We start from the raw sequence: 111,130 nt of genomic DNA, 5'->3' as shown, positions 1-111,130 counted from the left end.
AATATGAAATAAAACATTATTTGTGACTATTGTTTTATTGTCCCTTTTTTGCACTTGAATAAATCTTTTCAAACCAGTGATGATACTGTGAACTTTCGTCTTGATATTTGTTGATTTGTGTCTTGCCCAATACAAATCTTATAAAGTATTTAGCAGCCTCATAATCTTCCCCAAATTGTTGTCTCTATCTACTAAACCGTCTTAGTATTAAACGCAAAGGGCTGAATGGATATTAAGCTTGCTGATGCGTAAAGACTCTCAAATTAAAGACCTTTAAAGACAGCTTAGGTTAATTTTTACTATTACAATACATATTATACCTATTTTATTTGTTCTGAAGGCTTCATAAATTTCATAACTTAATGATTAAGAACAATTTTATTTGTATATAAGTTTAGTTTTCTTATTAACTAAACGTTATATTTTCGAAAAAAAAAAATCAACTGATGAAATAGGACTCTACATCTTTTGTAGTTATGCATAGATAGATAATAATTAAAGGTAAGAAACATATTTTCTTACCTTTAATTATTATCTATGACCTAAGTGTAACTATATTTTACTATTAATTAGTTTGCCTAGAAAGGCTGTTTTGCTTGGCAGTAGGATACATAAAAAACTTAGAATTATATAAATTGCAAGTAGCTCTTCTCTTTAAAATCTGCTTTCCGTACCGATGGTAAATAATATCTATTATTATTACAGATTCAATAGTTCTTCTGATATATAAGTTTGAAACACTGTTAATACATGACTGTTCCTACTTCCTACGTACGTACTGAGAAAACATTTTACTTTCAGGTTTGCGGTTTTAAATGGGTAGGTAGGTACTTACTATAATTGTTTATTCATAGTCATTAAAAATATGCATCTGACACCTATTTAAAAATCACAGTTACACAGTTATATTATGTATTGGTACTTATGTTTGGAAGAAAAAAATGAGTGAAATGAATTATCATACAAATTATTTAGTAAAATCTCAAGATTTAAATCTAGATTCAAATCTATATTACCGTTACTACGCTAGATAAACAGTATATATGTCGGAAGCCAAAAGTCTATTTGGGTTTCAGAGCTAATTGTTTGTGAATGAAAAATAAGCAAAATTATAGTACTTACAATCAAATAAAATTAACGAGCAGATATTATTCTAAGCATATGTGAATAATTTGCCTGTAATTTTAAACAAGGCGTAAAAAATGTCTACCTTTTCTTAAATTTCTTATCAGTGTTTCGTACACACCCTTCCCAGTCCATTCCTTAATTCTTCCTGTCGTGAATTCTTTACCCCGTTAAAGCGCAACAAATATGCAAAAGCCCTACCTCTGCAAATGTTCATCGATGGTGGTCAGGCGAACCATCGACTCAGGTGCCCTGACATATAAAACTATACATAAAAAAAATATAATAGAAGAACATGTATAACAACAATGAAAAGGTAAGTAAAAAGTATATTATAAGTAAAAAGGTGTAGATTATTAACGCTTCGGGAAATGTAGCTTATTACTATTAGCCACATCTTTTCAGTTGTAGATATCGTTTTCGCTTACGAGTGTGGTAGTGTGCCATTTTTTAAGATCCTATGTGGTGTTGGTAACGTATCTGTAAAATAATCTACATCTTTTTTACCTTATTGAAAAAAGCTGACTCGCCCAACTGCGAATTTTGTCATAGATATGATGATATTCAACACTTCCTCATGGAATGTGTTCGGAATGATGTTAAAAGAAAGGACTTGATGACAAAATTTAAAATAAATTTTATGAATGTCGGTGCTTATCATAGCATTCTAGCTGCACCACACTCTGATGCAGCTAGAATGCTATTTAACTTTAAATTTAAAATTTAGTTTATATAGTTTGTTGTTAAATATTTGTATAAGGTACGATGGGATTGTCATCGTCCTTTAGGACAAAAATCCCCAAATAAAAAAAGATTAAAAAAAAACTTTTTTACTTAAAATATCATTTGTATAAAACACAACATATTACATAGTACCTTGTAGTAGTACTCGATTTCAATACGTAGAATATAAAAATATCGTACTACATAGTACTTAACACGTAACTGAAAACTGCATCAAAATCGGCCAAGTAGTTTTGAAGATAAAATATGGCAACATGGATTTGTACAAGCGTTTGCTGCAGCGCCCCCTGGTGTCATCGTTAAACCTATCTATGAACATGAACCAGACAAACCGAACACCGTAACTAAAAACTGAATCACTTTTTAAATTTTTGAAAAGCAACATTAGCTGTAATTTAAAAGCCTCATCATTTCTTATTTTTATGTGAAAAATGTGAAAGTTTCGATACTATATTTGTAGCTAACAGCACCGAAAATATGAACCATCGAACCATGGACATCCAAAGGCAGTACTTGACGTTATCAGAAACTCATTACGTTACGTAAGTAAACACAATTACCTATGCAAAAATTTTGTATCGTTAGATATGACTTCCGGCGCATGGAAACCATTGTTTATACAGTCTATACTCTATTTGTATACATAGACTGTATAAACAATAGTTTGACTGCGTAAAATTTAACAATTTCCATTCCTTGGAGACATTGTAGGTACCTGAAAAATTTGAAAGAAATATTAGTGAAAATATTCGTATTGTAATTAAAGGGTAACAATGTGTATTTGTGATACAATTAAAAATATTTCGTTACATAAGAGATTCAAAATATTTGAAAAAAAAAAACAACAAAATCGACAGGCATATAGATTAAAGAAATATAGATATTACATTAAAAATATCCGCATTATTCGTAGCACATCTGCTAACAATACCAATTCATATTTCATATTGTTGTCATTGTCCGGTAATTAATCGTGGGAGTTCTTTTGAATATATTTTGTACGTATATATGGAAGTATTTCTTCTTATCTACACTAAGGAAACTCAACAATATATTGTCTCTATTTAAATTCAATTGTTTGAAAATTGTGAGTAATATATGAAGGTATATAAATTTTCATGAAAATGCCCTCGACAATTAATTTTAACGAGGACTGTAATATAGTCTACTCAAATTAAATATTATGCAACTTTAAAAAACGGTAGTTATTTAATATTTATATTATGGTTGAACCAATTTTCTATAGCTTTCACTTGATATCGGCAGCGATTGTCGTATCCTGTTTTAAATAATTTCCTGTACATAATCATGTTATTGTGCCCAAAAAAAGGAAAAATATGTACCTAAGCATTGATATATTTTGATAGGGTACAAACAACCTTGTACAAATAAATAAATTTCTATAGCTTATGTGGTATTTGAAGGTACAGAAGCTGTCAACTAATACAGTAAATTTACGACAAATAGTTAAAAAAATTTTTATGTTTATTAAATCAGTAAGATTCCTATTTTGACAAAGCTCCATGTTTTAAAACTTGTGGTCCGATGAACCTGAATATAATACAGTTTTAAGTCCGTAGGCACTACTATCACTTTATTTATATGACTGAATTATACCTACAGAAAAAAGGGAGTGATCCGGCGCAGCCTTACCACTTACCAACACCCGTAGCTTTGGTTGGCTCTCAAAGTTATTCGTAACGTGAACCGTGATAAACGCATGCGCGTGCCTTAGTTCGCTCGGCTGATATTTACGGTTATAATATCATTTCATATAAAAAGCTATTTTTCATTTGAATGTTGGATTTACACGATAACAATGAAGCTTTGGATGCTAATATTATGCGGTAAGTACCATTTTAAAATAATTTATTTATTCATAAAAGTTTCAAAAATGCTTTTAGTTAATATTTATTAAATAGAATGGGATTTTTTTTAATAAGTGGAGTAACTGAAATATGACGTCAATCTTACAGTCCTTGCAATTAACTATTAATTAAAATTCCGGCAATCAAAATAAAGATATCGATTTCAGTAGTCATGCTACATGGTCTACTAATTACGAATGGTAGCGATCAAAATCTCAGTTTAATTTCAACAAATATTATTCCTTTCTACACTGACCTCAAATAATGTAATGGTTTAGGAATCAACAACACAATAAGCCCAAGTCCAATGTCAGATCACGTAATGCAAAAATTAAGATAAGCCGTAATAATGAAATCTTTTAACCTGCCTAAAATAAATTAATAGATAAAAATTATATATTTACTGAACTTCCTATGAAAGTATAAAGTGTTGCTGTTTAATTAAATTAAATTATATTTTGGGCTCAAACACCTTGAGAAATTTTAATTGACAAATCTTTGCAAAAATATATATCACAACTTTATGGAGACTATCAATTAGTTAGTAATTTGTTACTATTATTATAACATAATACTTAATTGCAATATCTAATTGTGCCTAACCTTGTACCAGATTTCTTTTTTATCGCACACTGCGTCTTCTTTCTTTTTACTCTAAAAAATAAAATATCTCGAAACAATTTTTTTACATGGGTTAATGTATAAATTTAGTTCGGTTAAATTTTTGGTACCATTTAGTTTAATACCAGGAAGGAATACAATACAAGGAATATTATATATTAGTTACCTATTAGTTAAAAGTAAGATTAAAGAATAATATATTAAAACCTTAAAAACTCTACATAGATAACTGACTAGTTGTGCCGTGCGGTTTTACCCGCATTGCTCCGCTCCTGTTGGTCTTAGCGTGATAATATATAGATAGCCTTCCTCGATAAATGGGCTATCTAACACCGAAATACTTTTTCAAATCGGACCAGTAGTTCCTGAGATTAGCGCGTTCAAACAAACAAACTAGATACTATATAGATTTGTAGAGAATCGTAATTTAAAGGTTAATTGGAACTTGAATAAACTCATGATAAGATCTCTTTTCACTCTTTCGAACTTGAATTCTTTGATGAGGTGCCAAAAATAAACATAAGTGTTGATATTATTAAAAACTAACTGTTTTCAAAATATAATATTTGCACAAACTTAAAACATATCTTCTACAAATTACGAATTTTATGAATTACCAAGCCGTATCGATGCACGTATAATAGAAGTTAGAGCAATTAAAGCACCGATCCACTTGCTCTCCGCGCGTATATTACGGCATTCATTACGTTAGATTAACACAATAAAATCGTAACGTTTGATATGTTATCCAATTTGATTAGTGATCATTGTATCTATACATATATAATAAATATGTAGAAGGGTCAATTCTGTACATTGAAAATATTGAAAAAATAAATAGCAGGGGGTGTTACTGGATCGATACCAAACCCAAATATGTATGTGATTAAAAAAAATTTTGTTTGTCTGTCTGTCTGTATTCTCAGGCATCACGTGAAAACTAACGGTTCGATTTCGATGAAACTTGGTATAATTATACCTTATTATGCTGGGCATACAATAGGATACTTTTTAGCCCGGAAAAATACGTAGAAAAAAATAAATCTTAATTTTTCCGCGCGGACGGAGTCGCGGGCGGAAGCTAGTGTTGAAATAAAATTACTTCATACTTTTACTTGTGTCAATATATTATTATTGATCGACGAACAGTTAATGTGAATAACGCAATGAATTATATAATTCAGATGATTCGTACATAAGTGTGTATTATATTTTTTATGATTGTTTTTCCACTCTACCTAAGAAACATATACCTACCTAACGACTCTACAGTTATTTGCGACCAGTACTTTATAACCAATTTAAGTACTTTGGATTTTAGTTGTGCAAATGTTTTTATATAACAATTTTAAAGATACGTACATAACGCGTAATAATTAACAGGCGATGGACATTGATTCAAATGATTGCAGTGGATGTATCGTTAGGCACGCATGCACTTTCACTGATGACAGCAATATGCGACCCCGGCAACCTTCGGCGATGACCATCGACCAGTTTATTACGGTGTGCAACACAGTTTGTCGCACGTGGTATATGAAACTTGGACAGATGTTGAATATCCATGAATAGTAGAAACATAGAAATTATTTTGTGGCAAAATTACATTATATCTCTATCTATCAGTAGATATTTAAGAAAAAGTCTATAACCAGAATCATTAAGAATGTTTTAATCTAGAACAAATAAAAGTAAATACAATTTAACATGTAAATATCTGAATCACAGTCAGTGCAACTTGCATAAACATTCGGTATGTGCCTTACAACACCCTTCGTGGCTGCGCTAGTTGCATTTATGTTAACGTTTTGAGTAATTTACATCAAGTTCTTCAAATAAATCAAATCCATATTGATACTCCGGTATGTATATCCTCCGGTAATATGATATAGCTTTTTAAGGAATTTAGTTAAATTTTGGTCGTTCTAATTGGAATCTCGTGTGCTTCATATCCGTTCAAAGTTGTAGGGTGCTACTCCTATTTGTATGTAGATATTCGGTAATTGGAATTTTATTGGCGTTTGGCGAGAATTACAAAAAATCATTCAAAAAAATATTATGAAATTTAGTTAACTAAGTACCTATTATTGCTATTTTTGAACACGAATACGGAATAAATAATGAATGATTAGATATCTTAAAACAGGCAAGATCAATGTTAATTTAAGGATCCAAGAATAAAATTTTCTCCAAAAATAGATGATTTGCATATTTTAATAGATATTTAATAATTTATTGATACCTAGTATCCGACAGGAAACCATTCTTAATTATTCGGTAATCGAGAAAGTTTTAATAGTAATTATTATTTTATCATCCGGTATAACACATAAATATGTTAGTGATCGCTTTGCATCTTTTTCTTGGTCTTCCTGCACTCTCACCGACTTCCATAAGACAGCTAAACATGTTCTTATACTTCACTAAGTTGATTGCTCTTAAAATAAAATAATGCCAATTGCTTATTGCTTCTTGGAAACTTGTGTGTGGATCTACTAGTAAAAGTCGCTGACCTAATGTTATATTAACAATTTGCCACTACTTACTTACTCTTGGACTCTACGAAGTAGATAAATATATAAACATTAAACATAGATAAACATATGCTATGAATTGAGTTCCAATGAAAAAGTCTTAATATATGTCATAATATATGTAATGTACAGTGTCTATTAGTGAATATATTTTTTGAAAATAGATTCAGTAGTTAAAAATATATTCAATAAATCAAACTCCTTTTTATTAATAAATAATATATATGCACATTATCTCTTTGTTATATAAAATTTAGCTGAATTCTTTGTTGACGTGAAGGTTAAAAAAATATAAGCAATATAATTTAATTGAATCATTTTATTAAGTTTTTATGCATTACGATTTACGAACATTTTTTCTCCTTTAATGTTTGAATATACCTAAGTATAATTGGCGTATAGCCATATTTAATTGTTCAAAGCAAATACTGTGGTCAGAGTGATATATAATTTACTTCCTGGTCACGTTGCAAGTAGGTATTTCAGTCTGAAAGTGAAGGTCAAAGAGCAGATAGTATCGCTGCTAATATAGTTAACTACATTTTTGTGTAATTTAAAGTATTAAAATATTCATAAAAAACTACAACCAATTACGAATGTTTATGAAAATAAGATTTGTAAATACATTAATAGCCTCTTAATTACCACTTAATCTATTACCTATATCAAATTTATACCAAAAAAGCAATCATTGCAAAAAAAATATGGCGATTTCTCAACATATATTTAAGTTACATATTATATCGGTCGGTATGTTTATTGAGCACACTAGACTTGGGTTCATAAAAAGCGTGTTATCGCAGACCAAGTTTCAGTTTCCTCTCAGTGCTTCGTATTGGCCGGTTTTTGCGGAGTTCATGCATATGCAACAGGCCGCATGTGCAACATAAACAGTTGCTGTCCTCGAATGCACGATGCCTTTTCTGTCAATGAAATTTTAACTCATACATCAATTGCGTGAGTAATTAATTGGGTAGGCACATACTGCATATAGTCCGTAATATCCTCGTAGGACCACTTTTATTATTTAATACTCTGTACATTTTTTTCTTCAATAGCGTAACGTAAGATTTGATAAGTAGGTAAATAAGTTATGAGTTGACTGGTTACAAAGAATTTAAATGAGTTATAACATTCTTCCTAGATACTAGATAGTATATTGATTATGACAAGTTGTTGTCGAAATAACATACCTACCTAATATAATTGAGAAATCATCTAGGAACATTTGAAATTTCGTATGCTAATTATTATTGCGGAACGTAATTTTAATATTATACGTCTACTGATAAAGTTTGGTAGGAAAGTGGACAAGATAATACATATCTTAAAGTTGAATAAAGTTTTCAAACAGTTCTTACCAAAGTGTAACTTGTAAGTAGGTAGACCGTACCAGTAGCTAGTAAGCTATACGTATAGACTATATACTTATATACGTATATATAAGTATATAGTCGAAATTGTAAACATTTCATACGTCTTAAGTATTATTGCCGATAAATATGGCCTTGTATCTAAAGGTTGTTATTATCCGGTTACTTTTATTATCTAAATATGTTTATTGTCCATTTAGCGGGGTAGAAAAGTTTTTAACTATCAGGTATCTGTTCTACCTATAAAACATTTGAATTCTCTTTATAGGCAGCAATTTATTATTATATATCGGTAAGTTCAATAACTTAGGTCTGTACCTAAGTATATACCAAGACCAAAGTACTAGTTTTGATAGAACTTTCTTAGTGTTATAACTTCGATCGAAAGTATGTTATTACAATAATTATCTCGTCATAAGATAAGTAGGTATTATGTTCTTGAATATAATTGGTTTATAGAAGAGTCTTACAACAGTTGTTTTTAAATTAACTTAAAATTAAAATATTTCTAGTTGTATAAATAAAACGCAAACGTTGTATAAAAAAATACAATTTAAATGAATTAATGTTTCACAATATTTTAAATATTATTCATGTTATTGTTTAAATATATTAATTTATGTGTCACGCAATCAAATATTCTTAATAGATTGGAAAAGTTTGTTTTTAAACATCGTTATTTTTATCCAAAAGAGGCAGATGTTTGACCGTTATCTCGCAGTGATGCGATCATAGTTTGCGCACGGCGGCCTAGAAGAAACTGCTATTAGTATTCAATGACCTATTATATATCATAGTTAGTATTCACTTAATTTGAATTCAACTAAATAAGCGCAGAGATGAATAGAGAAGCGTAAAAATTATCCTAAAATAATTCTACGTCTACACCATATTTAAGACAACCCGAATATATTTTATTGTGCTGCGCAGTCGATATGGGTCTAATAAGATCCGAACAAAGGCGAAATTCAACGGCGTGATAATAGAATGAGACCAATTTTATAATAAATTTAGTCTATTAAAAAATGTATTAAAAATGGGTTGACTGGGAAAATCCTGGACAGGACATTTTTAATGAATTAAAAAAAAACATTTTTTTTAATTAATTGCAGTATCAAGATACATAATAAAAAATATATAATAGACTTAAAGTATGAAACCTACAGAATGTGCCGTCATAGTCATTTTCTAATATTTACCGGGACAAACGGCTAGGTTGGCAGGTATAACCAGGTATGTCGGTACCAGTTATTTTCACTTGATAGGATGATGAAAAAAAAATTATGTCAGCACTGTTTTATTACAAAATTGTTTTATTATCTCGAAACTACAATTAATAAAAAATTAAAATAAATGGTTTTTTTTAATTCATTAAAAATGTCCTGTCCAGGATTTTCCCAGTCAACCCATTTTTAATACATTTTTTAATAGACTAAATTCATTATAAAATTGGTCTCATTCTATTATCACGCCGTTGAATTTCGCCTTATGTTCGGATCTTAGTAGGTAAAGAATAAAGATCGTTTAAATTGTCCTAAACGCGCTAGCGCTCCCACGGTGTAGGTACTACAATGTCGTGTGCGTTACCCAGGCAAAATGTTTTGCTTTAGAGAGATGAGACTTAAACAAATAATTAGTGTATCATGAGGAGCAATTTGTTTACTAATAGCAAAATTTGTTTGAATTGTAGTTTTTAAGTTATTTAAGAAAAACAAATTTTGCTGGAGTAACGTTTGAAACGTTACCCAGGCAAAATCGTCTTTCAAAAATTAGTTTCAGCACGGAACCAAATACATGAATAGATAGCTTTTGTTGAGTAGTAAATGTTTATAAATAGCAAAATTTGTGTGTGGTATAGTTCTTTAGTTATTTAAGATTTTGCTGCGGTAACGTTTTGGGATTTCCCAGATCTCGAAAACGGCTCAACGCAGAAGTTTGAAAAAAATACCAATAAAAGACCTCAATTTGTTTAAATTTGTTTAATCATTAGTTTTTGATTTGGTTGACGTAAACCAATGTAATTAAATGGTTTCAAAAATCAGAAGAAGCGGGTTTACATGTAAACCAATACACTTATAACCAAATAAACAGCTGTAAAAAATACCCGTGGTTCGACGCTTGTTTACAGCAGACATTTTAGATTTCATACTTTACACGTTAAGAAGATAAAAACAAATTTGATTTATTTTAGACTGGTCGTACTTTAGCGATCGAATACGCAGTTCCCATAACATTAAGAAACATGGCATACTTTAAACAAATTAAAATGATTCATGAAAATTCTTTCCTGTTAATTTCAGCCTTGAATTACGGCTCTAATGAAAGTTATCTCAAAAACAAGAATATGTCAGCAATTCTCTAATAAGCCGACCAAATTGAAAAGGTCACGTAAAAGCGACTGCACCGTACGTACGGGTAATCTTCGCAAATTAGCAGCTTGGTAACCGATGTTTTGTACAGTTAAGCAGAAAAACGTTATTCGTGAAGCCGATTTTTTAATATTTTTTAAGTGCAGTACCATATTACACAATTTTTACTAGTTAATAAAAGTGTAATATCATAGTGTATAATTTATAGTGTGATTTAAAACAATACAAACATATATACATGTAGCTATATTTTTAGTACTTAATTTGTTGTTTCTGTTAAACCAAATGTTTTATTTTGATACCACAACGCAAAGCCACGCTAAAAACGTTTTAACGTTCTTGATGCTAGTCAGAGCAGCGCGCATCGCTGTGTGCAATGCAACGCAACAGCTATATGCCTTGTCTTACTTACTCTTTAGCTGTGAGCAAAAATGTTGATGCTAAGGCAAAGCAATACATATAATTTGTATGAGACTGATTTTTTAAATAAAAATAATGAATCTTAACCATTTTATTATTTTAACTAACCTGACCAGAAAACTTTTGTATTCAACTGTACTAACAAAACATCTATAATATTATCCTGTTCATTTCAGATGGTTGCGCTTATGTATGGTGCGGTCGCTTTTATGTGACCTTTTCAATTTGGTCGGCTCATTAGAGAATTGCTGACATAATCTTGTTTTTGAGATAACTTTCATTAGAGCCGTAATTCAAAGCTGCAATTAACAGGAAGGAATTTTCAGGAATCATTTTAATTTGTTTAAAGTATGCCATGTTTCTTAATGTTATGGGAACTGCGTATTTGATCGCTAAAGTACGACCAGTCTAAAATAAATCAAATTTGTTTTTATCTTCTTAATGTGTAAAGTATGAAATCTAATATTTCTGATGTAAACAAGCGTCGAACCACGGGTATTTTTTACAGCTGTTTATTTGGTTATAAGTGTATTGGTTTACATGTAAACCCGCTTCTTCTGATTTTTGAAACCATTTAATTACATTGGTTTACGTCAACCAAATCAAAAACTAATGATTAAACAAATTTAAACAAATTGAGGTCTTTTATTGGTATTTTTTTCAAACTTCTGCGTTGAGCCGTTTTCGAGATCTGGGAAATCCCAAAACGTTACCGCAGCAAAATCTTAAATAACTAAAGAACTATACCACACACAAATTTTGCTATTTATAAACATTTACTACTCAACAAAAGCTATCTATTCATGTATTTGGTTCCGTGCTGAAACTAATTTTTGAAAGACGATTTTGCCTGGGTAACGTTTCAAACGTTACTCCAGCAAAATTTGTTTTTCTTAAATAACTTAAAAACTACAATTCAAACAAATTTTGCTATTAGTAAACAAATTGCTCCTCATGATACACTAATTATTTGTTTAAGTCTCATCTCTCTAAAGCAAAACATTTTGCCTGGGTAACGCACACTACAATGTCATGTCAACTGTAGATATTCACCTTGCCTGTGAACAATACGTAGATAACTTAATAGTCACACAAAGATAATAAGCATTCTATGCGACTAGAGGCATTGAATTCCTGTATCGAGAAGTTAAATATCATTCTTTGTTAGAATTGATAAAAATAATTTATCAATTAATATACATAAAATACCACACAGTACCTACACAATACAATAGTGTAAAAGACATCTTCAATATTGACTTATAAGTTAAAACTTTATAAGTGCTTACCTACTGCTTAGTAAGAATGCAAATAGTTATAACTTTTACCTTTCACATTTTTTATTAATGTACAATTTGGAGCTATCTATCAGCTAATTACATAGTGTGAAGAATAATTATTTTAGTATTCTTATTAGTTCTGTCTGCATAGGTTATATACCACAATATGAAATATCCTACCGACGTAGTATTGCATGCACACCTACCTACTTACTCTATCAAGAATTTAATCCATAAAATTTGTAAGAAAGTTCCCTGAATCATTACACTAATTATAATATAAAGCTTTCCATAAATATGAAATATGAATATTTACTAATACTAATATTTCGCCCGTGGCACACCCCGGACACTCCATACAAAATTATAGTTTTGACAGTCACACTGTAGAGACTGCAAATGTGTGTGTAAACTCTTTATGGTTGGCACATTTGTGACTAGCGTAAAAAAAAATTCGCGTTTTTCTGATGAAATACATCCGTAAACAGCACAATATCTAACCATTTTCTACGAAAAACGATAATCACAAATCCAAAATAATAAAATTGCTTTAAGTCAATTTGATTAATGTTGTCAATCTTCGTTGCGTTTCGTCTAAAGACGTCGTTGGTATCGTCCTTGCGGGGAAATGGGTACCATAACATGTCTGATCGTGCGGGGTGAGGTAAGTGTTTAATTTTGGCGGGAGGCGGAGAGTGTCCGTTCTGTAGCGTTTAGCTACTATTATGTATTCTGTGCCCGTGGTGTAAATAACAGAAATAGCCCACAGGAATCACGTAGATGTCTACATATTCAATAGAGTAAGAATTTTCAAAATCAGTGCAGTAGTTCCAGATTGACATACAAATAAACAAACTCTGCCGCTGTGTATTAATAAGTATAGTTTAATAAAATAATTGAATAAAATTTTAAATAAAATCCGCCTTTAAAATTGATATTCACCATGTATAAATAAACTTCTATTTTTAGTATTAACCAAAAATAGTTGTGTCATGGACCTCCGTAGTGGACTAAACTAGTTAGTCTCATGTAATGTGTATCAGATAAAGGCAGAACGGACATTTTCTCGGCGACAGTCACGCTGACCCACTTGCCGGTTGCAACAGCGCCACCAAGCTTGACGACAGCTTGCCGCTCTCCTGGGTCCCTCCCTTGACAATTATTTACTACTGTTGTTAAATGCTAGGCGATAAATTTCCGCGATTAGATACTTCACCTTGTTCACGTATCTGTAATTAAAATAATATAGTAGTTATATAAGGTGTAAATAAATATAAATAATTGGAATAATGCGTACCTACCATTATACCATACCAAACCAGACATTTTAATAAATTATTTATTAAGATACATTGGGCCAAATACTTCTATCTTGATCTCTCTCAGATAAAATCTATGCCCGATTTCATTTGCCTTATAATAAACAATAATAAAGAAAGTAGCCATTCTTTCACATGTTATTGTTTGTGTCTGATGCAGCTTGAAGATTATTATTATATTACTGTACTAGGTAAGTCTCATGGTACCAAACTTACCAATCCGCTAGCGCGTTAATGTTATGCATGAGAAATTTCACGATAAAACGATTTGATGCTACAAGAATTCTTTCGATTCTATTGTAAACAAATACACTGTTGCAATGTACATGCAAATATCAGATTTTTAGAGGTTAATAACTGTGTACAAAGTATAAAAAAGAATAGCGTTTCATCATGACAATGAATAACGATGAAGAAACAGTAGCCTGCATGTAGTTTAATTATAGACTATTTGCAACTATCAATTAATAATTATGTAGGTATTGTTAAAATGACGCGTGAAGGTCAAATGAACCCAAATAAGAAATGGCCAGTGCGATAAGGCTATGATGTACCAACAAGTGTACTAACTTACTTTAAATTACAGGATTTAACAGCAGATATGAATTGCTATTTATTCATGGTAGGCATATATTATTTAACAAGAGTCTAGACTTAACGCTCAGGCATTCTTCTAATAAAGTGGAAAACCTTCACGATCGTTGTTTTAAGAAATATAGAGCATTTTATCCAATTTATATTAAAGTTATATAATATTTTATGATTACAATGATGAGATGGACGTAAATAGTTAATTGTTAATCGTTCTCTCTGTTGCTAAATGTACCTATTTTAGATGCTAAATAGCTTTTTGAAACCTATTTATTGAATGTAAAATATTACCAGGTTTAATTTTTTGAGGGTCATACTTATTATGGTACTGAAGCACAGATTTATCAGATAAAGGGATTAGTTCATATTGCGCAGTTATGACACTAATAAGTAATAACATTATTGAAGATACGTAAACGTAAACTACCTACATATTGATATGTGTGCAGATTTTGTTATTGACTTTAAATATCAAATAATAGGTACTAGCCCAGACCGCTTATTAAATGATTCTTAGAATAGGTGTAATGTGCTTCAATTTGCTTTATATAAATAAATTATTATCAACACATAAGTAACATATTAGCGTAAAACTTCCTTGACCCAGTTAAAATTTGTTGCAATGTTTAGAATTAAAAAATCTCAGTATATTAACTTTTTTTTTGTGAAATATGTCCATTAACAATTAAGCTATTACAAAAACTAGAAGGTTGTCAATTTAATGGAGTTAATAATGTATCGGTTTCATCTTCGATAAATTTTTTCGCAAGGTCTAATCATTTTTTTCGGACGAATTCTAATTCTATTTACATCAAACGAACATAGTGTTAGAGCTAGAGCAAGAGCATGTTTTCGTGATCTTTTAGTGTAAACGAAAACTCGTATTCAGTGTTGTTCACATGTTCAGCATTAGAACATTGCATAGAATCTTTTCGAAAGCACTATAAGAACAACGAAAGAATGCTCTACGCCGATTTACACTAAAATAATTTGACATAGTGGGGTTAGAATGAGCATTCGCTCGTTTGATGTAAGTATTTACATCAGACGAGTGTATTTGCACTAGGTTTAAATGCGACATGAGTAACGGCTTCTTAGTTCTTCCTTGTAGAGCCGTGGGTATCTATGCAATATCTTCCTGATCGATTTTAGAGACAAGTAGCCTTCTGCGTCCCGCCAAACCGGAATTTTTTTTAACATTCCGAAAATATTCATCAAGTCCAAAGCAAGCACTGCAATACTTACGTATACTTACTCACTTGTGTCCTAACTTCTGCAAAAAATCTTTAGTAGGTAAGTACTATATGTATCTAAATTACATAACTTTTTTTTTAAATATTCACTTGATAACCAGTTTTTGTTATTGTAATTAAAAGGGAACGTAAGATTAAGAATCACCTTGGTAGGGAGGACCGAGGGACCTAGATAGGTAGCTAGGTACTTAATCTCCTAATAATATCGATTCGTAAAAAACCTTTCAATATTTCTTAGTTCGTATTTTTCTATTCAATTGATTTATATTAATTAAACTCTGCTACATAAGTCGTTGTACATGAAATATGTATCTTTATAAGAATTTTAAATTGACTAGCAACTTTCAATGAATGCCATATAAGTAGATATAAGTGGATATTAGGTATTTAGGTACGTATTTGTGAAGACCGAGCCATTTGTGGATGAACAGCAAGTTGAACATTAATTTGATTGTAGATCGTTAAGTAAATTAAGAAATTACATTCACGACAATTTTTTTCTTGTAAAACTAGCTCCCACTTGCAGCTTCGCGCACCTGTATGTCAAAAATTACTACACTCATTGTATTTTACTCCTTAAATTTTAATATTTTTTTAAGAGTTTGTTTGTATGTTTGTTTGAACGCATTAATCTCAAGAACTACTGGCCCGATTTGAAAAAATCTTTCGGTGTTAGATAGCCCATTTATCGAGGAAGGCTATATAGGTATCATTACGCTAAGACCAACAGGAGCGGAGCCACGCGGGGAAATCGCGAAGCGCAGCTAGTGTATAATAATTAATAAGAAGAGATAATGACGTCTTTTCTTTTGTAGGCAGGAACGCATATACCTAGGTATAATTACGAAAATAGCTTAGTGGTTTAAAAAAAAAAACATTTGTATGCGTAAGTTTAGCAAACGCCAAAGTGTGAAGTGAATTACATTTCTCTATTGAGCCAATAACAAATTTATATGTAAATTGTGTGGAGAAAGGCTATGATACTATAAACACTGCATACTAAGGTTGCGACAGTCGATGCCAGACCATTGCAAATCTCGAGGTTATCTTTGAGCTTTCGAAAGTCAATGTAAGATATAGAGCACGGGTGTCCCTAGCCAGGACTTCAGTTATTTGCTCAACTGGTATTAGTCATAACTCAATTGTTACTAGATTAACAACTTTATTTCGTAATTGTTGTATAAAACAAGCGAGTGGATAGCATAATAATGTATGTTACGCTCGTAGTTTTACACCTTGTAGTACACGGTGTAAAGGAGGTTTCATTGTTCACGTTCTGCGATCATTAATAGCTGGATATTTTCATGGCAGGAAATGCATATTATTGCTTCTGTAAAAGCTGTTAATGAATTAAATTAGGTTTTTAATAAGAATGAGGGCACTCACACCACTCATAGGGCCAAACGATAACCCTTTAGGTTTCTTTCGTTTACTTAATCCGAGTAGAAGCTACCTTTATCAAAATTTGTCTGAATGGATGAATTACCTAATTATTTTTATATATTTAAACTTTTTCGTAATGATGGTAGATACCTATTCATGTAATGATGAGATAATTATTATTTATATGATGAGATAATTATTATAGATGATAATTGTATAGGTATGTAATTATTACTGACACCAATAGTAACATACTTATCTTACGTAACAAAATCCAGTGATGGACGTCAATTTTTTTAAGTCGAATCATAACATTTCGGATACATGATAATCTTATTCGTGACCGTTTAAGCGTGGCCATACAATCTCACCTAATCAGTAAACACGATGCTTATGCAACCACTTTTGGCGTCACTTGGTGGACGCGTTTCGCTTTCACTGTAATGACTGCTTTCTATAATTTGGGTGAATCTGAGCGACAATCACGTTTTATGGCACTAAACGACCTACTTATACCTACAACTCTGAATGTGACAAACATTGGATTAAACCGAGCACTGTATAATTTAGGCAGGTGTGAGGTGGTTATAATATCTAATAACCGCGAATCTTATATTGTCTCACATAATCTGAGAAGTCCAACCTACGTTATGCGATGAAAATAGTTAGATAGAGTTAGATATTATCATATTATCTCTAAGAACTTGATTTCAAAATTCATATAGGTAGGTTGATAGAATATAGGTATTTACTTCATTGGCATGCTCAGTACATATAGGTATATCTATTCATATTCTCTTCTCGTTGATTTTTAAAACTCAAAAAGTAAAAAAAGTATATAACTAGTATATAAAAAGTATATAACAAGTAAGTAGTTAGTTGGGTTGATTTTATAACATAAAATTGTAATTTATTCGTGTGCTTGCGAGTACATGTCTAAATTTAATTAAATCAAAGTATTTACAGTCATCGTATTGTATTTTAAAGGATTAGGTAACTAACTGGAATTAAGTAGATATAATAAAAAGATTGCAAATATAAAAACGTTATTACGCAATGTTAAGATAATTTTAAATATATAAAAGAAATAATATTGTAACTAAGTAGTTAGTTACATAGTTTTATTTTAAATAGCTTTCTTCGTCTAAACGCTTAAGAAATTCATAACTTTCTAGCACCTAAGAATACATTAGAAATGCATTATGAGATGGATATATTATTACCTAAGTATTTAATTTTTGCAATAGGTTACAAATTAAAATGTATAAATAATATGAATATGTATTATATTAAAGCAAAGGGCTTTAGCGTGTTTTCAACTTTAATAATTTATATCTTATAATTTTTAACAATAAGATATTTCCAATACTAGAATTAAATTATTAATGGTTTCGATCTAAAGCCCAGTATCTATCGTGATTGGAAGACAATAAACATCAGTTAGTCCGTAATATAGCGAGTAACCACATTTGAATGCCGTGGGTCTAATAAGACATTTACAGTGGTCACGATATTACGTTCCTTGAAAACAACAAATAATAATAATATCTATAAATTTAATCAAACCATTAACAGCTATAAAAAGGCATTAAAGCAATAACAAAAATTTTGGGTTCATATGGACTTATTAAATTTATGAAATTATAATTGATATAAGTAATTATAATGATAATATGAATTAATTTTGATAATGTTATGAATTATTTTTATATAACAACATTCGATAAGACCTTGTAAAGAAACCGACAAAAGCTTTCAATTCCGCCATTCACAACCAAAATATTTTGATATAATCTATGCGATCATGTACGTATAAATTAATTGTATACATGCACTTTGGTAATAAAGTGTTAGAGTTAGACGATGATGTAAATGTGTTTGTAAGCGCATAACTTGAGAACGGCTTAACCGATTTCGTTAATTCTTTTTTTATAATATTCCTTGAAGTTCGAGGATGGTTCTTATGTAGAGAAAACGTGAATATGTACCACGGGCGAAGCCGGGGCGGACCGCTAGTAAATAATATAATATGCTCTGCACGATTGGCAGGTTAGGGTTGGGAAAATTTATTAAGCTTTATGTACATTATATATGTAGATAATTGAGCATCCTAATAGCTAAATTTTATAAATGAATACGAGCAGCCCGATTTCGACCGGGATTTAAATACATAATAGATATAGCCAATAGCATTCAGGGCTCATGAACCTACCTACATATCCAACTGTGAAATAATTTTTGAAATAGGTCCAGTAGTTCCTGAGATTCATACAAAAGCTAATGTATGTACTAGGTTAAGTAGTTACATGATATACTCTAAAAGAAAATGATTCATTTTTAAAGATATTTTTTGATTCAAGGCCTTGCATAAAATTTAATACTTTCAGTTAGTTAGGTAGATACATTCTATTCGGCATTTTGCATTTAGTATACAATAATTTTGTATATAATAGTGCTTCAAAATTGAAAACTTATTATTTTTTAGTATCTTACAGATAACTAATTAGGTAGTACCTAGGTACCTATTGTTGTGTTCAGAATACGTATCTGAGTCCAGTCACTTCTTCAAGGCTTCAGTGACCAATAAATAACAAGCTAACATTCTACATCCGTTCAGCAAGCAAATAATATGTTTAAACAGAGTTAAAGACGGGGCAGATGTTTAAAAAGCTAATATGCATATTTTTACCGATAGGTACCTAATACATAATTAGAAACTTGTGCGTATTGAAGCAAAAGGCATAAAATAGATGTGCGCAGCTTTCTAAATTGTATGACTATGAAATATTTATACATCTATATTATTTCATACAATTCTTGATTAGTTCATTATTTTCTATTGTTAGATCTATTAACCCAGTTTACGGTTAAATTCGTTTGATATGTCTTGCAAGTGCAGCTGTCTATGATTTATAAAACCTTTGTCTAATGGTCACTGTTGGACTCATTGTGTACAATTTAGTATGTACTATCATTTTAAATATATATGTATTCATCTACTCTATTTATATTGTAGGTACTTACTAGCTTTAAGCCCGCGTAGTCAAATAAAACTTAAAAGGCGAACCCAAGATTTTACCCGCATTAAACCTATACGTTTCCATGGACTTTCCGGGATAAAAACAAACACAAAGTCCTCCCTCGCTGGATTTCTTGGCTGTGGGTCCTCCGCCTAAATCTTGGAGCATAATAATTATTAATATTTGTATGGATGGATGTCAGTTAGAGCTTTTCTGAATAAATAATACTATAGACTAGGTACTCATAGGTGCAAAGGTGTACGCAAATATTATATAATACCTACCTATGTAGGTGAGATTGAAAATATGTTTTACAAGGATATAAATAAATATTTTTTTATAAATTTATTATGGAAATAGTTTTAACTAAAAGTTTTGACCTAACTACTTGACATTTCTATCTTATAAATAGGTATACTCTTAGGAAACTGCGTGGTACCATTTATTTATGACAACATAAAACTTTAATCCATGGAAAGAAAAAGAAAACAACGCACTGTGAAGGAGAAGGTTATTAAATGTAGGGCAAAAACTAAAAGGCCTTCTTATAATAGTACCAAATTATCGCACTCATTGTTTGTTTGTCTTATGTCTTCAACATTTTTGTACGAATACTTGTATAAATTGCTCTTAAAATTTATTCATAACTAGCTGTGCCTCGCGGTTTTACCCGCGTTGCTCCGCTCCTGTTGGTCTTAGTGTGATGATATATTGTTATTTAAAACAGAAAGAATTTTTCAAATCACACCAGACACCGGAAGTTCCTGAGATTAGCGCATTCACACACAAACAAACAAATTCTTCAGCTTTATATTACATATTATAAGTATAGATTCTTTACATAGAAATCTAAATAACAATACACTAGAACTGCTATATTGTCATAATTAGTATGAAAACCACAGTCGCCAAAACTAACACATGTAAACCAATAGCTAAATAGTACACACAACTAAAATAAGCCTTTAATTGGACAGCTTCATTTTAGTGAAAACTAAATTGAAAATAAATTCAGCATTTTAAAAATATTTACCCCTAACGCACGATCTTGCGGTTACCGAGATGTTTTGTTTCTTTTTGCTCAGAAAAATACAATTACGAAAAAGTTCGGCTTTTCTACAACAGAGGGCGTTAATTTTCAATAGATATAACTTTGAACCTAAACACATACGAATAAGGTTGAAATTTGTGTTAAATGTGATAATAAGAACGGTCGACTGTGTCATTCATTGTTATTTACATTTCTTTGGTTACATTCGTATTAATACTTGTAAATATTCTTTAATTTTAAAGAAATACGGCATTATTTCTAAAAAAAATACTTACCGATAAAATGTTATTCCTTTAATAGTATAATTACAACTTGTGGAATTTTTTTTAAATACACTTTTGTTACTGTACGTGCATATATACATATTTTTATCATTACACAGGAATTGTATAATTAAACTTTTTTGTTTCAGTCATCCCCAATATAACATCAATCACAATTTCATCAAATGGAAACAGTCCCGAAACTAAAATGATAAGTCACATGGAAATAGAAACACTCAATGATTTCAAAATGATGAGACCCAGTTCAGACTACTCAACAACTAGTAAATATAAAGCAACTAGAGACTTAGAGAAAATAAATTCTACTAAAATTGGGATCAACGAAAGATATCGGAGATTAATTCCGTACATGACATTTTATTATGCGAATGATATTGCCACACCAGCTACCAGGCAAGAAGCAAAATCTATAGAAGTTGAAAAGGCACATATTGTAGAGACGGGTAATATAACACCGAATCAAAGAGACGAGAGAGTTATTCATACATTTGGCAGACATAAAAATATTCCAAGATATCATGGTAATCGGTTGACTCAACATAATATTGCCTCAGCCAATCCTACTAAACTGTATTTAAAAGAAATACTTCCCGCATTTTATCAGCCGGCCCACAAACCTAATCCTAATTATAATCCCGTGCCAACAGGCTTCAGTGTCCACGGGGAACGTGATTATGATAGATATATCAAGCCAAATAAACCTTCAATAAGTGTTCCATTTGCTCAACCAACAAGAAAGCCATATTTGAACGTGCAACAAAACGAGGACGCAAACATACAATATTACTTGTTGGAAAAAGAGGAGGCTACGAAATATAAGCTAGTCCCCTACGAGCAAACGCCTCCAATAAAATACCTTAATCAACCAGACGAAGTTGAACTTAATAGACAACAATATCATCCAGTTGTTATTCAAAAGGAATCTGTTTATATAAAACCCAAACCAACTCAACCTCAATATAATTATCAGAACTATAATAATCAGCAGTATAAGACTAGGAGACCTCCGACAACAATATCAGAAATGTATTACGAAAAACAAACGCCAGTTGTACCTTTAGCAGAGCCTGTAATTGAAGGTGGATTTAGACCAATATTATCTTCGCAAATACATGCCACTGAAAGACCCCATTTAACACCACAGCCCTATCATGAACGAGTACCTGAATTTGATGAAATTTCAGAAGAAATCCCTAACAGAAAACCTAATTATCAATACGTTTTAGAAGAACCCTCTTATATATCTAAACCTACCCACAATGAGAAAACAAATACTGTGAGCTTAGCGGAACTTCTTAATTCTTTGCAGATAAATAAATCTATACCTAAGCCAATAACAAAAGATAATGTCAGTGCATCAATAGCCACATTACTTCAAGTTTTAAACACGTTAAAAGCACAACAAAATGTAGTTGAAGCACCAGTTCTCAGTACTCCGAAGGCTTTTGAGGCTCCAGAAGTAATAACAACACCATCACCGCCAACACCACCAACTTTAGACTCACCACAAAGCGTGGAATTTAATGAAGAACCTTACTTAGCTCCTGTTAATACACCATCTCAACATTTAGATGGTGAGTACATTCGTAAAATATATTAATTTGTATTGAAAAAAAAAAATAATGAAGATACCTACTGTAGATAGATATGTGTATTTTTGTCAGTTATTTGTAAGTATGATATTTGAAATGGTGTATTCCATATCGTTGTATGTATTTCAGATTATTCATCTGGTGGAAGCAGTCAACAATTTCCACTTCAAATACACTCTGATGATGAAGGCGGTACACCGGGTCGACCAGGTATAGATTATCCAATCTTGACCGTCATTCCACCCACAAAATTTGACTGTAAAACGCAACGCTACAAAGGTTTTTTTGCCGATCCTGAAACGCGGTGCCAAGTAAGTTTTTTTATACTTTTATTGACATTACATATATTACTATTACCTTAGTATCTTGTTCGTGCTATACTATAACTTTTATTTGTTTATTCAGGTATGGCACTATTGCGATTTAAACGGCGGTCAAGCATCATTTTTGTGCCCTAATGGCACAATATTCTCACAGGCGGCTTTAACGTGCGACTGGTGGTTCAATGTGCGATGCGCCTCTACAGCTCAACTTTATGTTCTAAATGAGAGCCTCTACAAGTTCATATTGCCACATTCTCCAAAATTCCCTGAAGACTACAGTGGGCCATTAGTTGACAAGTAAGTAATCCTAACGAATATAGAAAAAAAAATAGTATGTAAGCTTATATGTTTTGCGTAAAACTTCACAAAATATGCATGAAATACTATAATTATTGTATGTAAAATATGGATATTCACTCATTAATGATTCGCTTGTTTCATTTTACAGATATCTGACCTTAAAATTTAAAGAAATGGAAGAGCAATTTAAGAAAAACAAAAATAAAAGTAAAACGGCATCAGAAAAGATGGATAATGAAGATACAAGTGAAAAGATTCCTGAAGTGAATAGTGGAGAGGAGAAGGGAAGCTATGATGATGGAAGATCAATAAGCAGCGCAGGTGTTATTGTTGAATCTGCTGGTGCCAGCGGCAATGTTGAAAGACTACACGAGTGAAAGGATGTTTGCATACATGTTAAAACATAACATAAGGACATTTGTTTTTTTGTAAAAAATACCTGTTACAAGATATTCATAATCCTAAGTCAACTGTGATAGTTTTAGTTATGAACTATTTATAAATAGCTCTATTGATCAAATGTAATTTTCAAGTTTTTTGAAGAGTATAGAGAATGAAACTTTATTTTCTAGGAATTAAACTTGCCATATTTCGCCATGTTTAATTCGAATGATTAAGTTAGATGTAAGATTATCTTGTGTATTATACTGTGAAATTATATTCTTGAGGCCAGAATCGTAGAAATTTTTAATTAATATGTATCACCTTGATATGTTTGTATTTTAGAATGTGTTAATGATGCATTCCTATTTATTTCCGATTAAGCTGTGAGTGGTGTGCAATATGATTAAATAAGTGTTAAGTATATTTGTAAACTATCGATTGAATACTTTAATATGTATTTCGAATTGGTGGAATAAATTGCTGATTGTCTGATTTTATTTGTTTCATTAAATTTTACCCATAATAATAAAACACCTTTCCAGATCTTACATTTAATGAACTATTTACAAAGTGCAATTGGTTGACTTATGACTACTTTTAGCAACTGGAACATACAGAAACATCGAATACTTGAATATTTATTATGAACATAACAATACACATGAGAGAATTAAATAAAATATGTCGACTAATTTGTTCTATGAAACCTTTGATTAACTACATTCTTAGATTGGGACTCAACATGGATAAACACTTATTAAGTATTAAGAAGATTAAATCTGACTATATGGATGTATTTATATTAAATTGTAATATCAGAATATATTATTGAGATCCTAGAAAGGTTTTATACACGAATGATTAAGCACGTGGCTACGCACTTTTATTTCTATACATACAGATACATTTATGAACGACATTGGACCGTTATAAGCTAATACATAAACACCTAATATAATGCAATTTTTGCAGATAATAGTTTTACAAAAATATAATTTGGAATAATATCTTAAGAAATTTGTAAAGTAGCTCCTTTATTTTTCAAGGTGATAGACACATTGAGTTTGAACATCATCGTTGGAGCAAACATATTTTTAGTATACGTACAATAATTTTGATTCGTAATTTACCTAATTATTTACAGTCCATACTCCTCAGTTTACGTCAATCACAAGTTGTTGCCATTCAGTCTTAGCGTTTCATTCCCCACTCAATTTTTAGCCAATAAACTGTTTATGGATTTTAAAATGCTTCAAACATTCGTATTGCAGAATTAATAAACATTAAACATCGACACATCTGTACAAAATTATGTTTTTTAAACACTAAAATCATGCCTATCATACAGCGGATAATTTTTTTAATGGATATGGTTACGTTATATATTATTATGTAAGCAAAGGAACGAAGAATGTCTTGTGCTATTGTTAGGTATATATACTTATAAATTGTATTTACACATAATATATATTTCTTTTAATAAAGCATTACATTTACACATAGACTAGATTTCTTAAAATTGGAGTACATTTAGTTAAATAATATTTAAAATTTTCGTAGCGAAATAAACTGTAACTTATCATTCACAGCTGACATCCAACCGGTAGAATTTTCGCAATTCGTCATAAATTACCCTGTTAGTACAACATACATAACTACAGAACAATAAATACGGCACGAAAACGTGCGATAAACGCTACGTAACAAATAAACCATCAAAACGACGGCACACTAAGGAGAAACGTCGAGAGCAAGGTAGGAGTCGGGTGGCGTCCGTTTCGCTTAGTGTTTGAGGAGCAGAGCGGCGTGCTTGAGCCGCAGGTGCGAGCGGAGCGTGTCGATGCGGCTGTAGGTGGCCGGGCAGTAGGGGCACAGCGAGCGCTGCGCCGTGTGCGAGTGGAAGTGGTGCCAGCGGTTGGACACCTCCTTGCCGCACGACTTGCAGCGCCACAGCGCCGCGCTCTCGGTGGCCGCCACGAACATGCTGTGGTACGAGTACTGCGTCGCCGGCGCGTGCGCGCGCTCTGCAACACCCGCGCCGTCACCACCCGCCCGAGCGACACGCTACACGCTGCCGGCTCGGCATTGCTTACTCTTATATATTTGTATCACTATTACTGGCTATGCCTTCGCTCATCCTGATGAACGGATGATTCTTTCGACAATATTATATAACCTGATGTAGTAGATGAATGCCAACCCGAAAACGTGTGTAGCACGCCTAACTGTTGCGTTGCGATACGACTCGTGAACAAAATACGTGCGGTGTATATTTCAACCGACATCTTAAGCTCCTTACGGAAAATGACAAACATTTTTGCTTTTATGCGCTATTGCTCAGTAATAATAGGGGCAGTGATATTTTGAGATATCTTTGTAGACCGTTAATTTGATTATATTCTATAAGTATAGGAATTAATTGCATACTAATGTAGGCCATTTCATTACTACGCTACGATGTGTAATACTTGTTCACGATTCGTATCGGCAATTGTACATACTTGCGTATTTGCTCAATCATTTATTTGTACAATACTTTAACGCCGATATAATTTTATGGATGAACCCATATTAGTATAATTAAAATGATTTTATATAGCTTAAAAATAATAAGTATTATTTTTCATAAAAGCAACATTGACCAGGGCATATACTAAGGTGGGTGTGTATGATATTTAATAAATTAATCGATTATTTACAGTGGAGTTTGTATAATAAATTTTTAAGCTATTTTTATTGCTTTATTGTAATCGAATATGTCTTAATCTATAGGTTCAGCAATACCTTCAGTTGCGACATCGAATTAGGAACGCATGCATATTTCGTACAACTAGAAGCATTGCCGTTTGTCTAATATGGTGAGCAGCCCAATTAGTAATGTCGGTTGGTCATCATATTATGTACTTAACACTTCGCAAATGGGGTGGAACATGTGACACGCACAACTGAAACTACACGACTTGTAACATACCACAATTTAATGTAAAAATTAGTAATAAATACAACAGATAAATGCAGGAGTTTGCAACATGTTAAAATTGCATTACATAACATCAAACAATGTGAAATAAAAATTGCATTAACTGCTTGCATAAAACAAAATTATTTAAATTAAACTTTTAATGGAGGCATCAAACCAAGACATCAAAAATATTTATAAACAACAAATCGCTCATAAATTATTCATGTAAAAATATAACAGGACCGACGTTACGAACACGCAGATTTGACACCCCCGTTCCTATTAGTATTACACTATTGTGATACACGACTATAACAAATTGGCTAAGGTTAAAAAGAAACAAATAGAACAAAACTAGACCATTGCTATCCTGAAAATAACCACAGAGCTAATCCTGCACTCCATTGATATTAAATGATAAAATCACATCCTTGTGATATAAATGTAAATTTATTATAATATACTATAAATTGGAATATTCAATTATGTTGGCCAAATAAGTGACTAGGTCGTCAAGACCTTTCTTTTCATAAGACTAAATTTAGTAATTCGTTAACCTTATGTTTAAAATTCCATATGGCATAAAGTTAGCTTTCATTAAGTTCAATTAAATGTTTATCGTACAATTATTAAGTTGCATACTTTCTGAAAGCTGAAAAAAAGAGATCAAAGAGAGATATTTTCTGAGCCAAACGATGTGATTCTCCAAAATATTCTGGCCAGACACTATCATAGTATCCTAACCTAAAATATCTAAAATTATCTATGTTACTAATCATCGATTTGCTATAGCAAATTTAATATTAAAATTGGTCTCGAGTGATAGTAAATATAAAAAACAAATGCATTCACGATTAGAAGCGTTTAACGCGGTATAAAGTGGCACATGGTATGCACGCGTCCACTCCCGCCCCTGGCGGACCAACAACACGGATAGCTATGATCTGTTCCAACAATAGGATTTAACTTGCGCGATAATAAATTATTAAATAGTACATAACTATTACGATTGGCAGAGGTAAACAAGCTCAATCTTAATAATATTACCAGCTATAAAACCTGTACAATACCGTAACCCAAACTTCAATTTACTATGTAGACATAGAAATTAGGAGTAGATCACTTACATGTAAATACAAATAGGTAGATATTCTCTTTAAAAAGACATTAATTACTTTTAAAATATCATTTAGTTTGGTTACGTAATTAAATAACTAGTAATATTGCACTGAGTATGAAATGCTATCAAATTATAAGCGCCCACAATATTATGAACGGCAGATATAAAAATCTTTGATAATCTTAAAAATAAATATAAATCTTTGTGGAAGAAACATTTTGGTTATTTAAATATAAAATCCGTAAGGAACGTTGGAGCTTAGTGCTTATTTTCAAGTGGGCCCCTATATATTTAATAGACGATTGTATAATCTAGGTACGATACGAGTTATGACTATGTTAAAAAATTGCACAAGTGAGTTGCATGTTCACAGCTACTAAAACAGCAATAATGCCACAACTTAGTTATTATTATTTTATCGGAAAGAATCACGGATAAATTATTTGGATGCGGTAATATATTACACCATAACAATATTTCATTGGTTTCGTTAGAGTAAGATCAATTTTATACAATCGGCGGCTTAATAATCTAAATATATTAGTAAAATTCGAAGAGGTCTGAAAAAATGAAGGTAAAATCTCGAGTGATACTGTAATCTCTAGGTGTGTACGACGTATTTATATTACCCGTTGACCAGACAGATGCGACCTCAATTGGATGCTAGATGCCTTACATTTATGCAAAATAACTAATCATAAAACATTAATTAATATTATAATAGGAGTCGAATCGTAGCGTGTTAACACTCTTGGTTCTAGCACCATTCCATTTTATCACATTTCAGTTACCGTACCACTCTAGTGTTTAGCTAAAAATGTAACAATCTTAAATCTTAATTGAAAATACATATTATACATAAACGCTAGGTTAGTCCCAATCGTAGAATGCCGACATTAGTTACTAAATGCAACCTTCCAATTTCCACCCTATCTTAAAATAATTGAAAGAGGTCTTGGACCCCAAGCACCGATCGCACGGGCGTCGTGGCCCTTGAGACAAATAAACACCTACCAACGATAAAATAATAAAACATGTTAACATTTCGACTCGAATATTAACTCTTATTATCAACGCAAATAAACGAAATCATTGTTACTATAATTATGATGAATCCATAAAAACAAACAACACTAATAAATCATATTATATCGTTATATAAATATAAAATTATATTAAATCAGACAATAGAATATATCTAAGTATAAAAAAAACAATCTCCGTAAATAGATCAACTAGTCTAGTATAAAAAAAAAAAATCTTTTCGTATGTCCTTAGGCGCTATCCGTAATACATCACAAATCCTTAATAATTATCCATCTTGCAAAGGCCTCATAGAGTTAAAAAAATGCATCTACACTGAGATTCAGTCAATATTTATATGTCGTTGACCAACGACAGATCACAATCTCTTGCCAGTCCTTTATTTTCTTTCCTGATGTCGTTCCGCACCACCCAAAGGATATATTAACATAAATATAATTAGCTACAGGAAACTCATAATTTCCTATCTAATGAATAAATATAACAAGACAAAAATGCTCGCAAAAGAGCAACCGTTAATAGCCAGCATCACTTCGCGGTCGCACCGCTACTCAATATAAGTGTATAATATTCTTAAATAGCTTAAGATGTATATCGATACAATATAAAAAAATAATATGGTAATAAAAATTAACATCATATTATTGCTTTTGCCCGTTCCCGTATAGCGATTGGTATAGAAAAAATTTGCTTAACTACTCTTACACGCGTCGAGGCGCCGTCGACGCCGTCGAACGTAGAAACGATGAGCGTTCCGTTCACAGGAATCGTTCTTAAACTTCCTCACGCGGAATCTATACAAGGTCACACTGGGGCAAGTCAAACGCACAACCGAGACAATACTAAAACGAGGGGCCCGTCGGCGACGAGCCGGAAGAACCCGACCGAGGCCCGCTTAAGTAATAGCACTTCAGCTTAACCCTAAGTAGGAAAGACACGAGACGGTCCGTTAAAAATTTGACACGAGGAGAGTCCGAGCTGGCGAGGGGCGCGCGCTCACGGAGCGTCGAGGCCGAGCCAGTACATGGACAATCAGTCGAAGCTGGCGTCCAGGTGGTTGGCGAAGAGCGGCGCGGGCGGCGCGTGCGGGTGGCCGTGGCCGTGCGGCGCGTGGGCCGGCCCGTGCGCCAGCGGCGCCGCCGGCGGCTCGAACTTGCGCGTGTCGGGGTTGTACGCCGGGTGCTTGAACTTGCAGTGCGTGCGCAGGTTGTCCGAGCGCGTGTACGTGGCGCGGCACAGCGGGCACTCGAACCGGCCCGGGAAGTGCACGTGGTAGTGGTTGCGGATGTGCGTCACCACTTTGCCGCACAGCTTGCAGCGGTGCAGGTTCAGCGCGCCCGCCACGCGCTCGAACGTGAGCCGCATGTGCCAGCCCTTCGAGCCTGCAACCAGCCGTCTGTCACTCCACCGCGCTCACCCCGCTTTCCCCGCTCAGCCCGCTTCGAGCCTCCCGCCGCCGCCCCTGAGCACTCGTCGGCTGTTGCTATTTTTTCCTGATCGACTACTGAATGAGCACCTCATTTTTAAATTATGTGCTTCTGTTTTTTCGGCCGAAACTTCGATATCGACCGGTGCTCAAGGCTAGCGTCAGCAATAATACTAGTGCTACAGTGCCAACCCTATAAAAGATATGAGTGACTATCGAAACCGACGCTATTTTTTTAGGCCTACATGAACTTGGAAATGTGTTACAAATATTGCACTTCGAAACTTTACATAAAGTTCTCAGTTTTTTTGTCTTTAAAAAAATACATAACAAGCACTACAAATAAAAATGTTGAATTAGGCTATAATTTGGAAGGAATGAATTTGTTCAAATGTAAAATCTTTTAAGTTGGCGCTGCCGCATTTAGTAGGTACTTGTAAATGAATTTTCTTGTGGTAAGAAACACCACAGTAGAATCTGGTGAAAATTATTCATAAATATCTGAATTGTTACATTGCTTAATGATTTCCATAAATTGGAACAATTAAGTGCTGACCAACAAATTCTACTGTAATTTTAGACTAGTAGAATGGAAATATATATATAAAAATTGTAACAAAATTAGCACTATATGAAAGCTTTGAATAATAATTTGTTAGAGCTATGCTATGATTCTCCTAGCGCTATGGAAGCATTTATTTATAATAATACAGTTTGTTAACAAAGTTGTGGAAAATCATTATTTCTTAATTAATGTTTTTTCCTCTCGATAGATTCATGCAGAAATGAACCAATGATACTGAAGAAATGGTGTTTCGTTAATCCAATTTGTGATTGTAAGTATGTAATATTAATTGCTGTCACCAAGCTTGAATATATACTGCAGTCTTTAAGATATAGATCTGCTATTAAAACATAGAAAAGCATGGAAAAAAGGATGAAAATGAAAAGAAAAGAGATATAAATAAAGAGATATATTTGCAACGAACACACAGTAACGATAGACTTACATACAAACTAATTGTAACTCGTAATTAAAGTAATGATAATAAATTAATATTAAGAGGTATACCTGAATACAAGGCAAAATCAGTCTTGGACACAACCGATACTAGTGTCCTTTTTAAAATTACTACAAGGAACAAGAAGAGATCATTATGTTAAGATCGTAATATCCTTAACAGGGGGTCAGATTTCATTTGTTCATTGGAGAGCATTAACTTAAGAGAAATATCTCCTTGAGAGCAGTACATGGTTTTAAAATAGATAATAAAATCGTAAAGTTAAATTTTGAATAAAATATAAATGATATCCAATCCCCTTTTACACGTTAAGTTTGTACTGTAAGTATTATCACATACAATAATTAATACTAAATACATAATTAACATTGGTTTAGAAACTTTGGAATTCAAGGAATTTATCACTTTATTTTGTTTAAGAATGATAGAGCGTGATACCAACTTCATTAGTATAAAAGCATAAAGATTAGTCACGTTAATCCACCTATGTACAAAATGTTAGTCTGCCATTTGTGGCGATACACATACCGTAGAATTAGAAGCATTATTTAGAAATTTAGAAAAACGAACTTTAGCTGAAACAAACCACACCTTACATCTAATTATTACATAAATTTAAGGCCGATTATAAGCTCACGTCATGATAATCCAAACAAAAAAATATTAGTATGTAAAAACATCTGCTTGAGGACCAAAAGTTATTTATAACTTTGATATTTACAATAAATGCATCACTTTTAAATATTACATAATCCATTTACATTAAAACTAGGATCAACTTTTGAAAATTTGATTAAAAAAACGGAATATCCTAAATACGGTTACGGGAAAATAGATTCATTTCCTTACCTAACGTCTAGCACTTGGTCTGTATGTTGGAGACATTATTTAAACCTAAAACAGAACAATGTTTCATCCGTAGATGTCTTTTCAGATTATCAGCTCGCGTTAATATAATGGGACATAGAGGGCACTTGTGTTGTTCAGGGTTGTGAGATTTCAAATGTTTCTTTATGTTAGTGACAAGTTTACCGCATATTTTACACGACATTGGCATATTATATGATTTATGGTTCAATGACATTTTGAATGATTTAACAATATTTTCTATATTTGGCATGTTGTGGGCTAAATGTTCCGGGAGTATATTGTTTTCATCGCCATAGTATTCACCTGCAATATACGTTAGATTTGACTGCTGCATAGTAACTGTATAGCATGCTAGCGATCACTGCAAACCCTATTTTTTTCAATTCGAAATCTACAAGGCACTCCAAACACGACAAAATCTCACTAGTTTCGTATATCCTATTTTACATGCAAATTTTTTGTTAAACGCTTCAAAATATGTTGTACCTCATGAATAAGTAATGTTTAATTTTTATGTGTAATTGTAAAACGACCTATGTCCCTCCGGGGGCGCCAAATCATATACGTTAAAAATCACCTTACACCAATTTCTTCATAAATAAAAGAAGCGTATAAAGAAATGAAATAAAAAAAGCATCTAAATGTAACATGGTTAGTGCAAATTAGAACAGAATCAAAAGCAACGGTAGATCATGCAAAGGTAAGGCAACATGCGATTACAAATGTTTAGGAACTTCGTATGTGGATGAATGAATATCCTAATCATTTGTAAATATTACAAAACAACGCAAATAATTGCAAAAAAAAAGCTTTGAGATCGTTTCGTAATGCGATAAAAATATTCCGTTTTAAGTTCAAAACTCGGAATGTCGTTATTACTGTACATTATTGATTACAAATGAGACAGTTTTGCTGTAATGAAGCGATAAAGCAATAAACTTGTACTGGAATATACGTTATAACGGAGCGATCTCAATCCAAAACATGGCGGTAATATTCTACGTTTTATTGCCGACCACCAAACGAGCTCGTTTACTCGACGTTTCGAGTGCTTTATTTTCGCGGAAAACACGCAATTATTTAAATCATTACAATTTTGGAGATTCATTAATCTTAAAAAAAAAATGGTATTTAAGAAACGAATGCATCTAGTGGTCGCGGAAAAGGCAAATCACTCACCATCAATGGTGTCTGTCTGGTCGGGGTGCGGCTGTATGATCTGTTCCGTCTCGTTGCAGTCGTTGCTCATGGGGTGCTGGGTCAGCATGGAGGCCATCTCGTTCACTCCCATCGTCTGGAAGTTTCCAAGCCCGCGTGTTTATATCGGTTCGATTCAGTTTTTGAGGAACATATACAGATAAATCTTAAAATGTTATCGGTATGACAGATACACTGTAATAATAATTAGCTGTGAAATATCACACCGTTTCATATCGATTTAAAACGTTTATTATATTCTGTACAAATGATACAAAATGGGAACAATGATCGTATGAAGTCTAGCCTCAAATAGTTCCAATTACAACCAAAAAACGATCATCAATTGTAACATAGAAGAGTCGGTATCGAAGAAATTTAATCATGTCAATAGATATCGCCTATTTCTTAGCTGAACTTTTTTGAGACTGTTCTCAATCTTCACAATATTTGTGTGTCTTACTTTTTAATGATACGTAGTTTACCATTTCCAACTAATAGATATGAATTATTCATCGATTGAAAAATCGAATCTACGCTAAATATTTCACATTATTTTAGTAAGTTTTGTATTAAAGAAAGTTATGAAAGAAAGAGTTTTTATTTTTACTTTACAGAAATTTAATTAAAAAAACGACGCGGTTACCGGGCTAAAGGACCGTGTAATTAGTTTTAATTGTTTTTTTTTAACACTTAGCTGTCATCATCAAGGCTCTAATCGATACAGTGAAACAACAAGCAGATTGAAAAGGATGGACGGCATTTTAAGAGCTTTTACTAAATAAAGTAAAGCTGATAAAGATTATGTTAAGTTAAGTCTAACAAGGGTAAATTGCATTTTTATTGTGTCCATATAATGATGATAACAATGCAAACGTGATTAAAGCTAATTATACTTACCACTTACCTTACATTCAGGACCCTAAGGATTTAACAGATAATGGGCATATTAGTGCAAATCGGGTATGTGAAATAGCCGCACTAGAATAAAACTCTATGATAACGACGATTGGTACAGATACGTAAGTGATGATGATAGGGACACATTACACTATTATTCTATGGTGTGTGTATAAAGTGATGATGAAATGTAACATCTTAATCTTAATATATATAAATCTCGTGTCACAATGTTTGTCCTCAATGGACTCCTAAACCACTTAACCGATTATAATAAAATTCGAAAACCATGTGCAGTTTGATCCAACTTGAGAGATAGGATAGTTTAAATCTCAAATCGTTTTAGAGAAAGCGGGCGAAGCCGCGGGCGGTAAGTTAGTATTATATTATTTTATGACAATAATAATGACACACGACGCGGACGTATAGATGTAGTTGGTCGCGTATAGTTACCGGCAGGTGCGTCTGGTCGTAGGGCGGCGCGTGGTGGGGCGCGTGGTGGTGGTACTCCGGCTCCTGCTTCACGAGCGGCGCGTGCGCGGGCGAGCGGGAGCGCCGCGCGTGCGCCGGCGGCGGCGTCGACGGCTCCGACCCGGACCCCGTCGAGTTCTTGCCGCTCTTCACCTGGCCCTGTACGATTTGTTACATGTGTTATACACCGCCTTGTGTTAGATTGTCGGCATGGATACCTGCGAGCAGGAAACAGAGGAACCATTGCCGTTTTTCACCTGGCCTTATACGATTTGTTACATATGTTACACACAGTTTTGTGTTAGATTGTCGGCATGGATACCTGCGAGCAGGAAACAGAGCAACCATTGCCGCTCTTCCATTGGCCTTGTACGATTTGTTACATGTGTTATACACAGTTTTGTGTTAGATTGTCGTCATGGATACCTGCGAGCAGGAAACAGAGGAACCATTGCCGCTTTACATGTGGCCCGGTATGATATTGTACGAGTTAAGCAGTTTGTGTAGCATTGTGGGCTGTGTGGATGGCTCCGAGCCCGAGCCCGGCGAGCCGAGATGTGATACACGGATAAGTGCAAAGTTGGCTCGGTGGTGAAGACCTCAGTGGTGGTTCTGTACCAGGCGAGGCAAAAAATATTTTTTTCAATTTATCTGCACATGTGGATAACATTACCACTGCTCGAAACGGTGAAGGAAAACATCGTGAGGAAACCGACATATCGACATGTGACATCTGCCAACCCGCACTTGGTCTGGGTGGTGAATTATGGTCTGTACCCACATAGAAGGCTCGTATACCATGTGCAGTGGGAACGTATTTGGACTGATGATAGTATGTATATGGGTTTATTTCATATGTAAGATTGAATTTTTTTTGTGTGGTGACTCCGATGTTAGAAAGATGGGCTACGTACGTCGAACATCCTAACGCAGATGCGTGGGTTTGTTCTGGTAGTGACATGAGCAATTTGCTCCATTAAATAAAAACAGATTTGAATGGAGCCTTTCTCGCTCTTAACTCTGTCCTATACAATATTGTACGCGTTTGGTAGTTTGTAAAAGATTGTGGGCGGCGAGGACGGTTCCTAGCCAAATCGTGGAGCCCATGCGCGTGAAACATAGCAATAGATTATATTATGCAAGGACTCGGATTCAAACAGGATTACAATTTTATGTTTTCAACCTACCTAGTGCATAAGTATCTACCTACAAATGATTTATACTGCGTATTGACCTATAACCTAAAGATAAATAAAATTTTGCTTTAGAACATTATAGGAATTTATTGTTAAGAAAAATTCTAAGTATTACCTAACTAAAAATAAAAAAAATATGACGTCCAACTTATTATTTTGTCAATTTATAATAAATTTTTATATCCAATATAAATTCGATAATTTATGCAAACTTATTTAAACCTTCAAATATGTTTTAAAGCATATAAGAGATCATAAATAAACATAAATCTAATAACCTAGCGCTCTGCTTTCTTTCCGCTCCAGTTCTTTTACAATGTAACTTCACATGTTTAACGCGTTGAAGATTTTAAGTGCTTGAAATGAACCTAAATTAAAAAATAGCAAGATTTGTAAGAATGTAAAGGAAATATCATTAGTTATCTTTGAACTGATAGCATGTGTACGAAATAATGAGAAAAAATAACTATCGAAAAAAGGAAAATTACAGCGCATTCAGATTAATACAAAACATTATAATGGTAAGTATAATAAATTCCAAGAGGGCTACAAGTTCTATTCTACACTTACACATTTCTATGTCTGTTGTACTTTTTCTAGCTACACTGTAATGCATTATGGTTTGAAATGAAAATAGCTGTAATGTACTGTCTGCGCAGTACGGAGAATTTAATAGATTTTTCAGAAGTTTTTGGTGATTTCTGTTTCTACTACACTACACTACATGATTTATAAAAGACAATCACAAAAAATTCACATACTTCATACGGACGATAAGACAGATCGATGTCCTCCCGTGGCACCGTCGAGTTCTTCCTGCGCCTCTTCTCCGGCGGCACGTGGGGCGCGGGCGGCTGCGGCGCGGCCAGCGGTGTGAGCGGCGGCCCCGCTGCGTGCGCCACCGGCGGCGTGGCGAAGTCCCCGCGCGACGAGAGATTCTCCGCGCTCACTGATGGCGTTGAGCGCTCCTCCGCCTGGCATCAGAAAGAAGTTAACTTCCTTGCCCATAGGGGGCACGTGTCGTGTTTGACATGTCTAGACAACGCGGACGGGATTACATTTTTTTGGCAATTATGATATCAGTTTAAGTAACATAAATAAGGAATTATAACGAAATGATCTAATTTATGCCGCTATAAAAATACTGTTGATTAAATCTAATTATGTGTATTATTTTCAATAAGTTTGATGTAAACTTCTAATTCATACTGATTGTTTTAACGTTATGTTTGATACCTATCTACTGACTACCTACTATATTACGCTATTTTTTTATCATCTATTATCTATTGAGGAAATAAGCTTAATTATATTTTTTTCAAGAATGATAGATTATACTAATAACTTGAGCACGTTACGAAAGTATTATCGATGTCAATATGTAAGTTTAGCGATTTAACCTTTAGATATGTATGTAATAAAAAGGGAAAGTAGGTCATATGTCGATTAAAACAAAATAGAAATTTATAGTCATTTATCGAGATTATCATCAGATAGTGTCAAGGGCCTACTTACAGTGAAATACTTTATACAAATCCTAGTTAAGTTTGTCGGAAACAAGATGAGCTACAAGAAATAATATAGAAATATTCGCCAGAATACGGTAATATGTATGATGCTTCGAGCCATGCTAACGGCACTAATGCAGCTTGCGCCTGCGGCGTCACGAAATCTATATACGATTTTCTTTACACTGTAAAGCTGGTACTGCATCGTCGACCGCTCGTTTAATATACATAACGGATTTTAAATACTACACTTGATTTAAAACGGCAATAAATAACTTCATTAATATATTATTATTAACTTTAATGGCTGTACAAAATTATTACTCAGCGAATCGATTTTTACGTGATGAATTTCGAATTTAACATATAGTGCTTCCGCTTTGAAGATCAAGAGTTCCTAAAATACAAATCGAGTATTGACACTTCTTAAAAGATGCCTGAATTAATTCAGATTTAAATAATTCAGATTCATTAATTTTTATAATATACAAATTCAAGTTTTTTTTAAACATTTAATATCGTAATCTTAGATGTGATGTCTCGCTTCGTTGTATAATTAAGTTTATCAAGGGCAGACAAATAAATTGGTTCTGAAGGTCCGGTTGGTGCAATCTTTAAATACCTAACCAGTAATAGGTACGAATAGTTAATTTATTCTAATAAAAAACATCTAATTTTTTAACGAATTTTTGCATCAAGAATCTCGGTAGGTAATATGTATTTATAATGAAGTGCAATATGTATAAAAAATACGTTTTTATGGAACTGCCTACCTAGGAGGTAAGATTCGTGAATGATGCAGTGAGAGCTAACATTTAATAAGAAAAAAAAATGATTAATATTTTATGAAAGTATCAAATTGAGTGTCGCAGAATCTATCTGGGGGCACGGTAGTGCCCCCGCCAAGACGAGCCAAGCGAACAAGCGAAGCGCACGGGCACTACCTACCTTTTCTCGAAGCGCTTCGACGTTTTTTTGAACCCTCATAACTTGGGTTTGGATTATGCTAGATCAACAAAATTTTCGGGATATATTGCCAATAGCGGACTTATTGAAAATATTAAGTTTTAATTACATTAGCTTTTATACTTCAGATTTTATTTATATCTAAAAAACGCTAATTTCGTCACTGACTCACTGATGATCATCAAAATTCTTAAGGTATTTCCTAATGTCCTAGAAAGCTTAAATTTTGTATGTAAGCTAGTATTAGTACACAAACAACAAAAAAATTATAAAACTTGTAACTTTCATCCCCCAACCCCTTAAACTAGGGGATGGGAGTTTGTATGAGACCTGTAATTTTAAATTAAATTTTGATGACGCTAGAGGTCTAATCTAATAATCTAAAACTTGGTTCCCTAGATATATAATATATATGTATAGGTACTCCTTGTTAAAAAAAAAAAAAAAATTAATCGACATATAAAATTTTGTTACAAACAACTTACAAAAAGAAATGAAATCCCACCAAAAACATTTTCATGTAAAATGTTGCCAAGACGAGCCCATATGACTTGCACTGTCAAAAAGTTATCAGATCTCATGTAGAGCCAAGCTTCTAACACTACACGCCCTAACAAGGCCTAACTTCACAAACTCTACAACTTAGTCAAAATATGTGGCTTGGCCGTTCGTTACTACAAGAACTATTGTATAACACAAAAGTAATGAACAGTGAATTAATTTTTCACCTTACGCCGATGTGAATGTAGCGAAATGGCCAAGCCACATATTTTGACTAAGGTGTAGAGTTTGTGAAGTTAGGCCTTGTTAGGGCGTGTAGTGTTAGAAGCTTGGCTCTACATGAGATCTGATAACTTTTTGACAGTGCAAGTCATATGGGCTCGTCTTGGCAACATTTTACATGAAAATGTTTTTGGTGGGATTCAGTATTCACGTGACAGTTGCTTAAGTGAACCGGTTTGAAAACGCGTCCATTTGTAGTAAAAATGCACGTTTTTTCTTTAAAACTACTACCTACTACGTTTATTCTGTTTCAAGTTAGATAAAGTACTTATTTAGAATATAAAAAATAAGCATCCACCGTAGATTTTATGTCTAATTGTACTTATAATTGATAACATTAAAATAAACTTTTGCTTCCTATATGTATCTGAAATACTTCAAATACCTACCTAACATCTAGATAAAATTTTATTGATATTGATCAAATGACCAAAACTGTTATAAGAATACCAGTTTTTTACAATAACTGTATATACCTAGTGCATTTATAAAAACAATAAATAAAACCTATACGATATTGGCATTCATCAATTTGTTTTAACAAAATAATAATTTGCACATAGAAACTGAATAAAATGGACACGTTGACAATTTAAATGTTTAACTACAAACTGTATCATCGAGCAATAAATTCGAATATAAAGGGTCATTGTGCTCTCACCAAAACTTCAAGGCCGGTATTCATACCTACAATCTACGCAAGTGTGCCAGACTCGTCTGTCTGGCACGCACTATTCTGCCGATTGTTTGTACACTTATCGACAGTATTTCTAACAACACATATTGCAGAAATATATTACTAAAATTTTTCAAAATTGATGATATTATTATCTCCAAAAAAATCTCGTGTAAACAAAATGTACTACTTATTTATTATTTCAAAACATTTTTTTTCATAATGACGTACTAGAAGAACAAATTGAAATAGGAATTAAAATAATGATAATTAATTAATTTTTGATACAATCGCTAATCGCGTATTGTATCACTTAGCAATATTAATGCAATATTGTTAAAAATACAAACGTAACTGGAATTCTGATCTGAATAAATTTTAGTAAAAAATTGCTAAACAACTTCTGTAGACGACATTACTATACTTGATGAGTATCATACACAAACTATTTTTTACAACCTCGATCTATTCACCAATACATAGAAAAGTTAACATTGATAGTAATAATTTAAAATTTAATGTATGATTTTAGATTTTTTGTATTACTGATCATAGTAAAAATAAAAAGTATTAAAAAAATCTGAACAACTGAGTGATTAAATATTTTAGAAAAGCACATTTAAAACAAGTAAAGAAACTTACCTTAGGATTTAATGTATTATTTTCTGTTAAACCTCTAACTTGTAAGCTTTCTGCAGTCTTTAGGAACATTGGTAGCATATTTTGGCCAACATTAACCTCCCCCTAAAACAGTCATACAATAATTAAATCAAAAATATAAAATATCATCATTCAGAACAGCTAAAGAGAACACACAGGTTCTACAAAATTTTACTTTAAAATAACAGTAACAAGAAGAAGGTATGTAAAGACATTTTTTGTACATACATAATAAAAATAAGCAAATTTCAAGTTTTTTACTTATGTCATTATGTGTCATTATTATAAGCAAAATAAAGAAATCTTTAACAATAAAAGTAGAATACCATCAATCAATTACCTTGTACATAAAGTCCAATAATGATTTCATCTCTGAGAATCGCACATCTTTTAGGAATATTATAGGATGTGGATGTGAATTTTGTAGGAATATACTTTCAAAATATGGGGAACATGCTGAGAGTATTGTCTGGTGTGCCTAAAATATTAAAATTTCATAATTATACCCATTTTACTACAAATTTAATATTAAAGTATAGGTATAAAAATTATCATTCCTTCTATAGTCCTACTATCTGAAACAACAAATTCTTTTTACATATTAGAAGAGACAATTATTGTCAACTCACCAAAAATAAAAATGTTCTTTAACTTAATACAAGCATTAATATACCATTAAATAAAACAATATTCATAATGTTAAAAAATATTCATGACAGGTAACCTTCAGGCAAAAAATGCATTACAATTTGAAGGTCTTTTTAGTTAAGACTATTACATAGACATTGTCTCTAAATTCTGATTTCATAGATGTATTCATATTATAATTAGGTAATGTCTAGTTTTTACTTTGTATTCATGTTTGAAGGTTTCTTAAATTTAATATCATACAACTAATTGTGTTGCTAGTTTAATATGATTTGCCTTTATTATTGAGAATAATTACATTTTCTATGTTGAAAGAATGAAGATCAATATATTAAAAGTAATAGATTCATTTCATGTGTTATTTAACTGCATTATGATATCCAATTAGTAGAATACAGTGAATTGCCATTCATTTTAAAATATTTCACATCAATTTATATGTTTAGACCCTAAAAGCTGCCAAATGTGTGCCATAAAAAATTAGAAAGTAAAAAAACATGCAAGTCTTTTGCAGACTACTACCAAAACTATTCACTGACGACCTACAAACTATATTGCATTTTATTAGCATAAACTTTCATACTTGCCAAATTTACCTTAAAATTTAAGATTGTCTTTGCACAATATATTAAATATTAATCTATAAATCATCATTAATGTTCGCATTCGAAACATTTTAAACATTGTATATATAGAAACATGAATTAATTCTACTATAGTCATTGTATCCAAAATTTTGTAAGAATAACCTTGGGAAATTAGCAAATATTTAAATATCTATAACGTAGTCTGCCTTGACTTGATGGCTAAGATGTAACATATCATATTTATGTTTTCAATTACAATCTTGTTATTAAAATAAGGGATCTAAAAAAAATATAATAAAACATAAAAAATTAATAATTGTAAAATCTAAATGAAATTATTATTATTATCAAATATACGATCAAAGAGAAGTATGAGAACTTTTAAATAACATTGTGATGTTATTTACATTAATCAATGTTTGTTTACTATTGTATGCAATTTGTTATGACATAATTGTAAACAGATCAACTTAATGATAATAGAATTAATTCATAAATCAAGATATTAATATCCTTATTGTAAGGGTAAATATAATAGTTTTATGTTATTTTTATTAACAGAAAAACAGAAATACTAGCAATTTCAATGACAAAAAATTCCCACTTTACCTTGACTGTCTCCCCATCGCAGGCAAGTGTAACATCACATAGTGCTTCTCGCTGTAAAAGGCTTGCAAGCACATCAGTCAGATTGGTTGGGTGATTGTTCCAGCGCAAACAAAATTGCTGGTCCATTGTTGGTGCTAGTGTCAGTGACCGTGCTGCAAAATTTTACACATATTACTCCCTCTGACACACTATCACTTTACTGTTTAAAACCGAATTCGCAAAATTGCGAGAAGGAAGTGGCGCTAAATACCTTGATAGAACTCGCATCAGCAACGTACGCAACCACGTCTAAGTAATTAGACACGTGCGTAGGTTATCAAATTTGCACTATAGTCATTATGTACAAAAATTGGCGGCCATAGGGCCTAGATAGTAGAGCGAGAGATAAGTGACATCAGCGGCTCGAATTAATAGGGGCCGCGGGCAGCGAACTTACTGTACTCCACATTGACAGTTAGACCGCCGAGCGCCGACACATATCTACTTGTTGCATGCACCAACCGAGACCCATACATTATGTAATTTAGCTTCAGAATGCTAGCAGCGGGGCCAGCGACCCTACAGGACGCGAAAACCTCTAGCTGTCTATAAAACAAGTTTAGGAAAGTAGTACCGCTGGCCAAAAAAATCGCAACATGCTGACACCGTTATAATCGCCAAGCTGGATGTGCCAGTTGTTAAATCTGTATGTGGTTTCAGGAATTTCACGACGCACCATTATTTATAATATCACTGATCACTCCGCGTGCCTGAAAATTGATAACCGAAGGACGAACGGGACTCTAAACGCGTAGTTGTGTCAACTTTTGACTATTCGTAGCGCCATTTGCCGATCCCGTATCTCAGAATCTTAAAATTATCAATCAACAACTATGTTTTCTATTACACACAGCTATTGCACTAACACGAAACGAAAACAACTGCAAAACACACAAAGTCAATATTTCCTAACTCACCATTTGCAAAAATTTTGCCATCACAAACGCCACCCGACCCCTACCTTGCACTGTCTTTTTGACCACACACACATCTCGATTTCCGTGTTCACTCACGGCACCTCACGGCCTTCGGAATATCTTTCACATCATAATCGGCCACTATTCGCAACGCGAACTTCATACGTTTCTAAGCGACGCGGTAAATTTAAAATTTGCAAACACAAATATATATTTTTAGCTGTGAACATAAGTGAACACAATCTTTTTTATTTTATAAATAATGAGATACATAAACAATAAATAAATTGTGCCCTAATTTAAGGTCAATAGAATCATATTTGACACGTTTTATGAAATTATTTCGGGCATAGATACAGAATTATTGAGGTTATGTGTGAGCAAGCGCGCAACAATACATTTGATAACAAGAAACAAAATATAAAAAGTAAATATATATTTCATTTTTAAACCATTTATTCTAAATATTTGACACTTACTGAATTATTGTATTATTTTAAAAACGAAAAAATCACGAAGATTAATATTAACAACATTGGCCTTGACATTTTTGTTAGGTATCACAGAATTTGCACATCTTCTTTCCCGGTTTCAGCGCCATCTTTTGATGCATTGATGAGATACGTATGAGATGGCTATCTGTTGCCACATATTTCATATAGATGGCGCCCTTTGTATGATTTAGCTTTGGAACTTTGGTATATTATAAATAGGTAGGTGGGTATGCTAGGTACATAATATACCATATTATATGATTATTTTTTTCATAGATTAAGGGCAATGACCCCTAAAGTTAAAGTTTTTATAGGTTATGTTATCTTATGATTCAACAAAATACATAAGTTGGTTAATGTACCTTTTGATGAAAAAATACGAATTAGTTAATTTATAACAGTTCTGCATTTAGGTACCTACCTAGAATTTACAGTAATTATTTCATAGTTATGTAAATTAAAAATATTTTTTGAAAGTTTGAAATCTTTTCGTCATGGGTGTCATTTTCAAGGAGTTGGAGTCGCTATTAATCAATATGAGGTCAAATCTAAAATCCAAAATGGCGCCGACGACAATTTGACATCATTTCGTCACGGGTGTCATTTTCATGGTTTTTGGGGTAGCTATTAACCAATATGAGGTCAAAACTAAAATCCAAGATGGCGCCGACAAAAATTTTATATATTTTCTTCATGGGTGTCATTTTTATGGTTATTGGGGTAACTATTAACGAATATGACGTCAAAACTAAAATCCAAGATGGCGCCGACAAAAATTTTATATATATTTTCTTCATGGATGTCATTTTCATGGTTATTGGGGTAGCTATTAACCAATATGAGGTCAAAACTAAAATCCAAGATGGCGCCGACGAAAATTTTACATATTTTCGTCATGGGTGTCATTTTCATGGTTATTGGGGTATCTATTAACCAATATGAGGTCAAAACTAAAATCCAAGATGGCGCCGACGAAAATTTTACATCTTTTCGACACTGGTGTCATTTTCATGGTTTTTGGGGTAGCTATTAACCAACATGAGGTCAAAACTAAAATCGAAGATGGTGTCGACGAAACTTTACATCTTTTCGGCATGGGTGTCATTTTCAAAGTTTTTGAGACAGCTATTACCGCTATTCCGCTCACCATAAGCCATATGGCTTAACTGCACGCTCATTTTTTATTTGTTTTAAAGTGAAACGCATCAAATATGCCTTCGTGTGTGTTACGATATTGCACAAATAATACAAATAATACGGAAAAGTGCAAAGGAATAACTTTCAGCGGTAAGTACCTAACTAGATAATTATTTTTAAAACTTAGTTAGAGCAAAAAAATGGCGCACAGATTTTGTTCGTGGTGTCTCCTCCATACGTAGTAATATTATCTTAATGATATGCACGGGCACTGCACCAATTATTATTTTTCAAAACGTATTTTTATTATGTACATAAGTATACGGAGAAATACTAATTACTTACCAATATTCTTTTAGCTTTACTGCTTATAAAAGGCTTATAACATAAGTAGGTACCTAAGTAATAAAATTATTTAATATTTTATTTTCATTGGAAATCGGGAAGCTAGGTATTTTAAAAACGAATTTGGTATTGAATTGTAATTTGTAGATTAGTGATCTCATAATCACTAGGAGCAATGAACTAGGTAATAAATCAACTCATGCCGCCTTCTCGTCCTTAATGAAGCTACAGATCACACTACAGATCTTGCCGACATATTCAATTTATTATTAATTTCAATTATTATCTACTTACGTACCTACCTACAACAAATATAGTGTTCTTTATATATATTTAAAATCAAAATACTAATTAAGGTAGACGAAAAAAATATGTATACCACGCACTTAGGTAATACCAGTAATACGTAAGATGTAGGTAGGACCTATCTACCTAAATTGTTAAAAGATTAGCTAGGTATATTAATTTCCAATTCAATTTATTAAAGAGTTCCTGCCAACATGCCCGAGACTTGAGATCAAGTACGGATATGGTACGGATCAAGATGTAAGAGTCTGTTAATGTACGCCTACAGAGCGAAACACATTGAAATATCTGTCATTCAATCGTCTCGGAGTGCGTAGGTACTATGAATTACAAACTAATATTGTGTGATACATGTGATAGTAATAAATTCAAATAACAAATACCTACCTACTACCTAATTACGATACAAATAGCTAGATAATGTATCCGTTTTGTTGATAAGCCTCAATTTGAATGATTTACCTAGCGATGTGTGTGAGTGCAATAAGTTTATTATGTGGATGATGAGAGTGGTCTGTCGTGTCACTCGGTAATGTAATGCAGTGCAAATGAGTCAATCTCCACGGGGTCGGGTCGCCACACACTGCTATTAGGAAATCGATTCGTTCTCAACCCCATCGACATCTAGCCTCAGCGCTTTCGATTGTCCCCGTAATGGGGAATGTTCATTTAATCAATTATTAAATTCCCTTTGTGGTTGAAACACCTAATTCGGATATATGAATAGATTCAAACGTTATATTATACGCCTCATATGCATACAATTTCGCTAAATTTGAGGTTATTTGCATGCATTTGTAGCCATTGCATCACGACACCTTCAATAATGACGTGAGAGGAAAGTCGTCCACTGACGCACTTAGTTTTCCAATCTAAACAATAGAAATTCAACGGGTGCTCGGCCCGCGGGACACTGATCTATCTCTATGTAAATTATGCTGGAAATAATAGCGACTTGTGTTTATCACGACTCCATGGCACGTGGTATTCCGGCGACGGATTGACGACATTATGCAGAAACGAAATCCAATCATAAATTCTAATGATAAAAAGTCGTCAACCTTGTTCGATATAGGACAAATACACTGAGATTGGTATAAGATCTACCTACTCATTTAAAAAATATTTTATATCTAATCGAAATAGGCCACCATAGGTATGCTAAACTATTTCTAACCCGCGAAAAAATGTATGTCAAGATCTAAAAATACTATCTCAATGTTTAAAAAGAGCGCTCTGAACCTAGGAGAACGAAAGAATCTGTCGTACCAAAATAGCATTTAGAACTTTATAAGATCATATTTATATACTTAAGATTCATAAAAAGGCCCGTAATTAGCATGAATCTGATGGATTTTTGTTAAATTTTTATACATCTTAATATCTAGTCAATAGTTTAATAAATATAAAATTTATTACTTACCGTTTTTATGTCGTACAACAATTGAAACTTTCGCAAGAGCGACGCAGGCGTAACATAATAAATACATGATGTAAAATATGTGTATCTGTTTCCATTTCTTCATTCTTCAAACGTCTTGAATTTGGATGTAAAATTAATGTGAATAGTACAATAAGAGTTAAATATTGCGCACAGCAAGTGTAGAAGTGGTTCAAGTTTTGAATATCCTTCATTGATAATCTATTTTTCCTTTTTTTTACAGTTGAAAATGATGGAAAAAAAAAGAAATATAAGTAGTTATGTTTAATTATGTCAAAGGATGTAATTAAAAAAAAGTTTAATGATAAGTAATATAAAAAAAAACATATAGGTATTATATTATATACTATACAATATACATGGTGTAATCGTTAAGTGTGCACAAGCGATTATTCCGTAACTATTGCAGATATCAAAAAACTTTAAACTAATATTGAAAGTACTATACTTAATGAGTAAAATGACAATAATAACTTTTTAAAAATAACACGAGAAATATCCAAAAATGTTACATGAAACGCTCCCATACATTTAGTATAAAATATGACTATTCCAAACATTTAATATGAAAGGCTTTGCTTTTTATTTGATTTTGTGCTTTAATTACTTCGCAAATTTTGAAGAAAGTTCATTGAGAAACTGTAAATAGAGCTCTATATGGAATACAATGGTATCTATTCCAAAACGAGGATGTCATTTCGAACATTTGCTTTGAATATAAAATGTATGGGAAATAAAAAGTATGAGAGCGTTTCATGTAACATTTTTGGATATTTCTCATTTTATTTTTAAAAAGTTATTATTGTCATTTTACTCATTAGGTATAGTACTTTCAATATCAGTTTAAAGTTTTTTGATATCTGTAGGTAATAGTTACGGAATAAACGCCTGCCCACACTTAACTGACTAAAAACATTTAAAATGAGTTATGATATTTAATTTAATTTTTTTCCCAAATTTCTGATGATGATTTAAATTCATAAGTATAATAAAAAAAAATGTCAGTGTTTCATTGTAGGTAGTGTTCTTATGTATATAATATACTTGTTGAACGGACAATTCGCAATGCAGCCTTCGAAAGTAACCTGAAAAATAAACAATTAAAGTATTAATATTCATGATATACCTATTATATTAATGAGAACGTACGTGTATTATGTTAAAACCTGAATTAATATAGCAGTAGGTAGCATACGATGCGAATATTTTGTAGTTTATCTAAGTTTTTTTTTATCAAAGCACTGATTTAAGGTATGTACTTATCTATAAAAAAAAAAGAAACAAAAATACCGGTCGGTTAAAAAAGGTCCCGACTTCACAAAGAAAAAAGTATAATATATAATGTGAATAGTTAATTGAATAATAAAAACATTTTAGTTAATCTTAAATTTTTGTACCGAAATTTGTCTCGGTCACATGAAATAGAAATAAGTTGTGTTTTAAGCTCCTTTCAAACTCAAACTCAAACATTCATTTATTCAATTAGACTACTATTTAGTAGCACTTTCGAATCGTCATTACATAATTATTTTAACATTTACCACCGATTCGGAAAGCAGTGATCTATGGAGAAGAATCGGCAAGAAACTCCATAGTTGCTCTTTTAAAATCATGTAAATATTACAATATATGAAACTTATGTCTAACTACATAATATGCCAATGAACTGTCTTGTGGTTTTTACGCGACAACCCTCCATGGGTTTTTATCGTCCATATATTCCTGAGTACTGTAGTACGCTCTCTGAACTAATACATTTTTTATATAAGTTTTAAATTTAGAACTACTAAACTCTTTAATATTGTGAGGAATTCTATTGTAAAAGCGTATACCTTGACCCATAAATGAATTTTTAACTTTAGCTAATCGGAAAAATGGCATTTCAATTCTATTCCTGTTCCTTGTGCCATAATCGTGTCTATCTCCTACTCTTGTGTGTAAGTCGGAGCTTTTGTGTACATGCAAAATATTATTAAATATATACTGTGATGGTACAGTAAGGATACCAGTATTCTTAAAATGATCTCTTAGTGAATCCCGAGCACGTAAATTATATATAGAGCGAATGGCTCTTTTCTGTAAGATAAATATAGTTTCTATATCTGCAGCCCTGCCCCACAGTAGAATTCCATAGGACATAATGCTATGAAAGTAGCTGAAATAAACCAGTCTAGCCGTATCTTCATCGGTGAGTTGCCTTATTTTTCGGACTGCATATGCAGCTGAACTGAGCTTACCTGCAGCGGTGTTGACATGGGCTCCCCACTGTAGTTTCTCGTCCAATGTTAACCCTAGAAATACAGTAGACTCAGTAGGATGCAATACCTCCCCGTTCAAGGTAATATCTCTGTTCAACTTTTTTACGTTAGGAAGTAGAAATTCAACACAAGTGGTTTTTTTGGCATTTAATAATAAATTATTGGCATTAAACCATTCAGATATGTGTAAAAGAGCACTGTTCACTTCGTCAACATTTGGGTCATGCCTATCCACATTAAAAATTAATGAGGTATCATCTGCAAACAGAACTATTTCACACCTATCCTGCAAATAATAGGGAAGATCATTGATATATACCAAGAACAAGAAGGGACCTAAAATTGACCCCTGTGGAACACCAATGTTAATTGACGCACCGCTAGAACGTTCTCCATTAACAACTACAGTCTGTATCCTATCATGCAGGTATGACGCTATGAGGTTCTGTGCTTTTCCTTTAATTCCATAGTGATTAAGTTTACGTAACAAAGTACAATGTTCAACGCAGTCAAATGCCTTGGAGAGGTCACAAAAAATCCCCAGAGCATTTTTTGAGTTTTCCCATGCTTTATATATATGTGTTAGAAGTGCAACCCCAGCATCTGTGGTTGAGCGCCCCTTTGTGAAACCAAACTGTTTGGTGTGCAGTAAATCATTAGATGCAAAATGACTACTCAGTTGGTTTAATATTAACTTCTCGAATACCTTACTTAATGTTGGTAAAATAGAGATAGGTCTATAATTGTTACAGTCTTCTTGATCGCCCTTCTTAAATAGAGGTATAACTTTACTAAGCTTTAGTAAATTAGGAAATGTACCATAGTCACAACACTTATTAAATATAAAAGCTAAATTTTTCGCAATATTTTCTATGATATTATTAACTAAATTTACGGACATTCCCCAAAGATCACAAGTATTTTTTAGATTAAGCGTCTTAAAGGCAGTAACAATATCACTAGCAGTTACGTGTCGTAATTCAAATAATGTACTGCACCCCGCAACATGGTCCCTCAAAAAGGTTTCTGCAAGTGCTGAAGACGAATTTAAACTATTAGTAATAGTAACAGGGACACTACTGAAGAATTCTTCAAAAGCAAGAGCAACATCAGCACTTTTGTCAATAACCCTGTCATTATTTACAAGTTTTATAGTATTACTTGATTTGCTTTTACCCATTTCACCATTAATAATAGACCAAACTGTTTTAACTTTATTATCCGATTCGCGTATTTTATCTCTGATATACAATCGCTTCGCAGTAAAACAAACAATTTTAAAAGTTTTTGAGTAATTTCTAACATAACTAAGAAAAGATGGGTCTTTATTATATTGCTTCATACCATATAACTCATAAAGAACGATCCTACACCTATGTATGCTAGGTGTCGCCCATTTACTAAATGGTAAATCCTTGGTAATATTTAAAGATTTAACTTTAAATATTTTTTCAAATTCATTATGAACTAAATTGAAAAGATTTTTAAACATTTCACAAGGATTATTATTACAGGATTGATCATTCAGTACGGGCAGGTTTTTATTAATATTATCTCTAAATTTATTAATGCCTTTTTTACTTATAGGCCTAACATTAATTCTTTTAAATTCAGGTAAGCAATCCCATTCAAAAACTACTTTCTGGCCACAGTGATCCGAAGTGAGTGTATTGAGAATATTTTTCTCTAAACAGAAGCAGTCGCAGTATATATTATCAATACAGGTTGCAGAAGTAGGTGTAATTCGTGTGGGTTCATTAAAAAGTTTATACAGATTAAATGACTGAAACAAATTAACAATTTGTGTAGCCGTTTGTGTTTGTAAAAGTATATCAATATTAAAATCACCACATACTATAACTTTTTTTTTACTCCTACTTAAACGCTTTAATATTTCTTCCATGACTGTCTCAAACATATTATAGTCACTGGAAGGGGGTCTATAAACGCAAACAATAATGTATCGCTCCAGTTCAACACAGGACAGTTCAATGGTCCGTTCTACAGAAAGACTAACAATGTCAGTTCGTTCTTTACATTTTACACTATTGTGTACAAAAATAAGAGAACCTCCATGAATAGCATATGTCCTGAAGTATATACTTTTTAATGTATAATTATCAATATTTATTACCAACTGACATTGTTTAAGCCAATGTTCTGTTACACAAAAAACCTTAATTCTATTATGATTTAAAAATAATTCTATTTCTAATAATTTGCTAGCCAAGCCTTGAATGTTTTGATGTACAATAGAAAAAGTCTGCTTAGCTGTTGTCTTATATACTAGTTTAAATCTAGCTTAGGGCTAGATTTTCTGTCAACACAAGGTTGGTGTATATAATTATTATTACTACTACATAAAATTATAGTAGATCCAGGGTCTGATAACAAACATGTACCAGACTGGTTAATATTATATGCTATTAACATAGCATGTTCTTGCTTATATCTAGATGGCAGATACACTGTATTCTTTGTCAAAGTAAAAGATTTAATACACAAATTAATGTCAAAGTAAAGAAATGCATCACGATGATGATTTGTTACATTATACAATTTTAAATTCATATTATGAATTAATCTATTTTGTTCTTGTGTCAAACCAGGTAGGTACGGCAATGTACACAACATAAATTTACATTTAGTCTGACTACTAATTTCCAACATTTTTTGAAATCCTACATCAATATCCTTATTTTTTATATTTAAACTATCTCCATATAGTATAATTACAATATTATTCTTATTAAAGCTAAAATGATCAAGTGATTTGATTATATAATTAAATGAACTGTTAGGAGTGCAAATATTAGTGACTTTAAGCCCTAAATTGTTGAGCATAGCGCCAAAACCCTGACCAATACTATCTGACAACACAATAATTTCCTGCTCGGAAAGGTGTTTAGTTTTACTAGTTGAAATTGTTGTCACGGGTTTAACACTATGTATGTCTGTGCAGTCAAGCTTATGGGGCGACGTTTGCTCATTGTCACTTTTTGAACACTGACATACATATTTATTGGTCAGCGACTCAAAGCGATCCATATTTTCATTACTCAACTTAATTAAGTCATCTGCCTGTTGTATATGCTCGTTTATTTGCATTTGGGCAGCAGAATACTTCTGGTTGACATCATTTAACATTTGACTTAAAGAGTCTATCTTCTCCTTTAATTCATTTGTTTCTACATCATACAAGATTTTATAATATTCTAGATCCCTATGATATTTGTCTAACTCTTGAACCAGATTTTTATTGACTTTCTCTAATTGAACTACATTTTTAAAAGAACTCTTTCTAACAATTGATTGGGTACGCTTGATAAACTTACTTAATCTAAGGTATTTTTTCAACTTCTTATGTGAATATCTTACCTAATACCTTATCTTAGTTACCGCATATTTCGGTTTCGGTCATCAAAAGGAGAATTCAGAATTGTTTTAAATTTATGAGTAGGTATCTAGTAGAATTACATTTTAATTATTTGATGACAATAAGTACCTAAACAATTAGAAGATAGACTTAATTACTTAGATCTTAGGTAATAACCATTATTCTTTTACATTAGATATAGGCATATCAATTTTCAATGTTGTACTTGTAACAGTTTTTTAATTAGTTAATCTTATCCCTCCCAGGTTCATTCGGGTTGACCCAATACGGGTCGGGTGGTAAAATAATAGTGGCTACTGATAGGGTGAAAATATTTTCGTGATCGCATTTTTCCCCCTTTTTTTTTTTTTTTTTTTTTTTTTAAGTGGGGAAATCTTGCATAGATACCCACGGCGTCCGGGGAAAGGGCCGCGGGTTATGTCGGATTCCTACCGACCAAAACCCCACTGTGTTCCGTCAAGCCACATAAACGACGGGGCCACGGGTATAGGTAGAATTCTTCCGTGACCCCATCAGCAGCTGCCCGTCTCCAGGCCGACACAAACTATGAGCCCGCCAGCTCTTACCTCATAGGGCGGCGTGAACGGAGCACGTCTCACGCCGCCTCATCTCACCGGACGATGGACTAAATCCCCGCTCCATCGCCCGGCGCCCCTCGTTAGGGAGGCTGGTTGCGGCCGCGTAAATCAGCCGCAGCGCGACGACGACGCCCAATAGGACGTCGGCGCCGGATCGGGTCTGCGTGAGGATCCCTCTCGCGAACCCGCTCCGCCTCCTCTTTCCGCGAGATCACGTCCTCGGAGAACGTGATCACCGCGCGCCAGGATCTGTCGCTACCCACCATTGCGCGAACAATGGAGGGCAGAGAGAGATCCGACCCGACGACCGCGACCAAGCGAGCTCGAGGCTCGACCCACGCGGGGCACACGGCAAGAGTATGATCTGCCGTGTCCTCCGGGCAGGCGCACCAGTGGCAAGCCATGCTGGGCTCCCTCCTCGCGACTTTACACAGGTACCGCCCGAAGCAACCGTGCCCGGATAGCACCTGTGTAAGGCGGAAGGTTATGGCCCCATGCCGCCTGTCGCACCACTCTTGCAGAACCGGTCGAATCGCTGCAACCGTACGCTCTCCAGCGCTGGGCTCTTCAAGCCGGCGTTCCCACTCCCGGAACCGCCGGTCGATAGCCTCAGCCCTCCACTGCTCGACCTCCTCGTAGGATGGGGTGACTCCAAGCGACTTAGACGTTGAGACGCGGCGATACACGTCCGCAAGCATCTCGGCGTCCAGTTCCCACGGGGGCGTCCCGGCCATCACGCACGCTGCCTCAAATGACACCGTGCGATACGCCCTCACTACTCTAAGCGCCATGACCCGCTGCGGTCTCCGCAGGAATGGCCTATTACGGGCGCTTAGAGCGTCCGCCCAGATGGGGGCCCCATAGAGGGCCATGGAGCGGATAACGCCTGTATACAAACGGCGGCACCCACTCCTAGCACCCCTAAGGTTCGGGAGCAGACTTCCCAGTGCCCCAGCCACCCCTACAAGACGGGGGGCGAGGCGACGGAAGTGCTCCACGAACTTCCATCGGCTGTCCAGCACAATGCCTAGATACCGCATCGTGGATCCGACCTTGATGGGCACTCCGCTCACCTGGATCTCCGATCCAGCGCTGTGTAGCCTTCGACGGCCGGGAAAGAAGATGGCCTCCGACTTCTCCAACGCTACCTCCAGACCCAGACGCCGAATGCGACACACCACATCCGCCACCCCCGCTGCAGCCAGGAGAGCCGCCTCACTATACGTTGCCCCGCGCGCGGTCACCAGGGTATCGTCCGCGTAACAGGTTACGCCGACACCTGGGAGATTTGTGGCGCGCAGGACCCAGTCGTATCCAATGTTCCACAGGAGGGGTCCGAGGACTGAACCCTGTGGAACACCGCACGACACCCTCCTCTCGCTCCACCCATCCTGAGTAGGATACGCCACAACCCTGTCCGAAAGATATGATCGCAGTAGGCGCATCATATATTCCGGAACGCGGTGAAAGTGGAGAGCATCTAGAATCCTGTCCCACGGCAAGGTGTTGAAGGCATTGGCGATATCCAAGGACACCGCCAGAACAACCTCGCCGCTCTCAGTTGCGCTCTCCACGGTCGCCCTCACACGCGATATGGCATCGAGCGTAGACCTACCTCGGCGAAAGCCAAATTGATTGCTGCTGAGGTCTGGACCTATTCCCTCCAAATGGTTGACGAGGCGAGCTGCGAAAACGCGCTCAAAAAGCTTGCTCACCTCGTCAAGCAACACAATAGGCCTGTAAGCAGTGGGTGAGTTCTGCGGGCGCCCATCCTTCCTCAGCAGGACCAAATTCCCGGTCTTCCACCTCCGGGGAAATTGGCCCTGCCGAAGGCAGGCTGAAAATAGCCGCTCTATACGGGGTCCGAGAGCCTCCATCGCCAGCACCCAAGCCCGACCAGGGATTCCGTCAGGGCCAGGAGCGGTGTTCTTCTCCTTAAGTCGACCCACCGCTGTCTCTACTTCATCTCGGGTAACAACCGGAACGGATATACCCGCAGGCTCCTCCTGTTCTTCTGGCGTCGCCGTCCTTGTCGAAGGCGAATTTCTTCCCCTTTCTGGGAACAGGGTTGCCACTATCTGCTCCAGCAGGCGCGGCTCGAGGGACTGAGACAGGGGAGGGGCCCACGGACGAAGCTTCTGCCTTACCCGCTTGTACGGCCGTCCCCACGGTTCTCGATTTAGGCCCTCGAGCATCTCATCCCAGGCCCGGTCCTTGGCGCTGCCGATTGCCTCCTGTAGATCGGTCACGCACTGCCTATAAGCGGCATATAGGCGCGTTTCCTCCCCCTCATCGCGCAATCTCCGGCGCCGGTGTCTAGTGTACGCCCGCCTCGCAGCCACGCACGAAGTGCGCAGCTGGGCGATTTCGGCAGACCACCAGTACATCCGTCGTCTGTGCGGAGTTGAGCGGGCTCTGGGCATCGACGCATCGCATACCTGAATCATCGCGTTTGTCAGCCATGCTGCTTCATCCTCAACCGAACCGTCCTGTGGCACAGGTAACCACGACTGCACTATGGCAGCCTCAATCAAGAGATCCCTGTCAAGGCTCCGAAGTGCCCAGCGTAGACGCCTGTCAGTCGCGGAAGACCGGCTAGAGGCTGTCGAGGGTGCAGTGATGCTGAAGCGGATGTAGCGATGGTCCGACAGCGTCTCCACATCGGTAATAACCCTCCAATCCTCAATTCGCCGTGCAAGGGGGGGACTTGCAAACGTGACGTCAACAATGGAACCACCCCCTTGCCTCACGCACGTTAATTCGGACCCACGATTAAGAACCGAGAGATCGGCTGCAACCGCCCAGTCCTGTAGCACCGCTCCCCGCGCATTCCTCACCGAAGACCCCCATGCCATTGATTTGGCATTGAAATCTCCGGCCAGGAGTATAGGCTGGGGACGGGCGAGTTCAATCAGTTCCCCCAGCTCTTCCAGAAACTGCTCGAACTCGTCCAGTCCGCGATTGGGAGAGAAGTATACTCCGACCACCGTGTATCCTCTGATCGAAGCCGAGACGCACCCTCGCCGCCGGGCAACTCGTTCCATAATCACACCCCCCTGCGCCACCAACGTCACCAAGCCATCCACGTCTCCCGCCCAGTTATCCCGGAGAGGCACCGAGTATGGCTCAGCTACCACTGCCACATCTATCATCCACTCCGCCAGACTCTGCAGCAGCAGATCCTGAGCTCTAGCGCAGTGGTTGATGTTTGCTTGAAGAAAGCGGAGGGCCATCGCTACGTCTCCATTCCTTCTTCCACCACGGGCACCTCAGATGGCGCAGGGCGTGAGTGCGATGCGATGACAAGGCCATCGCGCCTCTTGCCTCTCTTCGCTTTAGGGGCCTTGCAAGCCGGGCCCCCAAGCCGATGTCCCGCAGGCAGCTTTGCATCGGCGCAGAGAACACAGTGAGCGGCAGACGCAGAGCACCCTGCAGCCTTGTGCCCATCTTCGCCACATCTATAACAGACGTTGCTTCGGTCTGTGGGTGACGAGCACATGACCCTTACATGTCCCACCTCCAGGCACCGGAAGCAGCGTTGCGGCTTCACTGCGCCAAGCGAGACCCCCGCGGAGACCCATCCGACAAGGATGCGCCCAACCTGCGCCACTTTTTTCGCAGCGGCAACTGGGCAACTCACCCAAGCCGTGGTGGAGCCTCTAGAGCCCACACGCAGACCACTGCACTTAACCTGGTCCACAGGGCACTCACCCACCCGGGAGACTGCAGCTGCAACTTCCTCGGCAGCTACCGAATCATCAAGACCGGTGACCCGCAAATCCGCGCACTTTACCGGTCTGGATACCTTGATAGTATCCTCGTCCCACACCTCCCGCAGTTTGTCAGCAAGGGCGTCCGCCTCCTTAGCACTTGTAGTGCCTGGAATTTCTAAAATTCTGGCCCCAGTGGCGGCACGCTTAAAGCGCAGGGCGCTGACACCGATCGCCGCGAGGTCGATCTTTTGTCGAGACCCAGTCATTACAGAGGCGTATGTGACTCCGCGCTTCTCCGCATCCGGCTGCAGGGTTATGACCACAGCCGAGGACGAGGGAGAGCGGAGTTTAGGAGCCCTTTTTCGTGCTTTAGCCTCCGCCTTGCTTTTCTTCTTCTTCTTCTTCCTCTCCACCAGAGTCCACCCTTGCTTAGGCGGTTGCTGCTGGGGAGCGGAAGACGTAGATGAGGCAACCCTTTCGGGACGCCGCTCCGCCTTCTTTCCTCCTTTTCCTGGATTGGCCTTTGGGGCCAGACCGGTACCCACAGGCTGTGCAACAGCCCGCGTTTCGCCCTGGTTTTTATTCGCAGCCTTGGCCCTCTTAGTAGCCTTTGAAGGCGGGAGTTGAGGGAAGTCCTCGGTTAGCACTTGGCTAACCGCCATCCCCCCAGTCCTATCATCCGCCGCCAGTGGCGGCCTCACGCGCCTTTCTGGAGGTAGGCGTTCCTCCAGCACATCCAGCCGGGCGTTAACCATTTCTCCAACCTGCCGCATGATGTTCGCGGTCAGTTCGGAGTCCGTCTGCTGCTGCTGCGCATGTTGTGCGCCCTCAAGCGCGGCTTTCATCTCCGCCATCTCCTTGCGGAGGGCTGCAATCTCCCCTTGCAGCCGAGTGTTGTCGGCCTGGAGCCGCCGTGTGTCTTCGGAGGCGGTGCGCTGCACAAGTAGTGCTACCGCCTCTTGGATCGCCTCCGACGCATCCTTTAGGGTCCGTTTCGACGTCCCCTTCAGGTTTGAGGATTTAGCCTCTATGACCGCAAGATTCTCCTCAATGCGGCGCCGGAGGGCTACGGTTGATTCGTCGTCGTCGTCGGTCCGCCCGCCGCCGGCTTCTGTGTCCGCAGCCTGAGAGCTTCTCGAGACCTGGGTCTCTCGCTCAGTCTCGAACTCGGGCTTGCCGCCTACGAGCACAAGAGCTCTCCTTGCGGCAACCATTTCCGCAAGAGCCTTCCTTGCAGAGGTCGCAGGTGTGCGCGATGTTGACGAGCGTCCCTTGCCCCTCTTAGCACTCTTCTTGGCCGTGCGCGTTCGTCCCTCTGTGGAGGAGCCCGAGCAGCTCGCTCCAGAAGACCGTTTGCGCTTCGCCCACAATCGGTCCTCTTCGTATGACTGGACCGTCATGAGGCTGTCTGCAGACGTTGCCGCAGACATTCCACTAGGTCCAGCCTTCCTTCCCCTTGTTCTCACACGCTCCATTTGAGCGCGCGTCCCTACCCCAAAATCCGTATCGCTTTGCAAATCGCTATTTTCCATTGTCCGTTTGCCAAGGTCGTCGATTGGTCCAGTAGCTTTTGGCACCGAGGAGGCCTGGGAACCCACCTCCTCAGTGTCTTTGCGCAAGTTTTTGCCCCCCCCAGAATACGTGGGGCAGCCTGAGTTAGACTCAGGGAGGGATTCTCCACTTTTGGTGGTACCCTCCTGGGGTAGTTTCTTTTTAGAACTTGCCTCCATCATCTCCTCCTTTCCTCTCAAGTTTGCAGTACGCCTGCCGGGTTACACCCGCCAGCCGCTACCTAGGGCTGGGCCCTTTCAGCTCCACAGCGGCCTAATCGGCCCCAACCCCAGTACTAGGTGATGCTGCGCACATACCATCACCTAGGAGTATTATTTAGCAGCCCTCCGGCCTCCTCGCTGGTTTTGGTCCGCGCCGGCTGAGCAGCCGGTACCCCCCATATCTGGGGGGCCTGCCCCTATCCGCCACCTGGGGACGCGCCCGATGGGAGACCAGAAACTCCACACGGGCGCATTTTTCCCCCTACAAACTCGCATATTTAGAAGCTCTTCCTGTTTATATTAATTAATAATTCTTAATGTAGATCTAATCGTGTTCCACATTAGTTATTTTTTTGTAAAGGGTCATTGTATTTGAGTTACATTTTATATTTCAACTAGCTTCCGCCCACGACTTTGTACGTGCATCCCCGTTTTTCCCCGTTCCCGCAAGAATTTCGGGAAATCCTTTCTTAGCGGATGCCTACGTCCTAACATCTACCTGCATGCCAAATTTCAGCCCGATACGTCCAGTGGTTTGGGCTGTGCTTTGATAGATCACTATATCAGTCACCTTTGAGTTTTATATTTAAAAATATTCTTCATCCGCGTATAGGTTTATACCATAAATTCTATCAGAGAATGGATAAAAGTCCTAATGACTAATTAAAGTTGTTATTTATGGTAAGTGTGGCAAGGTTAGAATTCATCATTTTTTGTTGAATGGTAAAATATGGTAGAATAAGTATCATAAGATCATTTGTTGTTCGGAATTCTCAGACATAACAACAACCAGTACTAAGACCCAATATCTTGGAATCTGGAATATACAGGAGCCTTTTACTGAAAATTCATAAGCTAGCGTGCATATTTAATCGTATTGGATCAATGGTTATGCAAGAGCTAACTCTATCCGTCCATTTGTTACATTTATATCTATAACATTGTTTTGGGAGTTTAAGAGAGGTATTTAAATAGATGGGACCTCGAATGGGGCTGATCTTCTTGACAAATTCGACTACATATCTTATTTTTGTCTATTGTCCGACCAAGCTTTACCACGCGAATTAAAAATCTCAATTCTCAGTGAATTGAATTTCAGAGATAATAAGGGGGTAATCTTTGAATATATTGAACTATTAATGAAAAATTATTTAACCTACACAAAGCTACGTTTTTTTTGAATGACATAGTTAATTTTTTCCCCAAAATATATTGTATAGATATTTGAATATTTTTATAAATATAATTACATTGTAGGGATTTATGGATTTTAATTTTTAATAAACTAGATAGGTAGATATAATGTATCTGAATAAATCTATACATATAATAAATCTGTAGAAGGGTCAATTCAGCTGTACATTGAAAATATTGAAAAAATAACTAGCAGGGGGTGTTACTGGATCGATACCAAACCAAAATATGTGATTAAAAAAATTTTTGTCTGTCTGTCTGTCTGTCTGTCTGTCTGTCTGTCTGTCTGTATGTGAAGACATCACGTGAAAACTACCGGTTCGATTTCGATGAAACTTGGTATAATTATACTTTATTATCCTGGGCGTAAAATAGGATACTTTTTATCCTGGAAAAATACGTAGAAAAAAAATTAATCTCAATTTTTCAGTTATCCATAGACGTTGTTCTGTAGTAGGTACCGCGAACACACGTTGCGTATTATTATAGACCTAGCTGTATTTGGGTCCAATAGATATTTATAAGATGTCATTGTCCGAGTTACTCAAAATGGAGAAATAAACCATCCACGCAAAGACCGACATCCGCGCGGACGGAGTCGCGGGCGGAAGCTAGTCTTGAATAAATGCATTGAATTTGTTTTCGGAACAAAGGTACCACCCAGTTATGTATGTAATATTTTGATTAAATAAGATAGAATAGAATTCTTCCATTATTACTTTAATTTTCTTGTAAGCCAATTCTTTATAACAAGTTTCATACGGTTAAGAAATAAGCACTTCTTAGTACTTACTAACTAAATAAACATTTTCTAATTCATGTGCTTAGATTTTCTTATTCATCTTAAAAAAAGAGAATAATTAATAATCATCATAAAGAAATGTAAAACTAATATTCAAGAAAATACCTAGGAATATTTGTCTGGATAAAATAATAAAAGAATGTACCTAGTTCATAAGATCTCAAAAAATATTTACAGCTAAGACACAGGAGGTAGAGTTTGCTGGTATGAATTTTTCATAGCGACGAGGAAGGCAATGAGCGCGTTACTGCGTTCTACGTAAAAGTAACTCCCTTCACCAATGCAATGATACTAACAGGTAAGTATATAACTACACAGCTTTTTGTTAAAAAACGTCCGTTGTGCAAATTACCGCGTCTGAAATTTATTAAGCTTTACTTATTTTTATTTCCGTCGCAAACGTCGGTACTCTCTCTTAATTTACAAATTAAATTTACACTATATAGGATTGAAAGCAATTAAGGCTTTATGTAACCAACGTTTTTAAGAAGTTCACTGAAAGAGCTCGGCTTGTGGTTAAGGCGGCTTGACGGCCTGCTTTTAAAGAAATTCACTGACATAATTTAAAAATGTATTTTGCTCATTTTTAATAAAGGCTCGGGTATATTAGTAAAAATATCTCAGTGTAAATTCAAAAGATTTTCACGGCGGTAAACAAATTTTACATTTTTTGGAGTCTATTTTAAATCGGAATTAGTGGACAGCCTCGTTTGTGGCAGTATAAATTGCTTACTTTTAAGATTGAGTCAGGAAAAGAAAAGGGTCAGGTGACGCTATCATTTTAACAAAGTTATTTTAATCCGACAACTGAATTTAATGTCTTTAATTTCGTTTTCCTTTCTATTTTTTTAATTATAATCTCTATTTAATGGTGCCTACATACTAGTGTTATTAGTGTAAAACATGTTGAAATATTGAGACTACGTAAAAGCAAACAAAAACTACTTCTAAGTTTTATATCTTCCAAATCGTATTAAATCACTCGTTACTCTCACAATTAATATAAGACTCATTTTGTAACAGTTAAAGTTATTAATTTATCATGAATACAAAACTCCGCTTACTACTCGGCTGGAATTGAGCCCATAAGAAAGCAAGCAAAAGTATTCGCAAATGTTTATTTTTTTAATATAAATAAAGAGCGTTAAATCCTAGAGTGGTATAGGTACATTTCATAAAAGGTTACTACCCTTGCAAGACAACATCATTTTATCAATGATTCTCTAAATGTAACTTAATAAAGTAAATAATATGAAAGTTTAAAATTCCTACCGAACTTTTGAAAAGAGAAACTAATTTGAATACGGTATTTTATACGTTAAAAAGATCTTCGTTTTGGAGTTCATTTACTTGATGTACTCAAGTGTTTAACGTTGCAATAACGGGTACCTTTTAAATAAGAGTTTTACTTCGATGTTCATTGCTATGAATTAAATTGGAACTTTGCATTACATGTTTTATATTATCAAATTTTTAAAGAGATGGTAAACACATTGCAATTTAAATTTAAAACTTTATTTTTCTTTGTAAAATGAATGTGAGGACAACTTAGTATTGTCGGTGAAAGTTTTCTATACAGGATTACCTACAGTGCACAATGCGTGAACAAACACCGAATGAATTATTTTCAATCAGTACTATAGCTACATAGGTAGGTACAATATTTTATTGGCCTTGTTTAAGAATTATGTAAAAAAATTGAATTCCCTAATCAATTTTTTATACGGATACCTATTGTTTAAAATTTATAGTCTACACTAATATTATAAAGAGGAAAACTTTGTTTGTTTGTTTGATTGTAATGAATAGGATCACTGGACCGATTTTAAAAATTCTTTCACTATTCGAAAGCTACATTATCCACGAGTAACATAGGCTAGGTTTTATCCCGGAAATCCCACGGGAACGGGAACTATGCGGGTTTTTCTTTGAAAACGCGAGCGAATCCGCAGGCGGAAAGCTAGTATAGAATAAAAATTTAATAACATAAAACGAAGTCTAAATTTTCAGATCTGATTTTAAGCTATACATTTTTTACGAGCTTATTTATGGAATGTATTGATTTCTCCACTTATAATACAACTAAATTTTTACTCATCGTCACCATTAATTAAAGTTCCTATAAGTTTATAACTAAGATTAATTACGACTCTTTCACAACGAAGACGAATCTAACGTCATTTCTTAACTTTAATCCTACTTAAAAAAAAAATAATTGTATTTTTACAAATGTAAGTGAAATATACACGAAAAAAGGCTTTCAGATTATCCTCAATCGATGCATATTAAACATAAATTCAATTGGATGTTGCTGGCAATGCAGTTTCGAATTGTAAGTTGCTTTCAAATATCTGTTAAAATAAAATGAATCCTGTACAGATTGAGATTAACTAAATTTTATTGTTATTTACACCTTGAAAGCAATATTAAATCATTGGCTTATTAGCCAACCAGGGAGACACAAAAAAGCAATTTCGCTCTGTAAGTCTCAAAGCGCTACAAATAAAAAAAGAATTGCTGTACCTACGAGTTGCTGCATTCATTTCAAACTGAATACCTGGAGTAATTTTGTTGATTATAAATATGTAGAGTGCAAATTACCTTAAACTCAGTTTTACTTTTTTATTATAGATAAAATATTGGGTAATAAGTATAAGTACTAAGATATTAGTAATAATAAAATCAGTCGCTTAGTACTAACATTCGTTACTTTCTATATTGATATCTAAACCTGTTTAATAAGTTGTGATTTTTAAAGCTAATATGTTTACTATTATTTTCTTCTATCAGCAAAGATTGCCGTAAGCTCTATTATACTGATTATCCCATTATGCGGATCTCGTCGTTGTAACAATGATATAAGCCTGCGTAATCCGTTGGTTATAGTAGCGAGAAGTGCGTTCATTCGTCGCAAACCTTGTAAAGCACAGTCGAGTTACCAAGCGAGTAAAATGCCTCTATAAGGGTTGATATTTAATATTCATCTATACTAATATTATAAAGCTGAAGAGTTTGTTTGTTTGTTTGTTTGAACGCGCTAATCTCAGGAACTACTGGTCCGATTTGAAAAATTCTTTCGGTGTTTGTCAGCCCATTTACTGAGGAAGGTTATAGGCTATACATATATCATCACGCCACGACCAACAGGAGTGGAGCCACGGAGGTGAAACCGCGCGGAGCAGCTAGTTATTAATAAAGCCGCCATTTCATTTACCTAATTTTTTATATACACGATCATTATTTTGATCGATCCAACATAACTATTAAAATGATGTATTGCAACGATATAATTAATAGTTTTAGATTAGTAATTTATACACTGTAGACTTGTTCTACATCCCGTTTTATTCAAAAATTCATGATGTAAATTTAAATATTACACAAGCAAAACTTATTTATGCATCGAAAGCTATTTAGTGCATACGGGTGACGACTCATGTTTCTAATTTACCCGTTCCATTTTCTCATTGCGTGAATGCTAAGAGATTAAACAACATTAATAAAAGAGTGTTTATTATCCTACATATTGTTAACAAAAGACACACAATCTCTTACTTCTAATGATAGTTAAGCCCGCGTAGACTAAGGATTTTAATTTTACGAGGCGGTAAATGTAAACAATGAACTTCATACTTCTTGCGATACTGCAAAACATTTAACTCTGGTATGAAGTGATTCTCTTTGTTTTTATTCTATGTCTTCCTTGCGACGTTACAGTTATGATTCTTGCAATTATTTCCTTATGAGTTTTTGATTGTGTGTCACACGATATCTTAGATTATATTACTTATGTTTGGTTAGGTACAATTATTTATATTTTACAGAATTGTTTTTGAGCTTTGAATTGTTTATATGAATATATTATTAATCTAGTGGTATTAATATATTATGATAATATAATATTAAATAGGTAGCTTTGAAGCTTTTTCAAAATTTCTCCATCGTTATTTTTCACTATGAAACCTACTCAAATAGACCTACTTGAAAATATTATAAATTATAGGTATATTATAATTTATAACTAATGCAATCTACTTTTACTTTTTATTTTATTTTATTTAATATTTTAAATGCCTAGTAACCTATTTTTATCAAAATAAAATTTGTTTGCTACCTACTTATTTTATATTAAACTAATCAGCCGTAATTTTTACCCACAATATAAATACATTCGCTTAAGTGCTAATTAGTAATATTACTTTACCTTTAGTAGTTAAATTCATCCGCTCCTCTTACACGATTGCAGCCAATCTAGGCCGATTTGTGTTTATTAATTTTGGTATGCCGGTTAATTAACCTGCGAATGTGTGAAGGACTCGGTCAAGCATCTTGAATAACGTAATAATTACTACAATATACGTGTATTTATGTTTGTGTTAAACGTAACAAGCGACAAGTGCCACTCGATTCATGAACGACTCTTCGTTACATCGAATACCAGGCGAGCAGAACTTAGTTGGATATACAGTAAGCACGTGAATTTGTGCTTGAAAATTGTATGAAAGAGCTCGTGTGTGCTTTGTTTCTAGGTTCTATAGACTAATATTGTGCGAGTGTGACAAGCTCTGGCCCTTCAGTGACGTAACGTCCACGATTAGAGTTGATGTTGAAGTTTACTTGTTTCCACACAGTTTGTATGAAAAGTAGTTAGGTGAGCTGCAGGGTTTTGTGAAGCTAACCAAATATACTTGATAGTGTTTCACGTGTTTTGTTATTTGTAAGTATTATTAATTCATACGTTTGCTTTGATGTCGTCGTCCGGAAATATCTGAAACAAGAAGTCTTATTTATATATCTAGCAATGAGAATAGATAGAAATATAATTTGATGAGAGTGGGTGTAGGTAAATTGATACGTGTAGACTGTAGAAACATATTGATCGACGCAGATTCATCTGTAACAAAGATTACTAACACTTAGTTAAGATGACGTATCGTCCCATGTCCTGTCGTATCATGTAGAGAATGTATGTGGTTTCCTGTTGGCTTGAAAATGAAACCTATTCTCGCAGCCAACACGGAACGGATCTGGTATTTAACTTGTATCTAGAATATGTTGAAGCAAATAAGGAAATTGTTTATCTTAATATTATATGTATATTATAAAGGCGAAAGTTTGTAAGTATGGATGTATGGATGTAATGGATGTATGGATGTTTGTTACTCTTTCACGTAAAAACTACTGAACCGATTACAATGAAATTTAGCACACATATAGAGGGTAACTTGGATTAACACATAGGATAGTTTTTATCCCGGAAATCCCACGGGAACGGGAACTATGCGGGTTTTCCTTTGCAAACGCGGGCGAAGCTGCGGGCGGAATCTAGTTAATACATATTATTTGCCTTTGATATATTTTAACGTAGGTACCTACATAGGTAGTTCATGTTACATTTCTAGCCAAAAAGGGAACTTGGATTACTGTATTGGTAAAATACTTAGATTGTATCCAGAATTTCGATGCGAAGTCGCATCTTTCATCGAAAATATAATACAGGAATAAAATTTTTAATCTCTTTTTAACCGACTTCAAAAAAAAGGAGGAGGTTATCAATTCGGCCGGTATATATATTTTTTTTTTTTTTTTTTTTATGTATGTACACCAATTACTCCGAGGTTTCTGAACCGATTTACGTGATTCTTTTTTTGTTCGATGCGGGATGGTGTCGAATTGGTCCCATAAAAATTTTATTCGGCTAGGCCTAGTAGTTTTTATTTTATGAGCATTTTTGTCTGTACTCGATGACTTAATTTCAATGTAGCAAGTAACTTTGATTCACTTCCCGGTAACCGATTGAGCTGAAATTTTGTATACGAATGTAAATTGGATAGCGATGAAACATTATCATGACATGGAGCTGATCTGATGATGGAATCGGAAGGTGGCCATAGGAACTCAGTAATATATTGACTCAACTTTATCGAGTTTGGGCTCGTTTGATTCGTGTTGAAAAATACACTAAAAAGTATTAAATAAAAATAACTGCGTTAAAAACAACCGACTTCAAAAACGGAAAAGTAAGAAATAAAAAAGATTTGATATTATTAATTACTACATATTATTTTTATGTGCTATTTATTAAATAGGTTTGAAGTCGGTGCCAAACACTAAGCACTTAGTATTAAGCCCATGCACCGACATCAAACCTTTTTAGTAAATAGCACATAAAAATAATATGTAGTAATTAATAATATCAAATCTTTTTTATTTCTTACTTTTCCGTTTTTGAAGTCGGTTGTTTTTAACGCAGTTATTTTTATGTAAATGTATTATCTCTTACGACGCATTTGTAAAGACAAGCTAGGCAGCTGGTTTTTATTATCTCTTGTTTTAACAAACCCTTGTTTTGTATTTCTGATGTTGCTTCTTTATTAAAACAGAGATAAATAAAAATAAGATAACGCGACTAGTTCATATTATGAAATGAACTGCTCGATTCTAGCCAATGATTACGTAAGTACCTACCTAGCTTATGAATTGTAACTTTTGAAGTTAAACTGTAAAAAGATAAATTGTCGTTTAAATATCGTTTATGTAAGCGATGATCGTGTTTCTGAATTAATTAACGGATCAATCACAACAAGCGTGTGATAAACCTTTGATAGATCAATTTTACATCAATTTCATCCCTTGTACTCGGACCGATTAAATAGTATCATTTAAATTTGCATGACACAGGCTCAGTGCGGACTGCGGAGGGAGTATTGATGCAGATTTATATTTTTTGATGTATTTTAGGCTACGAGCTGTTTGTAAAAACTGAACCGTTAGGTACTTCTAACAAAAACTACAACCAAAAACAAATAGTCGATATTTTTATATTCAAGCGCCTAAATAACAACAATACTAAAAATGAAAAACAAAAAAATTATAAACTAACCCAAAACTACCAAAACTATCTTTTCTTAAAAAAGGAGCTTTGCCCTACGTTAAAAAAGTTGTATCTTTCAGTCAAATTCACTAGGAATCCGCGGAATATATTAATTTCGTTTATAGGCAAATAATTGTAACTCAGTGTATAATCAATTTAGTTGAACTTGTTTACGCAGTTAAAGCTGTCAGTAACGAAATATTTACCTACCAACACTTTGGTTTGAATTAAATGATGAAATGTAAATATGTCAAGATTTAAATTGCTCATAATTTAATAGCGTATAGACCACACAACTGATTAACCTGATAGCTAATTACATATAAACCTTTTATGAAGTTTTCATAAAACTAAGTATGTAGCTAGTGTGTAAAGACTATTCAACGACCTACGGATTACGACAATAGTGTTCTGGATAAAAGCAAGAACAATAAAAGAATAGAAGCTTTCATTTTAATCTTACATCGAGAAAACCACATAAACTGAACCTGGCATCCGTTGTTATTTGTATGAAGATGCAGGTCATAAAGGTTTTAAATGATAAAGTTTTAGAATTTTTTTGCTTTGTAACATTTTGCAGCTGAATTTTTTCTATTATTTCGATTCCGAACAATGATTAGAGCACGCAAAACTGCAAATGAAAATGTGTAATTCTTATTAGTTTAATATTTGATTTCAAAAACTACTTTTTGTGTAGACAACTGCAATCAGGTGGAGTTAATTTGAGAGAAAATATAGAAATACATAATTATAATTAGTTGTTAGTGTGGAAATTGCTCGTCATTAGGTATCTAGATTCGAGTATTCATGTATTTCAATCAATCCCATGATGTTTACGGTCTTTAGCCATGAGCAAGTTACAGGCATCAGAAATAGCCCTCAGCAATGCGAGAGGTTGTCTCTACCCGGATACTCTACCCATTTGCATGACAAAGAACCACCTGTGATATCGCACATCCATATTCTCTTATATTATAGGATTTGCTATACAAATCCTTGCAGATAGTAGCTATTTTTTAAATATTTCATTGTAAACTAACAATAGACTCTTGGAACTAGCGATTCCGGCTCTATTGGTTTAGCTAAAAAGATTTAGTGGAACGTTTGTGGTATAGTGCCAACCCACATGTCAGCAGAAATCCAATGTAATGTAGCTGTTTCAAGCCAAACTAATACTTAAGGATTATCTTTGTTTTATTCGCATTTTAAATCTCTTTATTCTCGTAATTAATCGCTCCAACAAGCAACATTTACTCGCTCAATATTACTTTAATAACCATTTTTGCGGTCTGTGTTTATTTATTAAAACGATATATGCAAGCGTAATAAAGTTGTCACTTGAAAAATGTCGTTGAAAAGTAATGAATAAAATAGTTTTATTTGCATACGCAGTGATTAACGGCAGATATGTAGTTATATGTTAATTAAAAACCACGAAACAACTCTATAATGTAAAATTGTTATTTCTGTCACGTGCGCCTCTGGCGGAATGAGTATCCGCATATTATATCGAATACCTATAGTTTTATGCTATACACAGCATTATCTTATTACGTGCAATACTGTAATTTCAGCAAATGCTGCACATGGTTTTGTATGTAATTTATTTGGTTAGTATACTTAGTGTATTCAAATTATAACTAAACTTCGTTTTTAAAGTAAAACAAAAACGATATGCTTACTGTGAGTCAGAGTCAGGTCCTAAAACTTTACGCACAGATAATTTCACTCCAACTGCTTTGGTGAACAAAACTAGAGCAAAACGATAACGGATGGACTTTGAATAATACATTAAAGGGTATGTTTTTCAAGCCAACTTGGCCAAAAAGTGTGAAATGGTGTAAGGCGGTGGCTTATGTAAATTTTTTTACACTACAGTCAGTTGTTTTTTAGTCTTTAAAATATTAGAAGAGTGCACTTTCTATTGCTATGTAAATAACAATGGTACCTATCTTTTTAAATAATTATAGATATTTTTAGGATTCTGATTTCTGATGTGATCACAGTTCAAAATCATCATACCCAATATTTATATACCTATCGCTCTTTTCAATTTAAACTTTTACTCCTTTGGATAATATCTATAAAATAATTTGTCTCAAGTAATTGTGTCTACTTAAGGTCTACTTAGATAAATTAATTTTGATAACGCATTACGCATCGAGTATGCTATAAAACTAAAGCAAAACGTTTTAACTATATCAAGCTATTATAATATAAAAATAACGATAACAATTATCCGGTACGGATTAATTCCAAGGTATTGTATTCTAGTTGGAATACAATGATTTGTATAGACCAATAGCTGCTGATTACTAAATCACTCTGGATATTCTTATAATAAAAAAGCAACTAATTAATCATCACGGATACAAGGCGCGGTCGTTTTCAATTTACAATAACAGAACGTATATTGATGTTACAATAGAACAAATTGACCGCGTGCCCGAAGCGGTGAAACAATGGGCACAATCATGAATACAGTTTGTCACTCTACAAAGACACAAAACAATTATTATCCCCAATTAAAGGAGACTATTTTTATATTTTTGATACTGTTGTTTAATTTTGTTCATTTGAGCTGAATGTTTCATAACTAAGTATTTGATTATTTGGTTTATTACTTGTTTTTATAGGACATATAGGTACGTACCTACCTGAAGAAAAACCCCGTGTCTTACTTAAACGTTTCTTTTTGGAGCTAGCTAATATTATATGAATTTCATTAACGAGCTAAACATAGTACACCTAGCACATAAATTATAGTTTTTTTCCAAAGTTCCGACGATATATTATTTTAACGTAAGATAGGAATATATATCATATTTGAACTTATGTTCATTGTATAATTATAATTATTTTATTTTATTTTTATTTTTTATAATAGTAAATATATCCGTAAATAAATCTAGTCAACGTTACTCGTCCATTAAAAAAAACATATTCAGATTCATTGCCTGAATTTCACAATCACATTAAATAATCATGGAAAATAAAAAACGCTGTTTCTACAAACACAAAAAGGATTTAATGGTGTCATTCAATTTGCATTCGTTCTGTAATCAAAAGCGTAATTAATCTATATTATTGGAATTTACTGATTGGTTATCTAGGTTGTAATCACAAACTTGTTCAGTCAATACAGTCGGTGTTAATTTGGACATTAAATATACGCTTATTTGTCTATAACCAGGGGCTATTATTTAGAATCATCATTTTGAATACCTATCATTAATCACGTTTGTACCTGTCTAATTTTCTATTTTTGAAGCAAAATGTTTCCCTGCATTAATTGTTATGCATTAATCAAGCATTAATCTTATTTAAGGAATTTTATCCAATACATCCTTAATTAATAACATAGTATAATTATTATACTATGGGCATACAGTCACTTACAACATATTTTATTTTTACCTGTAGATTATATTATTATTTTTTAAGTTGCCCCAGATGACGCTTTTCTGCCCTATAGTCCCTTTCCATTTTCGTGTTTTCTGTCAATAAGAACATTCTTGTGCCAAAACGTAAAAAAATTGGCCGAATTGGTCGAGCCGATCTCGAGTTTTACGCTTAGCAACACATTAGCGATTCATTTTTGTTAAAATTTTACGTTTTATATTACTTAATTATAAAATTTCAAACTTTCTTGTGAATAAAGATAAAGTTTTTTTTCAATCTAAGTCTTCTCGTCCATACTCACATGTTTATTTTTCTCAAACATAAATAATGTTATGAACCATTTTGATTAATCTTTTCTAATCTTAAAATAAATTCTGTACTTCCAAAGAAAGTCCTATCATAAAGTCCTTACAATCAGTGTCAATCGATCAGTTTAAAATTGACTTAGGTGAAACCCTATCAAAATCGCTTTGTAGATTTCCCACTAAAGCCACGCCACACGTGTAAGCGAGGAAGCCCTTATCCTTGCAACGTCAAACTATTAAATCTGTGTTGTAAACGTTTATGCTGTAAATTATTTTGACACAGCAAACAACCCCTTTGTATTCAACTATTTTTATTGGCAATGCTCCATTACAACAAAAACTTTTGGACTGAAGTTGCAGTACTTGTTGTATTGTGTAACTTTTTATTTCTGTATAGTTTAACGTTAATTAATGTATATTTTCATTTACATAATCTTAATGTATAGTGTTGAGTTGTGAGTAGTGACATATTTATTTAATGTTCTATGTAGGTAGACTAAATAAAGCAAAGGTTAGTTCAATCGAAAACCAATAATTAGACTTTAAAAAGACATTGATCCATCTATCAGAATAGATGGTATAGATATGAATATAGAACATAAATTAATGGCAATATTAATTTAACAGCAAATAAATTGAACCCTTACGATTCACTGGCTACACTTGTAATAATTAATATCTGTACTCGTTATATCTATTAAATCCAAATTAAAACAAGCGCGAGAAGTATTAAAAACAAGCATATAGACTTTGCAGCGTTAACTTGTAACTTAAGAGTCTATAAGTGTCTCATTGAATTGCTAAAGCACGATGTAATGAGACGCTTCGGGTTATAATCAGGTTAAACCTCCGTAACGAGCTTACAGTGGCGATTTTATATAGCATATGATTAACAAGTGAAAGAACTAACATTTTTAGGTTAAGTCTTGATTTTGTTTAAGCTTTTCGGAAAGTCAAGTCAGCTGAAATCTTGCCTAAAAATTCTCAAGTAGCATGTTTCGTATCACATAATTAGTTTAATATGAATTATTATGTATGCATGTTGGTATATAGATACATGCAGTTTCATTTAAGAGTTTTTATTTAATAAAATTTAAACGAATAGTACCTCGCGTCTCCTGTCCTGTACACCTTCGCATAGCAACAGTCATTTAAATTTCTTGTGGGGATATATTAAAGTTTTATTATCATAATCCGTACATTATTTTGTCTAATTGTTAATATTTCTTTGTATATATAAGAATAAAAAACTTAAACGCTCGAAGGCAAATTCAATATTTTCAACGTATAGAAGCTCCTACCTTAGAGACATATAAAAGCTCTCTACCTTATTGGTATTTTCCAAATTACATATTTGGAAAATACCAATTACTTTATTAATTAAATACTACAGCAAAATTCTTAAAAATGTACTGATTTATATTTTGTAAAAGTTTCATTACTTATGGAAGAAATAAATGTAAAATAACATGAAAGATGTGTAATGTATTATTCAATGTATGCGTTGTAGGACGTGAAAACTTTGGCGTCGATTCAAGAAATCAACGAGAGGGTTCACACGTGTGTTTGTCTTTAATAAAAATTCAAGAATCCTATATTTACCCTTAATATATGAAATGATAATAGGTAATCCATTATTACTATTTTATTTAGGTAAATGTTATTTTATTACAATCAATTGAAATATTTGGAATTTCAGATACCGAGGCAGTTACCTATTATGATTTATTTATGAGCGGTAAAGTAAATCAAATAGCTAAAATATAATCCTGTGTTATTTAATAGACAAATATTTATTTCATCCATCATTTTAAAACTAATTTAAAGGCAGCCTATATATTTTTTTAATGTGAGGTAACCACTGACAATAATTTCTTCATGCGTGAGTATTATCATATTACATAATATATAAAAACAGGTTTGAAAATTAAATGTTGCATTAATATTAATAAAATGTGCTATCATATAAAAATTGAAGCGATCAGAGCGTGTGAAATATGTAATATTGTTGCAAAGATGAATTATAAAATTAATATAATTCATTATTCAACCAACCATGCAGCAACCCTATATTTACAGTTAACTAGGCAGAGCGGTTTCTGTAATAATTGTTATGCAACGAACTATAAGATATACTCATGAATTTAACTCACTTGAGTTTTTATCTATTTTACATAATGAATATTCTGTGCAAAAGTTAGCTAGAAGAAACAACGTGTGTTTGTTGACTTTCCTTATCAAGTTAGTCTTCCGCATTTAACCTTCCCGCTACCCCTTAACATTATAATGACGTATGTAAATGCAGACATCGTTGGTAAAATAAATTTTTGTAATGCAGCTATCGTGTCGCAATATATGACAACACTGTGCAGTGTCGCCGTCATTATTTATATTATAGGTATAACAGTTTTTAACAAGGAAAAAAATACCTATAAGTATATTTATTTATTTCTCTATTCAGTCAATAATTGAGTTACATTATTACTATTATTATAAATGCGAAAGTATATTTGATTGTCTTTCTTTAATGTTTGAATGGAGTAATTTTATGATATGATTTTTTTCTTTGAGGGTACTTATGAGATCATTAACATAGGCTACTTTTACCGCGGTGATACATCTCACTCCAACGGGAATTTCCTTTGACTATACGGGCGAAGGTACGGGTGGAGAGTCTTGCTACTTTTACAAATCATCCAGGATGTAGCCATAATACGATAGCGATTTCGGTATGATATTGAAAAATACGTAAAATTTAATGCATTTGAATACATTTAAGTTGTAAGGGGAAAAATGTAAAATTATGGCTGGACTATTTCCCCTTTCACCCTTTAATAACCTGTCAGATCCAATTAATTTACAGCACTTATAATTCCGAAGTACTATTTATTTCAAATTATAGTAAATTAATAACCATTACGCAAATGATCGAAAGAGTAAAACGTCCACATGAAAATGAGTAAACGTAATACATACATAATATCTACATAATGTAGATGTATACGGACCAAATCTGTCGTAGCGTTTCGTAGACTCTGGATAAGCGCGCATCGTAGCGGAATGTAGCGGTTCAAGAAATTTACCTTGTTAGATGTCCTTTTGTAACACTATTGTTGGTTAAGTAACCAAGTATAAACTAGCAAACTATGAGGAAAATAAACAACTTATAGACGAAATATAGAGCGAGTTTAAATTGCATATAAATAATATAGTATAATACGCAAGATAATCCTTGAAACGCAATTAAATTTAAAAAAATCGGCATTTTCAACCCTTTTTACTTGAATGGGCTTTTCACTTGAATCAATCTTATATTTGTAAAGTAATTTTTGAGTACAGTTACAATTTGCATGTACCACTACTCTTATTGCTTTTTCAATTTTCTTTATTAGCTTTACATCTTTTGCCACAAAAAAAATATAATCGTTACAAGCAAGTTATACGAATGAAAGTGTCAATTATTTTAACATATTGTATAAAGACATCATACATTTTTATTCCAAGAGTGATTGCTTGTTTCATATAAAGCAACACTTAGCGAGATGAATACGTTTATTTAAAAACAAGTTCAGTGTTAAGCCATTTAGTAGCATATTAGTCGCTACAATAAATTTTAAATACATAACGTTTTAACGAATGTTATTTTATTTTTTTAAAGTGCTTGCATTAAATCAGCGGTTTGACCTCAATTGTAACCACTTGAGTACAAAATGCGTCACGTTACTAGCTGGAATTCATTCGACTAAAACTCTTTTGATGAAAATTGAAAAAAATCCAGATCATCATTAATACAGAATCATTTCAAATACGCGTCACTGGTGAGAATTGATCTCGGCTGATACTCTTTTAATGAATATTGGAAGTGATGCTAGATTAACAGACTCATAATTTGTAATTTTTATTTTAATGATAACGCTAGCCATAATGACTTCGTATACCTCATTTAGTAAATTATTTTTTTCTAGCTATAGTGGATATGAACTATTGAATGAATGATGAATGTTTTTTATATCTTCTGTTACTCGTTTAGAGTGAGCTTTCAATTGGTATTTGTGTAAATTAACAAAGATAGATCACAATGGAACCTTCGTTGTAATGTAATTTAATATTTATTATGTATAAACAAAATGTTTTTGAACCCAATAATATGTACTAAAAAGTACAAGAATAAGAATATAATTGAGGACAATTATATCGCATTACATTTTATAAATCAGAGTATTTATAAAATAATTTATATGTAGTAACGAAACTAAACTGTAAATAATTGTTTCTGAATAACAGTGCAACTAAAAAGGACTGAAAGTGGAGCGTGGTATTGGAATTCGCATAAAGTTCAGATTTATAACGTTACGTCACTGCGATCTAGGCCGCTTACATACTTACAAGTTATATAATGGTACATTTTAACTGTTGTCATTACGTAACTGCAATAGAGTTTTGCCTAAAATTGTTTTGCAATTTTATAATTATTTTCTATTCGTTTCTTATCCAAACGTAAAGTTCATTCGTGAGTCTATTTTGTTATGATGTATAAATGATGTCAAATTATGTAAAAAATTAATATCCAACGCCCATAACTTTTTTTTATTATACTATATAGATTTTTACATTAATTTATATTATGAGTCGACGTAATAGAGGACCCTATAATATGATGTGGAAGCAGTGGCGCGCATTACATACTTATTGAAGCACTCTAGACTCCTGTTTTCAAGTCTCGAAATATGTTGCGTAAACATATGAAAAAAAAAACGCTGTAGACACTACAAAGTTTACTTTTAATTAAATTACATTCACAATATTGAAACGTTATTAAGTACTTTTGCAATCAATACATTACCTAAGATGTAATCCATTAATGAGACGAACATAATCTGAAAGAAGAGCCGCGATCAAGATAATCTATTTACACGTGTTGATCTGTCGCAAGCCGGTTAGTATGGAGACAAATTATCCGCTTCAAAGTTCTCGCAAACAAGATCGCTTACAGCGCCGAGAGCAAAGTACTAGGCGAGCAGTAGCCGGGAGGAGTTCGTAGTGGGCCAGCTTACACGTGGCGCACTCACACATAGAGCGAACGTTTGTGTAGGAACAGCGTGCATATTGTGTACAATTACAAACGTGGTAGACTGGAAAACGCATTTAGCCGGAAAAGATGAACAGATCAATAACTTCGTAATAATTCTCATTGCTTGTAACTATACCTCATTATCTTAATTAAATTATTTAGATCGTAAAAATAACAAATTAGGTCACGTTTAACGTTGATATTTAAAAGTGCTTTTCCAGAAACCTAGCAACAGTTACCTTTACAACGCACAGTAAATTCGAATATACAAGCAATTTCTCGAGAGATTTCAAATAAACGAAAGCCTTTCATTGAAGGTCTCTACTTTCTTTTCTAGAGCGCTATTAACGAATTTCTAGCTGCGTTTTATTAAGCAATGTAAGCTGACGGAACGAAACGGACAGCTTAATTAGTAATTTGATTTCAAAATTCCTGCCCTGGTTCCAATTTAAAAACATTTCCCGTTTATATAACATCGATGACGTCACTGAAAATAGCGGATTTGTACGCGTTAAAGAAATGAGTTTAATAAATTTCTTATTTCAAGCAATTTCCAATTTTAAGTCGAAATTAAGTTTCTTTGAAATTTTTACCTAAAGCTTTAAAGGATTTATATTAAAGGGCTTAATAGTGGAAGTCGTAGAGTCAGTCTCGAGGCGATTTAATTTAGACTTGTCACTTTGAGAACCTTGAAAGTTTAGTTCAGTGTGAATCGTAGTCCGATTACGCGATGAATTGCTTAATATTGCTGCCTATTTTTTCGCCAATTCGTATTGGAAAATTGCAATTTAGTCAGTGAGACTTTACTAATTGCCTGACGCAAAGCTTTCTCTGTCGAAGACTATTCGATTAGGTTGTCGCACGAGTTGTACTTTTACATAAAATCAATAGTTGCTTCTATGCCGTCAACGATCATCGAGGTTTATATACTAGGTGACACACTGACCTTGTTTAATGTGTCACATGATTATATTACGTTGATAACTATTCACAAAGTTCATACCGTGATATTGGCACGTGCGGACGAAATAGGAATAGGTTATGAATGCACGGAGTTGAATGAAACCCTTCGAAACACTTATCACGTCCGCCTCAACGTTGTTGATTCCATACAATGCATCCAATTCTCTTACTGACCCGGTCAAAATTGAAAATAAGCCCCTAAAATCTTACGTAAGATATTGCATTTCTCTAGAGTTCTTAAAATGCGTTATGGGAGTTTCGCATGCTTGTGAATTTGTTTTTATTTTCAGCAGGCATGAAACATGTAAAGTTAAAGTGAAAAATATTTTGTACGTAATTTTGTGAACGTAATTGTTTTAGAAGTGTCGTTGCCTACTGCCGTGATACAACTGTCTGAATGCTGACACAGCGGCAGTGTCGCAGTTATAAACAGGGGGAACGAAATTAACAAGTTACAGTTAACAAGCCGCCGTGTTTGTGTAAACTTCCACTAACTAGCTGCTTTTTAGTATTGTCTAGCTAGATGGACGCGCTTGGACTCCGACGTGTCTTGCATACGTGCACTTTTGCATTATTGAAATGAAACTATTATGCTACGAATGATATTTGCTCGTACTTTTTTATGTTTATTTTACTTTCAACATACACGTAGAGTTAAAAAGCTGCTCATTACTTATAACATAGGACAAACTCATGTTTAGCAAATGGTTTAATGGTAATAATACCTATTTGTTTGAAGTAGAGCATTTATTACAACATCAGATAACATATTAATTCAAAGTGATAAGTATTATTATTCACTACTATTTAGATGATTCAGGATTGTAGTAAGTAATGCCCTTAGGTTGAGAATCAACAATATTGTTAAACAGAAAAGAATCTAAATATAAAAGGTACAGACTCGAAAAAATAAACTTGGTAATGGATGAATAAATACCTACGCATGCTTTTGCAACTAAACGGCGGATGTTTATTAAATTGTCCTTAACCGTGTACACGTGTCGCTTACTTTCTACCAAAATGAACAGAAAGCAAATACAAATACAGTGCGGAAATCCTGAATATTTATGGAATAGCGACTCTAAGCTAGTTCGATATCGGGTAACAAAATCGCTCAGATGCTTTTAATCCACGCTCACTAATCAGGTGTATTTGTTCAACTTATTGAACTCGTGTAATCAGAACGAATACAACAATTTAGCTTTCTGCTTCTTTATTATTGCACTAATAGTGATCGTCCTATATATTATTACTTGAAAAATTGTTATCAGCAAAAATGGTGTTGACTTCAAATAATATTTTAGTTTTTGTTCTTAAACATAACACGTAGGGACTTTTTTTTAATCAATAGTAACATTCTTTAAATACCAATATTTATTTTATAGATATTATGTGATGCGTTATACATTTTTAAATTATCAGGGATACTTCGACGATACTCCAAATCTACCTTATTTTGACTTTTCGTAATCAAATTAATTACTCTCTGTACGACCCCTCGCAAATCGAAAGCCTGGATGATCCCTTCAACGCAAAATTCGCTCTCAAAATATCAATACTGGGGCAATAAATTATTGAACTTTAAATTTTTTGGGCGCAGTGATTTTGAAACATTTTAATCTTCATTTTGTCTGATAAAAACTCTTATGCAATTAAGTAAAGTATTGAAATAAAGTACATTGTAGGTAGCTTATTGAAATTTATTTACAATGTTAGCATCTTCGATTGAGTTCTGAAAGATTATCACAATATTGGAAAAATCTCTTGTATTATCGTGTTAATATTAAGATCGTCGACTTGATCGAGAAAGAACTACGTAAGGAAAATAAAAAATTCCGACGTTGTTATCGGCATTAGACAGCTTGCTAGTTGTTTACAGAGCCGAGCTATTTGTACGTGATAATGTTATCCGCGCGGGCGCCGACAATTATCTCCTAACGAACACGTAGTATTTCAATGCGAAAAATTGTTTTGCACGTACATTTTTACTTGTTACTTTAACTGGGCACGATACCTACACAAAAGTTTCTGCTATAACGATGTTTGTACCTTTTGCCATTTAATGAATGGTATACTATTTACATGTATTAAACGTAACAGTACACCAAACCTAATTGGAAAATATTATAACCACCGATCGTTTTTTTAATAAATTGTAGCATTTGCCCTACTGGCAACATCCGTCGACAGAAAGTGGAGAGATGTTATAACGTACAATTTTTCGCTCGCTAATACCAAAACGTTTCAGTAGGTTACATATCCAATATTCATACTAAGAATTTCAGTTATTCTTAAAATTTGCCAATGTAATCAAATTTAGGTTGTACCTACATGTGTAATCCCACATGCTTCACGATATAAAATTTTGTAGAAACTTTTCAAAAACGGCGATTTTTAACTTTTTAAATATAATTTCATACGCTTTGTTATGGTTTGCTCTCTCTTATTTATTACTTATTTATTTATTTTCGAGATTTTGTGTGATTTATTTTGTTCATCGTTAAGAATTTAAAATAATAAAGCTATGAAAAATTTAATTTACCGATGAGCAGCCAGAATGAGATTACTTCATTTTTAAACGAATAGTTCCTCCCGATAATTATTGCGCAGGGACATTTCCTTCTTTTTTCATTTCATTTCTTTTCAATTATCTTGTTTTGTTATAGCTATGACAAAAAGTAGTAGATACCAAATAGTAATTTTTACATAACTGGTCCTGGGGTAATAAAACTGGTAAATACTATTAATTGACTTTATAGTTAATAACATTTTAGTGTTGCTGTGTGTAGGGAGATGAAATTAAAGATAGCGGCCAATTAAATTTTATATTTCTTCTAAATTACACAAAAATATATTACTTATATTCACTAACTACAAAACGTGGGTCGGTGGCGCGAGCTATGGGACAACTGAGGGGCGACGCTATGTGACTGTGCGACGCGGCCGAAAATCCTGCGTCAGCACAGCACCTACAATATTCCCCCCTTTTCAAAAAAAAAATGTGGAACATTTTTAAACAAAATCAAATTAAATTATCTTTATTTAGATTACTAACTCGCACAACGAACCCTAACAATTCTGCTGACAGACAAAAATAACAATGTGAACAGTGAAACATAATACAAGATTAGTTCAGGAGTCGGTGAAACATTTTTATAAACACACGAACATTTATTTTAAAAAAGATACTTAACATATAAAAATTACTAGTCTGCAGCCATGGTGTTTGATGTAACGTTATGATGTCCTCTCTTGGCATCATTGCGGCCATTTGCCAACAATACAATTTAATAAAGTCCTACGATCGAACAACATAACATTACATACACACAAACATTATAATGTAAAGTAACATTATTAATAAAAAAAAAAATACGCAATGTATAATATTAAGGTATCATGTACCTAGTACATTAACATGCAAATAAAATCATTCACAATTAATACGAAAATATTATAATTAAAATTGTTCCCGTCTCTTACACTATGACGATAGATACAATAACAATGCAATATATGAAACGTCATGACATTAAAATTTTAATAACACACAAAGAAATATAACTTACACGTTTTTTAATACACAACTTTATTTAATTCTCGTGTTCTTTCCACCTTGATTTCAGGAACAGATAAGCTAGTAGTACTCATAACTTCTTTTTTAAACCAATTACTAGCAACTTTAATACACTGTTGTTTCAAAACACGACAAACAAAAATAGTTAATATAACTGCAATGAAAATTATTATGATTCCAAATATATTAATTTTATTTTCCAGCTTTGAAACATTGGAAATACTTTCGTTAATGACAACTCTTTCCTTGGTTTGATTTAATCCCATAGTAAAATTGTAAAATATTGTATATAGAAAAATAATTGTATAAAATGTATATATTTAGTTGTATATAGTTTGAAAATAAAAATGTTGAATAAAATATTTAAATATAACCATTCTTTAAATTCAAAGAATTACGTGACCTAAAACAACATCATACAATTTGCAACGTTGCATGGTTGCAATAACAATGGCTATGTACATGATTAAAACATAAATTTACTTGGCGTTTTTCGTATTCGCCCATCGTGTAACATAATTTTTACAGCTGGATTTGTCTGTCTCAAACGTTACCTTTTTAATTACCTTTTTTGTATGTAGCGAATCATTAATTTTACTATCACTCATATTAACAGACTTACCTGTGAACTTAGTCACCATATTATTATCATCAGGTAAAACGTATGCAGGTTTTAACCTATCTACTGAAACGTTAAGTTGTCTGTCCATTAATTGAATTTTAAAAGTTTTATCCTTTCTACTAATGACACGATATGGCCCATCATACGGCGGCTGTAATGGTTTCCGTACGGTGTCATTTCTTAAAAATACATATTCGCAATCAATTAAATCTTTATGAATGAACATTTTACACGGTAATTTATTAATTCTAGGTACCGGTTTCATACTGTGTATAATCGACCTCAATTTATCAACATAACTATGTTCGTCACACGGTTTTATATTACTTGTGTCATAAAAATCACCAGGCAGCCTTATATTACTGCCATAAACCATTTGAGCTGCAGTTACGCCTGTGTCTAATTTAACAGTTGTGCGTAACCCTAACAATACTGTTGCTAGTTCATCAACCCATGAATTACAATTTAAACGAGCCATAAGCGCTGCTTTTAAAGATCTATGCCAACGCTCTACTGCACCGTTGCTCTGTGGATGATATGGGGTGGTCCGCAACTTTTGTATTCCCATTAATAACATAAGCTGCTTAAATAAATTACTTTCGAATTGTCGACCTTGGTCACTTGTAAGCCTAAGGGGACAACCGAACCTACAAATCCAACCCTCATACAACACTTTTGCCACAGTCTCCGCAGTAATTTCTTTTAAAGGAAAAGCCTCGGGCCACTTGGTGTACCTATCTATGATTGTTAGACAATATCTAAACCCTTCTGATGAAATTGGCAATGGCCCTACAAGATCAATATGTATATGCTCAAAACGGCTCGAGCCTTGAAAACTTCCTAAATCGGATACAGTATGTTTTGAGACTTTAGCTCTTTGGCACTTAATACATGTTTTAGACCAAATTCCTATATCCTTATTCATTTCTGGCCAAAAATATCTATCTGTTACTAATTTTTTTGTGGCTCTAATACCCGGGTGACTTAAATTATGCACAGAATCAAAAGCTAAACGTCGAAATTGTTTAGGTAAATATGGTCGAATTCTATCTGTGGATGTTTCACAATAAATTTGTTTATTACAATCGAACATTGCAACACGCTTAAGTGTAAATTGACTGTTTACGTTTGACCGGTGTCGCATTTCTGCAAGTTGTTCATCCGTTTCCTGCGCTCGGGCGAGTTCTGCGAAATCTAACACGGTGGGACATGTTATTGTTTCAATTCTCGATAACGTGTCAGCGACTATATTTTCCCTACCTGTTACATGACGAATATCTGTACAAAACTCACTAATAAACATAATTTGCCTAGTTCTTCGAGCAGTTTCCCTATTTGTACCTATTTTACTGAATGCAAAACAAAGCGGTTTATGATCTGTATAAACTATTAATTCGCGCCCTTCAACCATGTTGCGAAAATGAATAATTGATAAATATATCGCTAACAATTCTCTATCATAGGTACTATACTTACGCTGAGCTTCCGTAAGTTTACGTGAAAAATATCCTAAAGGTTGCCAAATATTGTTAATTTTTTGTTGTAAAACTGCACCTATACACGTATCTGAAGCGTCAGTCATAAGAGACAATGGAGAATCTAAGGAAGGATATGTCAACAAAACTGCATTTTTCAAATCGATCTTACATTGTTCAAAATTTTGCTCTGCTAATTTATTCCAATTAATTTTACTTTTGTCTTTCCGTTTCGCACTACCAAGATATTTATTTAACTCTGACTGATGTTCAGCCGAGTGAGGAATATGAGATCTATAAAAATTTAACATGCCTAAAAATCTTCTAAGTTCTTCTATAGTACTAGGCTTAGGAAAATCTAAAATTGCTTTAACCTTGTCTTCGAGCGGCTTAATGCCCTCGGTAGAAACTTCATAACCTAAAAACTCTAATTTTTGCTGACCAAAACTACATTTTGAAAAATTGATAGTTATACCGAATTGATTAAAACGATCAAAAACTTGCTCTAAATGTTCTCTATGCTGACTTTCTGATTCTGAACTGATAATGACGTCATCGATATAAATAAATAAGAAATCTAAACCTTTTAAAACTGTTTCTTGCATGAAACGTTGGAAAGTTTGCGCAGCATTTCGCAAACCAAATGGCATACGCATAAATTCAAATAAACCAAAAGGTGTAATAACTGCTGTCTTTTTTATGTCATTTTCGGCAACAACATCTTCTTAATATATAATTTTTCATCAAAACCGTCATAAATAAGTACCTCAATTTTTAATATTTTGAAACGAAAAATCATTTTGCACGATGAGTAAATATTGGTCGAGTATCCAATAAAAACTGAAAACTTTGTGATATGATACTATGTTGCAACGTGTCGTTATAAAATGTTGTATAAATTGAACATTTTTCTTGTTTTGAAAAGTACCTAAATTAAACGTCAGAAATTCAATATTTTTTGATTCATGCAAGGTTTTGATTAAGCTAATTTAAAGTTTTATAAATCATTGAAGAAATAGGCATTAAATTTATTTGTTTTGAGCTTAGGTTTTGAAATGAACATTTATGGGTATTCTTTCCCATTAAGAACAACAACAAAACAACAAAAGCGTTTCTATGCCACGCATCTATTGTTTGTTCAATATTGTGTCTCAGTTTTAGATTTTTTAATCTATACAGTGAACCTTGTGTAATATATACAACTCCAGCGTCTTATTTTCTTAGATTATCCTCATAATCCGCTAAAATTTGAAATAACAATAATTCCGACAGAGCCATACTTTGGTTGGGAGCTGGGGTACTTATATCATAAAAAATAAATTAATAAAGTTTTAAAGGCCCCATCGTTTGCATGTATATAACAAAAGTTATTCGGGGGCAAAAGTTTTTTGGATTTTTCTCGAAAACGGCTTATAATTCTCAACAAAAATGGTCTCCATGACTTCTTTTGCAAGAGTCCTGAGATATCCAGTTACAATTTCCTTTCTACGACTGATCTATATTCTTCTGATCTTTCTTCTACGCGTGCGTATAGTAATATAAAAAAATCCAATGTGTGACATAAAAGGAAGGTAATCATGTTAGATTAACTTTTTAAAATATTTAACGTTTTATTTTATAAACTTTTTTTTGACAATAGTATGTAGGTACCGTTTTATTTTATACCCAGTACAACCATTATAATTGCTATGTGCCTATACTTCATTGAGTGTCTATAAATCTAGGGTAAAAATCCTGCTGGTGATGGGACGCTTAGCGAGGGGGAGGGAGATTATTTTGCTTTTTGTAAGGATTTTAATGTTTAATAATGTTAAAATCATAATGTTTATTAGAAATAAGACGTGATACGCTTGAATTGCGACAATATTCTGATCACGTCGATGGCTGAATTTTGTGATTCGGTTTCAAAGGAAGGCCTGCGACTCAAAGAAGGCAACATTCTGATTCTGAATGATTACGTCACTGTTATACCTTCCGAAAGAATCAGCACACAAAGTTGGAACGGTGACTGATGTCAAAGGCTGTATAGAAATCAAATATGTTGCGTATGAAGATATAGCCACATATAGCATTACTGCTCCTCGCTTCGCTTGCTATAACTCTTCGCGGCATTGCGCGATGCCGATCATCATACAAATACATACAATACTCATTGTGAAACATATATTAACTGTTTATGTGTACAGTACATCGTTAATACGTCTCTATTTATAAAACCAAGTCCTGTAAACTAATAAGACTTGGTATAATATATTATTAAACACGTATAACTATACCAAAGGATTTTTTTTTGTTGTATTTTTAGCAGATTTGATAAGGATAACAGATACTTAGCTGTTAAAATTTGAAAACTTACATAAAAGAGTCGACCAAGGAAGTCATTCAATCAGTGTAAACGAAATAGGAAATAAATGGATTAAAATATTATTCTTTCATCTTTGTGATACAGGAATTTTATCCCACATTAGTACTCTTCAAACTGAACAACAATATACCTAACGACAATAACAATGTTATAATAAGAGAGCTTTAAAAAGTAAAATGTCTACTGATAGTCAGGTAGATACTGTCTGCCAAATACATTGGTTTTATCCTTTGTAAACAATGGTTGCATGATTTTTATGCAAAAGTGATACGAGTGGCCAGTGGGCGAACTGTTTTAAGTCATCAGTTTTATTGTTCAATAATTAATATAGATATCAGTATTAAGACTTAGTAACATAAGCCTAGAATGTACAGAACGCAAGCAATGCGTGTATCGCCAACGGCAGACACCAAATATACGTATGTATAAATCTATACGTTTATTCATCTATATTATATACATTTTCGTATAAATATGTATATGAACAAAATTGAAATATACATCGCAATTATTATAATACGAAATATTAAAGAATATTCTAATTGATTTTTGGAAATGTCTTTGAAAGATAAAAAAAGATTAGGGTGAATGAATGTGCTGTTGGAAATCAAAGTGTGATAAATTGCAAATACATATAGGCATTACAAGTTACAAACTATATAAAACTAAGTACCTAATTATGTAAAAATCATAAAAAAAAGAATTTTCGCAATATGCAATAGTAATAATATTGCGCGATGCAGTCGATAAGATTGTGCACCTACTATTATTTGCACATATTATAATAAAAGCCCCGAACTTATGCAAATGAGAGCAGTTTTTATGCCACCAAATCCCACAGGTACTCCACTCAATCCAGTCTTCTTCTATTGGCTCTTTGTTTACTTCGCTACACCCAAAACGTATATCTAAATGTTCTTTGTGTTTTCAGTGTTTGGTTTTTTCTATACCTGCTTTATTAGTCCTTTTCGTCTCTAGTTAATTTTGTGATTAATTATTTTCTGTTTGCTGTTTGCTTAGATGCTGTTTGCTGTTTGTTTTCTTACCTGCCGTTTATATGACAAACTACTTATCACCTCCATTGTTTTTGTGTCTTCGATTATTTGAGTCAAACTTTGGAAATGGAATTATCTCCGTTAAAATTGTCGAATTAATTTTAAGACTAGACCTCGGTTCTTGAACAGATGAAAATGCAAGCATCATAGACCTTTCTGTAGATGATTTTATTATATATACCTAACCTAATTTATAATTATTATTCATAATTACCCACGGGATCGGAACTCACGTGGAAAAAAAGGCACTTTATCAAATTCCATAGGACTGAATTCAAACCCGCACGTAAATAAATATTTATTTAACATTACGTCAATCTTCCAAATCTTCCAATCATCCCCTATTTTCGCAATATCGAAACCAAAGGTAGAGGTTTATGGTAATTGTTTGAATGGAATGTCCAGGACCGGTCAATTTTCTCTTGATTCGTAAATTTGTGGTAGTGAACTTACGTAAAGGACTGATTGTAATTGGACCATGCTGTGTGACTGAGCATGAAACATTATATTTAACTGTAGTTGTAAAACAACGCTTGTTGAAATTTATAAGATTAAATTGAATATTATAAGAAAATAAGAACTAGATAGCTACACACGTGCAACTGCAAAAAGCCCATCTCTAGATTTTATTGAGCTTCGAGTACGATGTCGATGGATTCAAAGCAAAATATAATGCGTAGGTATGCATTTGAATATGTAAGCAATGTTAAAGGGACAGAGAGAATCTTTTTTGGCGTACGTAGGGACATACTCTTTAAATATTTGGATAAAATTATTGCAGTTATCATTTGAAAAACGAAATTTAAATATTATTAAAGACATAAAAAATATTTCAATTTCGTAGAAAAGTCTCACGTAAAACAATAGCCAATAAAACCTTGTGAGCAAATTACAGTGACATGGGCCGACGAACGATATAACTGGGAACATCCTGGCTTAGGATTAATGAAAAAAGTGGGCATATTTAGAAAAATACAGACTGTAAAACAGTCTGTGATACAGAATGTTAAAAACCTTTGCTTAATACAATATAATACAATGATGATTAAGATACTCTGTATTCTAGGATTTAACAAATAATAACTTCAACAAATTTAAATAACTCGAAATAGTAAGTAGGACAAAATGCAACAATGATGTGTTAATTAGTATTCCTTCGAGTTTTATATAATTATAATTCTAAAAGAAGCTTTTTATTTTAAATAAAATTATTTATTAAAGAATAATATTTAAAATTCAAGTCATAATTTTTTAAAACATGTAATTAGTATTTCTTGAATGCAGTTTTTCATATAGACAGCATTTTCTAATATTTATTTATACGAGATTTTTATTCATTATGGACAAAGCCGGAGCGGAGGTTTAAAATCAACACAATTAAATGACCAGGGTATTCATGGAACAGCTTATTTTTATTAGAGCTGTAAGCAGCGTTTCAGAATTACATCGGGGTCGACTCATTGTGCAAGGCTTGAACGACTCACCCATAACTTTTTGCAGTAATTCATTCCCATTCAAATGATATAATGAATGAGAAGATGTTTTATAATTTGTCTTTAAATAGGGAAAATTTATAAAGCTCATATTAGTATTGTAGAATATTTAAATGCGGTTTCCTGAATTGCTAGATATTTCAATTAGATAATATGTCTGTATATTATGCATTCTTGTAATCTACTTATTGCAGTATTATTATTCTGCAGTATATTGGGTATTATTTCGATATGATAATAGTAATAATTTTAACCAAATTGACAATCTTATAAACGTTAGTGTGCTTCTATATATTATAACTTAGTTTGAATTAAATGGGAGGTAATAATAATCTAACAAATCTTACAACCATACTTAGTCCGAATTGTAAAATATAATTGCCCCTATTATCAGCCCTCTGCACGTATTCTGTCGCTCTGCCACAAACATACTGACGTAATATCGGTTGGGTTCCAGACTAGATTTGTAAAGTTTGTTCTGAATTTACATAATTATATTAAATTCAAATTGTTTGTTAATCTCATGCTTTTATTATTAATTGACGATTATTATTTTTGTGTATAGCTATGTTTTGTTTTTATTAATTACATTATGCTTGAATATTTCATACTTTAAAAAGTTTAGTTTATAGTACTCTGTACGCATTTTTTTTTCTAATTGAGTACTATATAATAGTAATCTATACATAAATTATATTGTAGTAATATTTAATATGCAAAATAATCATGTGATGCAATTCTGGAAGTTTTATCTTTAGATAAATCACATCCTCTGAGGGTCATACTGTCACCCTAAACGGCACTAAAATCTAGTTAGGTACCCTAATATGGTTGAAAATAGCTACTCTCAAATCTTTTCACTAACAAACGAAATAAGAAACTTCCAATTTAAGTGGTTTTTTTTGTAAAACTTGTATCTATCCATGTAAGTTTTAAACAGGAAGAGCAATTTGACCTACTTTATAGGTTACTGACTGAAAAATGTTTTACACTTTGTAAAAACTTTTGTAATTTTAAATAATTACGTTAAAGAATACTGTAAATGTGCAAAAATTTTCGATAGCAGTATAAGGGATTGCATATGCATTAGAAACCTTTTTTGAATATAAGTAACCTTGTTAGATTGGTACTTATTATAACATCAGCTCTATTTTACTGAATCTCGTGTTCAAATCGTTCCAATAGAGATTAGCCGGAACAAACAGATAGCCAGATAGATAACAATTTTAGTTAAAATTCTATTTTAAATAATAGACCATCGCATCCATAATAAAAAGTACTGGACCTACTTTCATATTAACAATTTCATAGTTTTCCCTGATCTTGTTAGGTACGTTCTTTTCAGAAACAGTACCTAACTGGATTTTTATTCTTTATAGCTTTATTAAAATACGTTCATGTTTAAATCCTCATATTCTAATTGAGCCTCTAAGTAACCTTATTCATCAAATATCACGGAAATTTAAAAATCTTTGGGTTAATGCTTTGAAAGTTCGAAGTTATTAAATGGTCTTATGCTGTCCATTCCTAGGCCAAGTACTAGGCACTTTGTAATAATTTTAAACAAAGAGGTAGTTGGCAGTTCTCCATGCTACGAATTTTCGGTAGTAGGTTCAGGAATTTAATTTATTTTATATAATACAGATAGGACGTTAAAGTGACGTAGGGATAGAGTCAAGATTTAATTAAAACACGTTTTTATTGATATTTCATAGCACATCGAACGTATCATTATAACTTTCTGAATTGTATTTAATTAAAATCTTAAAGTGACTGCAACCTCAAGTTCATAAGTGATACAACTTAGTTGAACTACATGCCGCTTCGGCACTTACATCATGTACAAGATGCAGCATGTATTTGAATGCAATTATAGGTTCCTAATATTTAACATTTTAATTATTTTACTCTTTTCGCCTTTTTACGTGTAAATGTGTTATTATGTATACTACATCCTTTTTATAAATACATACTATTTAAGTAGGTATATAATATTTTATTTAAAGCTCAAGAGTATAGTTTATCTAAAATTGATGATGATTGATCTATTAACTAGAAACTATTTAACAATATTTTGGCCTTAAGGTGTTTTTTATGATTAATGGAGCAAAATTTTTAATTGAGATTTAAAGAAAACCCCAAATTAAATGTAATTGAGTTTTTAAACTACGCATTCGATATTATCTGTTATATATTGCAAGCTTCAATTAAGAGGGCGCTGGTACAATATTGGGATAAAATACCGCTTAACCCAAAAAACATGTAGAATTGAATTTCTCGAAATATATTTAGCCCATATGACGGCGCTTTATTTGGCATTCAAACGAACGCTATAAACACATCGATTTACTTTCAAACTGATGAATTTTTGCTAACAAAGAGTGCTTGTATCTCACCAACAGCGGAATTCATTTTGTAAACTGCGAGCTGAGATTAAAACACGAGAACCTCAATCCAATTCACCAACAAATTACGTAAAGCCTCAAAGCTTCTGACTCTTAACCACGACGAGCGCGTTTCATAACCACATTCTCGGAGCGTGTGTAAACGACCGTTTCCTTTATACAATATCGTAATGCAACATTTAGTGCCAATCAATTGGTCGTCGTGTAATGAAATACGCTTCTTTGAATTGTATATCAAGACTTGAAGTGTATTTCTTAAGTATTATGAAGTTGAACAGTTGAAGCCAGATTTTTGCACCCTTGATATTTCATGTTTCGCAAAAACCATGATAAGTTTTCTTTATTTTGTTATAAATCAATAACGATTAGAAAAGTAGGTCACTTTGATAAATGAAATTCAAAAAAGTCTAATAATACACTCAGAAAGGTAGATAAAGACGTAGGACGCGCTTTCTGTAGGTAGTAACCCTACCTCAAATCATACAAACTCAATAGTTAGGATATTTATTATGCTTAAAAGCATTATTTTTTTAGTGGGTTCTAAATAAACGTGTTTTTGTCTAATTTAATTATGTGTAAAACATTTACACATTTGAAAACTTGCTAGAGTTAATGAATCTTTTTCGAAACATTTTGTAGAGCTGCCTTACACATTTATTCAATGTGTTTACAGTTTGAAATAAAATCATAAGTAGATGAAAAACAGCGGTTCTGAGATTCTTAAATAGTAGGATCTGTCACGGCACCTCGAGTGGGAGCGAAATAAAGCCGATTACATACGGACTACATTCCTTCCGGAGAGTATTTTCCTCTATTGTCGGTACAACTAAGTGCAACACAATATTCAGAAGCGTATGGGCGCGGATGCTTTTAAATTTTACAACCACGCTTACCACTAAACTTCTATTATTCCATCATGTGCTTAAGACCGAAAATGTTACAATACTGTTAAAGCATTTAACATATATCTCATTTTGTAACAAGGTATATTTGAGCTCAATTAGCTTTAAATGTTACTTAATTTCATGAGACATTAAAGAATAAATAAATGTGCATTTAGAAAACGTTTTAAATTTACAGTCGTGATAATAGTGCTCTAAATTTGGAGTAAATTAACTACATCCGCACTAATACTTCTTGAAATTTTGTTTGATTGGGAAATTCTTTCACCAATAACTTTTTTTATTCTTATATTATTATTTTTGTTAATATCGTGTCAATCGAGCAGGCTAGGGCGGGCGGATAACTTTTACTGAAACTTTTAACTTTAAATTTGATATACGTTTAGGTATACCTTGTTATTATTGTTCTTAATTACTACAACCTACAGATTATGCTTTATATAAACAAAATAAAGACAAGGATAGACAGAGAATTAGAACTAGAAAAATATTATTCTCATACAATTTTTCTCTTCATTGTCATGTTTGATTTTCAGTTTCATTTACACAATATTTCCTTTGTTCGCTAGATTATTAGCCACTTTACTATTTAAATCTTTTCCTAAATATCTTTTATTTCAATTTTAATATTCATGAACCGTTGGCAATAAATAACAAATCTGAAGAAAGCCAAAGTGAAGTATATCATCTAAAAAGAACTTTAAAAACCGCATTAAATTGCCAATTCAGCCTTCACAAGTTACAAAGTTACATTGTGCTTGATAAAAGAATTTCCGTTTCTATTAATTATCTCAATTTCCTTAGGTATTATCTATTTCTATATCTATTGTAAATCTAAATGTATTCAATCTATTTAAATAATATTTTATTAGTGAATCATCCATTATTTGTTTCAGTATTGAAAATAGTAACCGTTTCAATTTATTTCAGTTTACAAATAGCAAAAAGCTCTAAACATCTGACATTGTACCGTGGAAATTCAGTTTGATTTTATCAAAAGTAATGGGATTAAAACTTGTTAAATAGTTATATTTTACACGTGTTTGCATTTTACGATACCAATGTAATTTATTAAAAGCTAGTTTTGATTTGATGTTTTGCTTAGGATCTACTAACTACTCTTCTGAAATATATATTGATTGACTTCTTACCATTTAAAAGTATAAGCATAATATAATTAATGTTAACATGAAAAAGTTTTGATTTGGAACTTTTCACTAATTACTTATTATGGAACAGTTTTAGCTCTGCTTCGTCTTGTAAAACAATAATTATACGAATGAAGAAATATGTATGAAATAAGCTTTAGATAGATAGTAGACAATTCAAATTTGTTCGAGTGGGAGTCTTTCTACTTATGATTCATTGAGTATTTGTATACATTGTGAAAACTACATGAAAAACCAATCGAACGTTTATAACCAGACATCATCAAACTAAGAAAGTATCGCTACTATAGTATTATTGTACAGGTTGATAATATACTAATTATAGTTATTATAGGTAAGTAAGAAAATCTCAGATATACAATTTGAAATTTTTAAAGGATTTTTCGTTATATAATAAAAAAAGCAAATCAGCCAACGCGTCGTCTGAAAATAGAGTTTATTTAATTAGCGTAGCAACCCCAAAATGGTAAATTTGTTAATTAAAATGGATTTTATGTATTTAATGTACTTAATATAAATTTGGATTTTTGAAGTTTAACGTAGTAGTCATCGTTTTATTTTGTGCGGACGAAATTATAGATATATAGAAATCTTAAACAACGTAAAAAATATACCGGTATAATTTCCCTTAATTCGCTCTAGACTAGTTTCTGAAGCCGTTAGAAGTTGGAATTGATGTAAATAGGTTATGTAACAACAATGTATCGTAGGAATTGGCTCTGTGACAAAAGTTGTCCGATTCCAACCCGCAGATAGTCTTTTCTCCAGTATTGGCTATATCGATAGACTACCAAATTATTTAGTCTAGTCACACTTTGAACAATTTGTTTAGGCAATTGAAAAATTCGACAACTGTTGTTTTATTGTTAACAAATTTATCAAGGCAATGCCAGAACATTAACAATTCTTTAAATCAATTGACCATTTGAGAAATTTCTTTTAAAGTAAGAATTACCGCTCTATGTAGCTTCAATGATTCTCGATGTATAAGCTAAAGTTAAATTCCAATCCTATTCCTATTCGCAAAGTCCCTATTTTTATTTCCGCACAAACAAATGACACCACTTTCAGTTCCCCTATTCTCCCCTATGGTATGCAAAACTCAATTGCGAATTGTCAAACTCGCGATGCACAAGAGCCTACGAATTAAGACCACCTCGGTGCACTTTAAAACTGGTGCTGTAAATCCGATTGCAGAGTTGAAGTGGCACCCCTTTTGAAAACGGAGTCATGGTAGAACTTTCAGACTATACTCAAAATTTTATAAACCAATGTAGTTGCCGCCTGAGAAAATTATTCAACTTTAAAAAAATAAAAATAGCATAGGATAAGTGGTAAAGTGAACACGGTCTTTGCTTAAACTCTGTTTTTACGTAAAGTTTGAACTGTTACCGCTGTGAAAGGAGCTACGATACAAAGTTTGATACTACTTCACAGACTCGTTTAAATGGTATAAAGCTTAGTGATTCATATTTAAATCAAATTAATACAGGAACAGGACAGAATCTAAAGATATCGATTTTAAAACATATCAAAGGCAATTTAAACAATTAAACTGTTTTTAAGTAGCTAAATATGATACCCAATTATAGATCTACCTTAAAATCTCAAAAATTATATCTCCTTTTTACCAAACAAGTAATGAAAATTGATGAAAGTTTTTGTTTAACCCCAAACCCAGCTCCCATTGTTTTAAAATAAACCAGATCATTCACAAGGGATTGATGTTAATTTACACGTGTAGCTATTTTTATTCGTAATGGGTTCAAAATATTGAATTATTATTTCCTACTAATTATACTGTCCATGATGTGTGTTACATGCGTAATAAATATTGCCATAAACTACATATTTGATAAATTATATTATAACATATACATACATTATGTACACAATTCAATTAATCAATCTACAAATATTCGACTTCTTAGTATTTTATTATTATCTCCTTCATCAATTAACAAAAATAAGAAAAATACGTTTATTTTGTCTACAATTATTTCCCAAATTAAGCCTATTAGTCCAATTAGAAAATGTTTTGTTTACAAAAAAAAACAGGAGAATGAATATATAAATGAAAATAAAGACTAGTACACACAAGTACACAAGTATCGGATAAAAATAATAATAAATGGAATGGGCGTTTTCATCGGATGTCAATAGATATCAATTTCATTAAAGCGCCTTCATTATCACCCGAAACGATCAGAACAATCGCATCGGAGTTTAATGAATTAAATTGGGAAGTAATAACATTATGCGTTGCTCAAATTATGCGCTAACCGCGACCAGAATGACATTTAATTTTAAACTATCAATGCCTGATTTTTAGTTTGAGGAACAAGGACGAGATTTAGTAGGGTGAGTGCGTAGGCCGCGGTCGCGTGGGGTGTCGGCTGGGGGGACCCTTGCCAACAGGCGAAATGTTTAACGGAAGCTCTTCGTGATTTCAGCTCTCCTGGTACTATTTGGCATTGACTTGGATACATCCGACGACTTATCCGGGGCATGCAATTTTAGAACGTATAGAAGTTCTAAAATTGTTACATTTTGATGTAAAGATTTAAGAAGTTTAATTAATAGAAAATGAACAGATACTAGTTTTTATAACTTTAAACATTTCTGATAAATTTATTAATATAAAGATTTTTGAAGTGAAAACTTCTTTAGCGGCGTTGGGTATAAAATCTTAAACTCGCGTCAGGACACGTGGCCAGATCGAAAAAGCGTAAGACGGATTTTTTTTAGCCCTTATATTCCATGCGTAAGACGGATACCATTCCAAAATATCAAACATGCTGAACGTTAATAATCAAGTTTTCACTTCTGCCTTCACTCCCAGAGTGCAACCCGTCTTTTTTTTTAATTTGTAACATAATATGTACCCTAATCGAAGTAGAGAAACATCAAACATCATAAAAATACGTAGAGGTAGTAAGTTATACCTCATAGGTATCTAACATGACTTTCCTCATATTTATAGATTATTATTTAAAAAAATGTAACTTCGAGGAATTAAGATACAAAACCAAGAATAATATTTTTAAATAGTGTTACAAAAAAAAATCTAATTACGTGCACGTGAAACAATTTCAGTTTTGTTTCAAAAAAAACATATGCACCCTAATATGATTAAAGCTTGAAACGCTTCGTTACAGCTTATATTTTTACATCTGTATTTACATAGAGAGCGTGTACGCGACGCGTCGGTAGTGTTTAACTTGGCGTGATTTTAATTTGTACCAGGTAGATTGAAACCAAATGAATTTGTCGCATGCAATCTGATGAACATAAATCAAATTTTCCCCTATTGTATCGCTGCCGATAATCATAAGTGTTTACACGTTGAAAGAGAGAGTTGGAACACGAAAACCCGCTTTCCCACATTCCTATGATAAAAGGGAAAACCGACGTTAACGGCGTGATGGAATGAACGGGAAAGATATAAGGAAATCACTTGAGTGCGAGCGCGCGATAGATAGAAATGTAAAAGTAACTTACCTCCTCGAAAAGTCTAGTAGCCTGGTAACTTATTACAGAGCGCGTAATGTGACGAGGAAACGCGATCGGCGCTGCAAGCGAGTTGCTGCGATGGTTCGACGGCGCGAACTGCAATTGCACCGCACTTTGCAAGGGGTGGTGCACTTTGAGCAAGCGAGACTTCTACGCCCGCCCATCTGCCCCGTGCCTCACTTTCCCGCCCTACTGCTCATGCAACTTTTAACCTATTAACAGGTGGCAAACTCGTGTAAACAATAATCATAAATGCACTAACTGTTTTTAGACACAATCATAAATCATTTTATTGTATAATGTTTAAAATTTTTTCAGGTGAATATTTATTAACATTTAGCTACAATTTTTTTGAAATAATTGTATTTTTAAGTATCTCATTTGATATGAAATGACGAAATGTGATTCGTAATCGAAAACTGATCAAAGATTGTTTGTTCAGATTTACAGCCTACAGTCTTATAAATTGGCGCCGCCTCTGCGCGGTCGCCCTGGTGACCGCCCGTCGGCAACTCGATTCAGAGTACCTATATCGAAGCGATTTACAAAATAAGACTAGACAAATCCATCAACATTGTATTCACTGAATTACATATGCATTACCAATGCTTTAATTCAATAACTAAATCTGTTTCCAATAAAAACAATTTTAAAATAAATTTTCAGTGAGGAATTGGCAGTATTGTATTGGAAATAGTTTTTATAATTACTATGGAATGAATATAGAATAATTTTTTTAAATAATTTCATTAAAAAAAAAACAAGAAAAGGTTATAGGATAAGTCAAATTTTGCTTAGTAGGTATATTTTATATTTTTATTAAAAAATACTTATGTAACAAATCCTTTCAAGAAAATCATTTTTCTTTAATTTAGATTTTTTTAGACCTATCCATTTTGAAACTATGTTATAATTTTGAACGTATTAGTATGTTAGGTGTTATTTTATACATTGTTTTTATTAAAATAGTTTACTTATTTCTTTGTTTTTACAGTTCAGTTATTTATTTTTCGGGTACCTATGAAAACAATATTTTTATTTGAATATCTATGTATGACTCTTCGGTCATTTGATTAAAATTAAATGAGTTTTTTATGAAATTATAAAGCGTAGCTCAGCGTACCTAGGTACATAACTGTTTGACATAAAAATGCGTTATAAAAAATCAATAAACATGTTTAAAAGGGGCTGCCCAGTGTCTTTGCCCATCATTATATATAAGTAATTAATTAATTGTAAATTAAATATAACCGTAATATATTGAGGTTATATTGCATTAATAATTCAATATTATTGACCCAAGTATGATTAATATATTATGTAATACGTATCCATTAGAACAAATGCTATAATTTATGCGTTTCATAGTAGGAGCTAATAGGACTTTATGAGTTTGAGAAGCATTTTAACATGGAATGATGTAGCCATCTCCATTGATAAAAGTATAATATCACAATGTGTTGTAATCACAGGTTGAAATTGATATTATAAGAGAATCAGAAAATCTTATAAACTGTATAAATTATATCGTATGGATAATGTAAATGTGAAGTTTAAATATAGGTAAATTCATCATCATCATCATCATCATCAGCCCATATACGTTCCCACTGCTGGGACACGGGCCTCCTATGAGGGTAGGTAGGTAGGGATAGGTAAATTAATTACTTGAAATAAAGATTCAATAATTGCTGTTTTATGAAAACTGAAACGCATTCTCAACTTTTATTAACAATAACAAAGTTTTTATAATTTAATCTACTTTTATGTAGGAGTACATTTCCATAGAGACGTAGATAAAGAGTATGTCTCTTATTCTTCAAAAACACATTCGTTTGTTACTCTTCAGATCATTCTTAATGAATTATCGAATACTAATGCTGAGATATTTGTAATAGAAAGGAAAAATTAAATAGGTCATCTGATGGGAAATACAGAAGGATTATACAGAAGGACATGGACTTAAACATCCAAAATAATAAGTCCCAGATTTGTGTACATTTTACAGTAGAATCGAGGGTAAGTATATTTATAAAAAATATGAATTAAACAATTTATTTTCATTAACTTTTTTAAATGATCCATTTACATTTTCGTGTATATTAAACCTGTAACTCGTACCCAGTTTGTCGTTTTTTTTTGTATGTGAATACAGTACAGCCTTTTTATTAATCCAGACCCTCAGTTGTAAATGACGTTTAATATTAAAAACGTCTGTTAGCGTAAGTTGTATGTTTGAGACAAGGTTTGAGATAATTTTAATAATTATATTGACACTTGATTTCAGAGACACTTGAATTAAAATGCGTTAATAGTTATAATGTTCTATTTAATTTGAGTATAATATGCAGTTTTCTAGTTATCATAACCAAGAAATTAATAAAATCCGTTTTTTTATATTTTTAGAATTATATCATATCATATTTTTATTATATCACGTGAAATGTAAATAACAAGTTTCCTTTAGTTAAAGCACCTTAAGATCTTTGGAACTTTAAGATTCTTATTTCTGCTGACATGTATATTGTATAATGTATATTGTGTGTATTGAAAGTTTAATACGTTTTATTTAAAACTTGACTGTAGAAACCACTAACATGTAAGTTTGTTCACAAACTTTACTGTCCTATACTTGCGTGCCAATCTCATATTATTTTTATGAACTAATAGTGCTTTCATAATAAACTGTTAGGAAAATTTTCAAGAAAGTTCAATTTTCGTACTAACTTTAGAATTTACTTTTTATAAAGAGGAGCAAAATATGTAGACGTAGATTGGGGCTATTTCATAAGTTTGCTCTCTGAATATAGAAATAGCAAGTATTTCGTATTTCGCTGTAAGTTTTCAATAGTAAAAAATTTATACAACTTGAGTAATGAGTATTCCAAATTCTACATCATATTCTGCACTTGTTCCACCGTCCGGTTATATAATTTGTAACTGGAGATTAAAAAATAATGTTCTGGCTGTTATATTACCATCGAGAGTCTGGTAAAAAGGATTTAAAAATTAATAATTCACTCAGTGAGTAGTAGTTGCTCAACGGTGAAGATTTCGGTCATTTGTCAAAATATAAGATTAAATTTATTTTGGTGACGTGGAAGCACTAAAGGAAGGTAATTAAAAATAATACAACCCACTTGGCCAGTTGTCATATATGGCGGATATATTGGGTAAAAATTTGGCTTACGATGAGATATCAAGTTAAAGGCGCCTACGCCGTAGCACCATCTACGATGGTAATGTTTAAATAAGCTTACAATACAATTTATTTTCTATTACAATACAATATAAGTTAACTAATTAGCAGAAGCATAATTAATTAATTAGTTTCGTCTTTCACTCACCGAAATGATATTTAGGTGCTAGATATAATGTAACTAATTACTATTTTCACTGTAATGGACAACATATGGTACTGTAGCAGAATATTTTTTAAATGCACTGAAATATAATCAGACTAGGATAGTAGAGCTTATAAATATTGTGTCATGATTCTTATAATTATAATGTAAACTTATATCTTAACTGTGACATTACTTTAAAGTTTAAACCTTTGTTTCCGATAAATAAAAGTTTAGTGTCAGGAAATAGACGAACTTTCTGATTGTGGCAATTAATACTTCATCTAGCTGAAGTCGTTTCCCTGCTTTTGTAAAATAAAATAAAAAAATCCCTTTGTAAATTAGGTTTAATAATAATAAGATTTTATTTTATCACTAAATATCTTGTAATATACCGTATATCTTACTTGTAATATTGATTAATAAAAGCGTTATAAACTTTCTCGTCTAATATTAATTAAACGGTGTGTATTTGTCGAAGTAAGTAATATTTACACATGTGAAGATATTTATGTGCTTCGTTACCATAAAGAGAGTCGACGGCGCGTGAACCATCAATATCCAAGGGAATAAACTTATAAGTGTGCGCTCAAATAGGTTGGACGGAATTTGTTACTTAGAAAATATATCTCATTACCTTTATTTATCACCTTACTACATAATATATGTCTTTACTCAAATTAAAGTTATAGAAAAACAAGATAATATAAAGATCAATAATTGAAATTAAATATAATGACTCCCGTTTTCATTGCCTGGTCATGTTGCCTAAATGATTTTATTACTAGGTGCTAAAAATATATCTCTATAATGAAAGGGGACCTTATTAATGAAGTTATTATGTTTTTTTATTCGTAATTCTAAAAATATTTAGTTTATTTTCGCTTCTTCTCATAAATTTGCCGCCCTTTGCACCAAATGTCCTGTCTGTGTGAGTGGAATTTGTATCTTATGTTTTTTATGCAATAAAGATTATAAATTCAAATAAATAAATTAAAAATAAAATGCTAGAACACAAAATACTTTAAAATTTAAATCACAAGTTTATGATGTAAAAAATATGCGGTTCTTTATTCACAATTATGCAAATTTTTATGACGACTATTTAGCTCAATTCGTTAGTTCTTGTCTCTTAAGTTTGATATTAATCTTCTCCTATAAATTCAATTTTATTGCAAATAAAAAAAAACTCTTTGTTTTTCAATAAAGTATCATTTGTTAATGTTATGTACATGTTGTGTGTTTTAGTATATTGCTAAATAAGATGTGTAATTCTACCGTAGTATATTACTTGGACAGCAATTAAAACGCTGGGTTTTCGAGTCGACCCCTGAATGAGGCAGCTGACTGTGGTATTTCTATCAAACGAGTTGCATACGCGGTGAGAAACAGATTACATTTGCGGATATTAATGCTCTTTGTAACAGCATTGGTTGATTTGTAATTAATGAGTTTTGTAATTAGATGCATGTGCGTTTAAATTTTAGAGTAAATAATGATTATTCCGACATCGTTAGCGATGTCAGTTCCATTGTTTAGAAATGTAATTCTAAAATTCTGGAAGAGCTTTTATTTTATTATTCTAAAGCTTCTAATGGCCCCGTTGAATGGCCCCAATACTAATGTAATGAATGTATGGCCTTAGTTCATTAAAAAAAGAAGAAAATGTCATAAGGTATACAGAATACTATCTTATAATTGAGATGACAAAAACGAATACTTTACCGCTTATACAATACCTATGTGTTTATAATTACACGTTGTCTTGATCGCATTCTTAAAAAAGGTAGAAAACATTGTTTTTTAGCATCAGGGAATAGACCAAACCTTTTTATAGTTCAGATGCAACAGCCAATAAAATTATAAGTAAAAAGCTGTAGAGAGGTTAAAAGCGCTCCGGGAGCAGCACATTTAAATGTGGCTTATTAGCCAGAATTGATTCCAGTTGTGTCTTTTTCTCCGATTTCAGTTGTGTGTTCTTTTTCTTCTCGTCCATATATTATGTTGATGTAACGATCGTCCATAGGTGTTCGATCTTTAAAAAGGCACACTAAGGTCCCTTTTTAAAGATCGAATGTATCTACATCTTTTTACTTATTGTAACTCATTGCACACGTACTTGTATTTCATAATTTATTGTAATTTTCCTTTTTATAGAGATTTATAGGAAACCTTTTACATTTAATTTTTAATATGTCTCCGATTAAAAAGGTTGCAGGATACTGACTGACAGGCGGTTATGCAAAAATTATAAGGATTTCGTTTTTATTATATACATTTTACAGGAAATCCTTAAGGTTTTATTGTTTTAAATTTTAACTCTATAGGTAATATTATACGTACTTGAAAACTTTTTAGGTGGACCGATTTCAGAAAATAGAAAAAATATCATTCCGAATTTTGGGAAGTTTTTATTTTCTTTAAAAAAATTAAGAATTGAACTGTAGTTATACAGATTGTGTAACTAGTTCAGCGCTCTATAAATTTATAGCTGTACTGAAACGATAAGTCTGGAGTCTCAAATGGATTAACACTGATTCAATCGATAAAACATTAATAAATTAATATTTTATTTTATATTGACATTTGCATACCTTATTAACGATGATGAAGTTTATCTGAATTACTGAACAAAAATTTTATAAAAGAGAACGGTTAACTTCCAACAAACGTATCAAAATAAGAGAACTATAAAACACAATGAGTCGTTGGCTTCTAAATGCTTACAAAGTGTAAACACTTGTACCACTTACAAGCAGGCATTGTTAAAAAACGTTTTGTTATGTAAGTAGCTACTTCTAACTAGCTATAAATTGCCGTAATCACGACCGGCAACCGACTTACTGATGGTTGGGGGCTAAACTTTTGTGAAGAGTTTTCATGCTAAGGACGCATGAGGACCCCTTGACATGCGCTAACAACTGTCATCTAAAGATAACAACCGAGCCTGCAAGCTTACGTCCTGTTTACTTTTATTGTTGTAATACCATTAGCGATCGCTTATGAATTTATGCCACTACTATATTTATGTTTTTGCCCTATTGTCCATGGTTCAGCAGCTTGTATGGCAACGATACAGAAGCATTTGATTTTTAAAGAAGTCAAATTGAATAAAAATCAATATTTTACGTTATTTTTTTTTTCAAAATCTATTAAATTAGATAAATTCACAGTTTGTGCACTGTCACAAACTGTGAATTTATCTAGATATTAATAATTTACTAACAGTTTTCAATATTAAAACAGCCAGACAACTTATTTCGTATGACATAATATCTCTGAGAATATTTAGTACAGACGAGTTTCCTTTCTTATAGTCTAGCGTTTAGAATTTTTTTCAGTCTCGAGAGCTGTGTAATTGTAATGGCACTCGGCACTCGAGTCTCAAGACAGTTGTTACATCCACACGACGGCATGCACTCGTCGTACACCTGAATTAGCTATAAAAGAAAAATTTCTCACGTCATGTTTCAGATTCCGTACAATACGCTTTTTTTTCCAGTCAATTGTTTAAGATTGCAAATGTATAAGAATTTTGAGCTAGCTAGTCATTATAGCTAACGGAAACCTAGCTCTATGTATTTTTTCCAAAATAGAATCCTATGTTACTTATAATATGAGCCAGACAGTGCAAAGTGACGTCAAATCTGAAACGAAAAACGGTTGAACGGAAAACAACATAAAAAGCTCACATTTATCGATTAGGAGAAAATTAGTTCCAAAACAAGATACAAGATGGTTATACATAGTACAAAGGATTTTTTCGTTCAATTCACTAGAACTTTTTGTTTTAATATTAGGAAGGGAACTTCAAAAGTATTTTATTAGGTATTTTACATACATTTTATCATGCAAAAAATTATGTTACGGAATTAATGATATTTTAATTAATTATTTTTGCTTACGACCACACGTCGGTATTACTAGTTATATATTAAAAAAAAAAACATTTACTTTTACTACAATATAACTCTCACATAAATGCGTAGTTAATTAAAATTGTCTCGTTTAATATTTCTGCCCACGAGTCCATATAACAATGCTTTACCTTTATTAATTTCCAGAGTAGGTGTATCTAAATTTTGATTGGGAAAATAGTTAGTCATAGCTGCCAATTCTCGTCATCGTTGATTCGATAGTATTGATTTGAATTTGATATGACAATAACAAACATCCTTCTATACAATAGGGTTGTTACTCCACTATAACTTTTTGTTAGCTTATGTTACGTTAACTTAGGAAGCTGTTCAAGACATACATTGCCGTATCATGCTCTTGTTCTCAATTTTTCCGCTTTGCTCAATTTTAAACTTTCTTATTATTTTAGGTAGTGTATATATTTTTATCTTGTTTATTCCTTTCTGTGTAGCGAATACTTCGTGCGTAGGGTGTATGCAAATTATTGAATAATTTTAGGTTCACGTTACGTGTTCTAGGATATTCCGTATTAGTATGGATGAAAGTTTAAACACATTTTAATATTAACATTAATATGAATAGACATCAAGGAGTACTAAAACGTGTTTGGTTACGACTATATAATGACTGTATTAGTATAAAAAAGATGTTAAGGTAATCATGCTATACAAATACATATTTTCGTTTCCAAGAATGGCAGGAAGACATACATTCTGCAAAGAATAGGATTTAGCAAACATAAGTAAAGACCTTATGAATTAGTTATTTTACACTCGCCTGCGGGTTACAGGCCGTTTCATTTTTATGTTTTTTCTTGTTGTTCTACTTTTCATTCGTAACGCTGCGTGACCTATATATTTTATTCTCCAGGAACTAAGCTAACAATAAAACTGTCCGTATAAATTGACAAACACGTATTTTTTTATTTGCGTCACGAACTGAATTGTTTTATTTATTTGCAATATCTACCACTTATAGCACGGGCACTAAATACGAAGTTCTATTTTTACTTGCACGTGGAGAGATAAAGAAATCTAATGTCCCTTACATACAACAATTATTTATAAGAGAATATAAGGCTTAACATTTAAATTGAGAACGAGAGTTTTTCATTTCATTCCTGGAAACCTCTATATAACTTTTAATATAAAACACGCATGCAATATAGTAGAGCCTGATGTAGAGCAATATTTTTATACTGAATCAAAATTTTCATTTTGTTATGTTGAACATAATTTTCATTAGAATATTGGCACTACGATAACATAATGTTTAACGAACTTGGATCATACTTGGTTAAGATATTCGATAGTTGACAACCCATACCTTGCGCGCCACAACACATAGTTCCCACAAAGATTGTGATCATGTCCAGTTATTATAGAGTAAAATTAGACAACTAACGCCCGCGGCATTATCGTACATTGGGGATGGTTCACATACTTTATACATCGATTCATTGATGTACATTAATGTTATATTATTAACGTGTCTTGATATCCCTACGACATTGAATAATCAGGTCTGAAAATACTTTTGATATGAATAATGTCACCTTCTTTTCTTGCATTATAATAAATATTTTTACCACGATTTACAGCCCTAACATGGGTACATGAAAAAGCAATTTTATTAGGTTACTAGATTTAACTCACCAACTGCCTATATTGTCTTTACCCCACTGGGACCGATGGTTGAATATAAATTTGACCTGTATTTTAATTTTAACTAACCAATATTGGATGCTGTATGAATTTTCGCAGTGAATTCTGTTGTAGGTTTAGATAAATGTAGAAAGTAATTAATAATTATCAACAGTAATTGTAAATTATTGTGTGCACACACAGCAGTATTTACGAAACTATTAAAACTGCGCATTTATATAACTTTACTTTCGATATTTTAAATAGCTTTAACCTACTCATCAACATAAAATTCTTATTAGATAGGTACTGAATTTTCATAAAAATGAACATGCAGTTTCAGATACCCATCTTCAATGAAGATATTCCCTTCAATGTCTCTTGTCTTTAAAATAAATGAACTAATGAACATACAATCAATTATATATATATACCTAACGAAAGCAAACTTACTACGTAGGTGTTATTTTGCACAAAATCCAAGATAAATTTCCATTAGGTACGCTTATGACAGATTGTTAACAGACGTTTTCTAAAACGACAGAGTCTGAATTCGTAGCCTTTTTTTATTTCAGAATTATATCAAACAATTTAAATTTATACAAATTAAAATCAAATGAACTTTACAATAACTAACTAAAGGTCAAATGTAAAACACTTAAAGCTACGATAAAATGGCATTTCAGTAAAGGAACTCAATTACATAAGTCCCAGTTCCTAACATGGGGTTATTAAATTTATTCAGTGTGGACGAGGCTCAGTCGGCAGTTATGAGTGAACTCTGTCCACATCTATTCATTAGAGCGGGCCCGACAAAGCAGCTTAAAGATAACGCGATGGTAAATTGCCAGGATATGAATCCCCATGAAATTAGTACTTTAACTGTTATTATTGCATGCGCGGTGTTCAAATCTATTTCTAATTGATCCACATTCCACCGTCGGTAGATAAATTTTATTAATCCGTATTTTTCTGTTATAATTTTCCTATTAAGATAATTTGAGAAAGGGATTAAATGAGGGATTATTTTTAATCCTCGATTAAAATTGTTTATAGATAGATTAATTGATAAGGCCTTTTTTCATAAGTACAAAAAGTGTAAATGGATTTTTATAAATTTCAATTTCATGGTGTTGTTGATAATGAGGTTGATTAATTAAAAATCAATGTGAGCAAATATTAATAGCATGAAAAGCATGCATTTTATGCAAGTAAATCAGCTGCCCATAGTTATATAGGTGTCTACACGCCGCCAGAGTTCACTGTCTCACCCACAGGTCTCACCCCTCAATGGGCTATTATTGTCAACTTGACGTTACATGACGTTAATGCTTACTTAGCCTTTATGCGGTGGACAATAGAAAAAACACTGTTAAGGAAACGTATTCAATGGTTTAGGTTGTACCTGATCATTTATTAGTGAAACTTTATTTTTGTTATTTTTAGCTTGAGATATATTACGTCCAAAATAAGTAGTAATGTACGATATAAACGTAATCATAAAATTGGTTTTTAAAAGTAATACTAATAAATTTAAAATAAGTATACTGATATGGTTTCCATCATATGTTTAAAATGCAGAAGAGAGCTATAATCGACAGACAGATAGATAAGATAGGTAAGTAAAAAGTAAAAATAACACACAAATATTAAAACGAATAAAAATAAATAAAGATAATAAAGAAATAAAAATAACGATATATTCAACAACATCATTTATTTTTTATTCTATTTAAAAATCATTTGTCTATGCGCGCCCTAAATCTTACACGTGTCTCAACTCTATACTATGGATAAAGTTCGCTGCAGGCTTGCAAGGTCACGGTCAACGATTCTTACAGTTTCATTAATATACTGAATTTATCTTCTTGTAAATAAAATATTAAGTTTAATCGTGTAATTTTAATGAATTTAATAGTCAAATTAAAACTGATGTTGCATGCATTTTCAAATATTTTTTGGGCAAGTAGGTATTGAGGTTTTTTCCTTCATTTACTTTCCTTGAAACCAGGAATTGATCCTTAATTTCATGCTCACGCATCACTCTTCCAAGAGAACGGGCGAAAAATAATCCTACAATTTAATAACTGTATACCATAAGAAGTTCCCCGTTAAAGTTCTAGACTTCAACACGGGCCTGTAGTCTATTCTATCGTATTGTACAATCAATAATGTAAAACAAAACATCCATGTATTTAAATGATTAAAATCCACATAGGTATATTATTTAGAAATACAACGATGTCATAGAAATCTAAGATGGTTTAGAAAACGCTTGTACAATACTCGTCTTTCCCTTCCCATTTTCACTCACACGGGGTGTAAAATAGCCACTTGAAGCTGCGCTTTAACCTCGTCAGAATCACTAGTGGTTTCCAATTTACACAACTTCACTTCACCGACAATCTCCTTTCGCTTCAACGATATTACCGTTGTGTACCTCTATTCTGGGGTTTCTTGTTCTCAGTGCAGCGCGTGGAAAGGCCTATCATCGAACGAGCCTATCCGACGCGCCACTAATTGGAAAGTGACAATCCTATTTCGATGATTACTCACCATTCAACCCCCTGTAAATTGTTTTACGTTGATTGTTACGAATTGTTCAATCTACATATATTAAAAATGGACGACTGATTGACTGATTCGATGAAGCATTTTTGTTTCCATACAAGATTACCTTCGAAAACGCTACTGATTTAATCGAATCGTTCTCAAAAACAATATTTTAAGTATTGAAATAAATTAAATATATCTGCGAATGTATTAATCCAAATATTATACGGTAGAGCGCAGACAAAAATGAGCTGTAAATGAGGGAAGTTTGAAATTAACAACCGCATTTCATGTTCACACCGAAAAACACAAGAGTTTTTATAAAATAAATTCATTAATTCCCACCACTTTCCGACTGTTTGAAGTTTACACATACAATTCGGTTGTTGTAATTTAGTTAGTTGATTTTACTAACGATATTTGTTTTCATTTAAATTATAGAGAGATCGTACTGCAAAGAGCATAAGCCACGCATATTATTTACACGCCGCGTTCGAATCTGATCTGAATCACAATGGCAATGATGATGTATGTTGATTGGCAATGAAGTTATAAACATAGTGTCACTCGCAAGCGAACTGCGCCCGAGGCCACACGATATAGCCTTGCTAATTGTTATCCGAAATGTGATGTACAATCAACGACCCGGACATATAGCGATCGGGGTGTGTTAATCATATCTTACAATATGATTGTTATATAATCGTATTACCGTTTATACAATAATGCCGTATGCGTTATAGTTATAATGATATACGAATATCTATATTACATAATATATAAAACTCAAAGGTGACTGATATAGTGATCTATCAACGCACAGCCCAAACCACTGGACGTATCGGGCTGAAATTTGGCATGCAGGTAGATGCCATAACGTAGGCGTCCCCTAAGAATGGATTTAAGAAAATTCGTCCCCCAAGGAGATCAAATAGGGGATGAAAGTTTGTACCATGAAAATTTATCTTTTCCACGCAGGCGAAGCTGTGGGCAACAGCTAGTTTCATCATAAAATTTCCTCGAGTATTTCATTTCATACTCATTCAAAAACAGATAAATTCGGATTGTTAAAATTGAAATGTTTAACTTACGGTGAACGTTACATATTTTAAAACAATGGCCCGATGTTCAATCAATTGTTGCGTCTATATTTTAATGGAAAAGCTTATTTTCTGTTAATCAGTAGATAAATAAACTTGTTTAAAGTAAACAGTTTTTTCAGCATCTGTATCGTGTCAATCACAGCTAACATAATTTAATAAATATACCAGTAATATATTCGTTCGCTTGTTGAAATCGCTTCAAGAGGGTCAAGTTGAACTGAAACGCATATAGGTAATAAACATATGTTAATGGAAATTATTTTTAATAACATACATTTTATTTCGAGTATCTCAATTTCTGAATACTTGAGTTCTAGAGTAGATCAATTATTGCAATGTCGAAGATACATGGTTGATTCGTTTAATTTAGTCACTATTCCTATCAGATTATTGTTCTTAGGTTGATTGTATTGGTTAACAAGTAAATTACCATACGATATTAGGTGAGTCGCACACGTAATTTAAAATAAACAGGATGGTTAAATGATTATGTGTATCTATTATTATTAAAATGAAGTACACACTATCTGACATTATAAGTACATATAGTATTTTGTAAAAGAACCTACGATAAGAACAAAAAGTAGTAACTTAATAAGCGCTGCAACGTTTCAGAATCCTGACTGAAAGTCTTTTTACATTTATGATTAACTGTATAACAGCTTTAGGTAACCCCTTTCGTTGACGAGTTTAACTTTAAAAACTCTTAATTTTTATTGAATATGAAAGCCCGTGTACTCTATTGAAACGTGAAACATCCACTTTTTCTTTTTACACAACTGTACAAACAAATAAGAATGAGGAGAGATTTATAATAGAATAGTCCTCTATTAAACCAATTATTACGTCAAAGATTATTCCAGTTTAAAGGAAAATTTTATATAGGTAGTATAAATAACATTGGTAATGCATAATGGTATGCATCTTCGCTTAGAACTGCTTCAGATTCCCATGACATGGTTATTTTAAGTTATAATCTTGAAATAATATTTCCACAAGATAGTTATTAGCTTATTCTAAAAAAACTATTCGATTTTTTTTTCTATCAAATCCTCTAGAAGAGTATTAAACTAAGTGCAAATATTTTCATTTTAATGTGACTGAGCATAATTATCTATGTTTTTACATTTAATATCTAAAACAAATTATAATCTCAGACAAGTCTCTCTGGAATAGTCCTCTGAGCACAATAACAAAGTCATCATAGAGCAATACATTTAATATCGTTAGAAATATCAAGAACATATATACATAATGGATAAATAAATTGCCAAGCCACATACATTATTATATATACTCGAACACATTACAATTAGCATAAATAAAAATGGATGAGTCAATAAATCCTATGTGCTGCAAATTGCTTGACTTAAAGCTGCCATGCAATTTATCCGGTGCGCTTTTATAAAGGCCGTTTCATTATGTCCTAGTACATTTTCCTAAAATAGCCCAACTGGCCTTTAAGCCTGTTGTTACGTAAGCATTGTTACACGTGCCAAATATGCGATGTAGGTAAGTTACAGCGAGTGGGATAGCCATCGAATGTAAGCTCATTACATAATAATTATCTCTAAGAGCCCAGTATCATAGAGTAGTATCATAAGATTAAATATGTATTGATTTTCTTTTTTGATTTCACATTCAGCAAAAAGTGAAAAATTTGAATGTAAGAATGAATAATTCTCTTAAATATCTGTTTTAATTTGAGTCGGTTTTCGTCTCCAACCTTCGTGTGCAATGAAGTTGTTATGAGTTGTCCTCAACTAAGGAATATAAACAAAACTGCGACTAAGCAATTACATCAAAGCCCGAACAAAAAACAAGAGTTAATTACGTCAACGCTCTGAAAAAAAATGAAAAGGACAATATACAATCAATATGACGCGGCCATACCACCCTGCTCTGTAATTAAATAAAGCTGCTGTTGGAAACACGATTTTTTACTACATAAAGACGTCAGAAAAATAAGTTTTTCATCCGAGCGTAGAATAGTCTCTTTGAAAGTAACCGAAGGCTTGGCAGTCGATGGGAATGGGATTTTCATTTTCCAATTAGCGTGCCCTACGACGTCGCGGTCGTGCCACTTCCAACATAATCTGTGATATTTATTTATACGGCGACTTACATGTTTACATAGGAAGCTTTCTAAAAGCTTTTCTGATCATTGTAGAGCGACGTGGCTGTGCTTCAAATTAAAACCAAAGACTGACATTTTACGTTCTGTGGTGTAATCCATACTAATATTATAAATGCGAAAGTAACTCTGTCTGTCTGTTACTCAATCACGCCTTAACTACTGAACCAATTTGCATGAAATTTGGTATAGAGATATTTTGATACCCGAGACAGGACATAGGCTACTTTTTACCCCAGGAAATAGGATATGTTTTATCCTGGAAATCCCACGGAAACGGGAAGTATGCGGGTTTTTCTTTGACTGCGCGGGCGAAGCTGCGGGTGGAAAGCTAGTTATACATAAATATAGCAAGTTAGCCATACCTCAAAC

The 111,130-nt window shown here is 33.3% G+C and overlaps 2 protein-coding genes across 5 annotated transcripts; one reads left to right on the top strand and one right to left on the bottom strand.

The window, feature by feature from the left end:
* Window positions 1-3,549: 3,549 nt before the first annotated feature.
* Window positions 3,550-24,326, top strand: LOC123695019. The gene is made up of 5 exons (XM_045640700.1): window positions 3,550-3,716; window positions 21,364-22,809; window positions 22,957-23,138; window positions 23,233-23,447; window positions 23,599-24,326. Exons 1-5 carry the CDS (start codon window positions 3,689-3,691, stop codon window positions 23,825-23,827), a joined length of 2,100 nt encoding a protein of 699 aa, XP_045496656.1. The 5' UTR covers window positions 3,550-3,688; the 3' UTR covers window positions 23,828-24,326.
* A 43-nt stretch (window positions 24,327-24,369) lies between these two features.
* LOC123695021 (sex determination protein fruitless) lies at window positions 24,370-96,148 on the bottom strand. Of its 4 annotated transcripts, XM_045640701.1 has the most exons (10): window positions 96,052-96,148; window positions 65,611-65,640; window positions 65,077-65,169; window positions 42,480-42,631; window positions 40,976-41,113; window positions 40,618-40,719; window positions 36,804-37,016; window positions 34,829-35,005; window positions 33,458-33,572; window positions 26,795-30,342 (listed from the first exon to the last, which is right to left on the bottom strand). In XM_045640701.1, the coding sequence occupies exons 3-10, from the start codon at window positions 65,093-65,095 to the stop codon at window positions 29,993-29,995; spliced, it is 1,266 nt and encodes a 421-aa protein (XP_045496657.1). In that variant the 5' UTR covers window positions 65,096-65,169; window positions 65,611-65,640; window positions 96,052-96,148; the 3' UTR covers window positions 26,795-29,992. The 4 variants fall into 4 exon arrangements, with proteins under 4 accessions (XP_045496660.1, XP_045496657.1, XP_045496658.1 ...); XM_045640704.1 differs by lacking the exons at window positions 26,795-30,342; window positions 65,611-65,640; window positions 96,052-96,148 and adding an exon at window positions 24,370-25,858; XM_045640702.1 differs by lacking the exons at window positions 65,077-65,169; window positions 65,611-65,640; window positions 96,052-96,148 and adding an exon at window positions 43,436-43,561.
* Window positions 96,149-111,130: the final 14,982 nt, after the last annotated feature.

This window comes from Colias croceus, chromosome 10, assembly GCF_905220415.1.
Source record: "Colias croceus chromosome 10, ilColCroc2.1".
Lineage (NCBI taxonomy): Eukaryota > Metazoa > Arthropoda > Insecta > Lepidoptera > Pieridae > Colias > Colias croceus.
Note: the sequence above shows the minus strand (reverse complement) of the source record. Positions and strands in the feature narration are given on the sequence as shown.

Coding starts and splice junctions, on each gene's coding strand:
- LOC123695019 (XM_045640700.1), top strand. CDS start 3,689: ATGAAGCTTTGGATGCTAATATTATGCG. Junction 22,810..22,956: donor ACCATCTCAACATTTAGATG/GTGAGTACATTC, acceptor TATGTATTTCAG/ATTATTCATCTGGTGGAAGC. Junction 23,448..23,598: donor AGTGGGCCATTAGTTGACAA/GTAAGTAATCCT, acceptor TTCATTTTACAG/ATATCTGACCTTAAAATTTA.
- LOC123695021 (XM_045640701.1), bottom strand. Junction 41,114..42,479: donor GCGATGGGGAGACAGTCAAG/GTAAAGTGGGAA, acceptor TTAATATTTTAG/GCACACCAGACAATACTCTC. Junction 37,017..40,617: donor ATAATACATTAAATCCTAAG/GTAAGTTTCTTT, acceptor TTCTGATGCCAG/GCGGAGGAGCGCTCAACGCC.